Here is a 143,262-nt window from a genome sequence, read left to right as displayed (position 1 = left end):
AGACAGCATTTCCAAATGATAGCTGGATTCCTAACATGTCAAGAGATTTATTTTAGACTCCATTTCCCTCCATGAAATAGATTTAAGGCATTGTACAAAAATACCAATATCTGAAGGTATATGGAAAATAAGTTTACAATAGGTTTTCTTTTGTGTGTGTTTTCTTTTGTGTGTGTGCGTGCGTGTATACTCTGTTCCTGCCCCAGCTCCTGCCCACCAAGCAGTTAGAAAGCATGCAAATGCAAGTAATAATAATAATAAGTGCCCCTTTGGTGGGAAGGTAACAACGTTCTGTGCACTCTGGAAAAGCAGCTGTGGAGAGAGAAGGGTTGCAGAACGAACCCTTGAGAGCTCCATGTAGCAAGACTTTCTGTTTCTGAAAGTCCAAGCCAGCCCCTTATTACTACTAAAATTATCCACTAATCCAAAGTAGCACTTTGTACTCATTGGATTTTCCTAGCCTCCATCTATGTTTGGCAGGTAATACTTCAACTGGCACATTAACTAAGAGCAGGTAGCAGTTTCCCAACCCCCTGAATTGGACCAGGGAGTCCCCACACTGATGGTAACTCTAAATCCCCACTAGTGTCACACAGGTAGGTCTAGCTCTGCTTTCACAGATGTCTGTGTAACATATTTCCCCTGTTGACCCAGAGGGTCCTAGGTGATGAAGATGAACTTGGTTCAACTGTGCTTCTCCCACCTGCTTCACAAGTCACATAGTAAGGCCATTCTTTATTTTGCTCCTCTTTACTTCTCCATTTCATTAGATAAACATTTATGAAACAACATGCCTTGTTCACTGGTGCACCAGTCACTTGAAAGTCCTCTGATGGGTCAAAAGCTTGGGCAGTTGATTGCATGCCTCATTGGGCTGATAGGTTTCCCCACCCGGTATTCCTGTTCTTTAAACGATTCCCCCCAGAACTGAGCTTGAAGTCAGATTTGTTAGTTTAAAAAAAGGATTAGAATATTTCTTCTTTATAGTTGGTAAAGATACTGATTTCATTGTGTTTGCCTTTTTTTGTGTATGTGCCTTCAAATCAGTGTTGACTTCTGGCAACTGTCTGGAGAAGTCCCTGCAGCTTTCTTGGCAAAAATTCAGAAATGTTTGCCTATCTTCTCCTTCCTAGGATTGAGAAAGAAGGACCAGCCCAAGGATACTCCAGCTGGCAGGACTAAAATTCATGGTCTCCTGGTTTCTAGCCTGATCCTTATATTGTAGCATTAATTGCTGGTTTTATTCTATGTCTGACCTGTGTTTAGTTATAGCCTCATCATGATTGTCTAGCATGAGGACTTGATAACCAACACAGAGGCCTCACCTGGAGCCAGCACTTGGGTCTTCCGTCCCTTGAGCTGTTTCTGTATCTGTCTCATCATCAATAGGTTCTCATGGACACGAGCAATTTCCTGGACTCGATGCAGGACCTCCAAAACAGACTTTAGGGACCCTGCAAGTGACAGCATATCACCCAAGAGCAACTTCACCTGTTTTCCTGCCTGGCTAACTGGGAAGGGGAGAAAAGCCAACCCTACAAAATTCTGTCAGGCAAGAATCAGGGGTCTCTGCTGCTGTGATGAAGAGCCGAACAGCTGAAGGCAAAAATTCAGGAGCGTATCACAGGGTTTAGTTAGAATCCTACCTTGGAGTTGGTCAAATCCAGAGCTCTCTGGGGGAGTGTGCTCCACCAAATCCTGCAGGAGGTGCCTATATCTACCAAACAAATATCAGAGGAGGAGATTTAAGCAACTGCCTCTAGCTGCACATCAGAGAGCCCAGCCTGCCTGCCTGCCCCCGCCCCCCATCTCAACCCCACCTTGCAAAGCAAGCAGTGAGGCAAAGCTCTTTCGGTCATGGCCCCCAACAGCCTCCCTCAGGAGTACAGGGAGGAGTGGCAGGTGAAGGTTGGCTTCCCATCCAGAGAAAGAAGACTCGGCTCTTCTGTCACTTACTGATGGAGCCTTTGCAGGGGCAGCGACAGCAGCTCTTCCAGCCGGCAACCTTTAAGCTCTGGACGGGATTCCTGAAGCTTCTTGAAGCGGGAAAAAGCTTTGTTCTTCTTTACCAGTTTCTACAGATGCACCCCAGTGAAGGGAAGAAGCAGGTCAGGGTGGCTGGCCAGCAAGTTCTGAGAACAGATCCCCAGCCTCATCTCCAGACCAAGATCTTGGCCAAAAAAACCAACCCAAGGATGCCCTTGGCTGTCAAGAACAGACAGCTGAAAGAAAAAACTGGGTGGAGGGGAGGGAGGAGAGCAGGGAATGCTGGGCATAAAGCACCGCCTCATCTGACATGTAAGCAATAAGGACGTACCTTAAGGATGTTCTGGGCCGCTTCCAGATTCTCTGCATAATGGACGTAGAACACCAGCTGGTGGCAGAAACTCTCGAGTCCTAATGCAAAATGGCCTCTGGTCAGGTGGAAAAGCAGTGTCCTGCAAGCAAAGAGAGGAGCCTTGAAGGAAATGACCAGGGGCCGGTGGCCTTTCTGCACTCGCCTTCTTCCGAGGGAAAAAAAGGCTACTGCAAGCAGCTGCCCAGCACCACATGCAAGAACAAAGAGTACAGCATAAAGAGGAGCAGAAACTGCTCAGAAGTCCAACTTCTGCTCAATCTGTCTTCCATTTTTGTGAGGCTCTCTAAAATTTGTTTGCTGACCTGACCAATTACATCTGCCTAAAAAAAAAAAAGTCACCTACACCTTTTAGGGCAGAATCTATCAGCTGACAGAATGGCACTTGAGGGGCCTTTGGAGCTCTCGGAGCTTGGCTGTTTTCTTGCAGATATTTCATTATCCAAACTAGGTAACATCAACAATGCTGGACTTCCATCAGATCCATCACTGATGAAATTGCCTACTTTGGGTAATGAAATGTCTGCAAGGAAACAGCCATCACTTCAATCCTATGCTACAAATCTTTTCCTCTTTCAGAATAGGACTTCACACTTCTAGTGGGCTGCGGGGACAGTTTATTTTTTAAGGATGTGCCTCTAGACAGCAACGTCTGGAAAAATACTGGAAAAGGTAATCAAGCAGAGGATTTATGAGCATCTAGTAAATGAACAAGGTGATTACTGGAAGCCAGCATGAGTTTGTTAAAAACAGACCATGCCAGACAAATCTTATTACCTTCTTTGATAAAGTGACTAAATAAGTAGATCAGGGAAATTCTGTGGCTGCTGTATATTTGGACTTCATTAAGGCATTTGACAAAATAGACCACAGTCTGCTTCTTGGTAAGGTAGAACCATGTGGGATAGACAGTACCACCACCAGGTGGATTAGCAATTGGCTAACCAAACTGCATCCAGCATGTAGTCCTCAATGGAGCTACATCTATATGGAGAGAAGCATGTGAAGGGTGGGGGATGGGACAACTTGCTATAGCCAACTTGCTGCAGCCAACTCACTATGGCCAACTCACCATAGGACAACTCGCTGCAGGACAATAATTCTATATAATTTTTTAAAATAAATTAAAAATATTTTAATTTTTGCCATTCACATTTTATTCTGTCCCTCCTTTTGCATTCTTTCTTTAATGATTCTATTCCATCATTTCTTTGATATTACTGTAACACTGGTCCTGTGGCAAGTTGTCCTGTGGCGAGATGGCTATGGCAGCTGTAGCGAGTTAGCTGTGGTGAATTGGTGGTGGGAAGTTGGTCATGGCGAGTTGGCCATAGTGAATTGTCATAGACCCAGTGGGGACCTCAAGGTTCGATCTTGGGCCCAGCACTCTTCAATGTCTTCATAAGTGGTCTAGATGAGGGAATAGAAAGGGAATTCTTTGCAACTGACAGCAAGCTGCGGGGAGGGTGTTTGCCAACCTTTTAGATGACAGAGTCAAGATTCAGAAGGATCTTGGCAGACTTGAGCATTGGGCCCTATCCAACAAGATGCAGTTCACCGGTGAGAAAAGTACGATCCCGCACATAGGTGGAAAAACAAAATGCATAGGTATAGAAGGTACCTGGATTGACAGTACAATAACAACTCTGAGAGGGATCTAGGTATCCTGGTGGATCATTGCTGAGGTATGAGTCGGCAATGTGCTACAGCTGCCAAAAAAGCCAGCGCAGTTCTAGCTGCATCAGTGGAGAGACCAAGGGAAGTGACAGTACCCCTCTATAATGCACTAGTAAGGCCACATTCAAAATTCTGCGTTCAATTCTGGTCAGCATGATAAGAAAAGGATGCTGAGGCCCTAGAAAGAGTGCAGAGAAGAGCAACAAAGATGATCAGGGATCTGGAGGCAAACTCATACAACAAACGGCTAAGGGTATTAGATTTGTTTAGACTATTGAAGGGGAGACATGGCAGCAGTCTTCCAGTACTTCAAGGATTGCCATGAGGAAGGGGGCGTCCATTTGTTCTCCACTGCGCCTGATGGCAAGACTAGAAGCAATGGGTGGAAGCTCATCAGAGGGAGATTCAACCTGAAAATAGAGATGAATTTCGTGACAGAGTGATCAATCAATGGAACAGCTTGCCTCCTGGAGCTGGAAAACTTCAAGACAAGATTGGACAACCACTTGTCCAGAATGGTTAAGGACTCCTGCCTTGGGCAGGGAGTTGGACTAGAAGACCTCCAAGGTCCCTTCCAACTCAGTGATTCCATGGTTCTATGAAATGGGGCTAACTCCAATCATGAACTCCAAGCATGAAGATGATGTGCTAAGGAATCATGTAATATTGTATGCTTTTCTTTTTTGCGAAAAATACAAGTTCCTTAATTATGGTTCTGTAACTTTATTTTTTCTTATATACATTTTATTAAGTTTATAAAAGAAGATAAATACTAACAAAAATTAATATAAAGAATAAAAAGAGAGAGAGACATCAAAGGTGCAAAAAGAAAAGATAAAAATAGGAAAAAGAAGCTTTTGATTTACTTTGTAGCAAACACGATATGGTTACCTAAACCAACCCTTCCTCCATTGTAGGGAGTGCTGAATCTTTTGAGCATATCATAATCTTGCTGCAATTGCAAAATACAAAAACAAAGTTGCATGACTTTTTTTGCAGCTGTCTATCCATTTTTCCCAAAAGGAAAGTATCTGGTTTCAAGTATACATTAGTCTTTAAAATCTACTGAATTTGTATCCAAAATGCTGAAATGTGTATTATTCACACATTTCCAATATAAATTTGAAGTGCCTTTATACATTCTAGACAATTTCTCTGGTGACTTACACTAACAGTACATCGTTTATAAAAATTCTCCTAACATTAGAACATAATGTAAATTTCAATATTTTCAGCCATGTCCTTTTCCCATTGTTCCATTCTATACTGTAATCAAAATTTGTAGCTCATTTTATCCTACTTTCTTGCATGCAATTTTAGTTTTTCAAGCCATATCCTACACACAGCAACATCCAGCTAATCCTATGATGGATCCTTCTTTGTACAGGAATTAATTAAACAATAAGGATGTGAACGCTCCTTTCCATCATCCATAGAGGGATCGGTAAAGTCCAAGAAAGAAGGTCAATGAGCGTGCATTGTCCATCCTCCCCACACCCACCCCCGGCCACAATGCCACAAGCCTGACCTTACCGGCTGGTGGAGCAGATGGACTCCCAGGGTCCAAAGAGAATCTTATGGATGTCTGGCTTCAAGATCCCCTTGGCCTTCAGGGTGACCACAAAGTACTGAAAAGGGACATAACACCATTACTGTCCAGGTGAAGCTGAGTACAACATTCCTATTTTCACTCTTCCTGCAGCATGAAGAAAATCTGGCTCATTGGGCATCTCAAGTTTGGTTCTTTAATACTGCTTTTTAGTCAAATAGTTTACTCAGTGCATTTACCTTATAGCTGATGCAAGAAAGTATATGCCCCTTGCAAGGTAAACTTCAGAGAGCCTGTCCTAAATAAAATTACTTGACCAAGTCTGAGCTAAAACTGGGCTTTGCTTATGCTGTTACCTACTAGCCAAAATGTGCTAAGCTAACCAGAAATCTCTTTAGAATGATGAATGTGGCATGGCTGCTAACTTAGCAAAAACCTTAACTGACCAAAGCCACAATGGGCTGTACAAAAATCCATGGGCCCCTGTTGGTGATGATGACAGAAGACTGTAACTCAGAACATGAAGAGTAAATGGTCATGAATTACCAAATAAAAAGCAAGAAATCAAAATAGATATGCGTGTCTGTGAAATTAAGAGAAAATAAAAATATGTAATAGATCTAAAAAAAAGGAAGCCTGATCATGTGAAATTGTGGAAGAAATTCAAATCCAAGCCATGTTTGTGTATCTTAGCAAAGATTTTAAACTTAGAAATAATAATAGACTAGACTAGTCTACAAAGTAGAAGACTTTATTGGCCAATGTGATTGGACACACAAGAAATTTGTCTCTAGTACATAAGCTCTCAGTTTACATACAAACAACAAGGTAATATAATCGATGTGCACTCAAACATAAAAACCACATAGAGCCAATATTATTGGAAACTTGGGAAAAAATTTGGGTTAGAAATGTTAAATTCATGCAGGCACAGAATCTGAGGGAAAATTTTTATAAAATGTTTTATAGATGGCACTTAGATCCTAAGAAATTATCGTGTATGTACCCAGATATGCAAGCAAAATGTTGGAGATGTAATTGTGATGATGCTACATATTTTCATATTTCGTGGACTTGTAAGGATATAAAGGCCTTTTGGATAAAAATTTGGTGGATTTTACAAAATGTTTTGAAAAAGAAGATAAAGTTCCTGTCGCAATTTTTTTTGTTGGGAATTATTACGGACTGTACAGTAATTGAGACTAAATTGATTTTAAATTTAATAACAGCAGCAAGATTACTAATAGGATAATACTGGAAGAAAAAAGAAGTACCTACAATAGAAGAATGGATATTGAAAGTTGCCAATTTGGCTGAGATGGCGAAGATATCAGCCTTTTTGAAAGACAATATGCAAGAAAGATACTTAAAGGAATGGGAAAAATGGATTGACTATATTCAAAGTAGATATCAGACTAAGAGTTATCAGACTGTTTTTGAATGATTATGATGTATTATTTTTGATTGTTTTCGGGGGAAGTTAGGAATTGATGATTGTAGGGGTATAATTAAGTTGGGACGAAAAATTTTTAGCATATGTTTGTTTTATTTTTAACTATACCTTGTGCTCATTCCGGGAAGTCGGGGGGGGGGAGGGGGGTTGTGAAGGGAGGGGGGAGGGGAGGTGGGGGAAAGGGGAAAAAAAATTTCTGTAAAACTTTTTGAATAAAAAAACAACAACATAAAAACCACATGTACATGCAAACAAGATAAATGTGGCTAAATGATGGGGGAACACCCAAAAACGTGTTTCAAAAAGGAGAACACTGAGAATGTCATGATTGGCTGAAGTTGAAATGATCCAGCAAAACAATGAACTGAGAAGTTTAAAGTAGAGATCAACCTATGAAGTAGTGGAGATAAATATGGCTTGCAAAAATAGAGGGGCAGCATGAATATAAGCCATATCAGGTATACTACTATGGGCAAGAATCCCTCAGAAGAAATGGAGTAGCCTTCATAATCAATAAAAAACTAGGAAAAGTAATACTGGGATACAATCCCCAAAATGACAGAATGATCTCAGTCCAAATCCAAGGCAAACCATTCAATATCACAGTAGTTCAAATCTATGCCCCAACCACTGGTGCTGAAGAAGATGAAATTGACCGGTTTTATGAAGCCCTACAGCACCTGATAGAATTAACACCAAAAAATGATGTCCTTATCATCATGGGAGATTGGAATGCTAAAGTAGGAAGCCAAAAGATAACCGGAATAACAGACAAGTATGGCCTTGGAGCAGGGGTGAAATCTAAAAATTTTCCCTACCGGTTCAGTGGGCGTGGCTTAATTGGTGGGCATGGCTTGGCGGTCAGATGACTGGGTGGGCGTGGCCAATAACAATAAATAATAAAAAATAAACAAAGTATACAAAACAATAAGAGGTACCAAAAACCAACTTTCACTTTTCACTTTGCCTCCCACCGACCCGTGCACTCTTCCAGAGAGGGACTCCTCAGGGTACCATCAGCCAAGCAATGTCGGCTGGCGGCCCTCAGGGGAAGGGCCTTTTCTGTGGGGGCTCCCACCCTCTGGAACGAACTTCCCCCAGGACTTCGTCAACTTCCTGACCTTCGGACCTTCCGCCACGAGTTGAAGACGTATCTATTTATCTGCGCAGGACTAGCATAGAATTTTTAGAAGTTTTATTATTCGGTTTTAAATTTTAAAGTGGGTTTTATTGTTTTAAATGCATTTTAAATTGGGGCCATATTTAATAAGTTTTTTAATTATTGATTTTATTCTGTACTTATTTATTGTTGTTTTATTTGGCTGTGAACCGCTCCGAGTCCTTCGGGAGAAGGGCGGTATAAAAATTTAATTAAATAAATTAAATAAAATAATAAATCACACTTTACACACACAACACAACACAACAGACTCACACACAATGTAAAAGCAGCTGCACTTCACCCAAAATGGCCCCTGCAAGAATCAGGAACCTCACACTTTCACACTTTACACACACATAACACAACTGACTCACGCACACACAAAATGCCACATACAGTTTTGTGAGATTTTGTGTGTGTAGTTAGAGTGAAACACTACAGAAACACACCAAATCTCAGAAAGCTACACAAATATCTTATTTTATTATTTTTATTTATTTTTTTAGATCAGGGGTTTCCAACTTTAGTAGCTTTAGGTTTTTGGACTTCAATTCCCAGAGTTCCTCATTCAGCAAAGCAGGAAGTCAAAGCAGGCTGTAATCAGTAGCTGAAGTAAGCATTGCATTGCCAGCCCGAAAGGAGCAGTATGCAGTAATTATAGGTAAGTGAAGAGGGGGCATTGGGTGGGCATGGGTGGGGGCTCTTGTAAGTGGGGGCTGTTAAAAAGTGATTTTAAAAGCCTGCTAGGATCAGGAAACTCTTCTGGGATCGCCAGAGGAAAAAAAGTTTTAAAGTCAGCTCCTCTGATGATCTCACCTGAAGTTCCCTCATAGCAGCCCAGAACCTCTTAAAATAATTGTTTTAACATGTAGAAAACATGTTTTTTAAGGTTCTGGTGATGAGGAACTCAGCTGGGATAGCCAGAGGAGCCTTTTAAAGCCCCCCCTTTTTTCCTTTTTTTCCCCTTCAGCTGAAGAGGTTTTTTTAAAAAAAAACTTTTAAAGTGTTCTGATGATCTCTGCTCAGCCCTGCGATCATCAAAGAGTTTTGTTTTTTTTACTTTTAAAGGCATGTTTTCGGCTGAAGAAAAACTTTTAAAAGTAAAAAAAAAAACAAAAACCTCTGCTGATGGTGCGGCTCAGCAGAGGCAGGGGGGGCGGGGCCAGGGATTTTTGCTACCGGTCCTCCGAACCAGCAGCTGCCATCGCTACATAATCGGGCGAGCCGCTGTGAACCGGGAGCATTTCACCCCTGCCTTGGAGTACCACAGGCTGATAGAATTCTGTCAAGATAATACGATGGTCATAGCTCTCACAGGGAGGGACTCCTCAGGGTGCCGTCAGCCAGGCAGTGCCGGCTGGCAACGTCCAGGGGAAGGGCCTTTTCTGTGGGGGCTCCCACCCTCTGGAACGAATTTCCCCCAGGACTTCGCCAACTTCCTGACCTTCGAACCTTTCACCACGAGCTTAAGACACATCTTTTTATCTGCGCAGGACTGGACCAGAATTTTAAATTTTGGTTTTAATGGGGTTTTACTATTTTATTGGGGTTTTAATATTCGGCCGTATTTAATAAGTTTTTTAAATTGGGTTTTAATTTGTATTTATGTGTATATTTTACTTGGCTGTAAACCGCCCTAAGTCCCTTGGGAGATAGGGCGGTATAAAAATATGATTAAATAAATAAAATAAATAGCAAACACACTTTTCCAACAACCTAAGAGACGACTCTACACATGGACATCACCAGATGGTCAACCCAGAAATCAGATTGACTATGTGCTTTGCAGCCAAAGATGGAGAAGCTCTATACAGTCAGTAAAAACAAGACCAGGAGCTGACTGTGGCTCAGATCATGACCTTCTTCTTGCAAAATTTAGGCTTAAACTAAAGAAAGTAGGGAAAAGCATCAGGGCACTCAGGTATGAACTAAATCATATCCCTGATGAATATACAGTAGAAGTCACAAATAGATTTAAAGAATTAGATCTGTTAGACAGAGTGCCTGATGAACTATGGATGGAGGTTCGCAACATTGTACAAGAGGTAGCAACTAAAACCATCCCAAAGAAAAAGAAATGCAAGAAAGCAAAATGGCTGTCTGAGGAAGCTCTGCAAATAGCTGAGGAAAGAAGGGAAGCGAAAGGCAAGGGAGAAAGAGAAAGATACACCCAGTTGAATGCAGAATTCCAGAGAATAGCTAGAAGAATGCATTCTTAAATGAACAGTGCAAAGAAATAGAAGAAAACAATAGAATAGGGAGGACCAGAGATCTATTCAAGAAAATTGGAGATATGAAGGGAACATTTCATGCAAAGATGGGCATGATAAAGGACCAAAATGGCAGGGACCTAACAGAGGCAGAAGAGATTAAGAAGAGGTGGCAAAATTACACAGAACTACTATACAAGAATGAGCTTAACATCCCTGATAACCACAATGGGGTGGTCACTAACCTTGAGCCAGTCATCCTAGAATGTGAAGTCAAATGGGCCTTAGGAAATCTGAGCAACAACAAAGCTAGTGGAGGAGACAGTATTCCAGCTGAGCTATTCAAAATCTTAAAAGACGACGCAGTAAAAGTACTACCCAATTTGCCAGCAAATTTGGAAAACTCAACAATGGCCACAGGATTGGAAAAGATCAGTTTACATTCCAATTCCAAAGAAAGGCAATGCCAAAGAATGTTCAAACTATCGCACCATTGCACTCATTTCAATGCTAGTAAGGTTATGCTTAAAATCCTACAAGCTAGGCTCCAGCAGTATGTGGATCAAGAACTACCAGAAGTACAAGCAGGATTTCACAGAGGCAGAGGAACTAGAGATCAAATTGCCAACATACGCTGGATCATGGAGAAAGCTAGGGAGTTCCAGAAAAACATCTACTTCTGCTTCATTGACTATGCTAAAGCCTTTGACTGTGTGGATCACAACAAATTGTGGCAAGTTCTTAAAGAGATGGGAGTACCAGACCATCTTATTTGTCTCTTGAGAAACCTGTATGCGAGTCAAGAAGCAACAGTGAGAACTGAACACGGAACCACTGATTGATTCAAAATTGAGACCCCCAGACTTATGGTCATGGGGGATTTCAACTTGCCATCGGCGGGCGATTCATCAACGGCAGCTCGGGAGTTCATGGCTTCCATGACGGCTCTGGACCTGACCAAGGTAGTGGCGGTCCCCGCCCACGTCGGGGGTAACACACTGGACTTGATTTTCTTCTCGGGACAGTGGCTAAATGATCTGGAGTTAGGGGAATTAGTATCTCAACCCTTGTCATGGTCAGATCATTTACTCCTTCAGCTAGACTTTCGGACCGCTACACCTCACCGCAGGGAGACGGAAACGGTCCAATGGTTCCGTCCCAGGCGCCTGATGGACCCTGAGAGGTTTCTGACGGAGCTTGGGCCATTTCCGAGGGAGTTAGCCCACGGCTCGGCTGGGAGGAGGCGGCCGCTGGAGCCTTAGACCGTGTCGTGCCTTTGCAGCTTCTGACCCGGCGACGAACTCGACCAGCTCCTTGGTACAACGAGGAGCTGAGAGAGATGAAGCGCCGGAAAAGAAGCCTAGAGAGCGCCTGGAGGTCCAGCCGTTCCGAATCAGACCGAACACTAGTGAGGTCATATATTCAGACCTATCTAGTGGCGATCAGGGCGGCGAAACATAACCATTTCTCCGCACTCATCGCATCGGCAGGTAATCGCCCAGCCACCCTGTTTAGGGTGACCCGCTCCCTGCTTAGGCAGGAGGCTCGGGAGGACCCCTTACAGGGTCGCGCTGAGGATTTTGTTCAGTATCTGTCTGATAAAATTGCTCAGATTCGGGACGGCCTGGACACTGATTGGATAGATCCAGGTGGGATGGTGGAGACGAGTCTTGAGAGTATTATCTGGGCTGAGTTCGATCCTGTGACTCCTGATGACATGGACAGGTTGTTGGGTAGGTTGAATTCCACCACATGTTTATTGGACCCGTGTCCCTCCTGGATGGTACTGGCCACACGGGAGGTTACATGAGGCTGGCTCCAGGGAGTTACTAACGCTTCTTTGTTGGAGGGTGTTTTCCCCGCCGCTTTGAAAGAGGCGGTGGTGAGGCCTCTCCTCAAGAAGCCCTCCCTGGATCCGGCTGTTTTAGCGAACTACCGTCCAGTCTCCAACCTTCGCTTTTTGGCGAAGGTTGTTGAGAGTGTGGTGGCGTATCAGCTTCCTGAGCACCTGGAGGAAATTGTCTATCTGGACCCGTTCCAGTCCGGTTTCAGACCCGAATACAGCACCGAGACGGCTTTGGTCGCGTTGGTGGATGACCTCTGGAGAGCCCGGGACAGGGGTTGCTCCTCTGTCCTGGTTCTATTAGATCTCTCGGCGGCTTTTGATACCATCGACCATGGTATCCTGCTGCGACGGTTGGAGGGATTGGGGGTGGGAGGCACCGTTTATCGGTGGTTCTCCTCCTGTCTCTCTGACCGTTCGCAGACAGTGTTGGCAGGGGGGCAGAGGTCGACCCCAAGGCGCCTCACTTGTGGGGTGCCTCAGGGGTCGGTTCTTTCGCCTCTCCTGTTCAACATCTATATGAAGCCGCTGGGTGAGATTATCCGTGGTTTCGGGGTGGATTATCATCTGTACGCTGATGATACTCAGCTGTACATTTCGACCCCGAACCACCCCAACGAAGCCGTTGAGGTGATGGGCCGGTGTCTTGAGGCTGTGCGGGTCTGGATGGGGAGGAACAGGCTCCAACTCAACCCTTCCAAGACAGAGTGGCTGTGGGTTCCAGCGTCCCGGTACAGTCAGCTTACACCATCGCTGACTGTGGGGGAGGAAGTCCTGACCCCCAGGGAGGGAGTGCGCAACTTAGGCATTCTCCTGGACGATCGGCTGTCCTTAGAGGATCATTTGACGGCCGTCGCCAGGGGAGCATTTTATCAGGTTCACCTGATTCGCCTGTTGCGCCCCTTCCTTGACCGGGACGCCTTACGCACGGTTACTCACGCCCTCGTCACTTCCCGCCTGGACTATTGCAATGCTCTCTACATGGGGCTCCCCTTGAAGAGTACCCGGAGGCTCCAGTTAGTCCAGAATGCAGCCGCGCGGGTGATAGAGGGAGCACCGCGTTGCTCCCATATAACACCCATCCTGCGCGGTCTACACTGGCTACCGGTAGCCTTCCGGGTGCAATTCAAGGTTTTGATTACCATCTTTAAAGCGCTCCATGGCTTAGGACCGGGATACCTTCGAGACCACCTTCTGCCACCGATTGCCTCCCAACGACCCGTGCGCTCCCACAGAGTGGGCCTCCTCAGGGTGCCGTCGACCAAACAATGTAGGTTGGCGACCCCCAGGGGGAGGGCCTTCTCTGTGGCGGCACCAGCCCTGTGGAACGAGCTTCCTCCGGGATTACGACAACTCCCCGACCTCCGGACCTTCAGACGCGAACTGAAGACTTTATTATTTCAGCGCGCTGGACTAGCCTAAGAATAAAATGTTTTAACTAAATTTTAAGGGTTTTTTAATGGGTTTTTATCATTTTTAGTGATTTGGCCATGATAATATTTAGTTTTAATTGGGTTTTTAATGCTTATTTATTATATTGTTTTTTAATATGCCTGTGAACCGCCCTGAGTCCTACGGGAGATGGTGCGGTATAAAAGTATGATTAATAAATAAATAAATAAATAAAATTGGGAAAGGAGTCCGGCAAGGCTGTATACTATCACCCTGCCTATTTAACTTATATGCAGAGCACATCATGAGAAAGGCGGGGCCAATTAGGATTGCAGGAAGAAATATCAACAACCCCAGATATGCAGATGATACCACTCTAATGGCAGAAAGCAAAGAGGAACTAAAGAGCCTCTTGATGCGGGTGAAGGAGGAGAGTGCAAAAGTTGGCTTGAAACTCAACATTAAGAAAACTAAGATCATGGCATCCAGCCCTCTCAATTCCTGGCAGATAGATGGTGAAGAAATGGAGGTAGTAACAGATTTTATTTTCCTGGGCTCCAAGATCACTGCAGATGGGGACTGCAGCCAAGAAATTAAAAGACGCTTGCTCCTGGGGAGGAAAGCTATGGCAAATCTAGACAGCGTACTAAAAAGCAGAGACATCACCCTGCCAACAAAAGTGCGTATAGTCAAGGCTATGGTTTTCCCAGTTGCAATGTATGGCTGTGAAGGTTGGACCATAAGAAAGGCTGAACGCCAAAGAATTGAGGCCTTTGAACTCTGGTGCTAGAGAAGACTCCTGCGAGTCCCTTGGACTGCAAGGTGAACAAACAAGTCAGTTCTAGAGATCAACCCTGACTGCTCTTTAGAAGGCCAGATCCTGAAGATGAAACTGAAATACTTTGGCCACCTGATGAGAAGGAAGGACTCCCCGGAAAAGAGCCTAATGCTGGGAAAGATTGAGGGCAAAAGAAGAAGGGGACAACAGAGAACGAGGTGCTGGAGTCACTGAAGCAGTCGGCAGCTTAAATGGACTCCAGAGGATGGTAGAGGACAGGAAGGCATGAAGGAACGTTGTCCATGGGGTTGCTATGGGTCGGACACGACTTCGCAACTAACAACAACAACGAATATAAGCATCCCTTTTCTCATCTCAAGTTTCTTCTGTTTCCACCCCCACGCCCAAGGTTTCCTAATTAAAGCAAATCCAGTTAACATTGTTCAAGTCACCAGCATTTGAGTGGCCTTCCGGATTGCTCTGTTCCCACCTCCCCATCCTCCCCTCTCCCCTCTGAAAGGGGGGACTGACCTGCTCTTTCTACCAGGAATGTTTTAAAACCTTTCAGTGAGTGAATGTGGGTGTAAGGGTAGAAGAGAGAGTTGCTGCTGCTACAGTTTCTTCCTGTTGCTTTGCTTTGCTTTAAACATTTCAGTAAAGTGCTGTTTTCAATTGCCTTACATAAGGGGAAGTAGACATAAATTAGGGAAAAATGCATTTATGTATTGCTGTAGCTTAGGTTAGTCCATTTCCAGAGAGTTTGAATAGTTTCCAGTATTAACAAAGATTAAAAATAAGTATCAATTAACTCAATTTATTCAACCACTCGCCCCTTCGAGACAGTGTGATCTTACTCGTCCCTATTTTCTTCCGAAGAGGCATGTTTAACAGCTGCCGAAAAAGTCTCCATAACCCGGGGGCTGCTGCTCCAAAGGAGACAGGCCCCTTAAACACCAGCCACTCCGTCGGCCTCTCTCCTTCCGCGAAGGGTAGGGGCATCCGGCCGCCACATCCTTCCCCGCCTCACGCTTGCCCCACGAATTTACCCCGACCGCGTCCACATCCACGGGAGCCCAGGGACACGCGAGAGGCGCGGGAGCGGCGCGGCCGCCTGCCGGCGCATCCTCCTCCTCACCGTCGCAACCCCTTCGAGATCCTCCAGGTATCGCCCTTCGGTCCGGAGCAGCTCCTCCGCTCGGCCGCGGAGCTTGCGCTCCCAGCCGGCCCTCCCCTCCGGCGAGGAGCTGCGGCTGTGCCCGAGAGGGCCCGTAGCGTCGGCGCTCATCCCCGGGAAGACGGTTCCGTCGCGGACTCGGCTTTGGACCGACCGGAGCCCAGAGGAGGGAGAGCCGGTCCTTGAGCCACCACCTTTCCCTGGGAAGCTAGCTGGGTCTGCCCGAACGGCGCCGCCTGCGTTCAAACGGCCACCCGGCGCCGCCCCTTCCGGAGTCAAGAGGGCGGGAGGCTGGAGAAGAGGCCGGGGGACGGCTAGAGCTCGTTTTCTAACATAGGGTCAGGATCTTTCGTTTGAATATTTGCATTTTGATGAAGATTCAGAAACCGCGTCTCCGTTTGTTTTATTTTGTATTGGACGTTTTGCACGTTCTTGTTTCACCGGCATTGAGAGCCGTTCCCACTTCACAAAGGCATGGCACAACATAGGAGAAGAAACCCGTCAGGACAAGATTCAGCAGCCCATCTGCATTTCAAGGGTCACTCTTTTGAAGACAGCAGAGTCCAAATTTTGCAGAGAGCACCGCGGGTGTGAAAGAGGGGTCCAAGAGGCCAAAGATGTCAAACTGGACATCAGCAGAGGCAGAGGGATATGGCACCATCTATCTCCTGTCTATACCACAGTCCTTTCAGCAGTCTCAAGAAGGCGGCACACCCATTTGCATCACTTGGTGACCCCAGGACACAAATAAACCTCCAGGTGGCCTAAAAAGGATGCAAATGACCAGCTAACTGCAAGGAGTAGGAATCCTTCCATTTCCCACCATCCAGTCAGAGCTGAAGAAACTTCTTGGATGAGAAGTAAAATATCTCCAAACAAAAACAAGAAAGTTCAGTTGTCCCTTGAAAAAACACCTTTGGGACATTCCAAGGACAGTTTCTCAAGAGGCCCTGGGACAGATTAACAGAGTTTGGAAGGGACCTTATAGATCATCTAGCCCAACCCCCTCTCAAGCAGGAGACCCTATACCATTTCTGACAAATGGCAGTCCAATCTTTTCTTGAAAGTCTCAAATAATAAAGCTCCCACAACTTCCGAAGGCAAGTTGTTCCATTGGTTGATTGTTCTCACTGTCAGAAAGTTCCTCTTCATTTCTTGGTTGAATCTCTCCTTGGTCAGTTTCCATCCATTATTCTTTGTCTGGCCTTCAGGTGCTTTGGAAAACAGCTTGACCCCTTCCTCTCTGTGGCAGTCCCTCAAATAGTGGAATATGGCTATCATGTCTCCCCTTGTCCTTCTCTTCACTAGACTAACAATGCCCAGTTCATGTAACTGTTCTTCACATGTTTTAGCCTCCAGTCCCCTAATCATATTGGTTACTCTCCTCTGCACTTTTTCTAGAGTCTCAACATCTTTTTTATAATGTGGTGACCAAAACTGGATGCAGTACTCTAGGTGTGATCTTACTAGGGCTTTATAGAGTGGTATTAGTAGCTCACTTGATCTTGATTGTATCCCTCTGTTAATGCAATTTAGGGTTGCATTGGCTTTTTTAGATGCCGCTGCACACTTCTGACTCATATTTAGCTGATTGTCCACTAAGATGCCAAGATCCCTCTCACAGTCACTGCTACTAAACCTGGTTTCCCCCAGTTTATATGTGTGCTTTTGGTTTTTCTTACCTAAATGTAGGACTTTACTTTTCTCTACACTGAAGTTCATTTTGTTAGATAGGGCCCAGTGTTCAAGATCCATGTGGATCTTGAGCCTATCTTCTAGGTTGTTAGCTATTCATGCCAGCTTAGTATCATCTGCAAATTTGGTGAGTTCCCCTTCTATTCCCTCATCTAAGTCCTTTATAAAGATATTATTGGGCCCAAGACAGAATCTTGTGACACCCCACTGCTTACTTCTCTCCATGTAGACTTAGACCCATTAAGGACTACTCATTGAGTACGGTTTGTCAGCCAGTTGCAAATCCATCTGGTGATGAAGCTATCTATCCCACTTCTTTCTAGCTTATGAAGAAGTAGGTTGTGGTCGAATGCCTTGCTGAAGGCTATTATGTCCACAATATTTTGTTGGTCTACTAATTTAGTCACTATGTTGAAGAATGAAATAAGATTGGTTTGGCATGATCTGTTTTTAACAAACCTGTGCTGACTGCTAGTTATTACTTTACTCATTTCTAGGTGTTGGCAGATCTGGTTCTTTATTATCTTTTCCAGTATCTTCCCGGGTATTGATGTTAGGCTGATTGGGCTGTAGTTTCCTGGGTCTGGTTTTTTTCCTTTTTTGAAGATGGTAACCACATCAGCTCTTTTCTGGTTTTTATTTATTTATTTATTTATTTCAATTTTTATACCGCCCTTCTCCCGAAGGACTCAGGGCGGTGTACAGCCTAGTAAAAATACAATGTATAAACATTAAAAAGAAGTTAAAAAGAAATATTATAACGTGGCCAAAATTTTTAAAACCATTTAAAATCATAAGACATAAATAACCCAATAAAATATCAATCCAGTCCCGCTTGAATAAATAGGTGCGTTTTCAGCTCACGGCGAAAGGTCCGAAGATCAGGCACTTGACGTAAACCAGGGGGAAGTTCATTCCAGAGCGTAGGAGCTCCAACAGAGAAGGCCCTTCCCCTGGGGGCCGCCAGCCGGCATTGCTTGGCGGACGGCACCCTGAGAAGGCCCTCTCTGTGTGAGCGTACGGGTCGGTGGGAGGCAAAAGGTAACAGCAGGCGGTCCCGTAAGTACCCGGGTCCTAAGCCATGGAGCGCTTTAAAGGTGGTAACCAAAATCTTGAAGCGCACCCGAAAGACCACAGGAAGCCAGTGCAAGCTGCGCAGGATTGGTGTTACATGGGAGCAACGAGTCGCTCCCACTATTACCCGCGCAGCTGCATTCTGAACTAGCTGCAGCCTCTGGGTGCACTTCAAGGGCAGCCCCATGTAGAGAGCATTGCAATAGTCCAAGCGGGAGGTGACAAGGGCATGAGTGACCGTGCATAAGGCATCCCGGTCAAGAAAGGGGCGCAACTGGCGCACCAAGCGTACTTGGTGGAAGGCCCTCCTTGAGACGGCCGCCAGATGATCGTCAAACGATAGCCACCCATCCAAGAGGATACCCAAGTTGCGCACCCTCTCCGATGGGGCCAATAACTCACCCTCCACAGCCAGCTGCGGCTGCAGCTGACTGTACCGGGGTGCCGGCATCCACAGCCACTCCGTCTTGGAGGGATTGAGCTTGAGTCTGTTTCTCCCCATCCAGACCCGTACGGCTTCCAGGCACCGGACAGCACTTCGACAGCTTCATTGGGGTGGTCCGGGGTGGAAAAGTACAGCTGAGTATCATCAGCGTACAGATGATAACTCACCCTGAAACCACTGATGACCTCACCCAGCGGCTTCATGTAGATGTTGAACAGGAGGGGCGAGAGAATCGACCCCTGAGGCACCCCACAAGTAAGGTGCCTCGCGGTCGACCTCTGCCCCCCTGTCAACACTGTCTGCGACCGGTCGGAGAGATAGGAGGAGAACCACCGATAAACGGTGCCCCCCACTCCCAACCCCTCCAACCGGTGCAGCAAGATACCATGGTCGATGGTATCAAAAGCCGCTGAGAGATCTAATAGGACCAGGGCAGAGGAACAACCCCTATCCCTGGCCCTCCAGAGGTCATCCACCAACGCGACCAAAGCTGTCTCCGTACTGTGACCGGTCCGGAAGCCGGACTGGAACGGGTCTAGATAGACAGCTTCATCCAGGTACCGGGGAAGCTGCCATGCAACCACACTCTCTACAACCTTCGCCACAAAGCGAAGGTTGGAGACTGGACGATAATTACCCAAAACAGCTGGGTCCAGGGAAGGCTTCTTGAGGAGGGGTCTCACCACCGCCTCTTTCAAGGCAGCGGGGAAAACCCCTTCCAACAATGAAGCATTTATAATTCCCTGGAGCCAGCCTCGTGTCACATCCTGAGTAGCCAGCACCAGCCAGGAAGGACACGGGTCCAGTAAACACGTGGTCGCATGTAGCCTCCCCAGTAACCTGTCCACGTCCTCGGGAGCCACAGTCTCAAACTCATCCCAAATAACCTCAACAAGACGTGCCTCTGCCATCCCACTTGGATCATCGCAATTTTGGTCTAAACTATCCCGAAGCTGAACGATTTTATCGTATAGATAACCGTTAAACTCCTCGGCACGTCCCTGTAGGGGGTCATCCCACCCCCCCTGTTGAAGGAGGGAGCGAGTCATCCGAAACAGGGCGGCCGGGCGGTTATCTGCCGATGCAATGAGGGTGGAAACGTAGGAACGTTTCGCCTCCCTCATTGCCACTAGGTAGGTCTTAGTAAAAGAGCTCACTAGTGTCCGATCAGCCTCGGAACGGCTAGACCTCCAGGTACTCTCTAGGCGTCTTCTCCGGCGTTTCATCTCCCTCAGCTCCTCAGAGAACCAGGGAGCCAAGTGAGATCTACGCCGGGTCAGAGGCCGCAAAGGCACGACACGGTCCAAAGCCCCAGCTGCGGCCCGCTCCCAGGCCGCAACTAGTTCTTCAGTCGTGCCGTGGGCCAGATCCTCAGGAAATGGCCCAAGCTCCGTCCGGAACCTCTCAGGGTCCATCAGGCGCCTGGGACGGAACCAACGCATTGGCTCCGTCTCCCTGCCGTGGTGAGTGGCGGTCCGAAAGTCCAGGCGAAGGAGAAAATGATCCGACCATAACACTGGTTCCGTCACTAAATCTCCTAATACCAGATCATTAATCCACTGTCCAGAGATAAAAATCAAATCTAGTGTGCCTCCCCCCATTTGTGTAGGGCCATCAATTACTTGAATCAGGTCCATGGCCGTCATGAAAGCTTGGAACTCCTGACCTACCGTTGATGACAAGCCAGCCGATGGCAAGTTGAAATCCCCCATGACCAAAAGTCTGGGAGTCTCAACTGCCACCACGGCAAGCACCTCCAGCAGCTCAGGCAGGGCTGTAGTCACGCAGCAAGGAGCCAGGTACGCGATCAACAGACCCATCTGATTCCTATGGCCCCACTTCACAAGGAGGGATTCACAACCAGATATCTGAGGCACAGTGGACTCCCTCGGCTCTAGACTTTCTTTAATCGCCACCCCGCCACCCCTACCTTGGGCCCTCGGCTGATGAAATGCACGGAAACCCGGAGGGCACAGTTCGACCAGGGGAACACCCCCCTCTGTGCCCAACCAGGTCTCCGTAATGCCCGTAAAGTCCGCGGGCTCCCTCTGTATAAGATCATAAATCAGGGGAGCCTTATTTACCACGGACCGGGCATTGCATAGCATCAGCTGAAGACCCAAGCTCTGAGGATCTTGGCTATCCGGGGAACGAGTGAGGACTGAGGGGCCAGAGCACGTGATCGCCTTTAAACATCGAGCACGTGCTCCCAGAGAACGATACGACCCCTTGCCTCCGCCATATCTGCCTCTTTCACTTACCGTACAAATGGAATAACACTCTACGCTCTGAACATCCCCCTCCCCCCCTGACTTCGGATCCAATGAAATAAAGCCGTGAGCACGCATTGGGACTGGACATACCCTCCCCCCCCTCCCTGGTGGGTTTTCCCCCCCACCCATCTCAACCTCCCTCCCAACCCTTAAAATCCCCATTAAAACTCCCCTTAAAAAATCTATTAAAACAATTAGTTAAAAATCCCCTAAGTCTCCTAGATTTAGCATGCCAACTCTCGGAGTTCCAAAACCCGTCCTCAAGGTGGGCCCTCGATAGTGTGGAGGGCCAAACCTGCGAGAGAGGGGAATCTCGCAGGGCAAGAAGGTCCGCAGTTGAAAATCTTCGCATAACAAAGAGTACGGTAAGCAGCCCGTCAAGCCGGTCAAAGTGTCAACCACAGCAGAACGGACTCTCAGGCTGGCAGGACGGACTGCGGACATCTAGGGCTCCATGGGGCCGCTACTCCACCTCCAAGCCCAAGCGGCCACCACTCGTCCTAGGTCCAGATGACACCAGATCGAATCAGCCACTCTCCTCTGAGCCAGTCTAGCCAACCATTGATGTTTAAAAGACGATATGTGGTCTTAATCACAGTCTTAATCTTGGTCTTAATCTTAGTCTTAGTCTTAGTGAGGGCCACGATCATCCAGGACAAGCCCATCAGATGATAAGGCCATCGCGTCGCCGACAGCCGACAGCCAGGATTCCCAGCCGTCGCCGACACCACCACCATGGGCCATCCTAGGCCAAACTGCTGAGGGTCCAGTTCTCCAGTGTTCCAGGATTTTTGAAAGATGTTATACAATGGTTCTGAGATGACATCTGCCAGCTCCTTTAGAACTCTGGGATGTAATCCATCAGGAATTCCTTATGTGAAATGGGTGGAATTCCCATGGGTGGAATTCCAGAGGAGAGGCTAAGCTGTGCTTGATGGAGGGGCCCATTATGGTGGCCCACCCAAGAGCTTGCCAAAGTTTGTGTTCAGAAGAACTAGGTAAGGACTAAATGACAGGCAGTCATTGACTTAAGTCTATAGTCGTGACCAAAATTTCCTTTGTTAACAAAGTGATTGTTAAACAAGTTGCACCTGATTTTATGACCTTTTTTGCCAAGGTTGTTAAGGGAAACAACCCTGTAGTTGTTAAATAAATCACACAGTTGTTAAACAAATTGACTTTGCTTATCCGAAACTGGCTGGAAAAGGTGTGAATGGCCATCATATGACCCAGGATGCGCAACCATCGTAAATACATGCTGGTTGCCAAGCACCTGAATTTTGATCACATTACCTTGGGGATGCAGTTGTAAGTTGAGAACTACCTCTAGTCCAACATAGTCGTAGGGGGCTGACCCGCTGGGTTCCATGTGAGGTGGGCAGTAACTTTTATCATAGAATAGAATAGAATAGAATAGAATAGAATAGAATAGAATAGAATAGAATAGAATTTTTATTGGCCAAGTGTGATTGGACACACAAGGAATTTGTCTTGGTGCATATGCTCTCAGTGGGCATAAAAGAAAAGATACGTTCATCAAGGTACAACATTTACAACACAATTGATGGTCAGTCTATCAATATAAATCATAAGCAACAGAGAGCAAATCCCCCTCCTTTCTAGCACTGTGGATGTTACTTTCTTGGGTCATGAAATGTCTCAAGAAATCAGCCAAGCTTAAAGAGTTCCAAGAACCCCACAATTCAATCCCGAGCCACAGATATTCTCTTCTATTGGTATCATTTATATATGTGGATCATTTTTTTAAATTTTTTGCTTTTTTTATTTGCATGTTTTATGTGAACTGAAAATTTTTTAAAAATAAAAAAACCTTCAATAAATGTTTAGATTACATTTTCTCAACAAGAAATAACATTTGCAGAGGACAGAGAAAATACCCTTGAAGGACAGAGGAAGAACTGCTCCCTGTATAGATAAAAGAGAACTGAGTCTGGGGTGGGACTGTAGTCAGATCTCATGGAAATAAAGGACGCATCTTCGGCACAGACTTCTAGTCATGTGGAAGAAAGAGAGCTGTGGATGCCACCTTTTGCTCCTGAAAAAATGGTGGGATATAAATGTAACTGGAGAAGGAAATGGCAACCCACTCCAGTATCCTTGCCATGAAAACCCCATGGACAGTACAAAAGAACTTCCTCAAGAAGCCTTCCCTGGACCCAGCTATTTTGGGTAACTACCGTCCAGTCTCCAACCTTCGCTTTGTGGCGAAGGTTGTAGAGAGTGTGGTGGTGTGGCAGTTCCCCCAGTACCTGGAGGAAGCTGTCTATCTAGACCCGTTCCAGTCCGGCTTCCGGTCCGGGTATAGCACGGAGACAGCTTTGGTCGCGTTGGTGGATGACCTCTGGAGGGCCAGGGATAGGGGTTGCTCCTCTGCCCTGGTCCTGTTAGATCTCTCATCAGCTTTTGATACCATCGACCATGGTATCCTGCTGCGCCGGTTGGAGGGGTTGGGAGTGGGAGGCACCGTTTATCGGTGGTTCTCCTCCTACCTCTCCGACCGGTCGCAGTGTTGACAGGGGGGCAGAGATCGGCCGCGGGGCCGTTGGGCGAGGTCATCAGTGGCTTTGGGGTGAGGTATCAACTCAGATGATACTCAGCTGTACTTTTCCACCCCGGGCCACCCCAACGAAGCTGTCGAAGTGCTGTCCCGTTGCCTGGAGGCCGTACGGGTCTGGATGGGGAGAAACAGACTCAGACTCAATCCATCCAAGACGGAGTGGCTGTGGATGCCGGCATCCCGGTACAGTCAGCTGCAACTGCGGCTGACTGTTGGGGGCGAGTCATTGGCCCCAACGGAAAGGGTGCGCAACTTGGGTGTTCTCCTGGATGGACGGCTGTCGTTTGAAGATCACTTGGCGGCCGTCTCCAGGAGAGCTTTTTACCAGGTTCGCCTGGTCCGCCAGTTGCGCCCCTTTCTTGACCGGGATGCCTTATGCACGGTCACTCATGCTCTCGTCACTTCTCGTCTGGATTATTGCAATGCTCTCTACATGGGGCTACCCCTGAAGTGCACTCGGAGGCTCCAGCTAGTCCAGAATGCAGTTGCGCGGGTGATTGAGGGAGAACCGCCCTGAGTCCTACGGGAGATGGTGCGGTATAAAAGTATGATTAATAAATAAATAAATAAATAAAATTGGGAAAGGAGTGCGGCAAGGCTGTATACTATCACCCTGCCTATTTAACTTATATGCAGAGCACATCATGAGAAAGGCGGGGCCAATTAAGATTGCAGGAAGAAATAACAACAACCCCAGATATGCAGATGATACCACTCTAATGGCAGAAAGCGAAGAGGAACTAAAGAGCCTCTTGATGCGGGTGAAGGAGGAGAGTGCAAAAGTTGGCTTGAAACTCAACATTAAGAAAACTAAGATCATGGCATCCAGCCCTCTCAATTCCTGGCAGATAGATGGTGAAGAAATGGAGGTAGTAACAGATTTTATTTTCCTGGGCTCCAAGATCACCGCAGATGGGGACTGCAGCCAAGAAATTAAAAGACGCTTGCTCCTGGGGAGGAAAGCTATGGCAAATCTAGACAGCGTACTAAAATGTAGAGACATCATCCTGCCAACAAAAGTGCGTACAGTCAAAGCTATGGTTTTCCCAGTTGCAATGTATGGCTGTGAAGGTTGGACCATAAGAAAGGCTGAACGCCAAAGAATTGAGGCCTTTGAACTCTGGTGCTGGAGAAGACTCCTGCGAGTCCCTTGGACTGCAAGGCGAACAAACAAGTCAGTTCTAGAGGAGATCAACCCTGACTGCTCTTTAGAAGGCCAGATCCTGAAGATGAAACTGAAATACTTTGGCCACCTAATGAGAAAGAAGGACTCCCTGGAGAAGAGCCTAATGCTGGGAAAGATTGAGGGCAAAAGAAGAACGGGACGACAGAGAATGAGATGGCTGGATGGAGTCACTGAAGCAGTAGGCATGAGTTTAAATGGACTCCAGAGGATGGTAGAGGACAGGAAGGCCTGGAGGAATGTTGTCCATGGGGTTGCTATGGGTCGGACACGACTTCGCAACTAATAACAGCAACATAAATGTAACACACAACCAGGGATCCAACTTCCTGCTCTACTCACTGTTCTTTTTAAGGTCCTCCAAACTTTTCCAGACTGTTTCTCTCCCTGGATTCCAATTAATCTCTAACCTTTGCTTTATCTAAACTTGGAAAGCTCCACTGCACCTGCTTGTTGTAATGGCTGTTTTAAATAATTTTTTAAATTTTCTTTTAATACAAACATTCTATTTTACATTAAGCAGTCTGTCATCTGGGTATAAAATTCTTTGTGTCTTAGCAATTGAAGTTCATTTCTTACATTCATTCTTATATTACTACTAATAATAATGATAAAATAACATAAACCTAACATTTCTCTTCTTTTCTTATCTATTTTTACAATACATTGCTTTCGTATTTATTCTCCAACCATTGATAAAATAACTCCTATATAATAATCTGATTCTTCCTTTTCTTGAATTGCAAGTGTTAATCTGTTCATTTCTGCACATTCTAATATTTTCTTAATCACTTTTTCATCTATAGGGATCTCTTCGCTTTTCCAATTTTGTGCAAATACAATTCTAGTTGCAATTATTACATGAATAATCAAATATACAGTTTCTTTACTATAAATTCCCAGTAAAATTCCCAACAGGAACAATTCCAGTTTTAAATCAATATGTTGTTGCATCATCGTCTCCAGGCACATACAAACTTTTGCCCAGTATCTTTTTGCTTCCCCACATATCCACCACATATAATACGACCCTGGTGTCTGTTGGCATTTCCAACGTTTAGTTCAGGGGTAGTCAACCTTTTTATACCTACCGCCCACTTTTATATCTCTCTTAGTAGTAAAATTTTCTAACCGCCCACCAGGTTCCACAATAATGGTGATTTATAAAGTAGGGAAGTAACTTTATAAAATTTATAAAGCAGAGTTACAGCAAATTAAAGCATATAATAATAATTACTTACCAAATACTTTATGTCAGACTTTCGCTAAGTTTGGCTGAATAAATCTTTATAGAACAACTTACTGTAGTTAAATTTATCTTTTTATTTATACTTTGCATACATAGAAGCATGAAGTCTGATGAAATTACATTTAATTAATTAATTTCACTTACATAACATGAACTAAACTTATGCGCGGGCAATACAAATAGTATATTTTCAGAAATTTAAATTGTCACGGGGAATTTTATGAAAACCTAATGAAAATGTTTTTAAATAATGCTATGAATGTTTTTTAAAAAGTCAAATTAAATTAAATTAAATTAAAAGTCAAATTAAAAAAAAGGAAAAGGAAAAGGAAAAGGAAAAAGGAAAGTGCTTTAGTATCAGACAAAACTCCTACCGCCCACCATGAAAGCTGGAATGCCCACTAGTGGGTGGTAGGGACCAGGTTGACTACCACTGATTTAGTTGATCTTTAAAGTTAAGTTAATCTTTAAACATTTTTGCCAGTCTTTCGGGTGCCAAGTGGCATCTGTAAAACATATATGTTTTCCTTGTATGCATGTTGACAATATTAATTTGTAATTCCTATCCCATAATTGCTGCCATTTATCTAGCTCTATTGTGTGACCAAAGTTTTTCGCCCATGCTATCGTTGTTTCTTTGACTTGTTCTTCTTCTAATTTAATAAGTGACAACAATTTTTTTTATCATTCTCTCTTCTATTCCTGTCAATATCTTATCCAATTCTGTCAGTTCCATATAAAAACCATAAAGTTTAGCATCCTTTTCATATCTAGATTGTATTTGCAACTGTGTATACCAATCCATATCATATCCCTGCTTTTCCAGTTCACATTTCATTTTAAGTTCCCTCTTTTCCGACAAAATACCTTTGTATCTAAAAATATTTCCCATATTAATAATATTTGGATGTATAAGTGCTTCCATCATCGAAGGCCAGGCTGATATCTTCAAGTAGTGTTGCTCTCTAATTTCTTCCTATACTAATAACAAAACATTTCTTATATAGTGTCTTTGGAAGTAACCATGTATCATATTTTTTCCATATCATGTGCCCCTGAGCTTGGCTAAAGGAAGCGCCGATGCTGGGGCAGGCCTTGGGGGCTGCTGTGAGCAAGCTTCTTGGGGAGAAATTCTTCCCAACCATCGAAGAAAGGAAAAAGACTCGCCTCGAAAGGCGTCAAGGTGCGAGCGTGACCCCCGCCTCCCCGACGCACACCTACGTGACCAGCCCGTGGGGAGGGGGGGCCTGGCAGCGGGGTGCTTGGGGGAGCCAAGGGTGAAGTTATTCCAGGCTCCACCGACAGCAGCTGTCGGGGGAGGGCGCAACACGGCCACTCCGAACAGACCGGTCGGTACCGAGCCTCAGGCGGTCTAAGCACCCGGCTTACCGAGAACTGAGCGGCAGCCCCTCTTGCTCGGGGAACTGCCGGCGGGACAGCTGAGCAGACGGAGAAAGCCGCTCCTCTCGCGATGCCTGAAGGAGCAGAGCTTTTGCTGACAGGTTCTTGTACGAGTGAGGCAAGGGCCGAAACGCCGATCCTCGATCAAAGCCACGCCTCCGCGGGGAAAGGTTACCCGCTTGAAGGTGTGGCGGTGGGTGGGTGTCCAGTAACTGGTCCTTAATTTAGGAAGGGCGCGCAAAAGGCGTGCCGCAGTGATTTTCTATAATCTTGCTCGCCTAACCCTGATGCTATCCAGTAGTCTGTGTAGGCTATCTGTGTAGTCAGGGTTTACCCTGTGCAGTGTGTGCAAGGAACCAAACTTCCCTCCATCAGCGTAGTTGGGGGGGGGGGGATAGGAGGGACATAGAAGAAATTTCCGTATGTTCCCTTCTGTAAATTTCTCAGGATCCTTAACAAACATGCCAGTCCGGGGGCCCGTAGTTACACCAAAGCATATACCACCCTCCTTGAACTCCCCTTGTTAAATGTCTTACACTGTTAAAATAACTCAGGTTAACTCAGGTCATAGGAAGAGTACAGTATGGAGTTACTTAGGCTATATTCTTTACAGGAATAATTCCATTTCTCACATAGGAGTAATTCGGTTATTCAGACAATGCACGATTAATCTATTATTTTTCATTTATTCATTATTTATATACCGCTCATCTCGCTGTTTGGGGCGACTCTAGGCGGCACTCATTCGAGGCTTTAAAGCTCCCATCAGAAGAGTTAATTTATGTCGCAGCCGTCGATTTAAAATTTGTCCCGACCATAAGGGGGACTTGATTTTATAAATTATGTTGAATCGGCAACATCGTACATGACAGCCTGGGAGGTTGCTTTTTCCTCTTCTGGAGGCATGGGGGTGCGAGTTAAAAGTATAAACTGCCAGGAAACGGTTGTACACCGGCTGGAGCACCCGGTCAGTGGTGGGTGAAAGGGCTGCTGCTGCTGCATCTAGGCTGGGGCCCAATCCGGCTTCAAGAGCAGCGCTGCCATTTACAAAGAGGCTTACCCAGGATGTTGGCGCGGAGTCTTAAGGAAGCAGAACGTGAACTGCCTGGTGTGGCCGTGGCGCGGGAAGAAGGCGCTGGGAATTGCTCACTTCCGGGAGATTTTGGGCCAAGCTCGTTTCTGAGCTTGAGTATTACTACTAAGATCAAAGCAACCGGAATGAGGATAGATCTGAGGACTGCCGAGCCTTGGCTGTCCTGTTGAAGGTCCCAGGTCCATCCTGCAGTTCGCTCCTCGAATCCCAGAAAGCAACTATCATTCCGCCGCTGCGAAAAGAAATTATTTACCCCAGATTAGTAACTTTAAAGTCCCGCACAGGTTCCTTCTCGCCTTCAAAGGCTCGGCTGCTACAATGCCTCGCCGCTCCTTCCTCCAGGGTCGGTGGATGGCGGAGAGCGCTCTGGGGGATTGGAGAGCGGGAGCTGGGTTCCTCTCAAGGCTCTCTGCCCCAGAAGGAGGTTCCAGCGCCCGCATCTAAGGGACTGGGCAGTCAAGGGGCAGCTTCCAGACACCTTTCAGTCCTCCACCAATGCCGCTCCAGGCCGGTTCTGCCTAGAGAAAATGGCGGGACTCAGAGAAAAGCCTCTGGGCACGGGAGCCTTGCAGGGTCCCCTGTCCCGAGTCTAGGCTGATCACGGAAGAAGTCCCGTCTCGTTTGGGATTAGACCGAACTGGAGCGCATCTTTCTCGGGCGTCTCTCAGATTGGATCGGGTGACTTTTCTTCTGCCTCATAAGACTCCGGCCCCGATAATTGCTCGGTCCAAATCAGGCTCTGGAGAATGGTACCGGCCTCCTGCTCAAGTCCACGAGGACACCTCGAACAGGAACGGGGAAATGGGGGGGACGTGACCAGCGTGTCGGTGTGAGGAGGACACAGCCCTGCTCCGACGGGGCGAGGGGAGGATCCCTGTGGCCACAAATACTCAGCAAAGTGTGGCTGGAACACCCGCTACAACCAGAAGCTACAGCGAGCGGAGATGCGTGAAGCCTCGGCCAGGGCCGAAAGGGGGCATCTTCTTCCCGCGGAGCTGTAGCACTTCCCTCCGCAGGCTAAGACGGGGCGGCGCGGCACAACTCCCCGCTATAAAAGGCGGCAAGCGCGTCCCTTCGATCTCTGGGAGACGCTTCACTGGGACGGACTCCCGGCCTGGCTGGTTCCAGACGCTACCTCGAGGGCAAACGAAGATGCGCCCCGCGAAGAAACTGAGGCTCCGGTTCTCCTCGCTGCGGCTGCTGCTGCTGCTGCTATGGGCAGCCCCGCGACCTTGCGCATCGAGCGACGACGAGGAGGATGACGACTCAGGTGGGTGAGAGGCGGCGCGGCAGAATTCCCCTCCACTCCTTCCGGGGCTTAGTTTCATCAGCTCCACCTGTTGTTTCAACGGCGGCCGCCGTAGCGCTGCTCCGAATTGGACGGCCTGTGCGGGCAAGGTCCTTCCCGCAACATCCTTCCGTCAGTCCGTTCAGCAGGGATGCGATGTGGGAGACCGACCCACTCTCTCCGACCGAAGAAGCCATAGAAAATTCCTCCGGCTGGAAATTAGGGTTGTCGTTGGGCAATACCAATGGTATTTATTTATTTATTTTATTTATTTTGTCACAACAATATATGTAGGTATCATACAAAAAGATTATATAGTATATAAACACATATATGAGTAAATATAGGAGGTATAAGCATATATATATATATAGGAAGAAGAAAAGAAAAACAATAGGACAGGAACGGTAGGCACGTTTGTGCGCTTATGCACGCCCCTTATGGTCCTCTTAGGAATGGGGTGAGGTCAATAGTAGAAAGTTTTTGGTTAAAGCTTTTAGGATTATGAGAAGAGACCACAGAGTCAGGTAAAGTATTCCAAGCACTGATGATTCTGTTACAGAAGTCATATTTTCTGCAATCTAGATTAAAGCGGTTGACATTAAGTTTAAATCTATTAGTTGCTCTAGTATTATTGCAATTAAAGCTGAAGTAGTCTTTAACAGGAAGGACATTACAATAGATGATTCTGTGAGTTAAACTTAGGTCTTGTCGAAGGCGACGGAGTTCCAAGTTTTCTAAGCCTAGGATTTCAAGTCTGGTGGGATAAGGTATTTTATTGTTTTCAGAGGAATGGAGAACTCTTCTTGTAAAATATTTCTGGACACGTTCAATTGTATTGATGTCAGAGATGTGGTGAGGGTTCCAAACAGGCGAGCTGTATTCTAGAATTGGTCTAGCAAATGTTTTATATGCTCTGGTTAGTAGTGTGGTGTTTTGGAAAAGAAGCTACAAGATTAGGTTTACAACTCTTAGAGCTTTTTTTGCTAAGTAGTTGCAGTGGGCTTTGGCACTTAGATCATTTGACATGAAAACTCCAAGGTCTTTAATGGGATGGGGTCGTCTGTAAGGTAATGTCCATCTAGTATGTACTTAATGTTTGGGTTCTTTTTTCCTATATGTAAGACTGAGCATTTGCTGGTTGAAATTTGGAGCTGCCAATTTTTAGACCAAGCGGTTAGATGATCAAGGTCATTTTGAATGATAGAAGTATTGTCTGTGGTGTTAAATAGTTTGACATCGTCAGCAAAGAGAACACAATTACTTGAGATATGGTCACAAAGATCATTAATGTATAGTATAAAGAGTGTTGGTCCAAGGACGCTGCCTTGAGGAACGCCACTCTTGACAGGAACAGGATTTGATAAAGCATTGCCAATTTTGACCACTTGTTGTCTGTTAGACAGAAAAGCAGATATCCATTTGTGAAGGGGTCCTGAGATGCCGTAGGATAATAGTTTTAGGAGAAGTTTATTGTGTACTACTGAGTCGAAAGCTTTGCAGAAGTCTATGTAGATTGCATCTATTGATTTGCCTTGATCAAGATTTGTAGTCCATATGTTTTTACAGTGGAGAAGTTGTAAGTTACATGATAATTTTTTCCTGAAACCAAATTGTTTATTGGAGAGTAGGTTGTTAGTTTCTAAATATGAGGTAATGGATTGGTTGATGATTGATTCCATGACTTTGCAGTCATGGAATCAATTTTTAGACGGGATTTGTAGAATCAATTTAAAAATTGATTTTTAGAATCAATTTTAAAAATTGACTTTTAGAATCAATTTTAAAAATTGATTTTTAGAATCAATTTTAAAAATTGATTTTTAGAATCAATTTTTAGACGGGAGTGGGCAACTTCCTGGGCACCAGAATGCCCTTGGCTGCCCACCGCCAGCGATTCCCTTTCTGGGCGGTCTGAAGCAAAGTTTGCTCCGGAGTCAAATTTTTAAGCAGGCTGCGCACACCAAGGCGCAATAGACGTGAAGATGCCAAAGGATATTGGAACAGAAAGGTCCCTTGAGGGAGGCTATGGACTCCATTCGGGAACCCACCTAAAATATCCTTAGTGACCGGTAGTTGCTTGTCTGTTGCCTGGAGCAAAGTGTGCCCAGGAGCATTGAGTGGCCATTTGGTTTGTGCAGCTGTGAACCTTTTCCTAAGGTTGGGAGCTGGCCTCCCCATTTCCAGGTCTAGTACAGGTCTTAGAGCAAATACCCATCCCTCTCCCTGCTGGGTAACACAAATGAGGTCCTTAATCTAGCAATCTCCTCCAATTAGCTTTTGCTTGCTTGAGTATGTCCTTGGCTGGGGGCAGACCCTCCACTCAGCTATTCAATTTAGAGGACTTTCTGTTGTTCAAAAGTAACTCTGGTTGTATTATGGAGGTTCTCTGAGTTAATTCTTTTTTTTTAATTTACATTTATATCCCGCCCTTCTCCGAAGACTCAGGCAGCTTACATTGTGTAAGGCAATAGTCTCATTCTATTTGTATATTTATATACAAAGTCAACTTTGTTGGGGCTGCAGATGTTCCTATTGGATAACATCGTTAGTGCAGGAGTTTTGAAAGCAATATTATTGAGCTCCAAGTAAGCAGGTGTAGGATTGCAGCCTAAAGACTTAATTGCAAAGTAAAATATTCTCCCCATTGTGGTTAATTGGTGGGGCTGATCCTAAAGGGCTCACTGCCACACAGTGAGTCAGCCCTCATGAAAAGGTTCAACACAGGCCTTTCCTTCTGATTTCATTTCTATTCTGTTCAGTGGAATGATGGAGCTGCGCTGAGATTGGCCTCTGTGGGAAAAGAAGCCACTTGATGGAATTTGAGTCACCGTATGCAGTTAGGGTGAGCCCAAAGAAGCTGGGAGAACTCTTTCCCAAGCTCTTTCCTAGGAAGACAAGGGCAGAAGTCTTTCAGATGAAGCACCCTTTTTTAAAGGGACCCTGTGTCCACCCAGGATTGAGCAGTTTTTCTCTTGGGCAAGGGCGGTTGGACAACCGTGGCAGCTCCATGTTGTGCCAGGTCTCCTCTTTTGTTCTTCTAGTTCCCAGAGGACCATCCTCCCTCATCCCAGAAAACATAGCAGGTCACCCTCTCCCCTCCCCCCAATCACTCTGCAAAGAGGATGTTGGGCTTCTGGGTGCCTCACATACTCTCTGTGGCTGTGCTGGGACACGTGGCCTTCCACTGAACTCTTGTTCACTCAGGAGCTTCTAGTAGATCCCTTCCCCCACCTTTTTGTACAGTTCAGTCACAGAACAGGTCATGAAGTTCCAGTGGAGCTCTGTTAAAACCAAATTGGGATGAAGGACTTTGAGGTAGGAAGAAAAACCCCAGGGGGGGGTGTCCTGCAGTGGAGCCCCTCCAAACTTTGGCCACCTCATGTCAACATGGGGCCCCCTGCTCCCAGGTGGAAAAGGAGAGTTTGACCATCTGAGGGGCTCCAAGTCGGTCACAGAGGCTAGAGGAGGAAGGGGTGGCTGCAACTCTCTGTTGCCTCTCCCCCCACCTGAGCACAGGGAGTACCTTGCAAGCAATTGTTGTCTCCCCACCCCACCTTAGAGCACCACTGACAGGAGAGGACTGTCTCCACCCGTAATTGCTTAAAGGTCACACAAAACAGTTCATCAAGGTAGCTCTGATTTCTGAGGTCAAATGGGAAGAAGCTGCCTCTCTTCCTTAGTGAGCCTTCTATTCCCCCAGCTGATCTCATTCCTTTGCAGCCCCTGCCCTATGGAAGGTCCTCTGACAGACTCCCACTCTTTCAGGATTTAGAAGTGCACTTAAGACCCGGCTCCTCCCCCAAGCATTGAGCAGGGTGAGGGGAGAATTTGCAGGCTCTGTTAGGGAAGGGTGGCTGTGGCGCCAGGTTTCTTCTCTTTGATTAATTTTTGTGTGTGTGTTTTATTCCTGCTTGTAAGTCACCCAGAGTTTGGTTTAAGATTTGCAAATGTTTTAAATAAATTCTGGGGTGCCTCCCAGTGGGGAGATCTCTTGGGCTGCCCTTCTGCCTCCCTACCCTTCTTGGCTAGCAGCTCTTCTCTTCCAGGGGCAGCCAGGAGGGCGTGGGAGGGTACAGTTGCTCACAGATTGGCCTAGGCTTCCAGCTGAATCTGCAGTGCACAATTGTTCTGCCTGATTCATGGCATTTGTAGGGCATCAAAGGATGGTACCTCCACCTAGTAATTCACGAAGGCTATTTTTGCCAGCAAAACCAAAAGTTTCATATTATACATTAATGATCTCTATGACCATATTAAAAATAATTGTGTTCTTTTCGCTGATGATGTCAAACTATTTAACACTACCAACAATACAGCTACCCTTCAAAGCTACCTTGACTTTGTGTCAGAATGGTCAAAAACTTGGCAACTCCAAATCTCAACCAGCAAATGCTCTGTCTTACAAATTGGAAAAAAGAATCTAAACACTAAATACAAACTCGATGGACATTACCTTACAGATGACCCCCACCCTGTCAAAGACCTTTGAGTTTTCATATTCAATGATCTAAGTGCCAAAGCCCACTGCAACTACATCGCAAAAAAGGCTTTAAGAGTTGTAAACCTAATCTTACGTAGCTTCTTCTCCAGAAACACTATGTTGTGACTCCAGAACACTCTACACTACTAACCAGAGCTTATAAAACATTTGCTAGACCAATTCTTGAATGCAGCTCGTCTGTCTGGAACCCATACCACATTTCAGACATCAATACAATTGAACGTGTCCAGAAATATTTTACAAGAGTTCTCCACTCCTCTGAATACAACAAAATACCTTATGCCACCAGACTTGAAATCTTGGGTTTAGAAAACTTAGAACTCCGCCACCTTCGACAGGACCTGTGTTTAACTCATAGAATCATCTATTGCAATGTCCTTCCTGTTGAAGACTACTTCAGCTTCAATCACAACAATACAAGAGCAAACAATAGATTTAAACTTAATGTTAACCGCTTCAATCTTGATTGCAGAAAATATGACTTCTGTAACAGAGTTGTTAATGCTTGGAACACACTACCTGACTCTGTGGTATCTTCTCAAAATCCCCAAAGCTTTAACAAAAAACTGTCTACTATTGACCTCACCCCATTCCTAAGAGGTCTGTAAGGGGCATGCATAAGAGCACAAACGTGCCTACCGTTCCAGTCCTATTGTTTCCTTTCATTATATCCAATTAATATAGTTATTACATACTTATATATATGTTTATATATTATATAGTTACTTTCATGCTTATGTTTATATATACTGTTGTAACAAAATAAATAAATAAAATAAATAAAATAAAATAAGGTGGGACCAGCAGAATGGCTGCCATTGCCATGCTATTGGAGACTGCCTGCCTGGAAGCCTTCTAAGTCCCGGACAGGTTATCCCCATCCTGCCTTCTTCAAGGGAAAGCAACAGTCATGGGTGCAAAAAAAAGGGGGATCCTTTATCCATGGTTGGTATTTTATTTATTTCTTTACATAAGATTAAACTGCAGGTTCAGGTCAAGATCCCTCTGAGTCTGGCTCTCTCACAGGGGCACTCAGGTGTCTGGAGAAGTCTGGAGAAGTCTGGAGACACAGCCCCTTCCTGCCACCTGCTGTCTGGCAACTAGGACTGGAGGGAGGTTGCCCCCCACCTGGAGGTGACATTGAGTCTTCAAAGCCCCTTGCCCATGGATTTCTTTTTTTAAAAAAAACCCTTTAAAGTCATCAAAACGCGTGGCCATTTGTACATCTTACCGCAATGGCTTGCCAGCTTTATTATGCGTAGGGTGAAGATGTATAGTTGCAATTTCCTCATTACACACTGCACAGGATTTTATACCTGGGTCATTCAACCCTACCCCAACCACCCCATTTGCAGAAATCAGCTTGGCCGGGGCAGCGGCACAAAGAATTTGCCTCTGCCAGCCAGTACCTATATGGAAGCAGTCTGAGTCTTTTGAGAGGCAAAGATTTGTCCAAAGCAAAAGGCGGTTTAGACTGGCATTTCCTTTAGGTGGCTCCGATCCAACTTCAGGACTCCTCTGAGGTCACCAGGGGAACCTGTGGAAGAAGAAGGCAGGTGCTCTATCTCTTTAGCTCACCATCCGACCTCTGGTCTGGGCTATCATTCAAGGTCATTTGTGTGTGTGTGTGTGTGTGTGTGTGAGAGAGAGAGAGAGAGAGAGAGAGAGAATCAACCACTCTGTTCCCCATATCAGAATTAAAATGGAGTGGGGGCGGGGCAAGGAGAACCTCCCCTTTTTGCTTTTGTGGGAAGGAAATAGTGGGAGCAACAACTTGAGTCAGGTTCTCTTATTTGCTTCCTAGGTCTTCAAAGGCACAAAGACCATCAATGGAGCTACAAAGGTAAAGGCCTGGTTTTGCTCCCCTGGGCCCCTGGCCAGGTGAATGCTGGTTAATGATCAACTAGCACTGATCACACCTGCTGCTGATCTTCTCCAGCTCTACTGAGCCCAAAGCCTGCCTGGGCATATCTGGGCCTCAAGTTGTAGCAGCAGCAGAGAAGGCCTGTTCCTGCTCTCACCTGCCCCCCCCATCCTGCAGCCCTACTTTAGTCATTGCAGGTCATTATTCATGCCCAGTGCCCACATTCCTCCCTGCAGGAGAGGCGATAAGAGCTGTCCTTGAACTGACCCCCACCCCCAAGGGCATTTGCATTCCATGGGTAGCTGCCTCCTCCCAGCCCAGCCCAGAGCTGTCACCCCACCTGCATTTACAGGCTAGAGGTAAGCCTCCTGGTCTCTTCCCAGATCAACCCCAAGATCCTGGCTGCTTCACAATCAACGTAGCTTGGAGGAACCAGCTACTTCCCAGATTCAGCCAGTTAATGCAGCAATTGAGAGGTAGCTTTTCGGTGTTTTAAAGCCAGAGCTGGGAAGACATGTGTGAAGTTTCCAACCCAGAAAAACCACTTGGAAGTCCCCATTGTGTCCTTTTCGCTCTATCCTGTATTCTCTGGAAGAGCAAGAAGTGAGGCTGACCAAGCTCCATTTTTCCTCTTTGTTAAGCTTTCTCCTTTTTCCTAACCCCCTACCAACGTTTCCCGCCTGAGGCAGGTAAATGACTCTGAGGCCCCTGAAGCGTGTTCTTCTCTTTCAGACATGCCAGAGTGGGCATCCATGTTCCCCAACTGTGAGGGTCACATGCAGTCTCCCATCAACATCAACACAGCTGCTGTCAGCTTCAGCGTCAAGCTGGAGCCCCTGCTACTGTCTGGCTACGATTTGCCTCCCCAAGAGATGCTTCCCCTGAAGAACAATGGCCACACTGGTGAGCATCACGGGGCTGCTGAGGATCAGCTGCGTGTAGCGTCTCAGGAAGCATGAAGCAGGTGCTGGTTCCTCATTCAGAGTTCTTCCTGCTTCCTTGGACAAGGGCCACCTCTTGGCCTTTCTTCTCATAATTGGGCTTCTTGTGGTACAGGGAAAACAGATTGTGCCTGGTGCCAGGTTTCAGCTTGGCTTTTGAGTCTGCTCTGCCCTTGCCCTGCCCTTGCCCCACGGAGGGTCCCTGACAATGATGCCCAAACTCCAGGATCAAATTTCTCCCAGATCACTAAGGGATCCTTCCAAACTACAGGAATTAGAAAGGGGTTGTGAGGTTGTAACATGCAAGCAAACAGATGAACTTGCTCGGTAGACTGGTCTCGCTAAAGGAGAGAACTGTGGGGTCCTTGGTGCTCTCTGAGCTTGGTTGTTTTCTTGCAGATGTTTTATTACCAAACTAGGTAACGTCATCAGTGCTCAAATAATGTTACCTAGTTTGGTAATGAAATGTCTGCAATAAAACATCCAAGTGCAACAAGGAACCCCCAGCTACAAATATTCCCTTCTATTGTTAGGATAGAACGCTCAAGCAGAAAGATAGCGGGAAAGATAGTCCAGGGCTCCCAGCCTCACGGAGGGTGGCTCTGGTCAGGGAGGGTCACTTACATCACAGGGGACAGGCTAGGGCTCTGATTGCATGGCTATCACTGCCATCCCTTTTTTTGTAATTACTTATTTTAATTATAAGCACCAGCTCCAAGGATCCCTAGTCACTGTTCAAGTTTGTTTATTTATTTACATTTATTTTTATTTGTAAAATGTATTAGTTGCCCATCTTATCACACAATGTTACTTTGTCCTTTGACAAATGATGGATTGTTTTTTGATAAAGGCCAGGAAAAGTCACCATCTTTGTATTTGAGGGTCTATTCTTCCAATTCCCACTCACTGGTCTCCAGGTAGAAGGCACAGCTCCCCATAATTAAGCAATGACATTTGGTTGGCACTGAAATAAAGCCAGAAGAGTCTGGTCTGCCAACTGCTAAGCATTTTACAGTTAAATAAACATGAACATTCTGTTAAAGAAAAAGGAAAATGCTACATCCATAATATGTGGGAGCAATAACAGAATACCAGAGTTGGAAGGGACCACGGAGGTCTTCTAGTCCAAATGCCTGCTTGAGCAGGAGATCCTGTTCCATTTCAGACAAATGGCTGTACAGTGTCTTCTTAAAAGCCTCCAGTGTTGGAGCACCTGTTTTCCTTTGATTGATTGTTCTCACTGTCAGGAAATTTCTCGTTAGTTATAGGTTGGTTCTCTCCTTGATTAATTTCCATCTGTTGCTTCTTGTCCTGCCTTCAGGTGCTTTGGAGAACAGGTTGACACCCACCCCTTCTTTGTGACAGCCCCTCAAATATTGGAACACTGCTATCATACCACAGTCTTTCTCTTTCTTAGGCTAGATATGTCTAGTTTCCCAAATCTAGTTCATCATGTGGTTTAGCTTCCAGACCCTTAATCATCTTTGTTGTTGTTCTCTGTACTCTTTCTAGAATCTCAACATCTTTTTTGTATCATGGTAACCAAAAGTAGACACAATATTCCAAGTGTGGTCTTACCAATCTTGCCATCCATCTTAGAAGGACCCCAGAATTGTGGAGTCCAACCCCCTCAATTGAAAGTCTCCTTTATCTTTGCTACATCCATGAAAGAGAGATCATCTGATAGATTTTAAGAATTTCATTAACAAAATTGCTGTTTGATAAGCCTTCAGAACTTGTGTCCAAAATAGACAGGATTCTCAGAGAAAAGGACTGCTTTCATCCTTCATGAGATTTAGTTTTTACTTCCTGATCACCCTTGTCATCCATTTTGACTTAAAATGTGATGAATGGAGCTGGACAAAAGCACTAAAGGAAGGGTCCCACCAAGGCAGAAAGCAAAGTGAGAATAAAATGAAACTTCCTATGATTTCAAAATGCATTCTTCTGGTGAGGTACCATAAGATTGTACTGACCATTTTTTGCAGCTGTGTTATAATGCAGGCTTATATTCAGCCTGCGACCTTTTTCAGAGATGCCAAAATCAAGCCAGGCATCCCTGATTCTCAGGGGCTTTTTCCTAAGGGAAGAAACTGCACCTCTCTCTTACCAAATTGGTTTTGAATTTTATTTCTGCCTTCTACAGCATTATGCATTCCACCCTATTTGGCATGATCTACAAATCCGATAAGCTCCTCATCCAAGACATCAATCAACAACTTGAAGATTAAAGGCTCCGAGCTGAGCCTATTTCACTCTCCAGTTGGTGTGGAACCATTAATGGGCACTTTTGAACCAGGGCTGGAGGGTGTGCGGCTATTTGGATATGAAACAGAAAAAGTGTTTCAGAGGTGTCAGAGGCAGGCTGTCTGCACCAGTCAGTGCCTTCTTAGAGAAAGGGTGCCTTTTCCTGACCTGAAAGACCGGAAGCTGCACTTGAATACAAGCACAATGTAAGTCCCAGAAAGGAGAGTGTTTAAGGAGAGAACAACAGGGTCATTAATGTCCCCTTGTCGCACCAGGTGTGGGTTTTTTTTAAGGAGGTAACAAGAAGTGCAGGGAGTGTGTCCATACTCCTCCTCATCATCATCATCACTGCAGCCCACCCTTAATTGGCTACTGATCAGAATGTTAATGGATGGCATCCACACTCATACGAAAGAGATGGATCTTACAGCTTGCCACCCAAAAGCAACAAGTTTCTTCACACAATTTATTACAGAAGTTGCCCAATCAAAAAAAAAAATGAGTTTGATAAGACCAAATCATTCCTGTTTTTGAAAACTCCATGTTGAATTCTGTTACTCACCTCAGGGTTTTCATAGAATCAGTCTCTTTACTTCCTACTTGGCAAATGCCTTCTCAAGGATTAGGTGGGATTGATGGGTCTGTAGCTTGCTGGGTCTTCCTTTCTTTCCCCACTTTTTGAAGATTTGGATACAACCACCTGGGACCTCAGAATTTCACAAAGATAATCCTTAAGGGTTTAACCAAAATGGTCAATACCTTTCTGTAGTAAGCTAGGACACAATTATTTTAAAATCTTCACTGTAAATAGATATTCTCTGACTCCAGGCTTTAGTTCTCCCCACTCATCTTGTTCTTTACCATTCCCTGACATTCTCACTGATAATGTTTTACCCAAAATAGGACTAGGGAAACTCTGGCTTATTGATGCATCTCTTTCGTTTTATTTTGAATGTATCTGATGAAGTTGTGTTTGTTTCTCTTGCCAACCATTGCAGATTCCCTTTTCTGATCTCCTGTCAAACAGGTATTTGCTGGAACTGATTTCTGTTTTCAAAACTCCACATAAAGCTTTTTGTGCATCCACGCTGACTTCTTCCATTTATTTCTTCATTTTAATTATTTGCATTGTGTTTTTAGAATCGTCTTTCTAGGAACTTCTGTCCTTGAGTTTCTTTTTCCATTAGCTTCTCCTGCCACAGCATCTCATTTCCCATTGCTCTGAGTTTTGGTTACATACAGCAATCATTCAGTTACTTTTGATGCTTATGATCCACTTCACACCAGCAGGCAGTATTTTATAGAATGAAAGTGTTGGAAATGTTAGTTCCTCTCCTTCCTGGGAGCATCCCAGATTCATGGCTGTCCGGAACCATCCCTGCGCATGATGAAGCACCCACAACTCCAGCAGACAGGCTATTTTGCTGCTTTGTAGCTCTCACCATTCAAGAACTTCCTCCATATTTCAAGTTTAAATCATCCTTTCACTGGTTCTTATCCTACTCTTGGTGACTATAGAGAGTAAGTCCACATCCTCGCTCTCTCCATATTGGATGGCCGCTCTTGTGGCTCTCCTTAGCCTCTTCATCTGCACGCTGCACACGCCAAGTTCCTCTGACCGGTCTTTGTGGAATTTCGCCTCCAAGCCCTGCACCATCTTTGCTGCTCTCCCCTGCGCCCCTTCCAGTTTCTCAAGGTTCTTGTCATATTGTGGTGGCAGTTGTCGTCTTGGTGCAGATTGAGCAGGGCAGCTCAGAACAGAATGGTCAGTGATCGCAACACTGCATTTCTGTGAATGCAACCCAAGACTGCATTAACTCTTTCGACAGCAGATTGGGGATTCATGCGTAATCAGTGGTCTACCAGGATGTCCAGATCCTTCTCATACATACCACTGCCAAACCAGGTATCTCCCATTAGGCACCTGTGCCCCTGATTTTTTTGATAAAATCAGAACCCAATATTTCTCCCCACTCAACTACATTTGGTTAGATAAGACCCAATATTTAACTTTATTGAGATCCTTTTAAATGTTGTGACTGTTTTCTGAGTGGTTAGCAATCTCTCTCCCAGCTTAGTGTCAACTGCAAATTTGCTGAGGATCCTTTCTATTTCCTTGTTTAAGTAATTTATGAAAACATTTGAGGAACACACTGGGATGGCCCTGGGATGGAACCCTGAAGTACCCTACAGCAAACACTTGGATATGGCTCCATAAAGGACCACATAATGGATACTGTTATTCAGCACCAAATTTATTTGGTGGTGGGACCATCCACCCCATATTTCCTCTCTTTATCAAGAAAGAGCCTATAGTCCTTTTCAAACTCCTTAAAGGATCATCTGTCAATAACTGCTTCCTTGACAGCATTAGCTTTTGCCATCGGTGATGGTTTCTCACCACTCTGTCTTTGGGTGGCCTCTTTTTAAATTGCTTGTCATTCTTCTAAAGCATGGAAAAATGATCCTTTTCCATTGGTGTTCCTGCTACTTCCATTTCCTCTGTTATGTATTGAATAGTTGAAACTAACCTTTAGATGACCCTAACTGTTGGCTCCAACTGTTTTGGAGGGAACCTTTGAACATTCATATTTGGGCGGGTTTTTCAAACATTATGATTGGTTAAGACCCTGTGGGCCCAGAGTATAAATTACAGGCATTTGCCTGCTGTTCCTCAGTTCCAGTTTTGAGTCAATAAATGCTGTTGTAGCTATCTTGGTCTGGTTCTTGCCTACTGAAGCCCACTACACAATAGTGGCAATGAGGATGGGTTGCTGCAGGGTAGAGAGCTGCTGCTAACCAAGAGACTGAAGTCACTGGGTGATAGGCTGGGTAACGAAGCCCTGGCAGGACTAGTCCTCACGCCTGCCTGCCAGTAAGCCACACTGGAGGCACACTGAAATCACTGGATGTCAGACCAGGTAAAGAGCCTGGTGGGACCATGCTCCCTGCCCTGCCTGCCAGTAAGGCACACTGGAGGCACAGACATACCTGAGGAATCCGTCCCCAGGACTCCTAAGTGCAGCCCAGCTCCACCCACAGTAGGACAGGCATTAACTAGCACCACAGGGGCCTTCTCAAAATGCCTAAATTAGGAAGGCTCAACAAGATTGATATTACTCACCCGGAACAGTGGAGCTCATATGTCTCGCAAGTAGAAAACTATCTCCGGGCTAACCATGTTACGGACGACGACCTAAAGGCAGTAACCCTGTTATGTGTCTGGACAAGCCACGTTTTATATCACTGAAAACTTGGTAGTGCTGGCAAGCATAGAGACAGTGGCCTACGTAGACCTCAAGAAAAAAATAAAGGAACATTTTGAGCCTAGACTCGGTCATCACCCGGTGCCATGCATTCAAGCAAGGAGAACAAAGATCTGGGGAATCTGCAGAAGAGTTTGTGGCCGCCCTTCGCCAAACTTCGTGCCAATGTGAGTTCTCTGATCTGGAAAATCATTTCAGAGACAGGCTCATTTGCAGCCTACGTAATAGTGAATTACAGCAGCACCTATTTGCCATGGAGAAACTGACTTTCCAAGATCCGTTGAAGGAAGTTATGGTGGCTGAGGCTGCCAGGGGGGCCATGAAGACTCTCTGACCAAAAACATACACCCCAGAGATCCACTAAGAGACCACAGAAGGCTCAGGGGAGGTCAGTGAGAGTGACAAAATCGATCGCTTGCGGAGAGAGCCACCCAGATGGTATGCTCCACAGAGCAAGCAACTCCCCCACAGAGCTGTGCAAGCTGCGGAGGACCACATGAAAGAACAGAGTGCAGATTCTGCACAGCTGTATGCTATGCCTGTGGAAAGCAAGGGCACATTGCCTGAGTTTGCAGAGGTCGTCAGTGGAAATGAAACCTGTGACACAGCAACACAAGTGGAAAAGGCTCCCATGACAGAACAGAGTTGAATACCACTTAGGAAGGTGTAGCATCCAATGCACAGGGGCCCAACACCCCATCAAAGAAAAGATAAGACTCCAACTAAAACTTCAAGGGGTCCCATGCTCCATGGAGCTTGATACTGGATCAGCCCTGTCCATTATATCGTCCATGACTTTCGACCACATTTGCAAATGTAGCCGAAGGCGAGTCCCACTCAAATCATTGAGTTTAATGCTAATGGACTTCCAGAGTCACTGTTTTCCCATAAGGGGCGAACCTACCATTAGTGTACAATTTAGAGAGTTCAAGGGTCCCCTCAGCATAGTGGTTGTAGAGAGGCCACGCACCAGCCTCATAGGACTGGGCTGGTTCAAGGCCCTAGGCAACAGGATAATGGGCATTCATTGAACCCAAATAGCTGATCTAGAAGTGGTATACCAACAATATGCTGACGTATTCAGTGCTGAGCTGGGACAATACAAAGGGGCACCCACTTCACTCAACCTTGATCCAACAGTAACTCCAATCTGATTAAAACCGCGCAGGGTTCCCTTTGCATTAAAGCCTAAAACTGATGCGGAACTAGACAAGCTGATACAACAGGGAGTGCTCCAATTTTTGTGCTGTAGCCATTGGGAGATTCCCATAGCGACCCCATCTGTGCAGACTACAAGTGCACCATAAACAAGGCACTACAGCAGCATACTTACCCTGTACCAGTGGTAAGCCATATCCTTGCCTCGCTCCAGGGAGGCCGAATCTTTGCTAAGCTATACCTCGCCCAGGCCTACCAACAGCTACCGGTAGATGATGCTACCACAGAAGCACAAACAATAGTCATACACAGGTGCATTCCGAGTGCACTGCTTGCAGTTTGGGGTAAGCGTAGCACCAGGATTGTTCCAAAGTATTATGGAACAAACACTGAAAAACATTCCCGGCATCTGCCCATACATGTCCTGATCGCGGGGGAATCAGCAGCAATCTTGGCAGAATGTCTCCGCACAGTACTCCAATGTTTCCGCAGGCAGGCCTAAAACTCAAGAGGGAAAAGTGCCTGATTGGCGTGGAATCCACATAATTCCTGGGTTTCCGCATCAACGCTGCCGCTGCCGGAATCCACCCATCTGAAGCAAAGCTAAAGGCAATTCAGCAAGCCCCCCCCTCCCCGCCACCAAAATCCAAGGGGAAGCTTCAAGCGTTCCTGGGCTTGCTCAATTTTTACCACTCCTTCTTACCGCATAAGGCTGCCCTGCCAGAACCACTACACCGCCTACTGAACAAAAAAGCACCCTGGGTCTGGTCGAGCACTCAAGGCGGTAAAATCACTGCTATTCTCGGACTTTGTCCTAGTTCATTTCAACAAAACTGTACCAGTAACACTAGCCTGTGACGCTTTGCCATATGGCATTGGGGCAGTACCAAGCCACAGGATGCCCGATAGTAGAGAGGCCTCCATCGCATACTATTCTAGAACGTTATCATCAGCTGAAAGGAACTATGCCCAGATAGACAAGGAAACCCTTGCCATAGTGGCAGGCATTAAGAAGTTCCACAACTTCTTATATGGATGAAACTTCACCATCTTTATGGACCACAAACCTCTGCTTGGTCTCTTCACAGCTGACAAACAGACACAGCAGATCCTGTTGCCACGAATGCTACAATGATCCATATTCGTACTGGCTCTTAGCTGTATACTTGTACTGGCTAGTCCACAAGCTGCGCGAGGGCAACCTTATGGATGACTCTTAACTATTAACCCTGCTAAAGGGAAACTAACCTTTTAGATGACCCTCACTGTTAGCTCCAATTGTTTTGAAGGGAAACTTTGAACATTCATATTTGGGCAGGTTTTTCAAATATGATTGGTTAAGACCCTGTGGGTTCAGAGTATAAATTATAGGCATTTGCCTCAGTGGTGGTATTCAAATTTTTTTCCTACCAGTTCTGTGGGTGTGGCTTGGTGGTCTGGGGTCATGTGACTGAGTGGCTGTGGCCAACTTGACATCACTCATGCCCACGCCCACTCAGTCACATGACCACCACCCCCAAGCCATGCCCACAGAACCTGGTAGGGAAAAAAATTGAACTTACAGCTATTGCAGCCTTTCTTTCTACCTATTTTCTGCCCAGGCCTGGCTTAATCTGTCAAAGGCCTCCTGCATGTTGCCTGCTCTCCCTTTGCCAGTCGCATGCGTTGCCCTGTTTCCCCTCCTTCAGAGGCCCCAGCCTTAGCCCCACTTCCTCCCCCACGACCACCTCTGTTGTGCCTCGTCCTCCCTCCTCTCCTCAGCCGGGCCCCTCCCATCTCCTGCCGGGCCTGCCTTGTCCTCCCTCTTCTCCTCAGCTGGGCCCCTCCCATCTCCTGCCAGGCCTGCTATCAGATTCAGAGTCTGATAATGAAGAGGAATGGCCTGGCATGCCTCCAGCCCCCAGCCCTGGTCCCATGCCTGGAGGGGATGTCAGGAATAAACAAACAAACCTCACTCACACGCAGCCATCAGAGGCAGTCAGCCACGGATTGGAATTGCCTGGACCTGCTCCTTCTGACCCCTCCCTTTCTCAAACAGCAGAAAACAATCTAAAGTGGAAGGATCCGCGCTTCCGGAGATCTGAGAGGCGACGTCAGCAGAAGGAAGGGAGGGGCAGGCCTGGATAAGTGCTGAGTCATGGAGCCACACCCCATGGCCTATATAAAAGTCCAGCTTGAGTCAAGCAATTTGAGTCAAGCAAAGTCTCATCTGGTTTGCTGAAGTCACACCTTGGATTCTTGCCTGCCCAGAGAAATCTGAAAGGAATTTGGCAAAGCTGCAGAGGCTTCGTGGCCACGCTTGATACAGACTTCCCAGACCCGGTCGTCGGAGAGGGATTGGGACACGACAACCTCTTTCTTTGGGCTTACCTTCCTCCCATAGTGGCAGGTGGCAGAGGGGAAGGCAAGCCAGGGCTGAACCATTGCTGCTGGGCTCTCCGCCAGCCCCCATCTCACCCCCCTTGTCACGAGATGCCCTGCTTCCTCCCCCATGACCTCTTTCTTCGGGCTTACCTTCCTCCCATGGCGGCTGGTGGCAGAGGGGAAGGCAAGCTCTCTTTTTCAGTGCGACTGCAAGAAGCCCAGGCAAGTCCCTCCACTCCGGCACAGCAGGCAATGGGGTGCATCTGCAGGGCCTGCATGAAGAACAGAGTGGCAATGGCACTGCAGCGGGTTTTTTGGCGTGTTCAAGACATCTGGTAGTTTTTGGTGGCCTCCAGCCAGCTGCCACTTCTGGGAAGTGGCTGGCAAGAGGTGGCAGCTTGGAGGCTTCTCGCACTGAAAAAAAAGAGGTGGTGGCTGCTCAGGTATCTCACGACAAGGGGGGTGAGGTGCAGCCTGGTGGGGAGCCCAGCGGCAATGGCTCACCGCTGGCTTGCCTTCCCCTCTGTCACCAGCCATGGGAGGAACGTAAGCCCGAAGAGAGAGGCAGTAGTGTGGGAGGAAACAGGCTAGGGCCGGGGCCTCTGAAGGAGTGGAAATAGGGCAACGCATGCAACTGGCAAAGGGAGAGCGGGTGGCAAGCGGACAGTGGCTCTGGAGCAAGGCTGGAGCCAGAGAATGGCGCATTCCTCAACCTGGCTGAGATGGGCAGCAGCTCCAGGGCCTAGGGGAATGGCACATCTCTGGGGCACTGGCCCCCAACCCAAGATCACTTTGAGTATTGGGAAATTTCCACAAAATGAAAAACTTTTGTGCCTGGCAGTTGACTCATTATCTTATGTAGGTCAACCACATTTAGCAGATGGGATCCTGTCCCGTTGCCCCTGCCTTCTGCAAATTGAAAAATTCCGCAAGGTTGATGGTGAGTCTTTAGTCAGAGATTTCTTTATGTTGTGTCACCTGCAAAGTCATGGAATCAATCATTAACCAATCTATTACCCTCCACCTAGAGACAAACAACCTACTTTCTATCAAACAATTGGTTTCAGGAAAAAAATTATCCGGTAATCTACAACTACTACATTGCAAAAACATATGGACTACACATCTCGATCAAGACAAAGCAATAGATGCAGTTTACATAGAGTTCTGTAAAGCTTTTGATTCGGTGTTACACAACAAATTACTTCTAAAACTAAAATTCTATGGCATTTCTGGACTCCTACATAAATGGATAGCTGCCTTCCTGTCAAACAGACAAGAAGTGGTCAAAATAGGAAGCGCTCTATCCAACCCTGTACATGTTAATAGTGGTGTTCCCCAAGGCAATGTTTTAGGTCCAACACTCTTCATACTTTACATAAATGACCTTTGCGATCATATGTATGATCTACATATTACTTTATTTATAAATAAATATTTATTTATTTATTTATTTATTTATTTATTTATTTATTTATTTATTTATTTATTTATTTATTTATTGGTCATTTACTTTACATAAATGACCTGTATACTGCACGAATCAAGAAGAGGGCCGTGAAAATATTTACAGATCCCTCGCATCCTGGACATAAACTGTTTTAACTCCTACCCTCAAAACGACGCTATAGAGCACTGCACACCAGAACAACTAGACACAAGAACAGTTTTTTCCCGAAGGCCATCACTCTGCTAAACAAATAATTCCATCAACACTGTCAGACTATTTACTGAATCTGCACTACTATTAATCGTCTCATAGTTCCCATCACCAATCTCTTTCCACTTATGACTGTATGACTATAACTTGTTGCTGGCAATCCTTATGATTTATATTGATATATTGACCATCAATTGTGTTGTAAATGTTGTACTTTGATGAACATATCTTTTCTTTTATGTACACTGAGAGCATATGCACCAAGACAAATTCCTTGTGTGTCCAATCACACTTGGCCAATAAAATTCTATTCTATTCTATTCTATTCTATTCTATTCTATTCTATTCTATTCTATTCTATTCTATTCTATTCTATTAAAAGCAACTGTGTTCTCTTTGCTGATGATGTTATACTATTCAACACTACAAACAATGCAACTACTCTTCAAAAAGACCTTGACTATGTGTCAGATTATGGTCTAACAAATGGCAACTTCGAATCTCAACCAATAAATGCTCTGTCTTGCCAAAAAATCAAAACAAAAACTACAAATTAGATGGACATGACCTTATAGATGACCCTCACTCTGTCAAGGACCTTGGAGTACTCATTTTAAAGATCTAAGTGCTAGAGCCCATTGTAACAACATTGCCAAAAAGGCACTAAGAGTTGTTAACCTAATCTTGCATAGCTTCTTCTCTGGTAATATTGTACTACTAACTAGAGCATATAAAATATTTGCTAAACCAATTCTTGAATAAGCTCATCTGTCTGGAACCCACACTGCATATCAGACATAAATATAATCAAGAGAGTCTAGAGATATTTCACAAAAAGAGTCCTCCACTCCTCTCCTCGCAATAAAATACCTTATGCCACTAGACTCCAAATTTTATTTATTTATTTTTATTTATTTAGTCACAACAATATATGTAGGAATCATACAAAAGATTATATAGTATATAAACATATATGGGTAAATATAAGGAGGTATAGCATATATATAGAAAGAAGAAAAGAAAAACAATAGGACAGGAACGGTAGCCATGTTTGTGCGCTTATGCACGCCCCTTATGGTCCTCTTAGGAATGGGGTGAGGTCAATAGTAGAAAGTTTTTGGATAAAGCTTTTAGGATTATGGGAAGAGACCACAGAGTCAGGTAAAGTGTTCCAAGCACTGATGATTCTGTTACAGAAGTCATATTTTCTGCAATCTAGATTAAAGCGGTTGACATTAAGTTTAAATCTATTAGTTGCTCTAGTATTATTGCAATTAAAGCTGAAGTAGTCTTTAACCGGAAGGACATTACAATAGATGATTCTGTGAGTTAAGCTTAGGTCTTGTCGAAGGCGACGGAGTTCCAAGTTTTCTAAGCCTAGGATTTCAAGTCTGGTGGGATAGGGTATTCTATTGTTTTCAGAGGAATGAAGAACTCTTCTTGTAAAATATTTCTGGACACGTTCAATTGTATTGATGTCAGAGATGTGGTGAGGGTTCCAAACAGGCGAGCTGTATTCTAGAATTGGTCTAGCAAATGTTTTATATGCTCTGGTTAATAGTGTGGTGTTTTTGGAAAAGAAACTACGCAAGATTAGGTTTACAACTCTTAGAGCTTTTTTTGCTATGTAATTGCAGTGGGCTTTGGCACTTAGATCATTTGACATGAAAACTCCAAGGTCTTTAACGGGATGGGGGTCATCTGTAAGGTAATGTCCATCTAGTATGTACTTAGTTTTTGGGTTCTTTTTTCCTATATGTAAGACTGAGCATTTGCTGGTTGAAATTTGGAGCTGCCAATTTTTAGACCAAGCGGTTAGATGATCAAGGTCGTTTTGAATGATAGAAGTATTGTCTGTGATGTTAAATAGTTTGACATCATCAGCAAAGAGAACACAATTACTTGAGATATGGTCACAAAGATCATTAATGTATAGTATAAAGAGTGTTGGTCCAAGAACGCTGCCTTGAGGAACGCCACTCTTGACAGGAACAGGATTTGATAGAGCATTGCCAATTTTGACCACTTGTTGTCTGTTAGACAGAAAATATCTGTTTATCGTGTACTACTGAGTCGAAAGCTTTGCAGAAGTCTGTGTAGATTGCATCTATTGATTTGCCTTGATCAAGATTTGAAGTCCATATGTTTTTGCAGTGCAGAAGTTGTAAGTTACATGATAATTTTTTTCTGAAACCAAATTGTTTGTTGGAGAGTAGGTTGTTTGTTTCTAAGTATGAGGTAATGGATTGGTTGATGATAGATTCCATGACTTTGCAGGTGACACAGCAAAGGGAGATCGGTCTGTAGTTTTCGACTAAGCTGGGGTCTCCTTTTTTGAAGATAGAGATGACTGTGGCTAGTGACCAAAGTTTGGGAAGAGAACTGGTAGTGAAAGCTTTTTCAAAGATAATACTTTGTGTAATAAAAATATATAATATTTTGGGCTTAGACAACTTAGAACTACGCTGACTTCGGTCTGACCTAGTACATAAAATTATCTACCACAATGTCCTACCTGTCAATGACTATTTCAGCTTCAACCAGAACAATACACAAGCAAATAATAGATACAAACTCAAGGTAAACTGCTCCAAACTCAATTGCAGAAAATATGACTTCAGTAACAGAGTGGTCAATGCCCAGAATGCACTACCTGACTCTGTAGTTTCCTCCCAACCCCCCAGAACTTTAAGCTTAAACTGTCTACTGTTGACCTTATCCCATTCCTAAGAGGTCTGTAAGGGGCGTGCATAAGTGCACCTGCGTGCCTACCGTCCCTGTCCTAATATTCCTTTTTACTTACTCTTTTCATGTATCCAAATTATGTTTATACTTTTACCTGTTATTTTATATATGATTGACAAAATAAATAAATAAAATAAATGAAAGCAGGACTGGGTGTTTAGCTCCCAGGTCCAACAATGGCTCTTTGGGTGATAACAGCCACCCAACTTGGGACACTGAACCTGGAAAGGATACTTCTTGCAAGAAGATTTTCCAGAATATCACATTGGACATTCTGCCTAGGAGGTGAGCCCTGATCTGAGTTAATGGTGTGCCAGGTTCCAGGCCTTCTTTTCAAAGTCTCTCCAGTAACTTACCCACAGTGCTGCCAGAGTTAAGTCTGGGGTTCCCAGGAGGGGCTGAAGTTAGACAGAGGTCTCCCTGCCCACCTACTTCTATCCCATATGCCTTGAAAAGAGGGGGAATGGGAGAGCTGAACTGAGCTGAGCAATGTTATGGGCATGGATAGGTGGGAAAGTAAAAGGGGAAAACCTGCTTCTTCTGCCCTGCAGTCAGGCGAATAAGGTTTAGCTAAGTGCTGTCCTAGCAAGCAAGTGATGCTGGGAAGATGTTTTATTTATTTATTTTGTTTATTATTTTATTTATTTTATTTATTTGTCAAAAACATATTAGCTAATATATATAAGTATAAGCATGGAGTGGATATATAAAATAGATACAAACATTAGGACAGGGACGGTAGGCACGCTGGTGCGCTTATGCACTCCCTGACATTCTTAGGAATGGGGTGAGGTCAACAGTAGACAGTCTTAGGTTAAAATTTTGGGGGGTTTGGGATGAAGCCACAAAGTCAGGTAGTGCATTCCAGGCATTGACCATGATGAAGTCATATTTTCTGCAGTCGAGTTTGGAGCGTTTCACTTTAAGTTTGTATCTATTGTGTGCTTCTGTATTGTTGTGGTTGAAGCTGAAGTAGTCATTGATAAGTAGAACATCGTAGTAGATAATTTTATGAGCTACGCTTAGGTCATACCGAAGGCAGTATAGTTCTAAATTTTCTAAGCCCAGAATTTCAAGTCTGGTGGCATAAGATATTTTGTTGCAAGCAGAGGACACAAAGTCAAGGTCTTTTTGGAAGGTAGCAGCATTGTCGTTGGTGTTAAATATTTTTACATCATTGGCGAAGAGAATGCACTTGCTTATAATATGATCGCAAAGGTCATTTATGTATAGAATGAAGAGTGTTGGTCCTAGAACGCTGCCTTGGGGACACCGCTATTAACAGGTACAGGATTTGATAGGGCGCTCCCTATTTTGACCACTTGTTTGACAGGAATGCAGCTATCTAATTATGTAGGGGTACGGAGATGCCATAGGATTTTAGCTTTAGAAGTAATTTATCATGTACCACAGAATCAAAGGCTTTACAGAAGTCTATGTAAATTGCATTTATTGCTTTGCCCTGATTGAGATTTGTAGTCCATATGTTTTTGCAGTGTAGAAGTTGTAGATTACAGGAAAAAAAATTTCTGAAACCAAATTGTTTATTAGAGAGTAGGTTGTTTGTTTCTAGGTGGAGGGTAATGGAATGGTACATGCTACCCTCCTGCATGAAGCACTGGAGTAGAAAGTTCCTCTTGCTCTCCTCTGTCTTGACAATCATCCTCTCCATTCCCCAGTTCTTCTAGGTCTGCCCAAGAAAATGACACTCAGTGGGGGTGGCTTCCCCCAGCCGTACCAAGCAGCCCAGCTGCACCTGCATTGGGGATTGGGGCACACCCGGCCTGGCTCCGAACACACAGTGGATGGGCACCGTTATGCGGGTGAGGTAAATCCCAGTCTCTTGTTCATGGCTCCTGCCAAATAGCTCAAGCTGCCTTACTAGGCAGCTGCTCCCTTTTCTAGGTCTTGAGAGATGAAGTGCTTTGCTGGCCTTGAAGCCAAACCCAGGTATGGTGCTGCTGATGAGTTGTATAGGTTTTTTCCCCAAAATGTAATAATATTATTTGAACAAGAAAAAAATGTGCATGCTTTGCAAAATGTAATAAAATTATTTGAATGAGGAATACAGGCCTTTTCATTCTTCCAGGGCCCGAAGGGGTTGCAGTAGGGTCTTTGGAATTTTCTCTGGCCATGAAAGGCACAGCTTTGTGATCAAAAGTTATTTTCTAGGAGCTTGAAACTCCAGAGTTTCCTCCCGCTACCTCATGGGTGGGGGGACACATAGGTGGAATGTGACTTCCTCCCAGGGTTTTATTGCGGTTGTGGAACACAGGTGCTTCAGGTTATCCTGACAGTCCTATGAAGTATGAACTTCTTTTGTGTACAAGCTGCAGAAACACCCTGGGGAGACCAACAGGGGTGCCTCTTGAGCATGCTCAGTGCTGTTCTCTGTGTTTGCCTCCAGATTCATGTGGTCCATTATAACTCCCGTTTTGAAAGTTTCCAAGAAGCTGCGAGTGAGCCAGGAGGGTTGGCTGTGCTGGCTGCATTTCTGCAGGTGTGTGTGTAAGAAATGAGGGGTGGGCCAGGCAGGTGCAGTGCTGTGGGTGTGACCCTTGGAGCACTGGCAGCATTTCCACCAGGTACCCTTCAGAGAGGATCCAAGAAATGTCTATTGTTCTTTTTAGAAGATCTTAGTTTTGTTTTTTAATGTACAGCGGATGATGTTGTTTGTACATAAAGCAGGGGCCGCCGAGTCTCCCTGTGGAGAAGTCGGGCCCTTGGTCACATAAGGCAGAGTGCCTACATACCTCTTGCTGCTGTTTTTGTCTCCCGTTTCAGGTAGGGATGGAAACAAATGAACCATATCAGCACATCCTCAAACATCTGAGTAATATCAAGGAGGAAGGTAAAAGGGGGCAGGGGGCAGTTCCCCTTCCTTTCTCTGTTTTGGGCCCAGCAGAAAATCCCCCGGCAGGAGATCTGGGTGTACTGGAGCCAGTCAGGAGAAAGGCTGCTGTCATCTGCAGGCGATGCTACCATTTCCATGGGGCGCATCTGCATCAAGGGTGCTTTGTCAGGAAAGCAAGAACCAGCAGGCTTCTCTACATCGATTTTCAGTCACTGCCCCCGTTGTCTTTAAAAACCTCTTCCCTATATGACACACCCCCTCCAAGTCAGAAGAGCAGGGCTGATGAGGCAAGGACCTGAAGTCAGAAGAAGTGGGCACACTGGCATAGCCTTGATTAACCACAACTGTTGCTCCTTGTGTGAGTGCCAATAATGTCTCTGATCACCACATTCCATTCATCTGAGTGAGATGCTCACACCTTTGGGGTATCCTTCTCTTCAGGCAGCAGTGCCCATCTTGATGGCTCACATCCGTGTGTTTCTCTGTATCCTGGCATGATCCTCACAGAGGTTTCTCCTTTCTTAGGAGAGGAAACTGCAGTTGCTGGCTTTGATGTAGCCAAGCTGCTTCCTTATGACTTTGACCGCTATTTCCGCTACAACGGTTCGCTGACCACCCCACCTTGTTATCAGACGGTGAACTGGACAGTCTTTAATCAGACAGTTCGGCTCTCCCAGGAACAGGTTTGTGCTCCTCTCTTCCTCCTTTGAATCCTTTGCCCCCTCTGGGTGATCATCACTGGCCCTTCTCACTGCAGATCTCGGTGCTGGAGGAGACCCTCCAAGGAGACGATGATGAGCCTATCCAGAGTAACTTCCGCCTGCTGCAGGACCTTTATGGCCGGAGCGTCCTTTCCAGTTTTCACAGCCTTGAGAAGGTTCAGCCACCTGGTAAGTGAGCCAAACACCACCTGTTTTCAAAAAGGAAAAGGATTTCCTATCAAGCAGCCTTACGTACAAGAATTCTTCAATCCAAGAATACTATATATTTTTTATTTTTTAAAAAATTTATTTTTAATGCAAATAATACAAACAGTACATATACATATACATACAAAAAAAGGGGAAAAAAAGAAATATCACAGTGCACCCCCACCCCCAGAGACCACTTTTTTTCTTATATTTCTTCTATAATAACTAAAAGATATACTGTATAATATATTCCAATTGTGCCAGAGGTGAAATCTACTTACCTTCCCTACCAGTTCAGAAGAGCATGTCACATGCGCTCTTGGGCCCTCTGCGCATGCACAAAGCCTTCTGCGCTTGCGCAAGTCAAAGATTACTTCCTGGTTAAAATCAGGAAATAATGATATCTGGGCAGGTGGGAAGAGTCTTGCGCTGCTGCTGCTACCGGTTCTCCGAACCAATCCTAACCAGTAGCATTTCACCCCTGAATTGTGCCCTTATCCCCTCCAAAACAACATATATTCTTGAATAGGTTTATTCCTTTTGCCTTCTACCAACACTGTTTTTATAAAATCCCACCATATTTCATTATAATTGTTTACTTTAATCATCCCCTTTTTAAATTTCTGTTGTTAATTTATCATTTGTTGCCATATTCCAAATTTCATTATACCACTCATTTCTTTGAATATCCCAATTTTGTCCCCAATATTTAGCCATTACTAATCTAGCTATCATTATCAAATTTACAATCAATTCCTTTTTTGTTTCATTTATATCTTGTTTTTCCATCAACAACAGTAATGCAATTCTCGGTGACATATCTAAATTTATATTCAAAAGTTCTCTAATTTCTCTAAAAACCATGTCCCATATTTTTTGTGCACTATCACAATCCTACCACATACATTTATATGTTCCAACTTTTTTCTTGCACCTCCAACAAATATTTGTATATTTACCATCTATTTGATTTAATTTACATGATGTTAGTTACCACCTCCATATCACTTTATATCCATTTTCCTTAACTCTACCTGACATATTTTTATATACTCTTTTATTCCAAATATTTTTCCAATCATTATCATTTATTTCTCCTAAATCTGTTTCCCAAATTAAGTTTAAACTTTTTGCCAGCTCTTCTAATTCAGTTAATATTTTATATATTCTCCCAATTCTTCCTTTACCTATATATTCTTCATTCACCTCACATTCTTTTTATAATCATTTCAAATTTTGTTAACTGTCTTTCTCCTCAAATCTTTCTTCCACTTCTATCCATTTCTCTAATTGTATTAAATTCAACCAATTTAATTTAGAATCTAATAAAACATTCTTTAGTTGTGTTATATTCTTTAACTTGTTCTTCCAGTCTTCCCATTTATATATCTGATTTTCTTTTAGTTTACTAATCCATTCTTTCAGTTCAATCTTGGGGAATTTCTCCATTTCCACCACTGGTGTTAAGGTAGAAATTTCTGGCATTAACCGGTATCTCCATTTATTCCATAATTCTATCAAATTTTTAAAAGAGATTTTGAATCCTTCTAGCAATTTTTTTAATATCCTTTTTGAACCAATATATTTTTATAGGATCTCCTATTTCCCTTAATTCCTTCAACTCCATATTGAATCTCTAGTTACAATATCTGGGACCACCTTTAACTGATTAGCTACCCAATAATTTCTAACATTTGGAAGACCCAGCCCACCCTTTTTTAATGGTTCATATCATAATGCTCTACTTATTCTTGTTCTCTTACCTCCATTACAATACACAGAATACTACATTTATAAGGATAGCTTTGGAGATTTTCTAGCCCAGTTCTAGTTTACTCCAAAATTGTCCAGTATCATCCTAAAGGCCCATTTGGGGCCTGATCCAACCCTGCCCATCTTGGCGCTTGAAGATGGAGCAGCCCTCTTTCCTCTCTGGGGGCACCTTGCACTCCCTTCCTTGGCTTGACCTGCCTTGTCCTTCTCTTCCGTCTCCATCTCTGGAAGTTTCATCAGAATCCCCCCTTGGGACTCTCCATCTTTTTGTACTTAAAGGTTAACTTTCAAGGTTTGGAGATGAATCTCCCATTTTTGCTGGGCCTTTATTTTAATATCTTCAATCTTTCACGAGCTTGTGACCAGAGAATATGACTTCTTAATTTTTAAAAATCAAGGCAGTGCCTGTCAGCATAAACACTTTGTTAATGGGATCAGTTCTGTCTTCTCCATATGACAAGTTAGGAGCCCCTTAGGATCCCATAAGCAGCCTGCAGGGCAGCAGAAACCCCCAGGCAGAGAGGGAGGCAGAGGTGTCAATGGCTTCCAAGCTACAGGGGGCCTTCAAGTCCACTCAACTCTCTCCAAAGACAGCTCAGCAAAGTGCAGGGAATCCATGCCTATGTCCAACCTGGAGGTCCCTGGGAGAAGCAGATGGGTCTGGAGGGGGGAATGCCCACCCCATCCTCCTTTTATTAATGGCCATCTTCCTTTTTTGGGAAGAGAGCCGCTTTCATTGTATGCTAAAATTCCAGGAGGCAGAGCATTTCTACCTTATGGGAGGTGGAATTCCCCATGACTATGTAATGGAAGGACAGATTCTGTCTACAGTATATGATCTAAGGGTTTCTAACAACCAGCATGGAAAGCTGGCTGACCAGCTGCCACCAAGCAGGGCCTCTGTGGCTCAGACTGGTAAAACATTAACACAGCTGCTTGCAATTACTGCAGGTTCTAGTCCCACCAGGCCCAAGGTTGACTCAGCCTTCCATCCTTTATAAGGTAGGTAAAATGAGGACCCAGATTGTTGGGGGCAATAAGTTGACTTTGTATATAAATATACAAATAGGATGAAGACTATTGCTAACATAGTGTAAGCCGCCCTGAGTCTTCGGAGAAGGGCGGGATATAAATGCAAATTTAAAAAAAAAATTCTTCCCCCCCTCCCCCAGACTGGTGAAACAAGACAGCAGTGGGCAAAGATGTGTTTGAACATCTGAAGCTTCCACCTTGTCTTCATGAGCAACCTCTCTGGAGACAGATGCTGCCACCCACCTGTGAAATTCTACAGGCATGGTAGTGGGGCGGATATTGCCAGCACCTCCTCTTCAGGCAGGTACACAAAGTTTGCTTCACTCCCTTGCAAAGTCCACACTGGGAAGTGAAAGGGGGGAGTGACTCATTGCGATAATTGAAACTCAGCCACCATCTTCTGGGAGCGGGAAAGTCTTTCCTGGTTTGTACTTCTGCTACAGCCTTCTGGGCTAAGCTGCTTTTGTTAAAAATGGGTGGTCGGGGGCTCAAACATGGATAAACGATGAAAGGGGCTTCTTGACTGAATTTACCATAATGAATGAAACTAAAAAGAGAGTCTGGGAAGAAGTAATGGATTGAGGCAACTTTCAAGATGAAGTCATCTGCGAGAATCCATATACGAATTGGTATCACCAAACTATCCCAGTTCAGGAAAAGTCCTGACTAGGAAATCTAAATATCTGACACCCCTTGAAAGGTACATCAGGAAGTACACCCAGCCACACCCCTTGCTTCCGGTTTGGGGAACTGCTCACCAAGAGCATCTCCCCCTTGCTGGCCCTTTAATCTGCACTACTGGCCCTCAGCCAGGCTAGAACTGCTGCCAGATGCCAGCCCAGCCTGCCCATTGGCCCAGCTGATTTGGAGGGAGCTGGTATATCCATGCCTTTCTTTCACCTTCCTAGAGATCTCTCGGTAAGGAGAAAGAGGCAGAATACCTTTTTCCCATACCTGGGAGATGGAGGTCACTTGGTGCACCTGATGAAAGCACTCCCAAGATGACCCTTCTGTTTGGATACTTCATAATTTAGCCAAGTTTAAATGCCACTCCAATCATGTCTGAGCAGCTTCTAGCTAGGCCTTCAAAAGAATAATAGCATTAAAGTTTAATGGTGTAAGGATAATATTATAACAATGTAATAAATAACATTCCACATGCCAAAAGAACCGCCATAATACTCTATCAGAAGACTCTTAGGGGGTTCTCTTGGACCTCAAAGTCCATGGCTTGGTGGCACTGAAGAAGGACTGGCCGCTGAGAAGAGCCAACTCTTCCAGATGGCATTTCCTAATGGAGCAAACTCAGAGGAATCTTCGTCTTCCAGATCTGAAGGGATGAGCAGAGACAACCCCCTCCCGCCCAAATATCCCACTCCCAGCTATGATAGATTTCAAAGGTGACAGCAAGAACCACGAATTGCACACACAAACAGCCAGTCACAACCAGGGCAGTTTTCAGGGCAGAGGTGTTGCATGAGCAAATCAACTGCTGTATTGTGGAGCAGCTGAAGCACCTTCAAGGGCAGCGCCATGCAGATCACACTACTGTGATCCGAAGAGTAACGGTGAGCACAGCTCCTGACCCAAGGAAAGTCATCATCGGCCCAGATGAAGAATCTGGGCAAAGGTTGCCACTTGCTTCGACTCCTGAATTGCCACCCAGCTCCTCATAGGGAACCAAGAACCTCTGTCCAGAGCCAGAGACGGGGTATTTCTGGAATCGGACGCTTCCACACCCAAAGTCATTCCATCTTTAGATATAAAGGTTAGTTGCTGAACAAGGCAAGACGATGAGGATAATTTATATGTGCCCAACTCCCAACTTTGAGTGGTTCACAAGGGATGGTAAAGCGTGCAAAAGAATAAAAGCACGCTTGGCAAACGGTTCGGCACTAAGCAGGAGTAAGAAAGGAGGCTGGTTGTAGAAGCACAGGTAAGCCTTGACTTATGACCATTTATTTAGTGACTGTTCAAAGCTAACAACATTCCTGAAAAGAGATTTACAACTGGTCCTCACACTTATGACCATTGCAGTGTCCCTGCGATTGCATGATTGCCATGTGTGACCTTCCCAGGTGACTTCCGACAACCAGTCAGTTGGACAGGCTGGATTTACTTAATGACTGTGTGATTTGCTTAACAACTGCAGCAAAAAAGGATGTAAGATGAAGTGCAAACCCATGGTGGGGGCAGGGCAGCCATAGAGAGATCGGTTGGAGACAGGATGGCTAAGAGGATTTGCTGTGTGTGACGAACTGTAAGGTGTTGATAGGAGGAGAATGCAAGTTCAGGTGTCAGAGGTAAACGAGTTGTGTTTGACAGGGAAAACGGAAATGGCACAGTATACATAAAAGTTAAAAATTTGAGCAAAGAGGTGAACTATGGTACTATATCTTGAGAACATAGTGAGAACAGGAAAATGCCAGTGCAGGAACTGATTGATTTTGTTTATTTATTTAAAACATATACAGTAGTTACCCATCTTATACAGCCGTTTACACAGCTACAAACTCTAGGTGGCTCCCAATCAAAAATTAAAACAACATAAAAGCCATATTAAAACCATAAAGCCCAAACACATTAAAAACTCAGGAGTTGACCAGAATTGGTTGAAATATAGGTGGCTATAGAAGTGCTTTAAATAAGAAAGAAATAAAAGATAAACCTGGTACCAAATCAAGTTCCATTATGCAGTCACCTCATCTCCCCCCAGCACTTGGGGAAAAACCCAGGTCCTCGGTGCTCCACAGAAGACTAGGAGAACAGAGGAGGCCTTCAGGGGGAAAGTCATCTATGGGGCACCAAAAAGGCATGCTCTCTGGTTGCCATCAGATGGCAATATTTAAGGGAATGGACTGGAAGCATGCCCAGCCTATCTGACCTGGAAGAGAAAGGAGGTCCTGTACCATGGAGGGCTTTTCAAGGTGAGAACCAGCGCTTGGAATCACACTTGAAAGAAACTGGGAGCCATGGCAGCAACCCATCACGGCACAAGCTGCCTAATTCTGGACCAGTTGAAGTTTCTGAGGGGGACTTTAAGGGCAGCCCCAAATAGAGTGCATTACAGTAATCCAAGCAGGAGGTGACCAAGATCTGAGTAACAAGTTGCCTGACCTCTCCTTGGATCACCCCTACCCACCGCACCCCGCCTCCGATTCAAGGTTCGCCACGGGCTGTTGCGTTTGGCAGCCCTCTGCCCGCAGCCCTGGAAAACACACAAGCCGCTCCCTCCTCCCCGCGTCTTATCAGCGACTCTAGCAGTCAAAGGCGGCACCCTGCCCAGACCAGAGCTCCTTTGGCCCTAGCGGAAGGAGCGTTTGCCCGGCTCCTCCCCAGGGCGACAATGGCCAAGCTGCATCCCAGGCCTGCCCAGGCAGCAGAAGGGCGCTGACCCTCCTAGAGAAGCCGGAGCCGCGGGCTACTCTGGCTCGCTGAGCGACCCTTTCTGGGGCTCCCAACCTCAGCTCTGGACCTTCGGGGGTCTCCCGAACGGCCAACCGGGCCACGCGCGGGACAGGCGCTGGCTTAACTCTGCCTCTGTGCTTTCAACCGACGGGAACCTCGACTGAAACGGAGAGTCACCTAAAACACGGCGGGAGACTCACAGCCACCCACTTTCCCACTGGGGTTCGGATAGGCAGGGGACTCGCTCCCCATCTTCCCCCAGGCCGTTTGTGCCCTGGATGGAGCGATTAAAATGGGGATCTGAAGCGTTCCTGGGCTGACTCCGCGTGCGTATCCCCGCATTCGGACACACGCGCACGGAAGAGAACGAGCAAGGACAGCAAAACCTGTCTGCGGGTGCGGTTTTTCGGACTTTTTTGTCGGAGCAGGGGCGGGAGGGTGTAATAAGACCAGGTCCTGATTAAAGGCATTCCTTCCCATGGTTATCAACCTCCTTGAGAGCCAACATGCCCAGGCGGGGCCCCTGTTCCAGGAGGCAGGGGAATCGGCCCTGGGTGGGGGTACCCGGACGGGGGAGGGGTCTCTGGAGAAGACCAGCCCAGAAGAACTGGGAGGAGCGGGGCAGGGACCCAAAGTGTGTCTGGCTATGGGCGTGTGCAGCTAACCTTCCTTTCAGAGGTGGGATTCAGCAGGTTCTGACTAGTTCGGGAGAACTGGTAGCGGAAATTTTAAGTAGTTCTGAGAACCGGCAAATACCACCTGACTGGTCCCGCCCCCATTTATTCTTTGCTTCCCGAGTCCCAGCTGATCGGGAGGAAATGGGGATTTTGCAGTAACCTTCCCCTCCCACGCCCACCAAGCTACGCCCACAGAACCGGTAGTAAAAAAACTTGAATCCCATCACTGCTTCCTTTGATTGTGTCTTGCAGGTGGTGGGCCTTCGGAAGAGAGAGGGGACCAGGTGGAACCTGAAGCAGGTACTGTTCCAGAATCCCTGGCTCTCCTTGGCCGGGCTTGTGCGGGTGGGGCTGCTTTTTGCTTAGAGGTTCTATTTCCCAAGGTGAAACCTGATTTTTTACATTTAACCTGATCGTTGAATTAACCTGGTGATTCATTTCATGCAGGATACTGGTGCTGTTTGCCTGACAAGGTTGTGCCAGACAAAGTCCCCAACCCAGCTAGTTAAGCCCAAGGGGTTAGCAGATCTTGTTGGGGGCTCCTTCATTCTCTACCCACAGGTCAACTTCCAGGAGACTAGGAAGAAATGCCTCCCCTCAGTCTGGGGTAGTGGCAGAAACAGGCAGGGGGGAAGGTACTTCCCCAACCGTCCTCACTTTGCTTATTCCCCCCCCCCCCCAAAGCTCCTGCCCCCTGATGGCCACCAGGACTAAAGAGATAGTGGGGGGGGGGGAACCAAACCTCTGTTGTGGAGATGCAGCCACCTGCCTTGATTCAAGCTGCGTAGGAGGGTCCCTTTCAACTGCAACCCAGAACGCAAGAAGAAGGAACACTCCCCCCCACTATTTCTGATAGGCAGTTAGACCTGGATGCTTCTGCTGGGGGAGGGGGGGAGGAGCAGAGGAAGAGCAAGGGAGAAGCTGACTCAGAGGTTTGAGTCCCTGCTGTCTCCCTCTAGGTCGAGGTCTCTCCTCTCCTCTGCCAGATGGTACCCCAAGAGATGGCCTTGACACGACTTCTGGAAAAGGTACTCACCTGGCCACACCAGGCTGGATTAGGGTCAGCTGGCCGCCGCCTCCTTTGCTTCAATGACAATCTCAGAAACTGGTTGGTGTGGGTGTGTGTTGGGGAGCCAAAGTTTTTCCAAATGGCTTCTGGACACATTCTGGGTGGTTTGTGGCCACTCTGGGTTGAGCCCTTCAGCACCAGCCCAGAGGAGGAAAAAGCGCTGGGCTGCTTCCCTCCCACTGCCTGTTCCAGATCAGAAACCCTTGCTGGGCACAGGGAAGAGTACGTGGGTCTCAGGAGCAGCCATTGCTCACTTTCAGCTGGGCTTGGAGCCAAGCAAGAGGCTCTGGAGTCAAAATACCTCCTGGGGGAGAACAGTGCAAATGTCCCCTGTGGGCATGAAGTTTAACTGGCAAGAAGCAGAACTGAAGCTGCTCATCATTCACACAGGCCCTGCAGGCTGGGCTGCTGGCAGTTTATGCTTCAAGCGTGTTTGGCTCTTCTCTTCTGGTGCTGTGAATCAGGCTGGTACAGGGAGTTTACTTCTTGGGCACCACCCAGACCCAGCCACTTTTACTACCCTTTGCCCAGCTATAGCTCATGTGACCCAAACTCTTTCTCTCTCTTGCAAGCAACCATAGCAATTTATTATGAGCATTTGCTGCCCATCTCTCAGTGGGTGGGGGGCTGGCTCTGGGCACCTCCAACCCAAGAAAGGCAGCTTGCAGGGGGCTTTGGATTCACTTCTTCCCAACCTCTGAGCTATTCTGGTTGTTCTTTCTGCTTTGCTTCCAGATGCCGAGAAACAAGTGGGCATCTCCTTTCACACAGGTAAGCACCTGGGCATCTGCTTGTAACTGGCAGTGCCAACTCTCCCTTCCCACTGCAATTGTGATGGCAACACCAACAGCAATTGGGGCAGCTCCTGTGCCCAGAAAAAGGCCATGTCCTTCCACAGGGCTCCCAGAGGCGACTCGCCTGCCTCTGAAACCTGGAGACAACTGGGGAGGGGCTAGGCAGCCACTTGGAGTGAAAGGCGGGGGAGAGGTTGCTGAAGGTGAATTCCCAACATTAATCCTACTGGCTGGGTCTGTGGGGCTGCAGTCTGAAAACGTTTCAAACACCACCTTGATACGCGCCCCTTCCCCCTCGGCTGGCTTTCTCACTCCCATGGAGGGATTCATCAGGGGACCTTTTTCTGCAGGGGACATTCTGGCTATTCTCTTTGGATCCCTCTTTGCGGTCACAGCAGTCACCTTCCTCTTCTATGTTCACAAGCACCGGAGGCAGGCAAGCAGGTGAGAGAAAGCCCCACAAAGGGAGGCAGCACAGCCACCTCCGGAGAACCATGTAGAGCCTTGCTTCGTGCTTGGCCCATGTGCTCGTCCGCTTCTGTGCATGCCCAACTGGGATGCAAGGACCCCCAAGGAAGGCCATGCAAGTGGGAAGGAGAGCAATCCCCATATCACCTGTTCTTTTCTCTCTGCAGGGCACAAGCCACAAAGCCTGCTGCCCTCTACACTCCGGCCTCCACTGATGAGCATGCACTGTAGCTGGCAGCCCACAGGCCACACTCTGCCCCTCGCCCTTGGAGCTCCTTCCTGCCCCAGCCTCTTCAAAGCCCCATTCGCCTCCCCCACTCCCCTGCTAGTAGCTGGGGTGGTGCTCAGGCCAGCCAGAGGAAGAGCAGCCCAAAGACAAGAGGGGCAGCCAGCCCAGCAAAGCTCCCCTCCGGACTTGTGAGAAAGCGAGGCCGCCTGCCTAAAATGCAGGTCACTATGCGCCTGAGACGCTTCTAACCAGAAACCTGTGACTTACCTTCAGACTCTCTAAGTGTTGCAGCACCTCCCTGGCTGCCAGGAAGCCGCCTTGGCACAAGGCTTGCTCAGCGGCTATGTACAGGGCTGGTACCACAGAAAGGCAGGGAAGAGTGTGGGTCATGTCGCGCGCTCTCCTTCACACCCTTATTGGGAAGCCTCATTGGCCAAAAGCTGGACTGATCTGATTAATGGCTTCTTTATGGCCTGCACAAACACAGCAGCCTTGCCCCTCAGCCGACTGACTGCTCTTCGCAAGCTCATTGCATGGCTGCCAGATGGCAATGGCCTGAAACCTGCTGACTCTCAACCTTCTTCACACAAAACCCAAATGAAACCGCAGATTCTAAAAAAGATTTATTTTGGAATGTGCTACTTTCCCCAAGCCATTCCAACATGACCTTTAAACAACACAGAGTTGTTGGGAGGCAGCCCCTTGCAAAGCAAATGTGCGGGGCAGAATACGGCATTGGTTGCGTCTGCCAAAGTGGTCTGGGAAAATAGGCAAGGCAGAGGGAGGAATCAGCTTGTGAATCAGAGCTTCCGTCCCCCTATGATTTTACAGGGGATTCCTCCATCTGCAGAAGCTGAGGCTACCAAAGGCCCCTACCCAGTCTGCAGGCGGGTGGGTGGGTGAAGGGAAGCAGCTGCAGCAAAGGATGACTTGCCCCTTCCTTCCAAGCTCTGAGTAAAAGTGCCACCCGATCAGGCCAATTAAAAAAAATACCCCGGAGAGATGTACAGGAAAAAAAATTAGAATGGTGCATGAACTATGAAGAGGTCTCATAATGCTAAAGTCCAAACCACCAGGGCTGTTGGCATCTTCCGTTTGGCCTATTGTAAGAAAAGAAGGGCTTCAGAAGATGCCACATAATTCTCCTTTGGAACTGACTGCCACAAGATGGCTTGAATATTATAAAAGGGAAGTAGCAGATTCTTAGAGGAAAATAAGTCTTACATTTACAGGTAATCCTCGATTTACAACCATTCATTGCCGTAGTGGCGCAGTGGTTAAGAGCAGTACTGCAGGCTACTTCTGCTGGCTGCTTGCTTGCAATTTGGCAGTTCAAATCTCACCAGGCTCAAGGTTGACTCAGCCTTCCATCCTTCCAAGGTGGGTAAAATGAGGACCCAGATTGTTAGGGACAATAGGCTGACTAGAACTGAAGTGATATATAAGTCTAAGTACTATTGCTAATGCTGCGCTACTCATTTAGCAAGTGTCTGAAGTTACAATGACCACAGTCACATGATCAAAATTCAGCACTTGGCAACTGGCACGTATTCATAATGGTTGCGTCATCACAAAATTGCCGCTGGGAACCTTCCCTGCCAAGTAAAGTCAACAGGGAAGCCAGATTAGTTTAACAGCCACATAACAACTGCAATGATTTACTTAACCATTGTGGCAAAAAGGTTGCACAATTGGACACGTCACTTAGCAATCAAAACTCTCATCCCAATTGAGGCTTTAAGTTGACAACCAGCGTGGGGGGGGCATGTTTCTCAATGCCAGAGGAAGGGGGGGGAGGAGACTGAGCTTACCAAGGTGCTTGTGCCAACTTAAGGCTGTCAGCATTGGTACCCTGCAACAAAAGCCCCCCCATGGTGCCTGCCCTGCAAAGCCTCCAGTGCCAGCAAGGGTGCCAGAAGGCGACTTGCTTCAAGGAAGCCAATGATGCCCCACATTGGATGAGATGGGGGCCAGAAACAAAAGCCAACAAAGCAAGATTGAAGGGACTTAAAAGACAGTTGGGGACAGGACAGAACGGTGGCAGAATCAACCTGGCTGCAGTTCATGCAATACACTAAACCTGAAACAAACCACAGAGGATTGGCTTACATCAAGCCATGGCTCCCCTCCACAGGCTCTTTTGAGATCACTACGCTGCGTCCCCCCCACCTCTGTCCCAGAGGCTCCCCAAGATGTTGACTTGATCACTGCCGTCTCAGAAGCCCCCAGAGGCTCTCTACTCATCCACCCAGCTCACCATGTTGATGGCAGTTGGCCCTTTTGCACAGTTATGGCCACACCAGCTGACCAAGCAAGGACCTCACAGGAGGCCAAGGCCATCTGCCCTGGGCCCCATACCCCCGAACAAACACAAGCTTTTAGCCAGTCTCTTTATTGGTACTACTTAAGAAGGGAAGCCACAGCTCTGTTCAGCTTCTGCTCCTGGCTTTCAAGCAACGCAAGACTGGGTGCTCCCCACCCCCACCCCTCTTCCTGAGAGCAGCAGCAGATCAAGGACACTTTCTCTGCGCCTATAGATCGCCTGGCTGCTCAGCCAACACACCTTTTCCCCTCCCACCCCAACAAGTATCAGGAGCCAAAGGGGAGATGCAGCGAGATTCAAGAGGACGGCACCAGGCAGACAGATTTCCTGGGGCTGGTTGAGGGCAGCCGTTCCACAGCCCTAGTCCCATCTTCGGCCCCGGTGTTCCAAGGGTACAATCATCCGATGCCCTCCGGAAAGCCTGGGGCCCAGCTTCCTGGCAAGGTGGCTGGAAGGCTCAGGATCCTGCCTGGGGTGCAGTCCGTAAGCCTGTGAAATGGGAATGCAGCACTTGGGAGAGAGCTGAGCCAGCTGGCTGGTGGGGGTGGGGGAGTGTTACCCCAGGGGCAATGGCCCAGTGGGGAGGGGGACTTTGGGCAGGAGCTGGGATGACACTCACACAGGAGGAAGTGCTGCAGGTTCTTTTTGGAGCCTCCGGAGAGATGATAAGCCCACACTGCCATGGCCACCATGAGCAGGTATGCTGGCAAAAGGCTGCCCAAGTAGACCGGGTTCCAGAAGGTCTGCAAGCAGAAACAGAGGCGGGTCAGCCCTCCCAGCTGGCCTCTGACAGGGAGGCCTCCCACCCCCATCTCTGTGCCTGGGGGTTCCCCAGAAATGAAACGGGAAGCCCTTTGCCTTCCCCCAAGGTTGGAGAGTGGCCCAGCTGAGGGGCACCACAGCTGTACAGTTGCCTACAGCCCCCCCCACCCCCCTCTCCCAGCTGGGGAACATGTTTGCTGCAGCCTAGTCCCTGTTCTCTCTCTCTCTGTCTCTCACACAGCCATTTTTAGGGGTGCTACTCACAAGGGCAGAGACGGTGAGATGGCAAAGGACCACAGCTGCCACCTCCCCCCAGCGCCGTGTCTCACAGCCATGGAAGAAGATGATGCCCCAAAAGGTGTGCAGCAGGATCAACACCAGAGTCATGAAGGCTGTGGGGACAGAGACAGTGAGGGGGGTGGGCTTGAAAAGGCCTCCCCCCACCCAAGCAGGGACAGCTGTACCTGAAGTCAAGAAGTAGAGCTGGGAGTCTCCGTGGATGCCCACGATGCCAGGCCCCAGAGAATCTGCCAGCAGGTTGATCATGGCGAAGGCCCCGCTCATGAGTCCGAACCCCAGGCCAGCCACTGTGGGCAGAGAAAGTGCAGACCTGAGCAGGGCCCAGAAGGGCCGATCTATCCCCCAATCCAGCAGGGCCTTTGGCCACGTCCCCCCCCCATCCTGTCCACTCTGGCCCTCGGATGGGGCTTCCTTCTGGGATGACGGATGTGCTCACCAGCAGGGGCCCGCCTTCAAGCTCTCCTCCCAGCACCACAGGAATTCCTGATCCCCTTCCTCCCTCTGCAGGGGTCCCAGAGTCCCCAAAACCCTTTTTTGCCCAGGTACCCCAGAGCTGTTCCTTGAGAAACGCACCATAGGCCATCTGCTGGATGGAGATGGGGGAGCAGCCATCTTCACTGAGGGCAAGGAGCCCCTCCATTGCCTTCCTGGGGGAGGGAAGGAGAAGCACAGGCTGAGTTCTGGATCACCTAGGCTGGAGCTGGCACCCCCTGCAGACTTGGACCTCCACTTTCTTCCACAGACCTAAAAGGGCTGCTCCTGACCCAGAAGGAGCCTTCCTGGCTGTGGCCCTGGTTGCAGGCTGGTCCCCTGGCTTTGGGCATCCGGCCAGCCCCAGAAGGGCCAAGTCTGTGGCCTCTCTGTCTCTGGGAGAGACAAGGTGGGACCAAGCTTCAAAGCTGGTGTGTGTGTGTGTGTGTGTGCGCGCGCGCGTGCGTGTTTATGCAGACACATAATATGCTCCTGTGTGTCCAATCAGCCTAGCATCAATACCTGGGAAGATATTGGAAAAGATAATAAAAAATAGATCTGCCAACATCTAGAAACAAGTAAAGTAATAACTAGCAGTCAGCATGGATTTGTTAAAAACAGATCATGCCAAACCAATCTTATTTCATTCTTCAACATAGTGACTAAATTAGTAGACCAGTGAAATGCTGTGGACATAATATACTTAGACTTCAGCAAGGCATTCAACAAAGTAGACCACAACCTCACAAATATTTTGTTGTTGTAAATATCTTTCTATCTCTGTATTATCAATCATATCCCTAATATATAACTTACTATAATACTCTAAAAACGCTTTTTTAATCTTGATAAACTTCCTTACCCCTATATTCTATTAAGGGTAGGCAGATGAGATATAATGTGAGGCAAATTGTAAATTTACTTGAATATTTGGAACGAAACAACCAAGTTTCAGCGGCACTCTTTTTTTTGGATGCTGAAAAAGCCTTTGACAGATTGGATTGGCAGTTTTTGTTTAAAGTAATAGAAAAAATGCAATTTGGGGAGTATTTTATCCATGCAATTAAAGCAATATATCAGAAGCAAACAGCACAAATAATAGTAAATGGTGGGTTAACAGAAACTTTTAAAATTGGGAAAGGGATGAGACAGGGATGTCCCCTGTCCCCATTACTCTTTATTTTAACTTTAGAAATTCTTCTGAATAAAATACGTGGTTCCGATCGAATAAAGGGAATTAGAGTTAAACATCAAGATTATAGATTAAGAGCTTTTGCAGATGACTTGGTTGTTACTGTATCCCAACCAATATACTCAGCTACTGGTTTAAAAGATATAATTGGTCAGTAAGGTAAAGTATCTGGATTTAAGGTGAATCAGCAAAAGACAAAGATGATAATTAAAAATATGAATATACAACAAAAAGAAGAGTTAGAAAGAACTACGGGTTTTGAAATCGTTAAAAAGGTTAAATATTTAGGAATATATATTACAGCTTCAAATGTCAAATTATACAAAAATAATTATGAGGTATTGTGGCAGAAGGTATGGAAAGAAATTGAGAATTGGAAGGTTACAACTATCCTTGCTGGGAAGAATAGCGGCTATAAAAATGAATGTTTTGCCCAGGTTTCTATTTTTGTTTCAAATGATACCGGTACTTAAGAATGATATCAAATTACAGGAATGGCAAAAGGGGGTTAATAATTTTGTATGGATGGGCAAAAAACCAAGAATAAAATTACAAATAATGCAGGATACAAGGGAAAGAGGGGGTCTTAAAATGCCTAATTTAAAATTGTATTATGAAGCAGTTGTCTTATCATTAATTACTGATTGGATTAATTTAACTGAGGAAAGAGTTTTGAATATAGAAGGTTATGATTTGTTATATGGGTGGCATGCCTATTTATTATATGATAAGAAAGTAGATAAAATATTTAAAAATAATATAATTAGAAATGCATTATTGAGGGTCTGGAGGAAATATCAATATAAATTAGATGGAAAGATTCCAATATGGGCAATCCCGAGACACATGATAGAAAATATAAATATATATCAAAAGATGGAGGTAGTTACCTATAAAGAACTCCTTTGTATGGAAAAGGGGAAATTACAATTAAAATTCAGAGAAAAGATGGGGGAAGAAGGGAAAAATTATAAATGGTTTCAATATGGACAATTACAAGCTAGATGGAAATTAGATCAAAAAATAGGTGTTAAGCAAACTGAGGATAATTTGTTAAAACAAATGAGAGATCAAGGCCAACAGCATATTAAGAGGTTGTATAATGTATTAGTAGAAATAGACTCAGAGACTGAATTGGTTAAGTGGGCACAAAATTTTCAGCAACCAATAATGTTGGAAACTTGGGAAAGAATTTGGGTGAGGAATGTTAAATTTACATAAGCGCAAAATATGAGAGAAAATTTTTATGTTTTATAGATGGCATTTAGACCCCAAAAAGTTGTCATGTATGTATCCTAATGTACAGGCTAAATGTTGGAGATGCGATTGTGAAGATGCCACTTATTACCATATATGGTGGACTTGTAAAAAAGTTAAAGCATTTTGGATTAAAGTATGGTGGATCATGCAGAATATTTTGAAAAAGATTAAGTTTACTCCACAGTTCTTTTTACTAGGAATAATTATGGATTGTACAGCTATAGAGACTAAATTGATTTTGAACTTAATAACAGCCGCGAGACTTTTGATTGCTCAATATTGGAAGAAAGAAGAATTACCTACAATTGAAGAATGGACACTCAAAGTATCAAATCTGGCAGAAATGGCAAAAATCTCTGCTTACTTGAAAGACTATACACAAGAAAAATATATTTTAGAATGGAAAATGTGGATTGATTATATTCAAAATAAGTATCAGATAAAAAAATATCGAATAGCATATGAGTAAATTTAGGAAATATTTTGTATTAGATATATTTTGAAAGGAGACGGGAATTGAGAGTGTGATTATGTGTGGGGTGACTAGAGATTATAATTTAGGAATTATTTTGGATTATGATTGTTAGTTTTGATACCCTGCATTTTGTTCTGGGAAGTCGGGGTGGGGGGTGGGGGGTAAGGGGGAGGGGAATTGGGGGGTTGAGGGTAAAGGATGGAGTGATGGTTAATGTACAGGGATTATTGAAGATGTATAAATATAATTAATGTAGGGTCGGGTCTGCCCAGTTACCATTTTAGAACAATGGGGAGGGAGAAAAGAGGAGAGAGTAGGAGGTAGGAAAGAGGAGAAGAGGAAGGAGGAGGGGTAGAAGAGGGAGAAGGAAGGTGTAGGGTGGAGGGAGGAGAGGATGTAGATAAGAGAAGGAGACGAAGGTCTGGAAAGTAGAAGAAGGTAGAAGAGGGAAGAGTGTTAAAAAGGGGGGTGGTGACTGGGCAAGCCCGACTAATTGTATATAACTGTACATTGGATGAGCTGTTTGATATGATTGTTAAAATTAAAAAAAAAAGTCAATGCAATCCTAAATTGCATTATCAGAGGGATACAATCAAGATCAAGTGAGGTACTAATACCACTCTATAAAGCCCTACTAAGATCACACCTAGAGTACTGCATCCAGTTTTGGTCACCACACTATAAAAAAAATGTTCAGACTCCTTCTAGAGTGCAGAGAAGAGCAACCAAGATGATTAGGGGACTGGAGGCTAAAACATGAAGAACGGTTGCAGGAACTGGGCATGGCTGGTCTAGTGAAGAGAAGGACCAGGGGAGACATGATAGCCATGTTCCAATATTTGAAGGGCTGCAACGGAGAGGAGGAAGAGGATCAAGCAATTTTTCAAAGCACCTGAAGGCCAGACAAGGAATAATGGATGGAAACTGAACAAGAAGAGATTTAACCTAGAAATAAGGAGGAATTTCCTGACAGGGAGAATAATCAACCCATGGAACAGAAGTTGCCTTCAGACGTTGTGGGAGCTTCATCACTGGAGGCTTTCAAGAAGAGACTGGACTGCCATCTCTCAAAAATGGTGTAACGTCTCCTGCTTGGGCAGGGTGATGGACTAGATGACCCTACGAAGTCCCTTCCAATTCTGTTAATCTGTATATTAAATTTCCATTTCCTTTCATCTGTTAATGCTAGTTTAGTTAAATAAATGAGGCCAAACCATTTTAAGGCTTTTTTAAAATAAGTAAATAAAAAGAATGTGGGTCTGGGAACGGTGCAGCTGAATTACACAAGTCAGTCAGTTTCTAGAAAAGGCTAAGAAAAGAAAAAGGAAAGAGGACCAGCAACAGTATGTGAAATCAGCCACAGGGAAAATGGAAGGCCTGAAAGACCAGGTGAGAAACAAATCACCATGGAGAAAATCCCTGGCAGGTCAAGTATGCTGGTACAAAAGGGGCATAGATTGCAGGGAGTCCTCCATTCATGCATGACCTGTCATTTAACAACTCTTTGAAGTGAAGGCAGCCTTGGAAAGTGTGTCCAGGCATTCTGCTGCCTGCCCCCCCCCCCCCGATTTATGAGGCCACAATCTGGCTGCTTGGCAATCTGTTTGTACAATGATTGGTTACCCATCGCCCCACGTTTCCTGAGGAAGACCCATGGGGACAGCACTTCCAGGGGTCAAGGCAGAGACTGCACTTCCACACATTGTCATAATGGAAAAGGAACAACTAGAAAAGATCCATAAAACAACCAATCACAACTTCAAAGGAATAGCACTGGCAAAGGAAGAAGAAAACCAAACAGGGGCCTTCCTGAATATCTTCAACAGCAAAGGACACCTCGCAAATCAGAAATATCAGCCAATCATAAAACCAGCCACACTAGCTAGGCACAGGTAACCCCTGACTTATGACAATTGAGCCAAAAAATTTCCGTTGCTAAGCCAGCTGTTGTTAAGTGGATTTTGCCCCATTTTACAACCTTTCTTGCTAAAGATGTTAAGTGAATCACTGCAGTTGTTAAGTTAGTAACATGGTTGTTAAGTAAATCTAGCTTGCCCAATGACTTTGTCAGAAGGTTGCAACAGGTGATCACATGACCCTGGGACACTGCAACTGTCATAAGTATAAAACAGTTGCCAAGCATCCAAATTTTGACCCATGTGACCATGGGGATGCTACAATGGTCGTGTGAAAAATGGTCACAAATCACTTTTTAGTGTAACTTCAAACGGTCACTAAATGAACTCTTGTATACTGAGAACTACTGTACTCCATTACCAAAATAACCAACCCAATCTCCCACAAAAACACTGTTTAGATGAAAACAAACACACTGCAACAGCCCTGAACCTCAGGAAAAGGAAACAGATCATCTATATAACATCTTCCAATACAATGGATACCCATGCAACTTTAGCAGAAAGTCCCCGTCTACTCAACTTAATTTGGCACAACCAACACAAGCCGTAAAAAGGACAACACAGCCATACGTCAAAACATCTCAGAAATCACCAACAGACGATCACAACCTCTCATGGAATCGGCGTAGCACACAAACCGAGAAATGCCCTTCAAATCATCCGAAGTAAACCAAAAGACCCAGCAGCCTCAGAAGAAAAAAAACGGGAGTCATACAGTGTAAGGACTGCAACAGCCATTATATAGGACAAGCAGGCAGAAGATTGGCATCCATGAACCTCAACCAGCAGTCCACTGCACAACATATGGACAGACTTCGCCACAGTTTCAACTGGGAAACAGAGACCATCCTAGATCAAGTTAAATCCAAAAATGCTAAAGAATTCCTGGAAGCCTGGCACTCTGACAAATCAGGCATCAATAGGTTCATATAGAAAAAAGCATTTATACCTTCAAAAGAGATAATCAAAAAGCTAAAAAGGAAACAGAAAGATCAAAACACCTCCTCACCAGCAAGCAACACCCAGATAAGCAGAAACATCAGGATTAATACCAGATCAACAATCGAATGGTCAACTAATCAAGGAACTATCAACACAGACAATCAAACAATAAACAAAACCCTAATCAAGGATTATTGCTAATATTATTGCTAATTTTAATGGGGGTTTTTGTGATTGTAATGTATTTTAATTATTTTAATTATGGGCCAAATTGAATAAGCTTTTTAACATTGGTTTTAATTGTATTGTATTTATTTACTGTTGTTTTTACCTGGCTGTAAACCGCCGAGTCCTTCGGGAGAATATAGAAATTAAATAATAATAATAATAATAATAATAATAATAATAATAATTATTATTATTATTATTATTATAACATCGAATGACAGTGTAGCCACTGTAATTAAACAAAGCACAAACCCCTGCTCCCTTCTAGCACTGATGATGTTACCTAGTTGGGTAATGAAATATCTGCAAGAATACAGCCAAGCTGAGAGAACACCAAGGACTCCACGGTTCAACCAAGATACAAATACTCTCTTCTACGGGTTATTCCATTTTCTAGAAGAATGAAGAAAAGATAAGCTTCTCCTGGATCTGATCCTAATCAATGAGGAGGTGTCATAGAAACATTAAGCAGCAAGCATTGGGTGCAAACCACAACAGTAAAAAACTGGAGCCTAGTCATATACAGAAACTTGATTCCAACAATCTTAGAGAGAGGTGCAGGTGTCATTCCACACACAGAATCCTCATGGAGCAAGGCATCTTAGGGATATCTCTAAAACAAGATGCTGAAAATACAATCCAGGCAACAATCTCGCTTACCAACGATTTGTTCAGTGAATGTTCAAAGTTATTACTGGAGATTTACAACCTGAGACTGGTCCCACCATTGCAGGGTCCCCACAGTTATATGATTGTGATTTGGGGACTCGGCAACTAGTGTGCATTTTCAACAGACACAGCATCCCACAGGCTCACAATCCCCATTTGCAATATACACAGCCAGCTTCTGACAAAGTAAATGGGGAAGCCAGCAAGAAGTTGCAAATCATGGTCAGGTGACTCCCCAATTAGGTGGGATGATTTGCAGGTGATTTGTCTAATGACCACAGCCACAACTGTGACTTTTATGACACTGCTTAGAGATGTAGCTACCAGTCCCAACTGTAGTCAGTGCCAATAATAAACCATATCCAATGAAGGAAAAAAAAATCAGGGTAAATTAAGAAACCATTTAGGTAAATGGGGAATTTCTGACTAATAGTGATATGTAACAAGAATGGGAAATGAAAAGGGGGCATGGCCAGCGTCGCGGCAACACAATGAACTTCGGGGCTTCAGAGAAGCGTCAATATTCCAGCTGCTTTGGGGGTCCACAGACGATCGTAGCCGTCTCGTAGGGATGGTGAGGAACAGAGGCACGGGCTGGTGTGAACAGGGAAACCGCAAATTCCCTGAAGCACCGGCGAATAGCCTCGGACCCAGTGACTGGAAAGACAGCCATTGGGAGCTGTCTCAAAGCTGGGGCGGCCACACAGAAAGAGAAAAGAAAAAAGCGAGGTGGATCGTCTGGGTGAGATTGAATTTATTATCTTGAAAACAAGATACCTATTTTTACTTTACTCCCTGGTTTCTAAAAGTTATAACTGAAGAACGGCAGAACGGAAAGGGGAGGGATGTAAGTCTGCCTCCCCACTTCTGGCAATAGCGGCGAAAAAGCAGTGGCCATAAAATAAAGACAATTTTAAAGAAGTTTGAAAACGGATTTGAAAAATAGAAAGCAGATTGGGCAGAGTTGCTTTTTGCCAAAACTAAAATACAAATGAACTTTAAAATTTTGAGATTTATATTAGAAACATCTGAATTGGATTAATTATACTTATGATTAGGGGAAGTAAACTGCAGTGTCATCTAGTGGCATAAGAGGAACTATTGGAAAATTAACTGAGAGAAGAATAAAGAAGATATGAAATGGAATGACCTTGGAAAATGTTTTTAAACCTGGCAACAGAGTTCTGATAATAATTGTCTTGTGACTTGGCGGGGGAAAGAAAAAGAACCAGCTGTATATTAGACTAAATATCCAATTGCTTTCCCTCTATTTTCTGGATTTATAATTTTGGATTTTTGGATTTCTTTTGACATTTGGAAATTTTGGAATTAAATTTTTGGATATTTTTTTTTATTCCCTTTTTTTTCCTTTCTCCTTTTTAAATTTTCTCCTTTTGTTTGTGGGATATATATATATCTGTTTTCGTAGGTTTTCACGGGTATAGTATGTAGTTCTTGGCATATTCGGATCTTTTCCCATGTAAGGTTGAGAGTATCTTGGCGATGTTTCGAAAAGGTCTCACTCATCATATTCAGGCTGGTGCTTTTGGCATCGTGCTTGTGCGAGCAAAGCGTGGTCAAAGCATGGCTCTCTATAAATACTGGTGGGGAGGTGGGGAGTGTTGCTGTGAGCGGGTTGGTTGGCTGTGTGGTTGCATCTTGCTTGGTAGATGGAGTGGGTGTTTGCAGATTGGTCGGCTATTTTGTAGCATCATGTGTGGGTGTGGTCCTAGTCTTTTGTTCCTGAACTTTGGTGTTGTGGCCTCTGTAGTTCTGTGATGTGATGTCTTGAGCAGATGGCTGTGATGCAGCATCCCGGGTGGCTCCGAGTCCGAGGTCTTGTCATGTGTTCCTGGCGTGTGTCAGCTTGCTTTGTGTGGGGATCGGAGGGGGGTGCAGCAGCCAGTGGTGCCAGCATGGTCTGGCTTCTGGATGGTGGTTGTGTTTCGTCTGTGGGATGGGTTTGGTTTGAATCTGGTGAGGATGATTGGTGGTGGCGTCGTGTGTTGTCCTGTGTCAATTTTGGTGGCTGGGACTCGTTTGTTGACTAAGGCTGGTTTCCAGATGTCTGATAGGCAGGAGGTGTCATCCCGTTTGTTCATGTTGTGGGGGTGTTTCTCTATTTCGATGGCTTCCATAATTATTCTCTTGTTACAGTGTTCAGTTTTGGAGATTAATTTGGTTCCTTCGAAATCAATTTCATGTCCTGTGGTTTTAAGGTGCTGGAAAAGGGAGGAGGTTTTTTCTTCTTTTCTGACTGCGTTCTTGTGTTCTGCGATGCGTGAATTTATTCTCCTTTTAGTTTGTCCAATGGATGTGGCTAGGCAGATTTTGCATGGTATTTTATAGACTCCTTGGGTTGGGTTTTTTGTAGATTAGGATATCCACAAAGGGGATTAGGATGTCCAGAAAGGGGAGTTGGTTGTTGGTTTTTAGCTTTTATTTCCATAGTGAATTGTATTTTGGGGTGTAGGCTGTTGAGATGTAGTGAAATATTCACTATGGAAATAGAAGCTAACAACCAACTCCCCTTTCTGGATGTCCTAATCTACAAAAAACCCAATGGCTCCCTAGGACACACCATCTACCAGAAAAAAACACACACCAACCGCTACTTAAACGCACAATCATATCACCACCCCGCACAGATCAACTCCGTAGCCAAGACTCTCATCTCCAGAACCAAACACCTAGCCGACAAAGACCACCTGAAAACTGAATTACACACTTTCACAAACGTATTAATCGCCAACGGATTCCAAAGAAACACAATTACCAACCTAATCCAAAGGGAGACACCGCCCAAGAACCAAGACACAGAACAAGACAATGGCATCGCCCTCCTCCCGTATATCAAAGGCACCAAGGTGTTGAAGGAAGCCTTGGACACAGACGACTGGTTCTTAGGCCATTCCCACGCATGTACCCTCCGTGATGGACTGGCCTGGGTGGGGGTGAAACTCTATGTCCCGGCATCAGCAAGGGAGACCATCTCTTCACCGATGCCATGATGCTAAGATGGCTGGATACTTTGAGTTCGTGAAAACCTTGCACCTTCTGAAAAGGCAATTCTGGTGGCCAGGACTTAAAAAAGACATTGAATCCTACGTAGCAAGTTGTACTGTGTGTGTGCGGCAGCAAAAAGACCACCAGGAAAACCACCAGGACTGCTCCAAACGGTTGCTCGCCCAGGAGCCCCATGGAAAGAAATATCCATGGACTTCATAGTAGAATTGCCCGAGAGTGGGGGCCATACGGTAATCTGGGTAGTGACAGACTTGTTTTCTAAAAAAGTGCATTTCATCCCATGTACTAAAATACCTTCAGCTAAAACTTTGGCAAGATTGTTTGTACAGCACATCTACAGGTTACATGGAGTCCCTGAACGTATTATCTCAGACCGGGGAATGCAATTAACTTCCCAATTCTGGAAAGAGTTTTTACGATTCCTTGGCTCCGCCCAGGGGTTAAGCTCCTCCCACCATCCTCAAACTAATGGATCTTGTGAACGCTTGAACTCAGTACTAGAACAATATCTCAGCTGTTACTTTAATTATCAACAAGATAATTGGGCTGACCTACTACCTTTTGCTGAAGTGGCTTACAACAACTCAGTTCATAGTAGCACGGGTTTCACTCCGTTCAAAGTGGCTTCTGGTCAAAAGTTTGTCCCCATCCCAGAACTTCCCGAAGAGAGGCCTTCTATTCCGTCATTGGCTGAATGGATAGAGCAAATACAAAGTACCTGGAAAATAACTCGCAAAGAGATTGATGATGCGCATTGCTTACACAAGAAACAAGCTGATAAAAAAGGGCCCCTGAGAAGTACCAAGTAGGAGATAAAGTTTACCTGTCCACCAAATATTTACAAACTACATAAAAATCAAAGAAACTGAGATCTAAATAAGTAGGACCTTTCCCCATTGTTAGAATCATTAATCCAGTGACTGTCCAACTAGAACTACCAAAAACCTTGAGAAGAATTCAACCGGTTTTTCATGTTAGCTTACTCAAACCTGAACACACATCCCCTATTAGAGCTAAGCCTAACAAACCCCCAGTACCTATCCTCATAGAAGGGGAACAACATTTTGAGGTTAAGGAGATCCTGGACTCTAGAAAACATAGAAATAAAATCCAATATTTAGTAGCTTGGAAACATTTTCCTTTATCCCAAGCAGAATGGGTGAACAAGGAGGATGTTTGCGCCCCCAAAAAGCTAGCACGATTTTATGAACAGTATCCTGATAAACCTTAACATTTCTTTTTTCTTTTCTAGGACTAACGTCCCTGTTGCAGGAGGGCTGAATGTCAGCCTCCGCTTATTACTTTAAGTGTTTATTTACTTAGTAGAGTGTTTAACTGTTTTAACTCTTCGTTAAATGTTTTAATGTTACTTGTTGTTATGTGTGATTGATGAGGTGATGGCCCCTTTAACGCTCCGGCTGACATTTGAGAGGAGGAGGGATAAAGGATTCAAACAGACAAACGCGCGCAGGTTTAACGAGCATTGCATGCCAGACATTCCAACCAGAAGACTGAAAGAGGAATAACATTGGAAGTAAAGTACCACATGGCCAAAGAGGAGAAGGACAATGGATTAAAACTGTTTGATCTTTGGAGGGAGGAGGGCTGAATAAGGGGAAATGTATCTATAAGCCATATCTATTTCCAGTTTAAGCTTTGCTTCTATTGCAAACTGACGTGCTTAGTAAAAGTTACTGATCTCTATAATCAAATGGAGTCAGGGTCATTCTTCTTAAGCATTGATCGGAGGCAATCTGACACACAAAGCCGAAAGCACCAGCCTGAAGATGAGTGAGACCTCGTCGAAACGTCGCCAAGATACTCTCAACCTTACACGGGAAAAGACCCGAATATGCCAAGATCAGGTAACAAGAACCTGAAGATTTTGGATTGCATTTTAATTTTGATTTTGACTTTTATCTTAAATTTGGATTTAATTTGAAAGTGGAATTTGATTGCTTGATGATGGAACAGAATGGAAGTGGATCGATTTCAAGATAACAAAAGTGGGATTACAATTAAATTGGATATTTGGATTATAAATTTTGTGGTTTGAAAACAAAGAACAAGATGAAGAAAATAGCACATTTATCATCAATAACAACAGCGTCCAGCTCCACGGCACAAAAAGTAGTAGATACTACAAGAGAAAGCTAATATGGAATTTAAAAGTATGTTACAGGCAATGCATGAAGATATTAAGGAACGAATAAGCAAAGTAGAAGAAGATGTAAAAGAAATCCAAGAGATGATGGGGAAAAAATGAACGACGACTGAGGATAGTGGAAGAGAAAGCAGAATCAACAGAGAAAAAAGTGGAAGAGATGAATTATGGACTTACAACAACAGACAAAATCAGGAAAAGATAATTATATAATTGGAAATGGACAAGGCTGATTATTATCTAAGATTCCAAAATATTGAAGAAGAAAAAGGAGAGAATCTACCCGAAAAAATTGCGGTGATATTAGCGGAAACAATGGAAGAGAGTACAGAAAAGATATTAAATGGGATTGATGAGATTTTCAGAGTACATACAAGATATGCAATGAGAAATAATTTGCCTAGAGATAAACATCAGATTTACCAAGAAAATATTGAGAACAGAGATTTTGCAGTTTATGAGAGATACAATAAAACACAAAGGTACAGCGATAGTGGCGTTGAAACAAGTTCCAAGAAGGGTTAGAGACTTAAGAAAAGAATACCAGTTCCTGACAAAATGTTTGAGTAAAAGAGTGAGTTTTAGATGGTTGGTTCCAGAAGGTGAACTGGCAGGGACAGAGACATAGATTGGACACAATACAGAAGGCGGAACTATTTTATGAACAATATATAGGATTCCAAGAAGAGAGATTGAGAGAAGAAAGAGGGGCTGGATATCAGTAAGAGAAAAAGGAACAAACAAAAGAGACAGTTAAAGAAGAAGAAAGAGCAATAAGAGAACAAAGAACAAAGGGAGATAAGAACGCCTAGATCTACTAAACAAGTAAGATATGAAAGAAGAAATAAAAATGATATCAATAAACATAAATGGACTAAATTCAGCAGTAAAAAGAAGAATATTTAATAAATCAGAGAAGTTAAAATTAGAGATAATATACTTACAAGAAGTCCATATTAGAAAACAACATATGTTTTTGGAGAAGATTAAATTGGGGACATTATATATAACACTTGCTTGTCAGAGTAAAAGAAGAGTAGCAGTATATATTAAAAAGACAATTCAATCCAAACAAATTTTTGAGGATGAGGAAGGAAGAGTATTAATGATAGAAATAGTAATGAACCATAAAAAATATTGTTGGTAGTGATATATGCTCCAAATAAAAATCAAGAAGAATTTTATGTGAAATTACATAGAAACATAATAGAATGTGAAGATATACATGTAATAGGAGATTTTAATGTGATTGTAAATAATGAATAAGATCACAAATCCACAAAAATGAATAAGAAGACTCTTTCTAGAGTATTTTTTACAATGACAGATGAATTGAGCTTGCAGGATACCTGGAGAAGATATCCGAAAGAAAAGCAGTACACATTTTACTCAAACAGACACGTTGTGGTCAAAAATAGGTATGATGTGGTTGTCAACAGAATTAATATCTAATACATAAGATTGATATAGAAACAAATACATGGGCAGACCACAACCCAATAATAATGACATGGAAGGGGCAGAGGAAAAGAATAAGATGGACATTGAATCAAAAACTATTAAATGAAAAGAATGTTCAGCAAGTATATGGAAAAAGAATTGACCTATTTCATTAAAGAAAATAAAAAAGTACAGCATTACAAAATGTGTGGGATACTAGCAAAGCGTATAATAGAGGATTGACAATGACATCTAGAAAAACAGAACAAAAAGAATAGAGAAATACAAAAGAAACTGGAGGAAGAGTATAAGAAGTTAGAGATGGAACGACAAAAATTCACATGATAAAAAGACTAAGAATTTGATGGACTTGCAAAAACATAAAATGAATTTAATGGAAAATGAAGATTTGGCGAATAAAATAAAATCAACAAACCAAAACTTTTTTGAAAATGCAAATAAACCAGGTTGGCATATAAAATGAAAAAAGAGAAAGAAAAGAAGTTAATAAACCAACTAGTAGATCAAGATGGGAATATATGCTACCAAAATGAGGAAAAGAAAAAAGTAATTGAGAAATATTACAAATGACTATACCAACAAGAGCCAGTTGCAGAGGGAAAGATAGAGTAATATCTAGAAACAGATGGAAAGATAGAGTAATATCTAGAAACAGCTGGAATACCCAAGATTCCAGAAAAATTTAAAAAGTTATTTGAAGAAAGAATATACACTGTAAGCCACCCTGAGTCTTCAGAAAAGGGCGGGATATAAATGTAAATATAAAAAAAAAATCAATGATGGAACTAATAGAGGGAATTAAGAGACAAAAGAATGGTAAAATATCAGAACCAGATGGATTACCAGCAGAGTTATACAAAATGTTGCAAGATGTTTTAAGTAACGTAATTTGCAGATATTTAATTTATTTATTTTATTATTTATTTTATTAATCAAACTTATATACCGCACCATCTCCCGTAGGACTCAGGGCGGTTCACAGGCATATTAAAACAGTATAATAAATAAACATTAAAACCCAATTAAAACTAAATATTATCATAGCCTGATCACTAAAACAGTAAAACCTATAAAAACCCCATTAAAATATGCTAAAACCTTCTATCTTAGGCTAGTCCTGCACGCTGAAACAATAGAGTCTTCAGTTCACGTCTGAAGGTCCGGAGGTCGGGTAGTTGTCGTAATCCTGGAGGAAGCTCGTTCCACAGAGCTGGTGCCGCCACAGAGAAGGCCCTCCCCCTGGGGGCCGCCAACCTACATTGTTTGGTCGACGGCACCCTGAGGAGGCCCACTCTGTGGGAGCGCACAGGTCATTGGGAGGCAATCGCGGCAGAAGGCGGTCTCAAGGTATCCCGGTCCTAAGCCATGGAGCGCTTTAAAGGTGGTATTAAGACCTTGAATTGCACCGAAGACTACGGTAGCCAGTGCAGGCCGCGAGGATAGGTGTTATATGGGAGCAACGTGGTGCTCCTCTATCACCCGCGGCCGCATTCTGGACTAACTGGAGCCTCGGGTACTCTTCAAGGGAGCCCCATGTAGAGAGCATTGCAATAGTCCAGGCGGAAGTGACGAGGGCGAGTGACTGTGCGCAAGGCGCCACGGTCAAGGAAGGCGCATCTGGCGAATCAGATGGACCTGATAGAATGCTCCCTGGCGACGGCTGTCAAATGATTCTCTAAGGACAGCCGATCGTCCAGGAGGACGCTTGTTGCACTCCTCCTGGGGTCAGTACTTCCTCCCCCACAGTCAGTGATGATGTAAGCTGACTGTCCCGGGACGCCGGTACCCACAGCCACTCTGTCTTGGAAGGGTTGAGTTGGAGCCTGTTCCTCCCCATCCAGACCCGCACGGCCTCAAGGCACCGGCCCATCACCTCGACAGCCGTTGGGGTGGTTCGGGGTGGAAATGTACAGCCGCGTATCATCAGCGCACAGATGATAATCCACCCAAACCACGGATAACCTCACCCAGCGGCTTCATGTAGATGTTGAACAGGAGGCGAGAACAGACCCTGAGGCACCCCACAAGTGAGGCGCCTCGGGGCGATCTCTGCCCCTGTTAACACCGTCTGCGAACGGTCAGAGAGATAGGAGGAGAACCACCGATAAACGGTGCCTCCCACCCCAATCCTCCAACCGTCGCAGCAGGATACCATGGTCGATGGTATCAAAAGCCGCTGAGAGATCTAAGAACCAGGACAGAGGAACAACCCCTGTCCCGGCTCTCCAGAGGTCATCCACCAACGCGACCAAAGCCGCCTCGGTGCTGTAACCGGCCTGAAACCGGACTGGAACGGGTCCAGATAGACAGATTCCTCCAGGTGCTGAGGAAGCTGATATGCCACCACACTCTCAACAACCTTCGCTAAAAAGCGAAGGTTGGAGACTGGACGATAGTTCGCTAAAATAGCCGGGTCCAGGGAGGGCTTCTTAAGGAGGGGCCTCACCACCGCCTCTTTCAAAGCGGCAGGGAAAACACCCTCCAACAAAGAAGCGTTGGTAACTTCCTGGAGCCAGCCTCGTGTAACCTCCCGGGTGGCCAGCACCATCCAGGAGGGACACGGGTCCAATAAACATGTGGTGGAGTTCAGCCTACCCAACAACCTGTCCATGTCCTCAGGAGTCACAGGATCGAACTCAGCCCAGATAACATTCTCAAGACTCGTCTCCGCCATCCCACCTGAATCTATCCAATCAGTGTCCAAGCCGTCCCGAATCTAAGCGATTTTATCAGACAGATATTGAACAAAATCCTCAGCACGTCCCTGTATGACTTATGCACATCCCTAATAATGACTTATTAGAAGCTAAGATCCCGGACTCGTGGAGGGAGGCATACATAACTCTTATACCAAAAGAAGAATCAGATCTTCAATAAATAAAGAATTATAGGGACTTCCGGTGGCACTGCAGGCTTCGGAGACGGTCCTTCAGATCACCAGCCCTGCGGTTGCGTTTAAAACCGTTTTGACAGCGCAAATCGGCTGTCTGACAGTTTGGAAAGCTTTCCCTCGGGAGAAGAGGGAAAGCAGAGCAGTCGGGCATGGGTAGAGCTCCACGAGAACTCCTGGGAAAAAGCCAGGAGATCGAAGGGTGAGAGTTCCCCTTTTGCCTGGCAGAGCTCTGCACCCACAGCGCTTCTCCTTTATGCAGAACAAGCCGCGACCACCTCTGCGTCTATGATTAGCTTCAAATTGATTTCAATGCAGACGGAACAAAAGCAGGAGAACTAGCATCGGTGATTGCAAGTAACAAACCTTAACTTTGTTTCCAAGGGGCGTGGCCATGACCGTGGTGGGGTAAGGACCTTTCCTTCACTTCACAGGGCTTATTAATGAAGATTTATGAGGATCTATGTGTTTGGAATGCACCGTTACGGATGAAAGTTAATAAATCATGAAGTGAAAGTGTTAACAGCCCAGCAGACTGAATTTAAAACTGATAACAAAAGAGGACTTTTTCCCGAAGTTTAAGTTGGAATGAAGCAGTAAATTTCTTATTTTTTTTTCTTTTTCTTTTGCTGACGTGGAGAAAAAATGGCGCTGATTATTGTTTAAAAGCTGTGAGTTATCTGTGTTCCTTTGTGGAGTGACTATGAATCACAAGCTACTGAGAGATAACGAGTGCAAAATAAGCCGCTTCGGCTTCAATTAAAAGACTGTTGTCCCTTGATCTTCATTAAGACCCTCTGCAAAAGTGGTTTGAAATACTAGTTTGAAAATTTTTTAAGACTTTTTAAAATGACTCAACAACTTTCAGAAACGCAGCAAGTTGCTGCAGCTTTAAATAAAATTGGGGGGAAAATAGCAGGACTATCGGAGCGTATGGATAATATGACATTGGAAATGACATTGGAAATGAAAAAAATGAAACAAGAAATGAATGAAAATTTTGCAAAGCAAAGAGAGGAAATGACAATTATTAAAGATGAACTTGAGCAGATCCATGTACATGAGGCAAAAGTGGATTGGCAAATTGGTGAAATATTTTATAAAAATGAGCAGCAAGACAAGAGAATTTGTCTCCTGGAAGAAGAGATGAGGAAATATAATTTGGTTATCCGAGGGATTCCAGAAGAAAAGGAGGACAATTTGAAACAGCGGGTTTTAAAATGGATTAATGATCTTGACACGCAACTTACGTTTACAATAGCAGATCTGGCAAGTGTTTTTAGAATTGGATATAGAAGGCAAAATGGCTCCAACAGGAATGTGCTTGTCAGGTTCGCAAATCTCGGTGATAAGCTGGAAGTTATGGCCAAGGTGAGAGAGATGTGAGATGCTTTGAAGTTTGAAGGGAAGACTATTCAAGTCTTCCCGGATATATCAAGAGAAGAAAGGGCATGGAGATTTTTTTTAAAACCAATTACAAAAGTTTTGAGAGATAATGGAATTAAATATAATTGGAGGCCACCACAATAATTGAAATTTTTTTATAAAGGAAGGATGCGTACAATTACCCCAGACATAGATGCAATATTATATTTATGGGAGCTTGGACTGATTGAGGTGGAGGATTTAATGGAGATAAAAGATCAAATGCTTAAGATGGGTGGAATACACGCGGAAACATCAACCCCAGAAGAAGAAAAAGAGGCTATTGGGGGGCAAGACCCTAAAGGGTTAAAGAGGAAAGAAATATCACCTGTGTTGGTTGAACAGAAGAAAAGTCGTGAGGATACAGTAGAAGAAGCAGATAAGAGTCTTGGAAAATACGAAGCCGAATGCGGGAGAGAGCCATCACTATCTTTTTTCGAGTGATGAATTTAAATAGACAGCCCGAAAGAAGTGGCCCGGACATTGGCACGTCCCCTCTCCCCCATTCTCTTTATAGAGGCGAAACCGACGAGGATGTGGGGGAAGAAGATTGTTTGTATTTTATTGTTTGTCTTGTTTTTTGTCTTTTTTTGGTTTTTTTATCGTTTTCTTTATGTTAAATGTTGGTTATATGGGAGTTTAATGTTGGGTTTTGGGCACAGAAAGGAAGAGGCGGAACCCATCAGAAATCTGAAGATTCAAATAGAATCGAATATAAGCCGAGGTACCTAATTTTACCACAAAAAAAACTGGGAAAAACTATTGACTCGAGTATAAGCCTAGGGTGGGAAATGAGGCAGCTACTGGTCAATGTAAAAAATAAAGATAGAGCCAAGTAAAATAACATGAATATTTATTTGAACGAAAAACAATAAAAGTGCAAAAGTGCAAAATGTTCGGCGCTCATTTTTATTATGCAGCGCCCCCTGCTGGACATCTATCAAAAATACAGTATCTTTTAAAAGTACATCGAGACGTAGACTCGAGTATAAGCCGAGGGGGGTCGCTTTTCAGCACAAAAAACGTGCTGAAAAACTCGGCTTATACTCGAGTATATACAGTATATAAAAGGTATGCAAATATATGAAAAAGCATTTGGAACTTCAAAAGCCAGAGGAGTTGCAACACTGATATCAGATAGGGTGTATTTTGAAAAACATCAGGTAATTTTGGATGAGGATGGAAGATATGTAATAATTGTTGGAAATCTTAATGAGGAAAAAGTGACACTTGTTAATTTATATTTACCGAATGAGAAACAAAGAGAATTTCTTGAAAAAATAACAAAATTTTTGGAGAATGAAAGTGTAGGGAAAGTAATTGTGGCTGGGGATTTTAATTTAATCAGAGATAAAATAGATAGTACTAACCCCACCCGTTGTGGAGGAGCAAATAAAATGGGGATTTTAAATACGTGGATGCTTGAAGCGTGGTGGATGTGTGGAGAGAGGTCAAAGGAATTGAAAGAGTATATACTTTTTTCTCTAAGATATATAATACATATTCTAGAATTGATTATATTTTTCTTTCTAAAGATTTGTTGAATAATGTGGATAAGGTAGATGTGGGAATTTTTAAAGATTCTGATCATGCAGAAGTTATGGTGGACTTAGATTTTAATTTTGAGAAAAAAAGAAGCTATTGGAGATATGAGGAGAAACTGTATAAAAATGAAAAGGATAAAAAATGGATACTTAAAAAATTGGAGGAAAGTTGGAGATTAAATGATAACGGGGAGGTTAAATTTGAAATTGTTTGGGATGCGATGAAAGCGGTGTTTAGAGGGGAGAGTATTAAATTATCAAGTAGGAAATATAAAAATTATAAGACTAAAATGGAAAGAGATAAAATCAGATTAAAGAATTGGAAAATCAATTTTGCTTACTAAAGAAAAAAAATTCTTCAGGAGCTTAATATGTTAAGAAATAAAATGATAGAAGAGGATACAGAGTTGGTAAAAGAAATTTGAGATATTTAAATAGGAATTTTTGAATTTAGTAACAGAAACTCTAAATTATTGGCAAAGATGGCGAAAAATAAAGATAGAGCCAAGTAAAATAACATGAATATTTATTTGTGTTCGCTGTCATTTTTATTATTAGCGCCCTGCTGGACATCTATCAAAATACAGTATCTTTTAAAAGTACATCGAATGTGGGTACAGTATAAGAGGGGGCCAGCTTTTAAAAGTTTGAAAAACTCGCTTATACTGAGTATATACAGTATATAAAAGGTATGCAAATATATGAAAAGGATTTGGAACTTCAAAAGCCAGAGGAGTTGCAACACTGATATCAGATAGGGTGTATTTTGAAAAACATCAGGTAATTTTGGATGAAGATGGAAGATATGTAATAATTGTTGGAAATCTTAATGAGGAAAAAGTGACACTTGTTAATTTATATTTACCGAATGAAAAACAAAGAGAATTTCTTGAAAAAATAACAAAAATTTTGGAGAAGGAAAGTGTAGGGAAAGTAATTGTGGCTGGGGATTTTAATTTAATCAGAGATAAAATAGATAGTACTAACCCCACCCGCTGTGGAGGAGCAAATAAAATGGGGATTTTAAATACGTGGATGCTTCGAAACGGCGTGGTGGATGTGTGGAGAGAGGTCAAAGGAATTGAAAGAGTATATACTTTTTTCTCTAAGATATATAATACATATTCTAGAATTGATTATATTTTTCTTTCTAAAGATTTGTTGAATAATGTGGATAAGGTAGATGTGGGAATTTTAAAGATTCTGATCATGCAGAAGTTATGGTGGATTTAGATTTTAATTTTGAGAAAAAAAGAAGTTATTGGAGATATGAGGAGAAACTGTATAAAAATGAAAAGGATAAAAAATGGATACTTAAAAAATTGGAGGAAAGTTGGAGATTAAATGATAACGGGGAGGTTAAATTTGAAATTGTTTGGGATGCGATGAAAGCGGTGTTTAGAGGGGAGAGTATTAAATTATCAAGTAGGAAATATAAAAATTATAAAATTAAAATGGAAAGAGATAAAAATCAGATTAAAGAATTGGAAAATCAATTTTTGCTTACTAAAGAAAAAAAATTCTTCAGGAGCTTAATATGTTAAGAAATAAAATGATAGAAGAGGATACAGAGTTGGTAAAAAGAAATTTGAGATATTTAAATAGGAATTTTTTTGAATTTAGTAACAGAAACTCTAAGTTATTGGCAAAGATGGCGAAAAATAAAAGAGAGAAGAGAGAAATTGGAGCTTTGATAGATGATAGAGGTATAAGATGTTATAAAAAATTAGAGAAATGTGAAGTGGTTAGAAATTTTGTTCAGAATCTATATTCAAAGAAACCAATTAATCGGGAAAATTGCAAAGCTATTTAGAAAAGTATGTGGTGAAAATTGATCAAACATATAAGGAATTGATGGAAGAAGATATAACACAAGATGAGATTAATGGAATAATACAAAAATTAAAATTAGGGAAAGCTCCAGGTGAGGATGGATTACCTGTTGAGTTTTATAAAGAATTTAAAGAATTAATAATACCAAGATTGCAAAAATTATTCAATGGAATATTACATGGTGGAGAAGTACTTCATCATGGAATAGAACGGTGATATCCCTAATTCCTAAACCAGATAAAGATTTAGAAAGGATTGAGTCCTATCGGCCCATTTCTTTAATTAATCAGGATGCAAAGATATTTACTGCTATTATAAGTAATAGATTAAATAGATTTATAGATAGATATATAAGTTATAATCAAGTAGGTTTTGTGAAGGGTAGATACATGAGTGATATTGTTAGAAGAGTATTAAATATTATAGATGTAGCTGAATATAATGGTGATAAAATTGGTATAGTATCATTGGATATTTTTAAAGCTTTTGATTCTGTACAATGGGAAACTATTAAAGTAATTGTGGAGGCTTTAGGCTTTGGTAATAAGTTTATACATGTTATTTCAAAATTGTATCAAAAAGTAGTGCAAGAGTGAAGGTGAATGGAATATTAACTGAAGAGATAAAATTAGAAGCAGGTACGAGACAAGGATGTCCCTGTCCCCAACATTATTTTTATTGGCTATGGAAATATTGACAAAATGATAGAAAAGATGAAGAATTAGAAGGATATAAGGGTATAAGATAAATTTGTATGGATGATACTTTAATTATTTTGAAAATGTAGAGAAAGATCTGAAAAGATATATAAGCATTTGAAAGAATTTGAGGAAATGACAGGTCTGAAAGTAAATTGGTCAAAGTCAGAATTATTGATGGATAGTAATGGTAATGAGTCTGAGAATATGCAAGAGCAATTTGGGATAAGGATTAAAAATACATTGAAATATTTGGGTATAGTGCTTTCACTTAAGGTTAAAGAATTGAAAAACTTAATTATGATGTGGTGATTAATGAAATTGAGAAGAAGATAGATAAATATAAAATTTTAAAGTTGTCTTGGTTTGGTAGAATTGCAATGTGTAAGATGATGTTGCTGCCCAAGTTCAACTTTTTATTCGAGATGCTACCACTAAATTTGACAGAGAAAGATATTGAAGGATATCAGAAAAATTGGACAAATTTTGTAATGGTGGGAAAAGACCTAGATTAGTGAAGAAAATGTGGTATCAAAATCAAAAGGAAGGTGGATTAGGAATCCCCAAATTATTTAATTATTACTGTGCGTATGGTATCCGGATAGTGGTAAAAATATTTAAAGGTGAAGATAACTATTGGAGACTTAGAGTTAAGGGATATAGAAATTTGGATCAAGGTGGTTTTAGATAAAGCAAATTTAAAATGTGTAAGTAGAAGTTATTGGTTAAAGGGATTAAGTAAAAATGTGGAATAAATTTGTTAAAATTTTAATTCCGGATATAATCTTTTTGGGGAAGACAATTGGAATTTGGCCGATTAAAAATAATATAAGACGTAATGAAGTGATTAAAGAGGAAAATATAGAAATTATTAGAGATTGGATAAAAGTTATGGAAAATGAAAGGAGGAATAAAGAAATTATTGAAAAATTAGGATTAAGTTGGATTGAAAAAATACAGATAGAAAATGGACAAAAAACTAAGGAAAATTATTCGATAAATAGATGTGAAACTGAATTTGAATATTTAGTATCTCGGATTATGAAAGATGAAATTGGGCTAAAGGGACTCGTTAGTAGGGTTTATAAGATTATAAATTCTGATGAAAAATTACAAAGAGTGATGAGGACAAATTGGGAAAAAGATCTTAATATTGAAATACCAGAGTCAGATTGGAATGTGAATTGGAAGAGTAGAATTATGAGAACTTTATCTATAAGGATTAAAGAGCATAATTACAAAGTTGTTTGGAAATGGTATTTGACTCAGTAAGATTGTCACAAATGGATAAAAAATTAGTAAAAGATGTTGGAGATGTGAGATGGAATTGGGGACTTATGAACATATGTGGTATAAATGTGATAAGGTTAAAAAGTTTTGGCAACAATTGGAGAAAATGATTTTTGAAATGATGGGGAAAGTAATAATATTGAGAGTGGAAACTATATTATTGTTGGCAATTAAGGAAATAGAATTAACAAAATATGAAAAAGAATTGATTAGAATTATGATTATAATAGGTAGAATTATAATAGCTAGATATTGGAAATTAGATGTGATTTTTAGAATAGAAGAGTGGAATTCTGAAATGTGGAAATTAGCCTTAAATGATAAAATGACATGTGATATTAAAATTAGAAGTGGTGTGTATAAAGAAGATATTTTCTGGAAGACTTGGAAACCATTCGTGGACTATGCGCTTGGAAAATTGGACACTTCGGTACCTGTACCTCGAGAACGTGGATTTTGGCAATCATGAGGACATATCCGAAGACCCAAATCTTCCTTTTTCTATGTATAGCACAAGGGTGCAATAATGTATTTTCTTTTTTGTTTGTTAGAAAAAAGCAATAAAAAATAATAATAATAGAAAAAAAAACTTTGTTTCCAAACTGTTTCCTTTTGAATCAACTCAAGAAGAATAAAGAAAATGGTTCTTGTTATAAACAGGGCGGAAAAGTGAAAATTAAGGAACTGCTTGTTAAAGCTGTTAGCGCCCTTAGCGCTATTTAAGGCTGTGTTTTTTACATTAATTTGGACAGTTTGAAAATGGTAATTGAAAGATTTATAATTACTTAATCATCGTGCCTTTGGAAGAACTAAGGAGAATTGGACTTATTGGAGGTATTTAAGTATAATTAAAGCAAGATTTATTTATTTATTTATTTTATTCAATTTTTATACCGCCCGTCTCCCGAAGGACTCAGGGTGGTGTACAGCCGAGTAAAAATCACAGTATAAACATTAAAAGAAATTAAAACAAAACATATTATAGGTGGCCAAATTTAAAACAATTTAAAACATTAAAATATAAATAACCCCAATAAAATTTTTTAGGCCAGTCCCGCTTGAATAAATAGGTGCGTTTTCAGCTCACGGCGAAAAGTCCGAAGATCAGGCACTTGGTGTAAACCAGGGGGAAGCTTGTTCCAGAGCGTAGGAGCTCCAACAGAGAACAGGGGGCCACCAGCCGACATTGTTTGGCAGACGGCACCCTGAGAAGGCCCTCTCTGTGAGAGCGTACGGGTCGGTGGGAGGCAAAAGGTAACAGCAGGCGGTCCCGTAAGTACCCGGTCCTAAGCCATGGAGCGCTTTAAAGGTGGTAACCAAAATCTTAAAGCGCACCCGAAAGACCACAGGGAGCCAGTGCAAACTGCGCAGGAGTGGTGTTACATGGGAGCAACGAGTTGCTCCCACTACTACCCGCGCAGCTGCGTTCTGGACTAGCTGCAGCCTCCGGGTGCACTTCAAGGGCAGCCCCATGTAGAGAGCATTGCAATAATCCAAGCGGGAAGTGACAAGGGCATGAGTGACCGTGCATAAGGCATCCCGGTCAAGGAAGGGGCGCAACTGGTCAAGTAAGATGGCTTCTAAACAACTAAAGCCTGGACTCTCTAAAAGTGCTGGGGGTTCTCCAGCTCATACGGTTAATCCACAAGCCGTAAACTTGGAAGCTTTACAAGAATCTTTGAAGGAATTTTTAAAAGATTCTACAGAACAATCATTAAAGCTTCATACTGCTGTTATGGGAGAAAAATTTAACGAGATCTCAGAGGAGATGTCAGCTCATAATAAAGATATAAGAGAAGACATAGTGACTGCATTTCAAGGCTTGGCAAACAATATAATCCAGCTGGAGGAAAGGGTGGAAGAAATTAATCAATCTAATTTGAATTTAGAAAATAAAATGGAGGAGGTTCAGACTAAGGTGGAAAAGGCAGATGATGAAGTGGTTTTGCTACAATACAGATCGATGGAGTAGTTTGCTGTAAGAGTGCGTGGGCTGCAAGAAAACAAACAAGAGAACTTGAGATTTTTCAGAAGCCTTTGCACAATTGTTGGAGGAGCAACCAGTAGACCTTCAATTCCAAATTGATAAAATCTACCGTGTTAATTCCTGGGTTGCTAGACAAAGGCAGTTGCCAAGAGACATTGTGATTTATTTTACAACTAGGAGGATTAGAAATGAAATCTTACAAGCATCTTACAAAAATAAAATGCAAATAGCAGGACAAGAAGTATTAGTTTTGAAAGAAATTCCTCCTAAAATGCTAAGAAATAGAAAGGAGTTTGCTTTTTTGGTGAATGAGCTGAGAAATCGACAGATGCAATTTAGATGGAAGGTTCCAACTGGACTAACATTCATTTACGCTAGAGAAAGATATCGCCTTAACACGGTTTGGAAGGCAAGGGATTTTTATACCAATGTTTTAGAGGCTGGATGTCCACCATCGCCAGATGCTAGGAGGAGAGGAGAAGCAGAGTTAGCAAAAAAGTATGACAAGGAAGGAAAACAGATACAAGCGCAAGCGCAAGCTGCAATTATTGAAGATCTGTCGCAATCACTGGCTATTTTCCAAATATCAGAAGTAGGGGAAAATATAGGTGATATTAAAGATCCAAAAGAGCAAAGACTGACTAGAGCAGCTACTAAATGTAAAGAACAAAAAAAATGCAACAATCTCAAAACAAAAATTCAAGAAATTCCTAAAACAGAAGCTGTGGGAGGGGCCAGGCCGAAGAGGAGGATTGGGGAAGATCTTCAGCTGATGTTCCAAAAGCTTCACAGTGCCAAGAACTGCAAATAGATTTTTAACTTGGAATGTTAACAGCCTGAACTCACTACAAAACAGGAAAAAGATATTTCATTATTTGAGACAATTTAAAAATGATGTAATTTGCTTGCAGGAAACACATATTAGAATGATAGACCCAAAGTATTTGATAAATTCAACACTAGATACACATTTTGCTGCATTGGCTCCAGAGAAGAATGGCGTAGTTATATATCTAAAGAAAGAACTAACAGCCAAATTAATTAAGGCAGATGCTCAAGGAAGATATATTGCTATTGAACTTTTAATAGAGGGAGAGAGAACACTTTTAATTGGAGTATATGCACCTAATCAGCAGCAAGAAAAAATTTACAAACTTTACATTCTAAAATAATACAGTGGAATTATAAATCGTTTGTACTAATGGGAGATTGGAACGGAGTGTTGGATATGCAAAAAGATAAAAAAAGTACCTCTCGAAATATTTCAAGTCATGCGAAATTGCCTAAAGCTTTTTTTGATATGATGGAAGATTTGGAGCTGAGATATTTGGCGAGAACGGAATGCTGAAGAAAAAGACTTCACTTTTTTTTCTGATAGACATCAATCCTTTTCTAGGATTGATTATATATTAATTTCTATTGACTTTCTTTCCAGGGTGAAGACGACCAAAATATGTCCAAGAACTTTAACTGATCATAGTCCGGTGTGGGTGGAATTTAAGCAGGAAAAGTCAGATAGGAGATCTTGGAGATTAAATGAGAATTTGTTTAGATATGAAGAAAATGTAAAGGAATGTAAAAGACAAATGAAAGTTTTTTGTTATGAATATGAATAAGGGTACTCCGATAGAAATAGTTTGGGATGCAAGTAAAGCATATATAAGGGGAATTTTAATATATATGAATAATAAACACAGAATTAGACAGCAGAAGAAGCGTAAGGAAATAGAAGAGGAAATAAAGAAAGAGCAACTACTTATACTTAATCCAGAGGATAAAAAAGTTAGAGAAGCAATAAATATACTGCGAGGACAGTTTAATATGCTTATAGCTGACCAGGTGGCAACTAATTTACAATATGTTAAGCACAATACATTTTGTAATGCTAATAAGCCAGGCAGGTGGTTGGCATATGTAATAAGGAAAAAACAGAAATCACGTGTTATTGGAAAGATAGAATATAAAGGTAAAGAAATATATCAACAGAATTTGATTAAAAAAGCTTTTTTAGAATTTTATATAAAATTATATGCTAGTGACACAATTCAAGGTATAGATATAAATATTTACAGGAAGAGAATATTGATGAACTTACGTCAGAACAAAGGGAAAGATTGAATCAATCTATAACCTCAGAAGAAATTATTTTAGCTGTTAAGCATCTAAAAATAGGTAAAGCCCCAGGAACAGATGGATTAACCGCGGTTTATTATAAAAATTTACAATTTGAAATGGTGGACCCTCTTAAGGAATTATTTAACAAAATTCAATTTGGAGGCAATGTACCTCCATCCTGGAGAACTGCTTTTATTTCATTGATACCAAAGGAGGATCAAGATTGTACTAAGCCAGAAAATTATAGGCCAATATCACTTTTGAATGTTGATTATAAGATTTTTGCTAAAATATTAGCCAATAGATTAATGTTGGTTATACAACAAAAGATTCATAATGATCAATTAGGATTTATAGAAGGGAGACAAATGAGAAATAATGTTAGACAAATTGTGAATTTACTAGAATATTTGGAGAGAAACAACCAGGTCTCTGCAGCTTTTTTTTTTTTTGGATGCAGAGAAGGCTTTTGATTGATTGAACTGGGAATTTTTATTTAGAGTAATAGAAAAAATGCAGTTTGGGGAATGTTTTATACAATCAATTAGGGCAGTATACCAGAGACAAATAGCTCAAATAATAGTTAATGGTAGTTTAACAGAGGTTTTTAGAATTGAAAAAGGAACAAGGCAAGGATGTCCTTTGTCGCCATTGTTTATTTTAACGTTAGAACCTCTATTGAATAAGATACGTGGGTCAATCGACATAAAGGGAATTAAAATTAGACATCAAGATTATAGATTAAGAGCATTTGCAGATGACCTGGTGGTTACTTTTTCCCAACCAATACAATCAGTTATATATTTGATGGATATAATTAGTCAATATGGGAAGGTATCTGGATTTAAAGTAAATCAACAAAAAACAAAAATAATAACTAAAAATATGACTACACAGCAAAAAGTAGAATTAGAGAAAATAACGGGATTTCAAATAGTAAAAAAGGTCAAATATCTGGGAGTGTATATTGCAGCTTCGAATGTGAAATTATATAAAAATAATTATGAAGTTTTATGGCAAAAAGTGCAGAAGGAAATGGAGAACTGGAAGAAGTTGCAGTTATCTTTACTGGGAAGAATAGCAGTTTTAAAAATAGATGTTTTAACCAGGTTTTTATTTTTGTTTCAAATGGTACCAATATTCAAAAAAGATGCAAATTTGAAAGAATGGCAAAATGGAATTAATAAATTTATATGGGTTGGTAAAAGACCCAGAATAAAATTGAAAATAATACAGGATATACATGAAAGAGGGGGTCTTAAAATGCCTAATTTAAGATTATACTATGAAGCAGCTGCCCTATCTCTAATTAGTGATTGGTTTAATTTAACAGAAGATAGAATATTGAATATAGAGGGTTATGATTGGTTATATGGTTGGCATGCACATTTACTGTATTATAAAAAGTGGATAAAGTTTTTAAAGCTCATATATTAAGAAATGCTTTTTTACGGGTTTGGAAAAAGTATCAATATAAGTTAAACTACAAGACACCTATATGGGCATGTCCTAGGCATGCGATACAGAATATAAGTACAGAACAAAAACAAGAGGTAATTACCTATAAAGAACTTCTTTTTATGGAAAAGGGTAAGCTGTAATTAAAGTCTTTAAATATAATGAAAGAGGAAAAGATAATTCATACTTGGTTTCAGTATGGACAGCTCCAAGCCAGATGGAAAGAGGATCAGAAAATTGGTATCATGCAAAATGAAGAAAATTTGGTAAAACAAATTAGAGATCAAAGCCAATCGCATATTAAAAGATTGTATAATGCATTGTTAGAAATAGACTCAGAAACGGAATTATTTATTTATTTATTTATTTAATCAAATTTTTATACCGCCCTATCTCCCGGAGGACTCAGGGCGGTTTACAGGCCAATAAAATACAGATATCAAACAAAGTAAAAAACTAATTAAAAAACTTATTAAATAGGCCATAGTTTAAAAGTACAAATTAAAATAGTAAAACCCCATTTCCTAAAAGTAATCAACCCCAATTAAAATTAAGTAAAAACTTTTAATCCAGTCCCGCTTGGATAAATAAATGCGTTTTCAGCTCACGGCGAAAAGTCCGAAGATCAGGCACTTGGCGTAAACCAGGGGGAAGTTCGTTCCAAAGCGTAGGAGCTCCCACAGAGAAGGCCCTACCCCTGGGGGCCGCCAGCCGACATTGTTTGGCGGACGGCACCCTGAGAAGGCCCTCTCTGTGTGAGCGTACGGGTCGGTGGGAGGCATGAGGTAACAGCAGGCGGTCCCGTAAGTACCCGGGTCCTAAGCCATGGAGCGCTTTAAAGGTGGTAACCAAAATCTAACCCTGACCCTAACCCTAACCCTAACCCTAACCCTAACCAAGCGAACTTGGTAAAAAGCCCTCCTGGAGACGGCCGCCAGATGGTCATCGAACGACAGCCGTCCATCCAGGAGGACACCCAAGTTGCGCACCCTTTCCATTGGGGCCAATAACTCGCCCCCAACAGCCAGCCGCGGTTGCAGCTGACTGTACCCGGGTGCCGGCATCCACAGCCACTCCGTCTTGGAGGGATTGAACTTGAGTCTGTTTCTCCCCATCAAGACCCGTATGGCTTCCAAGCACCGGGACAGCACTTCAACAGCTTCGTTGGGGTGGTCCGGGGTGGAAAAGTACAGCTGAGTGTCATCAGCGTACAGATGGTAACTTACCCCGAACCCACTGATGACCTCACCCAGCGGCTTCATATAGATGTTGAACAGGAGAGGCGAGAGAATCGACCCCTGAGGCACCCCACAAGTAAGGCGCCTCGCGGACGATCTCTGCCCCCCTGTCAACACCGTCTGCGACCGGTCGGCGAGATAGGAGGAGAACCACCGATAAACGGTGCCTCCCACTCCCAAACTCGCCAACCGGTGCAGCAGGATACCATGGTCGATGGTATCAAAAGCCGCTGAGAGATCTAATAGGACCAGGGCAGAGGAACATCCCCTATCCCTGGCCCTCCAGAGGTCATCCACCAACGCGACCAAAGCTGTCTCCGTACTGTGACCGGGCCGGAAGCCAGACTGGAACGGGTCTAGATAGATAGCTTCATCCATGTGCTGGGGAAGCTGCCATGCAACCACACTCTCTACAACCTTCGCAACAAAACGAAGGTTGGAGACTGGACGGTATCTCCCTCGGGAGATAGGGTGGTATATAAATTTGATTAAATAAATAAATAAATAAATAAATTCCCTAAAATAGCTGGATCCAGGGAAGGCTTCTTGAGGAGGGGTCTCACCACCGCCTCTTTCAAGGCAGTGGGGAAAACCCCTTCCACCAACGAAGCGTTTGCAATTCTCCGGAGCCAGCCTCGTGTCACCTCCTGAGTAGCCAGTACTAACCAGGAGGGGCACGGGTCCAGTAAACATGTAGTTGCATGTAGCCTACCCAGCAACCTGTCCACATCCTCGAGAGCCACAGAATCAAACTCATCCCAAACCACCTCAACAAGATGAGGCTCCGTCATCTCGCCTGGATCATCGCAATTTTGGTCCAAACTATCCCGAAGCTGAACGATTTTATCGTATAGATAACCGTTAAACTCCTCAGCACGTCCCTGTAAGAGGTCATCCCGTCCCCCCTGATGAAGGAGGGAACGGGCCACCCGAAACAAGGCGGCCGGGCGGTTATCTGCCGATGCAATGAGGGTGGAAATGTAAGAACGTTTCGCCTCCCTCATTGCCACTAGGTAGGTCTCAAGACACATTTATTCATCTGTGCAGGACTGGCTTAGTTTTTTAGATTTTAAATTTAGAGGGGTTTTTTAAATTGATTTTAATATCTATATTTTTATTTTAATTAATTGGGCAGTAGAATAAGTTTTTTAATGATTGTTTTAATTTGTATATTGATGTTTTTATATGCCTGTGAACCGCCCTGAGTCCTTTGGGAGATAGGGCGGTATATAAATTCAAACAATAAATAAATAAATAAATAAATAGTAAAAGACCTCACTAGTGTCCGAGCAGCCTCGGAACGGCTCGACCTCCAGGTGCTCTCTAGGCGTCTTCTCCGGCGTTTCATCTCCCTCAGCTCCTCGGAAAACCAAGGAGATCTACGCTGGGTCAGAGGCCGCAAAGGCACGACACGGTCCAAAGCCCCAGCCGCGGCCCGTTCCCAGGCCGCAACTAGTTCCTCAGTCGTGCCGTGGGCAAGATCCTCGGGAAACAGCCCAAGCTCCGTCCGGAACCTCTCAGGGTCCATCAGGCGCCTGGGACGGAATCACCGCATTGGCTCCGTCTCCCTGCGGTGGTGAGCGGCGGTCCGAAAGTCTAGGCGAAGAAGAAAATGATCTGACCATGACACCGGTTCCATCACTAAATCTCCTAATTCCAGATCATTAAACCACTGTCCAGAGATAAAAATCAAATCTAGTGCGTCTCCCCCAATGTGTGTAGGGCCATCATTTACTTGAACCAGGTCCAAGGCCGTCATGGAAGCCTGGAACTCCTGGACCACCGTCGATGACAAGCCGGCCGATGGCAGGTTGAAATCCCCCATGACCAAAAGTCTGGGGATCTCCACCGCCATCCCGGCAAGCACCTCTAGTAGCTCAGGCAGGGCTGTAGTCACGCAGCAAGGAGCCAGGTACGCGATCAACAGACCCATCTGATTCCTATGGCCCCATTTCATAAGGAGGGATTCACAACCAGCTATCTGAGGCACAGTGGACTCCCTCGGCTCTAGGCTTTCTTTAATCACAACCGCCGCCACCCCACCCCTACCTTGGGCCCTCGGCTGATGGAATGCATGGAAACCTGGAGGGCACAATTCCACCAGGGGCACACCCCCCTCTGTGCCCAACCAGGTCTCCGTAATGCCCATAAAGTCCGCGGACTCCCTCTGAATGAGATCACAAATCAAGGGAGCCTTATTAGCCACGGACCGGGCATTGCACAGCATCAGCCGAAAACCCAAGCCCTGAGGGTCCTGACCATCCGAACGGGTAAGGACTGAGGGGCCAGAGCACGTGATCGCATTTAAACATCGAACACGTGCTCCCAAAGGACGATACGGCCCCTTGCCTCCGCCATATCTGCCTCTCCCACTTACCGTACAGATGGAATGACACTCTAAGCTCTGAACACTCCCCTCCCCCGACTTCGGACCAACTAAAGTAATGCCGTGAGCACGCGTTGGGACTGGACATACCCTCCCCAACGGGTTTCCCCCAACACCCATTCTAACCCTCCCTCCCCTTAAAAATTCCCTATTTAAAAAACCCCAAAGGCTCTTTTTCGACGCATGCCACCTCTGTGGGTCCCAAAACCCGTCATTGAGGCCGGCCCTTGGCAACAAAGCGGGCCATTCCTGCGAGGCGGGGGCACCTCGCAGGCGCAAGAGTTCACGTGCAGAGTAATGAATAGAAGAAATAAGAAACGGAGAAAGACGTCAGGATGATAAAGTCCCAGGTTGGCAGAACAGTCATACATGATGGAACCTCCAATGGATGTCCAGTTATAGGATGAAATGAATAACGGCTGGAACATGATGACAAATAATAATGGCTGGAACATGATGACAGAGATGATAAACCCAGAAGGAAATAGACAGATAGCGTCCATGGTAATAATCCATAGATAGAGTCCTTGTAACAGATCTAATAAATCAAGGAAATACAGCCAATCTGACCATAATCCAGTCCAGCGGTCCATTGGCAAAACGGGTGGCCATACCATCCCCACCATCAATGCCCATCATTAAATCCACCTCCGAAGCCTGCCGTATCGCCCCCTCCGCCAACTGCTCCAAAAGCAGGCTGCTCTAGGCCAAAAGGCCTGTCCACAGCCAGCTGCTGACTCCAAACGGCCACAGATCCCAATGTGGCAAGGGGCCAGCTCGGACCATGAAGGTGAAAAAAGACCAAGCAGAAAAGGCAACCGTAGGCTAGGGATAATCCTTCACCCCTTCAGCGATCGAAAATCAGGGGGAGGGCAAACAGCTAAAGCAGGGGAGTAATCCTTCGCCCCTTCGATCTCCAAAAGTCAGGGGGGGGGGCAGACCATTAAAATAGGATGCAGGTAACAAGCGCCAGATGGAAGCGCCATTAGAAAAGGAGGATAAACCGCGGCCTCGAGGCCTCATCTCGGGCCTCACCTCTCGCCGCGGCATCGCCTCGCTTCACGCCGATGGAAATAAAAAGCTTCGGAAGATGGAACACCTCACAGCCCGCCTAAGTCTCACCGTGCGCTGTAAAGCACCGATGGACAAGGCAGGCTGAGGCTGAAACCGAAGCCAACACCAACGACGAGCGGCCGGCCTCCTCTGCGCCCCGAAAATGGCCGCCATTATCTGTCCGCCGCTCTCCCCACGGCCCTCGCTCTCGGCGGCCGCAAACCCGAGAGGTCAGAAAACCTCTCCTGCGGTCGCTGGGGAGATGATCCAATGGGCCGGGGGATCAGAGCAGCTCAGTAGGTCACTCGAAAGCTGCCATCCTGCAAAAATCGTCCGTCGCCAGCTCTACTCCCTCCAGCAGAACGCCATATTCGCGCATGCGCAGAGCCTTCTTAGTTAAGGATTGCATGATAAAATGGGCACAAAATATACAAGAACCTATAATGATGGAAACGGGAGAAAATTTGGGTTAGAAATGTTAAATTTACACAAGCACAAAATTTAAGGGAAAATTTTTATAAAATGTTTTATAGATGGCATTTAGATCCTAAAAAATTAGCGTGTATGTATCCAAACTTGCAAGCTAAATGTTGGAGATATGATGGGGATGATGCTACTTATTTTCATATATGGTGGACTTGTAAAAAAATTAAGCCATTTTGGATAAGAATTTGGTGGATAATACAAAATATTTTGAAAAAGAAGATAAAATTTACCCCACAACTGTTTTTATTGGGTATAATTACAGATTGTACAATAATAAGAGACTAAATTGATTTTAAATTTAATATCAGCAGCCAGACTATTGGTTGCGCAATACTGGAAGAAGGAACATTTGCCTACGATTGAAGAATGGATATTAAATAGAATAGAATAGAATAGAATAGAATAGAATAGAATAGAATAGAATAGAATAGAATTTATTGGCCAAGTGTAAACATTTGACATATCAAATGTTGCAAATTTAGCAGAGATGGCGAAAATTTCAGCATTCCTGAAAGACTGCTCACAAGAAAGATACATATTGGAATGGAGAAGATGGATTGACTATATTCAAAAAAGAAGACAGACTAAGAAATACCAAATAGTTTTTGAATGAACAGTTCACAAAAATTTATGTTTTTTCTTTGTAAAAGGAGAGTTAAGGTTCTAGGGGAGGATGGGAGTTTACGGATAGTTACCATAATTTAGCCTATTGTCAGATTCAATACCCTGTATTCTGTTCCGGGAAGTCTGTGGGGGGGAGGGGGGTTGGGATGGGGAGGGAGAGGGAAGGCTGGGGAGGGGGGAGGGGGAAGGAGGGGTAATATTTGTTAAATCTTTGTAAAACTTTTTCAATAAAATAAATAAATAAAGAAAGAATTATAGACCAATTTCCCTATTAAATGCAGATTACAAAGTTTTTGCATTAATCATGGCTGAAAGACTAAAGAGACTGTTAAATGAATTTATACACACAGATCAGAATGGTTTTTTACCTAAAAGGCAGATTAGAGACAATATGAGAATTATATTGAATACATTGGAATACTATGAAGCGCATCCAGAGAAACAAATGGTATTATTATTTTTGGATGCACAGAAAGCGTTTGATAATGTGAATTGGCAATTTATGATAACACAATTGTTGTCATGGTCAGATCATTTTCTCCTTCGCCTAGACTTTCGAACTGCTGCTCACCACCGCAGGGAGACGGAGCCGATGCGTTGGTTCCGTCCCAGGCGCCTGATGGACCCGGAGAGGTTCCTGACGGAGCTTGGGCCGTTTCCTGAGGATCTTACCCACGGCACGACTGAAGAACTGGTTGCGGCTTGGGAACGGGCCACGGCTGGGGCTTTGGACCATGTCGTGCCTTTGCGGCCTCTGACCCGGCGTAGATCTCAATTGGCTCCCTGGTTCTCCGGGGAGCTGAGAGAGATGAAACGCCGGAGAAGACGCCTAGAGAGTGTTTGGACGTCCAGTCGTTCCGAGGCTGATCGGACACTAGTGAGGTCCTTTACTAGGACCTACCTAGTGGCAATAAGGGAGGCGAAACGTTCCTACGTTTCCACCCTCATTGCATCGGCAGATAACCGCCCGGCCGCCCTGTTTCGAGTGACCCATTCCCTCCTTCAACAGGAGGGACGGGATGACCCTCTGCAGGGACGAGCCGAGGAGTTTAACGGTTATCTAACGATAAAATCATTCAGCTTCGTGATGGCTTGGATCATGATTGCGATGATTCAGCTGAGGTGGCAGAGACTCGTCTTGTTGAGGTTATTTGGGATGAGTTTGATTCTGTGGCTCCCGAGGACGTGGACAGGTTGCTGGGGAGGTTGCATGCAACTACGTGCTTACTGGACCCGTGTCCTTCCTGGTTAGTACTGGCTGCTCAGGAAGTGACACGAGGCTGGCTCCAGGGGATTATAAATGCTTCTTTGGTTGAAGGGGTTTTCCCCACCGCCTTGAAGGAGGCGGTGGTGAGACCTCTCCTGAAGAAGCCTTCCCTGGACCCAGCTATTTTGGGAAATTATCGTTCAGTCTCCAACCTTCGCTTTTTAGCGAAGGTTGTAGAGAGTGTGGTTGCATGGCAGCTTCCCCGGCACCTGGAGGAAGCTGTCTATCTAGACCCGTTCCAGTCCGGCTTCCGACCCGGTTACAGCACGGAGACGGCTTTGGTCGCGTTGGTGGATGACCTCTGGAGGGCCAGGGACAGGGGTTGTTCCTCTGCCTTGGTCCTATTAGATCTCTCAGCGGCTTTTGATACCATCGACCATGGTATCCTGCTGCGCCGGTTGGAGGGGTTGGGAGTGGGAGGCACCGTTTATCGGTGGTTCTCCTCCTATCTCTCCGACCGGTCGCAGACGGTGTTGACAGGGGGGCAGAGGTCGTCCTCTAGGTGCCTCACTTGTGGGGTACCTCAGGGGTCGATTCTCTCGCCTACCCTGTTCAACATCTATATGAAGCCGCTGGGTGAGGTCATCAGTGGTTTCGGGGTGTTATCATCTGTACGCTGATGATACTCAGCTGTACTTTTCCACCCCGGACCACCCCAACAAAGCGGTCGAAGTGCTGTCCCGGTGCCTGGAAGCCGTACGGGTCTGGATGGGGAGAAACAGACTCAAGCTCAATCCCTCCAAGACGGACTGGCTGTGGATGCCGGCACCCCGGTACAGTCAGCTGCACCCGCAGCTGACTGTTGGGGGCGAGTTAGTGGCCCCAAAGGAGTTGGTTCGCAAGTTGGGCGTCCTCCTGGATGGTCGGCTGTCCTTTGATGAACATCTGGCGGCCGTCACCAGGAGGGCTTTTTACCAAGTTCGCTTGGTTCGCCAGTTGCGTCCCTTCCTTGACCGGGATGCCTTATGCACAGTCACTCACGCTCTGGTTACGTCTCGGCTGGATTATTGCAATGCTCTCTACATGGGGCTGCCCTTGAGGTGCACCCGGAGGCTGCAGTGAGTCCAGAATGCAGCTGCGCGAGTGGTAATGGGAGCCGCTCGTGGCTCCCACGTAACACCACTGCTCCGTAGTCTGCACTGGCTTCCTGTAGTCTTTCGGGTGCGCTTCAAGATCCTGGTTACCACCTTTAAAGCGCTCCATGGCTTAGGACCCGGGTACTTACGAGACCGCCTGCTGTTACCTTATGCCTCCCATCGACCCGTACGCTCTCACAGAGAGGGCCTTCTCAGGGTGCCGTCCGCCAAACAATGTCGGCTGGCGGCCCCCAGGAGTAGGGCCTTCTCTGTGGGAGCCCCGACACTCTGGAACGAACTCCCCCCTGGCTTACATCAAGTGCCTGATCTTCGGACCTTTCGTCGTGAGCTAAAAACATATTTATTCATTCAAGCAGGACTGGCATAAATAGTTGATTTTAAATTGGGGTTTTAGTAATATTTTAAATTTTTAAATTTTTAAAATTATCGGCCGTTTAGTAATAGTTCATTTTAAATTCTTTTAATTGTATATATTCTGTATTTTATTTTGGCTGTACACCACCCTGAGTCCTTCGGGAGAAGGGCGGTATAAAAATTTAATAAAATAAATAATAAATAAATAAATAAATGATGGACTTTGGGGATAGGTCAAAACTATATACAAAGGACAATTGGCAAAGGTAATTTTGTAAAGGGCGAAAAGACAGAAAAAGTGGATATTAGAAAAGGAACCAGACTTTCTTGGCTTTTGACGATGGAAGATTTGACATATCCAAATATTATTAATATGAAAAATATTGTTAGATATAAGGATATTTTAACAGAAAAGGGAGAACTAAAACAAAAACAAGAGTTGGAAAAGCAAGGGATTGAGACAGATTGGTTTACACGATTGCAAATACAATCAAGATACGAAAAAATCTTAAAATAGTATGGTTTTAATACGAGTAAATCAGAATATGATGAGATACTGATGGGAACAGATGAAAAAATGATTAAGAAATTATATAATTATCTACTCCAAATTAGATTAGAAGATGAAGAAGTAAAAGAAACAATGATAGCGTGGGCAAAAAAAATTGGCTATACAATTGAATTAGAGAAAAGGAATTATAAATTAACAACGGCAACAGCATATAAAGAAAATTTATATAAAATGTTTTATAGATGGCATATGCCACCAGAAAGGTTAGCAAAAATGTTTAAAGACAAATCAGCTAAATGTTGGAAATGTCATCCGTCTCCGGGATCATAGTATCATATGTGGTGGTCATGTAAGAAGCAAAGAATTATTGGGTTAAAATACAAACATGGTTAGAAGGAATGCTACGCCACCGTATAGAGTTAAAACCAGAGATATTTTTATTGGGAATTTTACAGGAGAAATATGGCAAAGAAGATACATATTTGATTATACATAACAGTGGCTAGAATAGTATTTGCACAAAACTGAAAAGCAGAAAAATCCCTTTAGGAGAGATAATAAAGAAAATTTTAGAATGCAGAAATGAACAGGTTAACATTACTTGTACTTCAAGACATGGGGACGTTTTTATGATTGGCTAGAAAAGGAATATGAATAAAAATGAGAGAAAAGACAAAAAAAATAGAAATCCAGATGACACCTGAGTAAATAAAAAAGGGGGGAGGGGAAAATGAAAAAAAAACTATATAAATTTATGTTAAGGATGATATACAGTCATGGCTGAAATTGTTGGCACCCCAGAAATTTTTCTAGAAAATCAAGTATTTCTCACAGAAAAGTATTGCAGTAACACGTTTTGCTATACACATGTTTATTCCCTTTGTATGTACTGGAACAAAACAAAAAAGGAAGGGAAAAAAAGCAAATTGGACATAATGTCACACAAAACTCCAAAAATGGGCTGGACAAAATTATTGGCACCCTTTCAAAATTGTGGATAAATAAGATTGTTTCAAGCATGTGATGCTCCTTTAAACTCACCTGGGGCAAGTAACAGGTGTGGGCAATATAAAATCACACCTGAAAGCAGATAAAAAGGAGAGGGACAGGTGGGAAGGAGAGAGAAGGGAGGAAAAGAGAGAGAGAAGAAAGGGAAAAGGAGAGGAAGAAAGGGAGGGGAAATAAGAGTAGGAGAGAGGGTTAGAAAGAGAGGAAGAGTGGGGGAAAGGAAGAGGAAGGAGAAAAGGAAAGAAGACAGTTGAAAAGGATAGAAGAACAGAGAGAAGGGTAAGAGGGGAGAATGTGAGGAATGGTTGTTGTTGAAGAAGGGAGATATGGAATGGTATAAGAGAAACCCCGAATTTATTTTAAAGTTTTATTATTAATCATTATTTATTAATCACATTTATATACCACCCTATCTCCCGGGGGACTCAGGGCGGTTCACAGGCAAGTAAAAGACATATAAATACAAACTAAAACCACAGTTAAAAAACTTATTCTACAAAGCCGAATTAAAAAGCAATATAAATAATAAAAACCATTTAAAACCAATATAAATTTAAAAACTAATCCAGTCCTGCGCAGATGAATAAGTGTGTTTTAAGCTTGCGACGGAAGGTTCGGAGGTCCGGAAGTTGACGGAGTCCTGGAGGAAGTTCGTTCCAGAGGGTGGGAGCCCCCACAGAGAAGGCCCTTCCCCTGGGTGTCGCCAGACAGCACTGCCTAGCTGACGGCACCCTGAGGAGTCCCTCTCTGTGAGAGCGCACGGGTCGGTGAGAGGTATTCGGTAGCAGTAGGCGGTCCCGTAAGTAGCCCGGCCCTATGCCATGGAGCGCTTTAAAGATGGTCACCAAAACCTTGAAGCGCACCCGGAAGGCCACAGGTAGCCAGTGCAGTCTGCGCAGGATAGGTGTCACACGGGAGCCACGAGGGGCTCCCTCTATCACCCGCGCAGCCGCGTTCTGGACTAACTGAAGCCTCCGGATGCCCCTCAAGGGGAGCCCCATGTAGAGAGCATTGCAGTAATCCAGACGAGACGTCACGAGGGCGTGAATGACCGTGCATAAGGCATCCCGGTCTAGAAAGGGGCGCAACTGGCGCACCAGGCGAACCTGGTGGAAAGCTCTCCTGGAGTCGGCCGCCAAATGATCTTCAAAAGACAGCCGTTCATCCAGGAGGACGCCTAAGTTGCGCACCCTCTCCATCGGGGCCAATGACTCGCCCCCAAGTCAGCCGTGGACTCAGCTGACTGTACCGGGATGCCGGCATCCACAGCCACTCTGTCTTGGAGGGATTGAGCTTGAGCCTGTTTCTCCCCATCCAGACCCGTACGGCTTCCAAACACCGGGACAGCACTTCGATAGCTTCGTTGGGGTGGCCCGGTGTGGAAAAGTACAGCTGGGTGTCATCAGCGTACAGCTGGTACCTCACACCGAAGCCACTGATGATCTCACCCAGCGGCTTCATATAGATGTTGAACAGAAGGGGCGAGAGAATCGACCCCGCGGCACCCACAAGTGAGGCGCCTCGGCCCACCTCTGCCCCCTGTCAACACCGTCTGCGACCGGTCGGAGAGATAGGAGGAGAACCACCGATAAGCGGTGCCTCCACTCCCAACCCTCCAACCGGCGCAGCAGGATACCATGGTCGATGGTATCAAAAGCCGCTGAGAGGTCTAATAGGACCAGGGCAGAGGAACAACCCCTATCCCTGGCCCTCCAGAGATCATCCACCAGCGCGACCAAAGCCGTCTCAGTGCTGTAACCGGGCCGGAAACCGGACTGGAACGGGTCTAGATAGACAGTTTCATCCAGGTGCAGGGAAACTGATATGCCACCATATTTCTACAACCTTCGCCGCGAAGGTTGGAGACCGACGATAATTACCTAAAACAGCCGGGTCCAGGGAAGGCTTCTTGAGGAGGGCCTCACCACCGCCTCTTTCAAGGCGGCCGGAAAGACTCCTCCAACAAGGAAGCGCCAGAATCGCCTGGAGCCAGCCTCGTGTCACCTCCTGAGTGGCCAGCACCAACCAGGAGGGGCACGGGTCCAGTAAACACGTGGTGGCATTCAGCCTACCCAACAACCTGTCCATGTCCTCGGGAGTCACAGGGTCAAACTCATCCCAGACAATATCACCAAGACCACCCTCAGACGCCCCATCTGAATCGCCGCAATTTTGGTCCAGACCGTCCCGAAGATGAACGATTTTATCGTATAGATAACCGTTAAACTCCTCAGCACGTCCCTGCAACGGGTCATCCCGCTCCCCCTGGTGAAGGAGGGAACGGGTCACCCGAAACAGGGCGGCTGGGCGGTTATCTGCCGACGCAATGAGGGAGGAGACGTAGCAACGCCTCGCTTCCCTCAGTGCCACTAGGTGGGTCCTAGTATAGGACCTAACTAGTGTCCGATCAGCCTCTGAACGGCTAGACCTCCAGGAAGGGTTGAAGAATGAAGTAATATGGAAACCAAAAGATAATATGTGTGATAATAATGGTTAAAGAGATTATATATTTTATGAGAAATAAAAATAAAAAAACTTTAAAAAGCGAAGCGAACAGCCAAGCAGAAGAGGAAGGGGCAGGTTAGGGTTAACCCTAACCCCTTTGCGCCGTCTTTGCTTCCTCATGTGGGCCTTACACAGTGCAAAGCAGAACACCTGACGAAAGGCCAACACAGCCCATAGGAAGGAGCGAGCTTCTGCAACAGACCCTCAGGCCAAGTTACACCAGGGACCCTTGATGAAGCTGCCGGGTGTGTGTGTGTGTGTGTGTGTGTGTGTGTGTGTGTGTGTGTGTGTGTGTCAGAGCTCTTTCCTGATGTAGGATGAGCGGCCTTGGCACAGAAGGCAGCATGGGCATTCTTTGTTTATACTTCATATGCCGCCCATCTGGCTTTGGCCCCAGGATGGGTTGGATGGTATTGGAGAGCCATAGATGGGAAAAGGCTCAGGGGGCCTTGGTGGATCACAGAGCCCACAAGGCAATACAACTGTAAAGAAATCCTAATGTAAACTTGGGGTGCATCAATCCCCGAGTTCTAGTTGTCGTATTTTAGGAAGAACCCTACGAAACCGCACCGCGAGGAAAAGTGCCGGGAAGGAAACAAAAAAAAAAAAAGCCGACCCTGAGAGGAGCAGCCCGGAGGGAGCCGCCTGAAGAGGGGCACCAAGGAGCAGCGGGCTTCAGGGCAAGGGCCCTGGCGGGAGAGAAGCCGGGATAGGCTGGAGCCGAATATCCCCCTAGTCGAGGGGGCCGGAGCCGTGGGGAGGGGAGGGGGCGTCACTCGCAGGCCGCCCGCCCGCGTGGAACAGCCCCTCCTCCTGGGGACGCGCCGGGTCCTGCCAACCTGCTGGGCGAGGCTCCGGGATGTCTGCCTGTCTAGCGGGTGGGACAAGGGCGGCGGGCAGCCTACCCGCCCCCACCACGGGGCCTGGCCAGTCTGGCTCGGCGGTGCCCGATTCGCGCCCGGGGACGGAGGCCGCCTTGCAGGTCCTGCCCGCGGCGGGGTCGCTCTCTCTCTCTCTCTCTCCGAGCCCCCCCCCTTTCCCTTTCCCCTCCCGGCCCACCTGAGCAGCTTGTAGTAGAGGAAGCGGAAGGCCTCCTGCAGCGCCACAGAGAAGAGCACGCCGAAGACCAGCAGCCCCCGCTGCAGCGCCTGGTCGGCCGGATCGCTGGCCTTGGCCGCTACGAACCAGACAAGCGAGGAGAGCAGCAGCGACACCAGCCAGAAGAAGGCCCTGCGATGGGGGGGCGGAGGGGAGAGACTCGGTCAGCCCTGGTCCCGTAGCCCCCCCCCCCCCCCCCCCCCCCGCGGACCCCTCGGCCTCACCCCGCGATCAGGATGATGACCCGCAGCGGCTCGCCCACCACCGTCAGCAGGAAGAGCGCTAGCGCCGGCCCGAAGGCCACGAAGGCGCACCCGAAGAAGACCGGCAGCGTCATGGCCGGCAGCCGCGCCCACGACACCCTCCTCGAACGCCCCGCTCGGCGCCTTAACCCTCCCGTCTCCCGCGCATGCCCAGTGATCATGCCCAGGAAGCGTCGGCCTCGCGAAGGCGGGGCGAGGGGGGCGGGCTTTCCTGTCCCAAAGCCCTTTCCGGTGCTTATGATGAACGGTCATGCCCGCCTCGTATTATATTCAGAATAGAGCTGGAAGGGGCCTTGGAGGTCTTCTAGTCCAGCCCCTGCTCGAGCAGGAGACCCTGTGCCATTCCAGACAAGGGGCTGCCGGTCTCTTCTTAAAAACCTCCAGTGATGAAGGAAACCCACGACCTCTGGAGGCAAGTCGTTCCACTGGTTAATGGTTAATTGTTCTCGCTGTGAGGAAGATTCTCCTTAGTTTTCGGTTGCTTCTCTCCTCGATTAGTTTCCATCCATTGTTTCTTGTTTTGCCTTCTGATGCTTTGGAGAATAACTTGACACCACCCCTCCTCTTTGTGGCAGCCCCTCAGATACTGGAATGCTGTTATCATGTCCCCTCTATCCTTCTTTTCTTTATAGTATAGAATTCTTTATAGAATTCTTTATTGGCCAAGTGTGATTGGACACACAAGGAATTTGTCTTCGGTGCATATGCTCTTAGTGTACATAAAAGAAAAAATACATTAAGAATCATAAGATACAACACTTAGTGATAGTCATAGGTTACTAAATCAACAATCAAATCATACTAGGAAACAAAACAATATAAATAATAGAGATACAAGCAACAAGGTTATAATCACAAGTGGGAGGAGATAGATAATAGGAAGGATGAGAAGAAGAATAGTAATACAGTCTTAGTAAATAATTTGACAGTGTTGTGGGAATTGTTTAGCAGAGTGATGGCATTCGGGGGGGGGCGGAAATGTCCTTGTGTCTAATTGTTCTGGTGTGCAGTGCCCTATAGCGTCGTTTTGAGGGTAGAAGTTTAAACAATTTATGTCCAGGATGCGAGGGGTAAAGTAGCTATATTCAGTTCCTGCAACTGTTCTTCATATGTTTCAGTCTCCAGGTTTTTTATCACCTTAGACCTTTTTTTGAAGTCTCAACATTTTTTTTGTAATGTGGTGACCAAAACTGGATGCAATATGCCAGGTGTAGCCTTATTAGGCCTTTATAAAGCAGTACTAATACTTCACATGATGTTGATTCTGTGCCTGTTTATACAACCAAGGATTGTAATAGCTTTTTTGGCTGCTGCCGCACACGGCTGGCTCATGTTTAAGTGATCGTCCACTAGGACTCCAAGGTCCCTCTCAGAGGTATTGTTTTTTGAGCCAGGTTTCGCCTAATCTGTACTTATACCTTTGGTTTTTTCTGCCTAAGTGTAAAATCTTGCTTTTCTCCACATTAAATTTCACTTTGTTGGATAGAGCTGTGCTGGATGCCAGTTTGCTTCCAGGTGCAATTCAGAGTGTCAGTTATCACCTTTAAAGCCCTGTATGGCATGGGTCCAGGTTACTTCAGGAACCATCACTCCCCTTGGGACTTGGCCCACCCCATCCCCACTGGCAGAGGCATGGCGTGGGCCCCGTTGGCCAGGATCCAGGAAAGGGCCTTCACTGCCTTGGCTCCCATCCTCTGGAACAGCTTTCCCCATGAGGTGAGATCTGCTGCCATCCTTCTGACTTTCCATAAGGGCCTGAAGACTGGCTCTGCCAGATGGCTTGGGGACCCAACAGGTGGGGCAGGGTATCATGCTGGAGATGGTTAATGGACCGATAGAAGATCTCCCTTCACCCCTCCGTGTTTCCTACTTGCTCCCTCCCCATATTTTAATTCTAACTACTTTGGATTGTAGTTCTATTTTTATTGTTTATCTCAAGATGTTACGCTTTTAATGTTGTAAGCCACCCAGAGTTACTTCAAAATGAGAAAGGCAGCAAATAATTTAATAATAAATAAATGAATAGTAGAAGTAAAAAATGAACACATAATATTGTAGGATTTCTGAATACAGACCAATGAAGTTTTAGGTCACAACAGAGACAATTGTGCTTGAAACGAAGAAAGTGTGAATAATTGGTGTGGCACTACCAGGAGATAGTAGAATAGAAGGCAAAGAATTGGAGAAGATCATAAAGTATTAAAATCTGAAAATAGAAATTGAAAGATTATGGCATCAACCGGCCGTGGTGGTCCCAGTGGATATCAGCACACTGGGTGTCATACCAAAAATGTCATGGACAGCACATAGAAAACCTGTGCATTGACCAAATTTCCACCGGTCAGTTGCAAAAGGCCCCCCTGCTTGGAGCCACACATGGACTACGCTGATACATTACACCATCCCAAGTTCTCAGGCAGAGTCTGATGCATATTAAGGGCAACATCACAGCTAAAGAAGTGGCAGCTGGGACTTGCGAGTTCTTGCCCACAAAAGATAATATGATTCTGGGAGGGGAGCAGGCAACTGGCCATCGCTACTTGTGCAGACCTCTTCCTCTTGCTTTGGCCAGTTACATCCTGAGGTTCAAATACCCAGATGAGCAGCTTGTGGCAGTGAAAAGGAGCAGAAGGGAGGCCCCCTTCTCAAATGCAATGCTGGGCCACGGATGGAGATTTACTTGGCTGTAAGCCTCCTGCAGTCGCCTCTTGGAGAAATGGCAGCATACAAATGCAGTAAACAAAATGAAAGGGCAGCCGTGGCCCCTTCCTTTCACTGAATGCTGGGTGCTGTACAGTCCACATGGCGTTTCAGCCATCTGGAAACAGGTTGAAAGAGGAAGAGCCAGAAGGTCATGGCTGGATGGAGAGATCTTCTCTGGGCACCCAGAGGAAACAAGGACCATGTGCATGGTGGGGGGAGGAGGGAAGGCTGTTGGTATGAACCAGTCTTAGGTTTGGCTCGTCTCATGCCTTTCATCCCCTGGCAGCGCTCTCCCTAAGGCTGTCTGTTCAAAAGAACAACTGCCCACCTGCTCTAGGGAAAGAAGAGAGGGCTGGCACTCCTCAAGCCCAGGGATATATTAGCTGGGTCTTCTTCTTGCGATGGTCTGGTGCCTTGCCCCAGTGAGAGAGGGGAAGGGAGCTCACAAGAGGGCCCCAATCACACCAGATGCCTGAATACCTCTGCGTCCTGGAGGAGATGGGTGCAGAGCCATTTCTCAACAGTGGCCTGGAGGACACCAAGGTGAGCCATACCCTCACAGCCCCCCCGCCCCCCCCATGGGAAAACCAAAGGCTGCCCTATTGTAGGTTTGTTAGGTGGAGCTGAATGGATTGATTCCAGCCCTGAAAGGCTTGGGGTGGCAAAAAGTTTGCTGGACTCTAGTGGGACACTTCAGCATACAGGAATATCTTGTGTGTCAAAACCAGAGAACAGCAACTCTGGCTTTCAAGATTTGGATAGTTTTAGCGGCTGGTCCAAGGATCCTCACAAGCTCTCTTTCCAATGCCCAGCAGGCCATTAACAGCAAAGAGACCAGGAACCCATCCCAGAGATCAGTCCGTGAAACGGCGACAGCTGGCGGGACCCTCTCCCACCCAGCCCCACAGATTACACAGGTACACACCACCCTCACTGCTCAGCTTGCTTTAATATCTGCACTGGAAAGAGAGGCACTGCACCAACTGCACAGGGAATGGCATCAGCCTGGGCTGCAGACAACCATCCTTCCTCCCAGAGCTGCAGATGGGGGTTTGGGAGGCGCAGCTCAGTCCCTCAGAGATTGTTCAGTTCAAGAAGAGTTTGGTCCAGGACCTGGTGGATGCCGACGTTCTCCTCTTTGGCACTGGCCAGGTTCTCTGCAAACACAAGGCAAGCGACGGACACACGCACCCAGGCGCAGGCGCACAGAGCCAGATTGAGAGCCATCCAAGTGAGAGGAAGAAAGGAAGGCACACGCACAGACACACACACACACACCCAATGGGCATGTCAGTCTCATGTCTTCCAAAGAACAGTAGCAGCTACAAGGATGCCAGGCTACTTAGAAGGGGCTGCCCGAGATGCTAGCGGGCAGTCTTTTCCCCCTTGGTTGCTAAGAGTAGGTCAGGCCAAGCCCACAGCACCAACCAGGTGCATCACAGCTGGCTGAGGGTGCTAAGACAGTGAGAGGGCAGCAACTACTCAGAGAAGGTAGAAAAACAGAGAGGGGGCACCACTAATCAGGACTGTGCCCCACCCCGAGTTCTCCAGCCCAGATAAATGCTCCCTCCAGATGCTCCCCCCAGCGGCAATGGTGTGTGGAGTTCATCCCCTCCCCACCAGAAACAAGCCATCCCTGGGCACCCCTCCCACCAAGCGTCTGCTGCCAAGCTGGTGGAGAACAAAGGCTTTCCCTCTTTCCTGGATGCAGCTTGGGCATGAGTCCTTAACCCTCCCGCAGGGACAAACAGCACCAGCTGCAAAGTGTTGCTACAGCCCTGTCCACCCTTGAAAACAGGAGGGACCCTCCCAGGATGCTAACTCAGTTGTGGAGGCCGTTGAGGACCTGCCGGAGTTCTCTAGCAAGGAGACGGTTTTTCTCTGCCTCCTGCTGGAAGCGTGCTAGAGAAGAGGCCGAGGCGTCGGTGGTGGCGAGAAAGAGAGAAGGAAGGAAGGAAGGAAGACAGCCATCAGTGCAGAGGAAAACAGAAACCAGGGACGCCAGGTGCCCGGTTCACACCCCCTCCCCGAAGCCTCTCCCAGACCCCCAGAGAAGGCTGCTGCTCTCCTGGGACAGCCAGTGAACCAATACCCACCCACCCCCCAGTTTCCATCTTGCTCCCCTCAAACAAGTGCAGGCATGGAAGCAGGAAACATCTGCTTGGGGAGGCAGGCCCGGGAGCCCCTTCTAAATGCAGGAGCTGCTGCGGGGTGCCAGGGTGTCATTCTGGAAACAGCACTGACCGATTCTCACTGGTGCACCCATGGGAGGGAGAGCAGCTTAACTCCCGCTTTTGGTGCACTGGCAGACAGCTGAGCCTGGAGCTGCTCCCCATGACTTGCCTGGATGCCATCTGGGTCTTCACACCCCACCCTGGAAACCCCAACCCAGAGAAACATGAGACTAGCTGCTGGCGAGGAATCTTCGCTCCATTACTCCCCCAACCTACACTTGACCCAAAAGGGCGAGGGGGGCAGAAGACCGATGGTCATGAGGCTTGATGGGCACAACCAAAGGGTTTAAATGAAGAGACAGAAATGGAGAGAGGAGGAAGAGAGCTTGAGAGATGTTTATTGAAACGAAGAAGATGAGAACAGAACATGGAAGGCACCATGAAAGACAGGCAAGGGGGAGGGACAAGCAGAGCCAGGAGGGTCCGGCAGTGGCCTGGGGTCTGTTGCCCTCCCGTCCTACCCAGGCAGGGGCCTTTCCCTGGCCCACTGAATCTCCCACCCTACATAAGGCAGGCTGCTTTCTTAGCACAGCCCCACAAGAGTGGAGCCCTAAGGCACTTGGGCATAGAAAAGCCCCACTCCCTCCATGGAAGCCCCCCACCCCACCCCATCACCTCCCCCTCCCCCAGGGTGGAGAAGTATGGGGAAGGGGAGAGAGTGCTGACAAGGCATCTGCAGAGGGAGGGGGTGCCAAGGAGTGGCAGGGCAGGGCAGTGCGGTCGTGCTGGGGCTCAGAGGGAGGTGATGTCATTCAGCGCATTATCCAGCTCCTCACTGATGGCCTTGTACTTCATCTTCTGGGCATAGACCTCATCTGCAGCCAGCGTGCAGGGAGGGTGGACGTAAGGCAGGGGGTGAGAGACAGCCAGGCAGTGGTGACGGAGGAGGAGGGGGGAGAAAAGAGTGAAAGTGAGAGGAAGGAAGAGGGGAAGGGGGGACTCTTGCGCAGAGGCACTGATGTCTCACCATAGCCCCCCACTGATCGATCCCCAGGCCAAGCACTAAGGGAGCAGAAGGGGGACTTACCTTCTAAATCATCAATGGTTTTCTCCAACTTCGCCACAGACCTCTCAGCAAACTCCGCCCGAGTCTCAGCCTGGGGGTGGGGAGGGGGAAGTTTACAGAAATCTAGAAATCAAGGAGCTGTCCAGAAGCCACACTGAGCTGCTGCAGAAAGTGGTACTCCTGACTCCCCGTTCGGGACCCCAAAAGTAGGCCATGACCCCTCCTCTGGCTCCCTTGAGCTTCACTCTGTCCTACCTGCTCCCTGCTGCCCTTCACATCTGAGCAGGATGAGGCTAAGGAGAATAAGGGCAGGGGCAGCGGTGATTCTGCCAGATCGCCCCACCCAGACTCAGGGGTCTGGCCATGCCAGGTGAGGGCAGAGATGTCCATCATCCCTAGGAAAACATCCGCTGCCTCCTGCTTGCCTCTCCACCCTCTCCCTCTGGGTAAGGAAGTGGTAGGGCCTATCCTCTCCCCACAAGGGACTTAACAGCTTTCTTGGTGCAGGTTCCCCCTGCAGAGAGAATCTCCGGTGGGGAGGGGGGAACTCTTGGCTTCCATCTCTCTATTGAGCCTCCTCTTTTCTGGGCCACTGCTGGGGGGGCATGTCAGCAGCCTGTCCCTCCCTGCCTGCCTACCTGCCTGCCAAGGGCCGGGCACTGAGCACCCCCTGCAGACCCTTCAGAGCCAGATCCTCCATCCATTCCCCACCCCACACATACGGAGTGCCCCCCCCCAGGAGAAGCAGTGTCTCCCCTCACCTCTTTCAGCTTGTCTGTCAGCAGCTTTATTTCCTCCTCGTATTTATCCTCCTTGGTGGAATACTTGGCAGAGAGGAAAGAGAGAGAAGGGATAAAATACGAGGTGCAGCAGCCTGCAATCCCCACTTTCCCCTTGCTCCCCACACACAGCCTTTGCACTGCTGGGAGACCCTCTCTCTTACAGCCCCCCACCTGCCCCTCCCCCTACCTTGTCAGCTTGAGCCTCCAAAGATTTGAGGTTGTTGGTGACAATTTTCAGTTCCTCCTCAAGGTCCCCGCATTTACTGTGTCCCAGCCAGCCAGAGAGAGGCAGAGGCAAGACAGAAGGAAGGAAGGAAGGAAAGGAGGAGAGGGAAAGGGGAGGGAGAGCATCAGTGGAGAGAAAAAAGGGGGGCTCCCAGGAAGAGGGCCAGAGAAATTCTTCCTGCAGGGCTGGAAACCTAGCTGCACGAAACCAGCTGGAATGGGGTGGGGGCTGTCTTTGTTGCTCCAGCAGAACCTTCTTCCCACGTGTCTCCCAAGCCAGCCAGCTTCAGACATGGGAAGTCTGGGGAGCAGGCTCCCCTCAAGCACCTGCCCTTGGGAGATAGATGCCCAGTCTGCCTTTCTATCCAGGGGATGAGAAGAGGCTGTTGTGTCACCTTCCCAGTGTGATCCAGGTTGATATGGCTGCTTCAGTGGGAAGATGCTGCTGTTTAACCCCCACCCCTACAACACCATTCACCCCCATTGCCTCTGCATCCTCCAAGGACAAGCCAGGCCACAAGGAGCTCCTATGGTGCTGCTCAGCAGAGCAGCCCCTCCGCACGTCCCTTTGCCATCTCCGCCATGGGGATGCAGCCAGCCCTGAGCCTCCACTGGGACAGGCAGCGTCCAGGAGAGAGGCCAGCCAGAGAAACTCAGCAGAGGAGGCAGAAGAGAGGAGAAAGGCTCAAGACCGAGGAGTGGCTGAAAAGCAGGAGAGGAGAGAGAGCGCAGCAAGGGCGCAAAAGAGACGAGGAAGAGGAGGGCAGGAGAGCCCCCTACTCAGTACCTCTTCCTCTGCAGCCATCAAGGATTTGAGGGCCTGATCCATAGTACGCAGCTCCTCTTCCAGCTGCCTCACACGGCTGGGGAGGCAACACAAGGTTTAGCCAGAGGAGAAAGGCAACGTGATCAACACAGCCAGGGCTGCCTACCCCCAATGTATGCCCAGGATGGGCTGCTCAGAACTCAAAATGGGGAGAAGCCATCAAAGGGGCACAAATTATGTTTGTGCCAAGATAGAAGCCACCTGGCACCTCTGAAGAGCCAATCCTGTAAGTACCATTAGTCTTGCTCCTTCCTAGAAATGCAGGGTTGGAAGAGGCCTCAGAGATCATCTGAAGTCAGGGGCTCAGTTAAGACAAGGACCTTGGCGCCTGTCTTCTTGACAGCAAAACCAGAGAAGATGGAAGGACCACCATGCAGGGAAGCAGGGGCCATCACCCCACTTGCGCACAAGGGACCCACCCTGCATCCCAGCCCACTCTGGCCATCAGTTCCCTGTGGAGGAGAGTGGAAAATAGTGCAGGGGCCGAAGTGGGCTTGGGATGCTTTCTCAAATGGGAGCCAAGAAACGGACCAATTGTGAAATAGGAAGCCATGTGTTTCTCCCCACCGCGGGGGAAGGGAGGAAGCAGGAAGCTGTCTGATTCCCCCAAAGGATGCCCCCTGCCCATTGGGCCCCCTGCACTCCCAACTCTATAGCCAGACAAGGCAGCTGGCAGCTCCCGTGGCTATACTCACCTCTCGGCCACCTCCGCCCTCTCCTCAGAGCGCTCTAGATCCCCCTCCAAGATCACCAGTTTACGGGCCACCTGGCAAACAAAGAGCCACATCAAATAGGTGGGCTGGATGCCCCCCCCCCGAAAGGCAGCCAGGGCCACGGCTCTCATCTCCCATCCCCAGCCCACAGGGCTCACCTCCTCATACTTGCGGTCTGCCTCTTCAGCAATGTGTTTGGCCTCTTTCAGCTGCATCTCCTGCAGTTCCATCTTCTCCTCGTCCTTCATGGCTCGGTTTTCGATGACCTTCATGCCTCTGGGAGAAACAAACCCCAGTCAAGAAAGCCCTCCCGCAGCTGCTGACCTGGAGAATTGACCATAACCTCGACACAAGTGTCTGTGCACATGAGCCCACCCTGCCTTGCCCATTAGTTTCTGCTCAGCACCTGGAGTGCCCAACCTTGCGCTATGGCTCTCTCGGCTTCGACTGAAGTCCCCACAGCTCCTGTCTTGCCTTTGACCCCCTCCTCCATCTCATGGAACAGTTCACAAGTTTGGTGCTTCAAAAGCCCTGGGTTCAGATTCAGGCAACCCAACAAAGTTCTCTGCAGCCAGCTAGGCAGGTGGAATGGGGCTGGAGAGCAACTTGGATTATTACACCTGCCTTCTCCTGAAAAACTCCCTTTGCTCACCTCTTTCGTGACCCTGACAGCCATTTATGCCAGCGAGACCCGGAAGGCATCAGCAAGTATAATGAGAGACTCCATGTCTTCCAACAAAGGTGCCTCTACCGAACCCTAAAGATTCGCTATTTTGACCCTGTTACTAAAAAGAAGTGCTTCAAAAGAGCTTCTCCTGCAAGCTACGTAACATTACTGCATGCTGGAGACTCCAATTTGCAGGTCATATTTTCTGCATATGGAAAACAACCAAATTCCCAAGATGGCAGTCAGATAGACCCCTCCCAAATGACCACAAGGGCGCCCTCGAAATACATGGCAAAAAACGTTTATGGAAGAGTCTAAGCATCAGGTGGGAAGATGCTGAAGCAGCCGCTTGAGACCAAAAATGCTTGGAGATCCCTGGCTGTCCGACACGCTTCATAGCATGAGAAGATCTTCTCGTGGATACAGATTTCTTGGGCTACGCTTATTTTATTTTAATACCTTCAGTATTTTAATACCCTCCAGCCCTTTCCAGAAGCCCCATGGCTTTATCTGGGTTGATCAGAGGAAGGGTCCTCACTTGCCTCCCAATGAACCCACCTCTCGCTCTCATCAGCCATCTTCTCCGTCTCCTCCAGTTTCTGCAGCGCGGTGGCCAGGCGCTCCTGTGCTCGGTCCAGCTCCTCTTCTACCAGCTGGATACGGCGGTTCAGAGATGCCACATCTGACTCAGCCTGCAAAGAAATGAGTGCCCTGAGACTAGACTCTCTCCCTGCTTAAGGCTTACACCGACAGCCAAAATAATCTCATCACAACTTACACTTCAGAAGAGTCATTCCAGGTGGGGACCCAACACCACCTTTCATCCAGGCTGAGTTGGTCATTCTTCCCACAAATATCAGAACCTCACCCCCCAGCCCAAGCCATTCAGTACAAGATCCCACAAAGGTGATTGATTTCTAGGAGCCGCCTTCTGACAGGCAACAGCAACACCAGAGTAAGCCAGAGAAGCACATTTTCTGCCCTCCTCAGAGAAACTTCCAGGATTAAACCTAGACCCACACCCAGAAGGTCAGTGCCTGGCTATATGAGAAAAGAGGGGTGTTTTTTCTGGACACAACGTCTGTGCTGGGGCATCACTGCCCACCAGGCCCTCCCCCCGCCCCGTCCCCACCACACACAGAGGGCAGCCTCCCCTGGGCTCCCTCTGCAGAGCTGCTGGCTTTCCCTGCTACTCAACCCCATCCCTTCTCTCTCTCATCCTACAGGCTGCCTTGGGGCCTGGGAACCTGCTGCTGCCCCATGGGGCTTTGTAGCCTCTCCGTACAGCCCCCAGAAGCCAGCAGACACTACATAAAGGAGGAGGAGGAATGTGAGACCTTGGGCGTGGCAGGCCGGGAGACTGCTGGGAACCGGAAGTGACCCATGAACCCACTAAAGGAATAAAAATGGAGCCAGGGACTCCATTTGGGGCACGGCAGCCTCACAGCCAACTCCGGCAGCACTGATGGGGAAAAGGAAAAGATCTTCCCCCACCCCTGTTGAGACACTCTGGATGGAGCTGGACTTTATTCTAGAACAGAAGCTCCATGGAGTAGTATGGAAGGAGGGGCTCCCGCACACTGCTTGGGAGTCCAGGTCCCCTCCCTAACAGGCTGTTCCTGGCAGTCTGACTCAACTCCTGCAAAGACTGATGGGGAGGGGTAAAGCAGCAGCAAGGGTGGGGAGGAAGCTCTGCTGCTTTCTTTTAGGCAGTGCTGACTAAAGCGGGAGGAATGCCCCCCCCCCAGCATATTCCCCAGAGGAGAAGGACAATGGGAGTTGGGGGGGGGAGGATTTCCTGTTTATTGCAGCCACAGCCCAATGGAGATGGGCTGCATGCTCAGAGGGGAGGAGGAGTGAGGCACCCCCCCACTCCACACATTCCAGGCAAGGGAGGAGCATCCTGCCAGGTCAAGCTGCCACTGGCATGGGGGAGGCCCAAGAACTTGCAGGGGCGGGAGCCACTCAGCCATACTGAGGGTCAGAAAAGCAGCCTCTTCCCAAGCCTGTGGAGAGAGCGCCTGGCAGGAAACTGGTGCATGACACAATATGCTGGAGAGGAAGGGGGGGCGCAATCAAACCCCAGGATGAAGCAACCAGGCCTGGGCTGCAAAGGAACTCAGAGCACCCAGGCCACAGGGCAGGAGGGGAGGACAAAAGGTCCAAATAGCCCAGCCCAATTCATGGCTTCACCTTCCAGGGTGTGGTCTTCTGGGCTGCCGACATCTGCCCATGGCATCCAGTGCCCTGAGCCATCAAGGTCTGTGGGTCACTTCTGAAGGCAACCCGCCTCACAACAGCAGAGCCTAACGGGGAGAGCTTCACTTCCATACCCTGCATTAACAGTTCACACATCTTGGCCCAAGCAGAGCCACAGTAAGTCTGGATCAGCCAAGGGGGGGCAGGGCAGTCCCCTTGGCATTCCACAGTAATGGATGCTGAGGGTTCAGCAAGATCCAGAAAGCAGTTAACCGAACAGACAAAACTGAATTGGATGCACCTTCAAAGCAACTCTGCAATCCTTTATGCAGTCCACTCAGCAAAGCAGCCCTCCTAGTGCACAAGATGCTGGATCTCTGGGGGAGGCGGTGCAGATGGACTCCCCCCCCAAAAAAAACATGACACCTTGTGGGAAGGAGAGAATAAAGGGGTGTCCTGCCATCCCAGCCCATTTCATTCCTCCATATGAAGCATCCTTGGTGCTCTCTAAGCTTGACTGTATTCTTGCAGATGTTTCATTAACCAGAATAGGTAATATTATCTGTGCTCTAGGCAATCAGGTAACATCACCAGCACTGATGAGGTTACCTAGTTTGGGTCATGGAACATCTGCAAGAAAACAGACAAGCTCAGAGTCCACCTCATTTCAACCTGAATAAATAAATAAATATATTCAGGGTTGGAATGAGAGGTCTTTGGTGGTCTCTGAGCTTGTCTGTTTTCTTGCAGATGTTCCATGACCCAAACTAGGTAATCTATATCCTCGGGCAGCCCAGCACACTCTTGCCGACCCCCGACATCCACAGGAAATCAGAAGTAGCCAGACCGCTCCCCGACCGGGTCTTATCCAGGTGACCATGGCCTGGCTCAGTGGGAGGCTAGGGGGCTGCTTCTCCGCCCATCCAACGGGCCCATCCAGAGGCAGCCGACAGCAGCGCGGACTCCCGAAAGCCAGCTGCTGCGGGCGCTGCACCCTCCGCGTCGCGGGCTTCAGCTCTGAAGAATTTCCACTGTCCCGGAGAAGGGGAGGAGCAGCCGCGCCAGCCCGAAAACAGGAGGCGGCGTACCTGCTCAGGGCAGGGGCCGCTCGCGGGGGGATAGGAGGGCGATCGGAAACGGAGGGCTCAGCCGGAGCTCCCCCTTGCTCCCGAAAGAGCCGCCTGCTGCTCGGCCTCGTGGCCGGCCGTGGGAATGAGGTCCCGAGGCGCTCTGCACATGCTTAGAAGAGGAACAGCTTGCAGCTCTAGCTGGGCCCGGCGGGCTATTTGGAGTCCACACCCGATGCCCATGCGGGCTCGCCGCTCACCCGTTCTCTGGCCTGGCGCTCGGTGTCCACCTCCCGCTGCAGGTGCTCTGCACGCTCTTCGGCCTCGTCCGCCACTTGCTGCAGCGTCTGGATCTTCTTTTTGACTGCCTCAATGGAGCTGCCCCCGGCCATGGTCACAGAATCGGGGCGGGCGGGCTGGCGGGCGGACGGCCGGCAGGGGAGGCAGGGAGGGGCCGCTGGACCCGCCGAAGACGCGGCCGCGAACTGACAGACCGGCCAGCGGGCGGGGTTCTCGGGCCGCGGTTTCTCGGCCTTCCTTCCCTCTGCCGCTTGCTCGCTCGCCCGCCCGCCCAGCAGGAAGAAGCACGGAGGGTAGGGAACGAGGCGGCCCTAAGAGCTGCTGCTGCCTCCTCCCCCTCTACCCGCCCCACCGGCTTTTCCGGCCAGGCCCTGCCTTAAAGAACCAGCTCAAAGATAGGCGGCAGCTTCCGCTCAGCCCGATTGGGGTTTCAGCACCGGGGGGCCCTGTGGGCAGCAGGGCGAAGCTAGAGACGCCTCTAGAGGGCACCAGCAAGGGAAGGGCAAGCCCGCTGCCCCTCCGCCGAGCCCGCTTGGCTTCCCACCACTTGCCCATTCTTTCCAACGAAGTTCAACGCCACCTACGGGTGTAACTGGAGACTGGCACTACCCACCTCCAGTGTTTCAGGTGTGCTAGACTAGCGTCCTCGAAACGGCGCATTCTCAACTTCCAAGGCCTCCAGATAGCTACACAAGGCACTGAGTAACACATTGCCATCTGTCTTAGAAGAACCAACAGACTCTCAGAGAGGATTTGGGGTTTTCTTCAAATATACTTGGACTTGGCAGGTGGGAGTTTTGTATTGACTGACGTCATCAGCTGCCACCTTTCTGTTCTTTTTCATGCCCAGCTAGCTGAAGGAAAGAGTCTGGCTCTCAGCTGGGGTGGGTGGAGGGAAGGCTCAGGGTTGTCCTCAGACTTGCGACTTCCCCAGCTGAAAAAAGGGACAGATGAAGACCTTCTCTCCTCATCTGCACTCACTCGCTTCCTACAGAGAGAAAAAAACCACTGGGGAAAATTAAGAAGAAAGTCCGTGAAGCCAGAGATTCTGCTGCCAGAAACCAGGTTGTATAAGTTCATTTAAAATCCTGAAGCAAACCAAGCTGCAATCCTGCTGCAGCACAATGGCAGGCGGGCAGACAGAGAATTGGGGCCAGAGAGAACCCACAGAAGGCAGTTTCTAAGGCACTTTCTCTCTGATGAGGATTGCAAATAAAGGCATCTCCCATTTGAAACTTCTCTGTTTCTCCAGGGTTACAGGAAATGACTTTTCCCAACCATCCGCTCAGCAAAACTTTGCTACTGGGCAAAGGCAGGAACTCTGGTTTTGTGCCAGCCAAAGGCGAGTTTGGAGCATGGCTTTCAAGTGTGTACAGCACTACGAAGAGTTCAAAGGAAGAAGCATTGTGAGGAAATGTTTCCTGCAGCAAGTTGAACTTCCAAGTTAAATCTCACTATTCTTTTTAAAAGAATTCCTTTCTCCACAGCTGGTCCCAAGGAAGGCTCTGTGTGGGGACCTCAGCTTCAGACTAGCTGACACTTGATTTGGGATAGCAGCTCTGAGTTTTTTTCACCCTCCTTTCTATCAGTTGGCTGCACTTCCCCTGCTCCTCTGTCTGGCTGCTGGCTCCGCTCCTGCCCTCTGGTCCTCTCCTTTTCACAACCTGGCTAAGCCTGCCTGATATCGCTCTTACCCAAGAAGCAGCAGTGCCAAGAGTCCTCCTAGCATCCTGGCACCATGCTAAACGCAGCCTGTCTTGGTCCGGTCTGTTCCCCTCAGCTGCTTCACAGGGCAGTTGTCCACTCAATTGTCTGTTCAGTGCTGTACATGAACTCTGTTGAGAGTTACAACCTACGACAGAACTGTGATGCTGAGCTCTGGCTGAACCTACATTTGCTGCTGGCCAGAGGTCAGAGATGCCGCACTTGTGGACAAATGGACACATTCCACAGATTGGAAAGATGGAAGGACAAACCTGGAAAAGGAAGGCTGTCCTTCAAGGCAGCCCCTGGCATGTCATTTCAGTGCCCCTTCCTAAAGCACAAAACAGCCCTTGGAGCACAAGTGACCTAGAATTGCAGTCCAGCAGCATAAGAATTTTTGTCTTGGCAGCCATGTCACATGATTGATTCCAACTCACTTGCAGGCCACCCCATTCCAAAGGGTTTTTTTTGCAAGTACAGCTTCAAGTCTGGAATTCCTCCATCTGGTGGTGTGTGTGTATGTGCATTGGCTAAAATTTTGGCATTGCATTTGAAGAAACATGGCACTGGTCTTGTTAAATTCATTCTATTCTACTTTCCAGAATAGTTTTATTATTTCTGTTCTCTGGGGTATTAGCTAGCCTATCAAAAGCCAAAATGCCTGCAGATTTGATTATCATTCAACTCATTTATGAAAATATTGGAGATTAAAGAAGCCAGGATTAACCTTTGTGGCACCCAAGCAATTTCCCTCTAACCTGATGCAAAAGCTTTGATCACCATGCTACAAGGATTGTTTTCAAGCCAGCCCTGTAGGTTTTTAATTTTAAGGCCATCCAGCCAGTTCATTAATCAGTATATTGTAGGGGGTGCAGCAGTGCTTTGCTGAAATCAACTGGTGTTATGACTGTATATTCCCACAATCTATTAAGGAATTTACATGATCAAACACTGAATAAGTCTGGCAAGATTTCTCTTGGAAATCCATGGTGGTTTCTGATGATTATCACATCAGTATACTTATAGATCAGCCTTTTTATGAACTGCTCTGTGGTCTTCCAAGGCATAGATATCCAAGGCATAAGCTTAACCTGTTGTTTATTGTTGCCCCTCCCCCATTTGTTTGAAGGCAGAGGTATTTGTGTTTCTCCAGGCCTCTTTGATGCTCTCCTCCATCTGGCTGGTGTTTCTCTTGTTTCAGGCTTCCTTCCTGCCCTTCAGACCATCTCTCAAAATGTCTGATGGAAAACACTTGGGGGTGGGGAGGGGGCAGAGAAAAGTGGACCTAGAGTGTGTTGTTTTCTTCATTGAACAGCTGCATGATTGGCTCTTTTTATTTCAGATATAATTAAAGCCCTTTTTATGAGCAACTTCTGCTAAACTCTACAGAGATTTTGCTTTCTTGATGCCAGCAAACAATTCAAGACTGCTTGTCTGTTCCCTTCTTTTGTGACCCGAGTCTCTTTTCATTTGGGTTGCTTGTTTTCAGTTCTTTATTACACTTTTTTTGTAATCCCATTGGTGTTTTAAACATCTTCTGCTTTTTCTCCTCTCCAGAATTGCTTGCCATTCTGCTTTTCTTTAGGAACTTCACCCATCCTGAGCAGCCTTTCCATTCAGTTGTCCTGCTGCTGGATTAATCCTTGCTCTAAGTGATTGGATCACACCATCCTAAGACCTCCAGAGTACAGATGTCTGCATGCCCACTTTTGGTTCCCTTAAAATCAAACACTCCAGCAGCACCACATGGATCCAGAAAGATGGGTGAAGTGGGTTCTGCACAGGGACGGAAGGGGACCCCGGGGTGCAGTAGGAGGCGATGGGGCCACCATGAAGGAGGGAGGGGCTGGACTTTCCAAGGCATTGCTCCTCCCCCTGTCAGCCCCACCTCCTCCCCCTGGCTCAGGGAATCGCCAAATATGAGCAAAGGCAAGAGGGAGAGAAGGCAGGCCAGAGGAGGGCGGCAGAGCTCCCTCTTTCTTTCAGCTTCTGTTGAATTCCCTGGCCCCAGGAAGTGTGGGGATTGTTGGGGGGGGGGGAGAGGAATCTTGGGGGCGCTTTGGGTGCTCATGGGTTGGGGGCAGCAGTTCCCTGATGCTGGGGGTGCCTTGGGATGAGGGGCTCCAGTTGCTCCATATAGGAAAAGGGCTCCTCTCTGACCCAGGTCCCAGTGCCAGAGAGGCAGGCCTGGTTTCAAGGCAGGTCTTGATAATTGGAAGGAGGGATCCCTCTGCCCATCTCAGCAGCCAAGCCCGGCTCCTCCAGTGGACACCAGCTTGGAAGACCCTGCACATTGAAAGACGGAGGTGGCCCCACGAAGAAGCTGCTCCTGGTGACTCTGTTCCAACACCTGGAGAATCTCCGGGGTGGGGGGTAGACTGCCCGGCCCTTCCATCTCTGCTGCATTATTTGGCTCACCAGCCTAGGCTGGGGGTCCAAGGACAGATTTGGGCCAGGTGCTTTCATTCCTTATGCTCTGGGGAACTGGCAAGCCTGCTGGAGCCTTCTTCTTCCTCGTCTCTTGACAGGTCCCTGCCTCTGGGTCGCCTGTTGCTTTCCCTTTTGGGCAGGGCCAACCTTCCCAGTCGTGGGTCCTGTTCGACGCTGGGATGTGCGCTGGCTATCCTCCAAGTGGTGGCTACGTTTAAGCGGCTCCTTGAGTTTCCCGGATTGGTTTCCACCCAGACATGGGACCGCTTGGAAAGGAGCGTTTATTTATAGGGTGCCAAGTACTTTCGCGAAGGCTGGACGTTAACATTACCCGCGACCGGCCCGCGGCCACCTGCGGTGCCTTCTCGGCAAGGGTCTAAGCCGGTCTGCCCGGAATAGCAAAGGGAACTCAGAAATGGTAACTGTAGGCCCTTGTCAGATTTTCGGGCGGCTGGCGCGGCGCCCGGCTATGCTTCTCTTAAACGCCGATCACTTCTATGCACTCTGCGCGGAACGCGCTGCGAGGCCCCTCCCCGGCGACGCAGGCAGCAGCTGCTCCAGGCTTAAAGCGCTCGGAATACCTGCAGGGGCGTCGCGTCTCATCTGCCGCTGCTCATCAGTGCGCCCCGGCCGACCCCGCCCCACAGGCTCGACCCTTACCCCGAAAGCACTCTCCCACGGATCTTGGACACCGCCCCACCGCCCTTCGCTCGACTCACGTCGGCCGCCTTCTTCTCGGCCATCTCCAGCTTCTCCTGGGCTTCCTTGACCGCTTCGGAATATTTCTCCACTTCATCCTCGGTTCCCTTCAGCTTTTTCTCCAGGCCCTGCTTCTCTTCCTCCAGCTATGGGGAGGGTGCCGGGGAAAGAAAGAAAAAGGCGGCAGGGAGTCAGGAGATGCTGTGGCTGGGACGCTGCTGCCCACCAGCGAAGCTTAACAGGGTGGGCGCTGGGGAGATGCGGGCCCGCCCTGAACTCAGAGCCACGAAGTGGCCCCCTGGACTGTCGCCACCTTAGGAGACGGGGGAGGGAGACCAAGGGCGTCCCTCGCCTTTCCGAAGGGCGCCCAGGGTCCCCCAGCCCAGGTCCCCGGCGGGGAGGTATGCTAATGGTGCTTGGCGAGCCGGGGGGGGCGGGTCAGAGACTCCAGATGGGTCCGGCCTCTCCGGGGCAGTCGGGTCTCGGACGAGTCACCTGCTTGCACCGATCCTCCGCCTGCTTCTTGTCGCCCTCCGCCTGTTCGGCTCGGTCTATCGCGTTCTCCTTATCCAGCTTCAGCATCTGCATCTTTTTCTTGATGGCTTCCATGGCGGCGGCGGTTGGGAGACCGACGGAACGGACAGCTGGAGAAAGAGGAGAAGACGGGCGGCGGAGACGCGAGAGAGTCGAGTGGAGCCGGGAGCGGCGGGTGCTGGCTGGACGCCCCGGACCTCTGGCGCTGCCTAAAAGCTGGGGAGGGGCTGGTCCCTCCCCCGCCGACCAAGCAGCACCTTTTAGGGACAAGCTGGCAAACTCGGACAGGCCTTCGGGCGGGGAGAGAAAGGCAGACCGCCAAGGGGCAGCGCGTCTCTCCCCGTTTGGCCGTAAGCGCTTCGGCATTCCCGCCTCCCCCTCCCGGGTCAGGACGGCCTATAAGCTCCATAAGAAATCCCGCTGAGACGGATTTCTGCGGCCTGCTACATCGGGTAACCAAGCCACAGTGTCCCACTGCTGCATCTCGGCGCAAAAGCACCAGAACTGGGAATCGGGAGGCAGAGTCACGCGTGGCAGTCACCCGGGGCAGCTTAACTGAAGCCCTCAGCCAGCGCCTAGCCTGGGCTGCAGCTGCCACTACCCGCATCCTCTCGCTATCCAGCCATGACAGAGGGCTGCGCCAGAACCGGGCAGCAGACATAGGGTCCAAGGACCTTTGGATTTGGGGGAATCTGTGGGTGGGGCATCGACTCTTGGAGGGATCTCCCTCCATTAGGCAGACTTTGATATTAATAACATGTGTAACCTGATTTCTGAATAAATTCCTTTCCTACATTTGCAATAGACACTAAAGAAGTTCCAGGGCCTGGGGGAAAAACTTGTCACGCTTCCAGATTGGGAGTTGGGAATGAGAGAATGGAACAGCTAGGAAAAGTGGATTGAAAGTGAGGGGGGCAGGGGGGCAGAGGTAAGGGGTAGCAGCTGGCAGCAGGGCCATGCTGCTATGGCCTTCTGCTAGTCCAGAGAGGTCTGAAGACGCAATGCAGGTGTTAGAATAATGGGAAGGGTACGCTGGTGGGGACAAGTCAGATGAATGCTGTGCATGGCCAGGTGTAAGGGGAGGCCCGGCCTCAGTCTCAGTGCATCAGAGAGGAGCAGGCCAGTAGGCTGCTTGGGGCCAGATGTGGGGACCAGGCAGGGGCAGATTGGGGGCCTTTCATGCCCCTCACTCCTTTTTTCCCACATGCAAGGATGAAAGACCTGTGCACAGGCCTTGTGGTACAGCTGTTGATGCGGGGGGGGGGCTCCTTTCCAATGAAAGGATGGGCAGAACCACAGACCCAGTGGTAGTCCCCTAGAGGCCCAAGCTCACTCCTAGTTGGGTGGCACAGCCAAACCTCATGCCCAGCACAGCCCCTTTCTTACAGGTCACCCATGAGTCAGAGGGTGCCTCTCAATCTGGCTGCCTTGCTATGTGACTCCCTAGGCTGGGGGAGTGGGGGAGAGTAGGCAGATTGCTTGGATCAGAATGGCTTCTCCAGCCCTGGCAGAGCTGCTGGGTTGCTGATTGGCTGTCCCAGGGCCTCCCCCCAGACTCCAGCTCAATGAGGGGCACCAGAGCCTTTTAGAAACAGAGTCATAAGGAAGGAAGTCAGGACAAGCCCTCCAGCCCCACCACCTGAAGTCTCTCTCCTTCCACCTCACTGCAAGGGATCTGTCCACCCTCCGCACTTGTCAGTTCTAGCTCTTGGGGGGGCCATGCACAGAGGAGCCAGAGGAGAAGGAACCCCAGATGGACGAACCCCTTTGGTGGGGGGGCTCAGCACTCAGCACTGGCTTTGCCCCAACCCATAGTTCCTAGTCTTCTGAGGCCCAGAAAAACCACCAGGATCCCATGCCCTCTTCCCACAGCTCCACATGCAACCAGAGTCTTTGAAGCCAGGCAGGGAAACCACTGCAGGTGTACTGGCACATGGCCATGCCCTCTGATCAGTAGTTGCCCTCTGCCCTCTTGTTTGGGCTTGGGCCCTGAGGCTTTCCTGGTCAGCCTCACCCTGTCTTTGAAACCAACTTCTCCCCAAAGAGATGGATTGCAGGATGGTCTGGTTCCTGCGCTGACTTTAGCATGATCCCCCAAATCCGGTTTCAGCTTGGTTTGTGTGTGTTGTAGAAATGCAGCCTTTGTGCTTGAAGGGAAGTATTTATTTATTTAATTTATTTATTTTGTCACACAGTATATATAAGCATAAACATGAAATAACTATACAATATATAAGCATATATATAAGTATGAGTATGTACAAACTATATTAATTGGATATAACGAAAGGAAACAATAGGACAGGAATGGTAGGCACGCTTGTGCTCTTATGCATGCCCCTTACAGAGTAAGGGATAAAAGTAATGTTAACAATATGAATTAAAATTGAAGAAAAAATTAAATGAACCAATTCGTTCGTTTGTTTGTTACATTAACAAAACAAAAAATAAAATACAGGAAAGCTCAGCATTACAGTTCAGTGGAAGGTCACATTATTCTGTGACCAATTCACGAAAATTTGCCCAAATTAATTGGAATGCATATTCTCTTTGAAATTTAACATAATAAGTGTTTTCACTGACAATATAAGTTATCTAATCTGAAATCTAAATATGTTTGTGTGTTAAATACTTTTCAATTTTGCTTATTAATTAGCATATCCTTCTTCAAGTTTAAAAACTTTGATTTCTAAAATTAGAAGTGGAATCAAACTCCCTGATCAGCCACAATTCTGTTGAAAGCTCCCAGAAAACCAGGACATTAAGTTTCCTCTTGAATGCATCCCACAAAAGCCCACCACTGCCATCGCCAGCTCCCAGTCTGGACATGGGTTCCATTCTTGCACCCCTCTTATGGCATTGAAGCAGAATTTGACCTCTCACTCACACATTCTTGATCTTGAGCAACTCACTTGTGGCCTGCTGTATATCCAGAACCTCACCTGCTTGTGATGTGCCTGAATGATGTTACGCCTTGGGTGAAGAATGCCCTCTGCTGCTGCAGAGCCACCTTCCAAATTCTACTAGATGATTTAGCAACTTTCAGTTTAAGAACTAACTTTGCATTCCATCAGTCTTCAGCAGTCCAGAGTAAGGTCATCTTGAGATAGAGAAATAATTCCTCTGTATTTGCACTAGTGCCATAAATCGTCACCTTCTTGGGGCTCAACTGTGCATTTAGAATCAAACCATTCAGGGTAAAATAACATTTGAATTTTTAATTCAGAATTGCATCCGGCATTGCTTGTATTCTAGAGAAGCTGGGCTATAGCTAGAGAGTGGTAATAGAGAAGCCTCTTGCTTTATGTTGTGAAGTGATCTGGGCTCATTTTTAATCTATGAATCCTGAGAATGTAGATACCTCTTTTGCTTCCCAGAGGGATCCTCATAGTTAAGGCCTCCCATGAAGTGGCAGGAGGTTGGATCAATGCTGCTTCTTGAAGTGAAAAGATGGTCACCATCTCTGCTCCCCCTCCTGCAGAAGCCTTCACCTGACCTGCTTTGGAGGAATTTAGAACTGTCTCCAACCTTCCTTTTCTAGAAGTGATCTGGATAAAGTGGCCAAGAGCTCTAGAGGCTATTTGGATCCCTGGAGTCAGGACTTATCAGTAAATCAGGGTTTAGTTAGTGCATAAGAGCACTAACGTGCCTACCGTTCCTGTCCTAATGTTCCCTTTGATTATATCCAATTTCATATAGTTATTACATACTTATGCTTATATATATGCTTATATATCGTATAGTTATTTCATGCTTATGCTTATATATACTGTTGTGACAAATAAATAAATAAATAAAATAAAAAATAGAACCAGCAGCAGGATTACATTGGTTGTGTTTGTGGGGATTCCTGGAATCAGAAGAGTGGGTGATAGTCCCCCTGGTCTTTCTTGACTTCTTGATGGTTTCAATCCCATGTTATCCTTCTGGGCTGCCTGAAAAGAGTTGGAATGGTGGGGGTTAGGGTTAGGGTTAGTGTCTGGCTTAAAAATAGGCAAAGAAAAAACGAAAATATTGGTGAAAAAATTACAGAAAAACAGAAAAGAGGGATAAAAGAGAAATTGGACATAAAAGTTGTGAAATAGTAAAATATTTAGAAATATATTTAACATCAAGATGTGTAACAATAAAAGAGGACAACTATTATAAATTAAAAGAACAAATAGAGAAAGATTTGGAGAGATGGAAAAATCTAAAACTGTTACTTATGGGAAAGATTGCAATAATAAAGTTGAACATATTGCCAAGACTATTCATTTCAGACAGTACCAATAAAAATGGAAAAGACTTATTTTCAATATCTCAACAAGATAATAAGGAAATTTATATGGCAAGGGAAAAATGCTGGATACGCGATCAACAGACCCATCTGATTTTTATGGCCCCACTTCACAAGAAGGGATTCACATTTTGATCTACTTTTTTCTGAACACCTTTCATTTTGTCTTCTAAATGCTTATTTGACTGAGAGATCTGTTGCATTTCCACTTCCAATCCCTCAATTTTTTTACTCAGTCCTTGAACTGCCATGAGAATATCTTCTCTTATTTTTGCATTAAAATTCTCCATCATCTCTTTTTGCCTATCTTCAGAAAGTTTTAATTGTTCTTTCAATATTTCCTCAAGACTTGGTTCAGATCCCCTTCTCCCAGAAGGCTTTAAAGGTTTAGCTGCCATTCTGTCTTCAAAAGAATCAGGAATTCAAACTTAATAACTTTCCTTCCCTCCTTTCAGTATAAAAAAACTCCGTTTGTAACAATCCACAAATAACGCTACTTCATCGTACTAAAAATTTTTTACTTTCACTTTCAGACGCCATTTTAAAAGTCAATTAATCAAAGACAAAGAAAGGTTTCAAGTTTCAAAAAGGGAGTCGGTACTTGCCGTGCTGATTCTACATCAAAGATCGAACGCTTGTGAAATTCCCGTCTGCTTAGAAAATCAATCAATTTAATAAGTCCTTTTGAGCAGAAGCGACATTCCCACTCCTTTTTCCTGATAAAAACAGGAGCGTGTTGAAGTTGGAGGGAGTGGAATTCGATGGGGTCATAAATCCAGGAAAATTCGCTCTTGAGAGCAAACCCCCTGTCAGACCTGCCACTCTTCCACAACTCTGATAACCCCTTTCGCCCAGAGGGTATGCTAAGCTCAGTGAACAGTGATTTTTTTTTCTGTTTCACTGACTTTTACAATCTTCTAACACAGAGTGCTCTGTTAGAGCACCCAGCAGGAGGGTGACGTCACTGGAGCCAAGTCCACAAGTCTTAAAGTTGCCAAGGTTGGAGACCCCTGATTTAGATAAATGGCATCAGTTATGGGAAAGGAACTATAAATTAACAATGTCCACTGCATATAAAGAAAATCAATATAAAATGTTGTATGGATGGCATATGCCTCCTGAAAACTGGCAAAAATGTTTAAACATAAATCAGCTAAACATTGGAAATGTCACCAGTTACCAGGATCTTATTATCATATCATGCCCAGAAGCTAAAAACAAAATTAAGACATGGTTAGAAGAAATGACTCAACAACATATTGAGTTAAAACGGAGCTGTTCATATTGGGTATCCTTCTAGAGAAAATTAGTAAAGAAAATATTTACTTGATTATACATAGATCCCTCGCATCCTGGACATAAACTGTTTCAACTCCTACCCTCAAAACGACGCTATAGAGCACTGCACACCAGAACAACTAGACACAAGAACAGTTTTTTCCTGAAGGCCATCACTCTGCTAAACAAATAATTCCCTCAACACTGTCAGACTATTTACTGAATCTGCACTACTATTAATCGTTTCATAGTTCCCATCACCAATCTCTTTCCACTTAGGACTGTATGACTATAACTTGTTGCTGGCAATCCTTATGATTTATATTGATATATTGATCATCAATTGTGTTGTAAATGTTGTACCTTGATGAACGTATCTTTTCTTTTATGTACACTGAGAGCATATGCACCAAGACAAATTCCTTGTGTGTCCAATCACACTTGGCCAATAAAATTCTATTCTATTCTATTCTAATAACAGCGGCAAGAATTGTTTTTGCACAAAATTGGAAAGCAGAGAAAATACCTCTGGAAGGGGAAGTTATTAAAAAAAATTTAGACTGCAGAAATGAATAGATTAACTTTGATGATTAAAGAAAGAGAGAATTCAGAATATTTTAAGATATGGGACCAATTTTACCATTGGTTAGAAAAAAGATATAAATAAGCAAATTGATAGTTATGTAACAAAATGGTATAATTAGAATATTTGTGAAAAAATTGTAATAGATTGAATTGAAATGAAGAAAGAAGAAACAATAAAAAGATGAAGCCATGAAGAAAACACCGAGATGTCACACGGAAGGAACAACTGATGTATTTAATGTTTGTTTGTTTATAAAATATTTTTTTTATTCATGTAGGGGCTATTTGGACCACTGGAGTCAGGACTTATCGGTAGATCAGGGTTTAGATCCAGCAGCAGGATTATTTATTTATTTATTAAATTTTATTTAACCATTACATTGGTTGTGTTTGTGGGGATTCCTGGAATCAGAAGGTGGGTGGTCCTTCTTGAGTTCTTGATGGCTTTCAATCCCATGATATCCTTCCGGGCTGCCTGCAAAGAGTTGGAATGGTGGGGGTGGGGGCAGCTGTTCTCCAGGGATCCCCTCTCTTCCTTGAGTGCCTCAGGGGGCTTGTCATCTCCCCATTCCTTTTTAACACCTCCATGAGGCTAATGGGGGAAATTGCCCTCCAAGATGGTTTGTGGGCCCAATAATTCCAGGAAATTCAAAGCTGGGTTATGCCCATCAGAGTAATCCAGAATTCCCCTACCTTAGAAGACCAGGTGGAAGCTTATTGCAACTCAGGTCATGAAGTCCCTTCTCGTAAAGTAACAAAAGCAAGCAACATTATTAGACCAACAACACTAATATGAAATCTAATTATGTAATGAAGGCACAGAGTAGATTTGTGATAAGCAGAGTGCTTGCAAAACTCTGAACTGAAATTTGTGGCATCAATGTAGATGGGTCCTAAAGGTGCTTTTTCAGGCGGCAACTGGACTTTCCTGTTTTTTCTTTTGATGTTTCACTTCTCATCCAAGCAGCTTCTTCAGCTCTGGCAGGATAGTGGGGAATGGAAGGATTTATATTCCTTACAGACAGCTGATAATTTGCATCCTTTTAGAGGGTCCTTAAAGCACTTGGAGGTTTATCTGTGTCCTCAGGGCCACCTGAGGGGTTCCTGTATTCTGCAATTTTTTTTCACTGGAAATCCATTCCTACTCCCACACCATTCAAAGGGTACTCATCCCAAATTGTATAGCTAAAAATCTATAAAAATTCTCAGTCATCCAGGTCATGGTTGTCCCAAAGGTGCTTTTTCAGGAAGCAACTGGATTTTATTGTCTTTTTCTTTTTCTTTTTTTTTTATAAAAAAGTTTTATTTTTACAATCATATCCAACAGCTCATCCAATGTACAGTCATATACAATTAGTCGGGCTTGCCCAGTCACCACCCCCTCCTTTTAACTCTCTTCCCTCTTCTACCTTCTTCTACTTAGGCTTAGGACCGGGATACCTTCGAGACCGCCTTCTGCCACCGATTGCCTCCCAACGACCTGTGCGCTCCCACAGAGTGGGCCTCCTCAGGGTGCCGTCGACCAAACAATGTAGGTTGGCGGCCCCCAGGGGGAGGGCCTTCTCTGTGGCGGCACCAGCTCTGTGGAACGAGCTTCCTCCAGGATTACGACAACTACCCGACCTCCGGACCTTCAGACGTGAACTGAAGACTCTATTGTTTGACTTCCGGGTGGCTCCACCTCTTCGCTGAGCCCTAATTAAAGGGGCTCCGCACTGAACATCGTAAAGCCAGGAAAAGCCGGCTTTAATCTTTTTCCCTGGATGAAAGGGGAAGATAAGAGCAGCAGGAAATGTTGGTAGACCTCCCCAGAGGCTTTGTTTTAATTAAGCAGAGCTTCGAAGGGTCGACGGGTCCCATAAATATTCCTGCCATTAGCTCCGACTTCAGTGCGCTCCTGCAAAAGCAGGAAAAGAAGAAAGTGTCCATCTCTGCTAATTGTCTTATCTTTATGGATCTCTTTAAGCAGACGGAATGAGTGCCAGCGGACAATTATTGGATTGCAAGTATTTTTGATTTCCTGACTTCTACCTTCTAAAAAGAAAAAATTTTCCCTTTGTTTTAATTGACTCTTAAAGATGGCGCCTGAACGGGAGTGAAAGTGACGAATGGAATTTCAAACAGTCTGTGCAACTAAGAAGATAAGAAATGTTATGTGTGGATTTTAATGAAGTGAACTGAGCTCTCCTATACTTAAAGGGAAAAGAAGTTTCTAGACTTATATTTTGTGAATTTTAAAACTGAAATGGCTACTAAACCACCTAAGACTGGGGGCAGAAGGGGTTCTGAACCAGCTTTAGAAGATCTGATTAAAGAGCAAGGGAAAGTGTCTGAAGAAAGGTTTAAGGAGATTATGGATAATAATGAGAAAATAAGAGAAGAAATAAAAAAGAATAATAAAAAAATAAGAGAAGATATCTTGATGGCTTTTCAAGGTTTGGCAAAAAGACTGGAGGAAGTGGAGGAGGAGGTGCAAGAAATTGTTCAGTCAAATCAACAAATAGAAAATAGAATGGGGGGAATGCAAATCAAATTGGATAAAAATGAAGATCAAGTGGTGGTGATGCAGTATAGAATGATGGAAGGAGCTCTGAGAATTAGAGGTTTGAATGAGGAGAAAGGGGAAGATTTAAAAAAATTTATCAGAAGCTCTGGCTGAATTTATTGAACTTGATCCACAAGAGGTTGCTTATCAAATTGACAAAATTTATAGAGTTAATTCTTGGATTGCTAGGCAAAAGAAACTTCCTAGAGACATTGTGGTTTATTTTTTGAAAAGAACAGTGAGAATCAAATTTTGCAAGTTGCTTTTCAGAAAAACTTGAAAATAGGGAACAGGAGTTGAAGGTTTTGAAAGAGATTCCTCCCAAGATGTTAAGGGATAGAAAGGACTTTACATTTTTCACTCAAGAACTTAAGAAATACCAGATTCAATTTAGATGGGAGGTTCCAGTTGGCTTGACAGTGTATTATCAAGGAAGGAGACATCGTATTGACACAGTGCTTAAGGCCAAAGATTTTCTTTCTACAGTGTTGAAATTTGAAATAGAAATAATAGAAAAAAGAATTCAAGAGACTCAAATGGGTGTGGAAGCTGAGGTGATTCCAGTGATGTTACCATCAGAGGAACAACCACAAGAACAAAGACTGACGAGGGGAGCCCTTAAGCGTAAAGAAAAGGAGCAACAAACTCAAAGTAAAGCTCAGGATTCTGCTACAGAAGCGGTGGGAGGAGCACGTCAAGATACGGGAGGACGATCTTCAGTTGATTGCTCAAAGGCTTCAGCAGCCCAGTAATGGCAAATAAAATCTTGACTTGGAATGTCAATGGTTTGAACTCAGCTCAGAAGAGAAGAAAATATTTCATTATTTGAAACAATTTAAAAATGATGTTATTTGCTTACAAGAAAGCATATTAAATTATCAGATCAAAAGTACCTAATAAACTCAAAGTTAGGTAAACATTTTGTTGCTTCAGCTTTGGAGAAAAACATGGCATAGTGGTTTATTTGAGAAAAGATATACCAGCCAAGTTAATAGAGGCAGATATTCACGGAAGATATATTGCTATTGAACTTACAATAGAAACAAAAAGGACTCTCTTGCTTGGTATATATGCACCCAATCAGCAACAAGAAAAATTTTATAGAATGTTATATGATAAGTTGAATCTATGGGATTATAAATCGTGCATTATATTGGGAGATTGGAATGGAGTAATAGATACACGAAAGGACAAGAGAATTTCTTCCAAGAAGATACCTGCACATGCAAAGCTGCCTAAATCCTTTTTTGATATGATAGAAGATTTTGAGTTAAGAGATGTATGGAGGCTGCGGAATTTGGAGGAAAGAGACTATACTTTTTTTTCTGATAGGCATCAATCCTTCTCACATATTGATTTTATTTTAATTTCTAATGATTTGCTTTTTAGGGTGAAGAAAACTAAGATATTTCCAAGATGTTTGTCTGATCATAGTCCTGTTTGGATGGAATTGCAATATGGAAAAGAGGGTAGAAGAACTTGGAGATTAAATGAAAATTTGTTTAGATATCAGGATAATGTAAATCAATGTAAAAAGCAGATGAAAGAATTTTTTGATTATAATTTGAATAATGAAACATCGATAGAAATGGTTTGGGACTCCAGTAAAGCCTTTATGAGAGGTGTATTAATATATCTTAATAATAGACAGAGAAATAAGCAACAAAGACAGCGTAGGTATTTAGAAGAGGAAATTTATAAGAAACAACAATTATTAATACATAATCCACATGATCAAAAACTTAAAGATGCAATAAAGTTACTAAAGAATCAATTTAATATGATAATGGCTGATCAGGTGGCAACAAATATACAATATGCCAAACATAATACTTTTTGTAATGCAAATAGGCCTGGTAGGTGGTTAGCATATACTTTAAGGAAAAGACAAAAACAACGTACTATAGAAAAAATAGAATATAAAGGTAAAGAGAGATATCAACAGGATAAAATTAAAAAAGCTTTTTTAGAATATTATACAAATTTATATCTTAAAGATAATATATTGAATAGGGATATTGATAATTATTTGAAGGAATATAAGGTTAAAAATTTAACTTTAGAACAAACGGATGAACTGAATCGGCCTATAACTTCGGAAGAAATTATTTTGGTAATTAAACAATTAAAAATGGGGAAAACTCCTGGTACGGATGGGCTCACAGTTAGTTATTATAGGAATTTACAGGATGAGATGTTAGGTCCACTTAAGGAATTATTTAATCAGATACAACTAGGAGGGGGAATTCCCCCCTCATGGAGAACCTCTTTTATTTCATTGATACCAAAAGAGGAACAGGATTGTTCTAAACCTGGGAATTATAGGCCAATCTCACTTTTAAATAATGATTATAAGATTTTTGTTAAAATAATAGCTAATAGATTAATGTTGATTCTGCAGCGAAGAATTCATAATGATCAATCTGGATTTATAAAAGGGAGACAGATGAGGAATAATGTTAGGCAGATTGTTAATTTATTGGAGTACTTAGAAAAGAAAAATTTTATTCCAGCAGCATTTATTTTTCTCGATGCAGAGAAAGCTTTTGATCGATTGCATTGGGAATTTTTATTTAAATTAATAGAAAAGATGCAATTTGGAGATGGTTTTTTAAGAATAATTAAGGCAATTTATGGAGAGCAAACAGCACAGATTATAATCAATGGTAGCTTAACAGAACCTTTTAAGATTGCGAAAGGAACAAGACAGGGATGTCCTTTATCACCATTATTGTTTATTTTAACTCTAGAACCATTATTGGATAAAATACGAGAAGTAAAGGAGATAGAGGGAATTAGAGTTAGACAGTATGAATATAAGTTAAGAGCTTTTGCAGATGATTTGGTGATTACTTTAACAAACCCTATAAATTCTAGTAAATCTTTGTTGGAAATAATTGATCAATATGGGAATGTCTCAGGGTTTAAGGTAAATCAGAAAAAGACAAAAGTGATAATAAAAAATATGGCCAGACAACAGAAAGAAAAACTAGAGGAAGTAACAGGATTTGAAATTGTAAAGAAGGTTAAGTACTTAGGGGTTTATATTACGTCGTCAAATGTGAAATTGTATAAGAATAACTATGAGGTTGGTTTTTTTTTATTGAAAGAGTTTAAAAAAAAAAAAACATTTTTCCCCCTTTTTTCCCCCTCCCTCCCAAAAAAAACCAAAACCCCCCCTCCTCTCCCCACCCCGGCTTCCTGGGTCAATCACAAGGTAAAGTTATACATAAACCAAACATAGAATAAAATTTTCCCTTCCAATCCAAATAACCACATCCAAAGCTTTTCGTCTCCCAACCCCCTCCCCATTACATAAAATAACTTTCTAATTATTCAAAGGCAATCTGATATTTCTTAATCTGATATCTATTTTGTAGATAATCAATCCATTTTTTCCATTCAATTAAATATCTTTCCTGCGTATTGTCTTTTAAAAACGCTGAGATTTTAGCCATCTCAGCCAAATTAATAACTTTCAATATCCATTCTTCTATTGTAGGTATCTCTTCTTTCTTCCAGTATTGTCCAATCAACAGTCTTGCTGCTGTTATTAAGTTCAAAATCAATTTAGTCTCAATCCCTGTACAATCCATTATAATTCCCAAAAGGAAAAATTGTGGCAGGAACTTTATCTTCTTCTTCAGTACATTTTGAATAATCCACCAAATTCTTATCCAAAAGACCTTAATTTTCTTGCAGGTCCACCAAATATGAAAATATGTAGCATCATCACAATCACACCTCCAACATTTCGCTTGGATATTAGGATACATACATGATAATTTTTTGGGATCTAAATGCCATCTATAAAACATCTTATAAAAATTTTCCCTTAAATTCTGTGCTTGTGTAAACTTAACATTTCTAACCCAGATTTTCTCCCATGTTTCCAACATTATTGGTTCCTGAATATTCTGTGCCCATTTTATCATACAATCCTTTACCAAATCCTTTTCCGAATCTATTTCAAGCAACACATTATACAATCTCTTTATATGCTCCTGGGTCTGATTTCTAATTTGCTTTATTAAATTTTCCTCCCTTTGCATTATACCAATTTTTTGATCTTCTTTCCATCTAGCACTTATTTGCCCATATTGAAACCAAGTATAATTCCTCCCTTCTTCATTTAATACCTGTAAATAAAAAATCCCAATGCAATCGATCAAAGGCTTTCTCTGCATCCAAAAAAATAAGTGCCGCTGAAGTATTCTTCTTTTCCAAATATTCCAATATATTAATAATCTGTCTAACATTATTCCTCATCTGCCTCCCTTTTATAAAACCAGATTGATCAGTATGAATTCTTTGTTGTAAAACTAACATTAATCTATTTGCTATTATTTTTACAAAAATCTTATAATCATTATTTAAAAGTGAAATCGGCCTATAGTTACCAGGTTTAGAGCAGTCTTGCTCCTCTTTCGGTATCAGTGAAATAAAAGATGTTTTCCATGACGGGGTATTCCACTCCTAATTGTATCTGATTAAATAATTCTTTAAGTGGGCCTAATATTTCATCCTGTGTTTTTATAATAAGTTGCTGTAAGACCATCTGTACCAGGGTTTTCCCATTTTAATTGTTTAATTGCCTCCACTATTTCTCCAGTAGCTATCGGCCGGTTCAGCTCCTCCCTCTGTTCTAATGTTAGAATATTCACCTTATAATCTTTCAAATAATCATAAATGTCCCTATCCAATATTTTGTCTTTTGCATATAGTGCAGTATAAAATTCTGAGAATGCCTTTTTAATTTTATCCTGTTGGTATATCTCTTTACCTTTATATTCTATTTTTTGTATGACACGTGCTTTCTGTTTCTTCCTTAAATTATATGCCAACCATCTCCCAGGTTTATTTGCATTACAAAAGGTATTATGTTTAGCATATTGTATATTCGTTGCCACCTGGTCTGCCATTAACATATTAAATTGACTCTGTAATATTTTTATAGCCTCCTTAAGTTTATGATCTTGTGGGTTTTGAATTAATAACTGTTGCTTCCTTTGAATTTCTTCTTCCAAATATCTACGCTGCCTTTGTTTATTATTCCTTTGCCTGTTGTCCAAGTAAATCAATATCCCTCTAATAAACGCTTTGCTCGCTTCCCACACAGTTCCTATAGGTGTCCCTTTGTACATATTAAAATCAAAAAATTCTTTTAACTGTTTCTTACAATAAGTTACATTATCCTCATATCTAAACAGATTTTCATTCAACCTCCATGTTCTACCACCTTTTTTCCCTTGTAATAATTCCATCCATACTGGGCTATGGTCAGTTAAACACCTCGGAAATATCTTTGTTTTCTTCACCCTAGAAAGCAAGTCATTAGAAATTAAAATAAAATCAATGCGTGAAAAAGATTGATGCCTATCAGAAAAAAAAGTAAAATCTCTCTCATCTGGATTCCGTAACCTCCATATATCTCTAAACTCAAAGTCTTCCATCATTTCAAAAAAGGATTTTGGTAATTTTGCATGTATAGGTATCTTCTTGGAGGAGGTTCTCTTATCCCTTCTTGTATCAATTACTCCATTCCAGTCTCCTAATAAAATAAACGAACTATAATCCCAGAGGGTCAACCTCTCATGTAACATTTTGTAAAACTTTTCTTGTTGCTGATTAGGTGCATAAATACCTATCAACAAAGTCTTTTTTGCATCTATCACCAGTTCAATTGTTGCTGTTGGTCTGCAACATGTATTTGTTGTCCTAGGTTCCCTGTTGATGTTGTCCTGGGTTCCCTGACCGGGAACGAGTCTCAGCCCTCGCTGAGACAATTTAGGAGGTCCTCGCAAGGACGAAAGAAGCCGAATAAAAGACACCACACCAGAAGTTTTTCAAGATGAGAGAGCACGAAAAAGGGGAGGGTTGTTGTGTTCTTCTGCCCCTTTAGATCGCAACAGTCTCTTTTATTATGCAGTTTTAGCAGGGAGGGGTAACTACAGCAAGGAGGGAAGTAGCATATAGAAAGTTACCAATCAGCGAGCGTTTAGAGTATACGTATTAGCAAAATACCACGTGGTTTTCAGGAAATCATACATTTTACCTGAATAGAAACCTAACTCAGGGAAAGCAAAACTAAAAACTTAAGGAGCAATGCTATGGGTACTATAAATCATGTCTGTCATGTAGCACTGAAAAAGGTCAAGTCAAGTTCTCCCAGCTGTGAGGCCTAAGAAAACCTGAACCAATGATATATCCATATGTCCTCTGTTTTTATTTTTTAAGATGGGTAAATGATATATCCATATGTCCTCTGTTTTTATTTTTTAAGATGGGTAATATTCTTCTAAAGCTATGACATCCCCAGTGGATCC

The 143,262-nt window shown here is 45.0% G+C and overlaps 4 protein-coding genes across 14 annotated transcripts in view; 1 reads left to right on the top strand and 3 right to left on the bottom strand.

Moving 5' to 3' along the window:
• Positions 1–16,590, bottom strand: part of ARHGEF39 (Rho guanine nucleotide exchange factor 39) — a 23,249-nt gene extending 6,659 nt beyond the window's left edge. Inside the window, exons 1-6 of one of the 3 annotated variants that reach the window (XM_058172553.1) lie at positions 15,556–16,588; positions 5,567–5,661; positions 2,318–2,438; positions 1,957–2,075; positions 1,647–1,717; positions 1,326–1,454 (exon numbers count right to left, since the gene is read on the bottom strand). In XM_058172553.1, the coding sequence (XP_058028536.1) occupies positions 1,326–1,454; positions 1,647–1,717; positions 1,957–2,075; positions 2,318–2,438; positions 5,567–5,661; positions 15,556–15,705 (685 nt within the window). In that variant the 5' untranslated portion in view covers positions 15,706–16,588. Of the gene's footprint in view, positions 1–1,325; positions 1,455–1,646; positions 1,718–1,956; positions 2,076–2,317; positions 2,439–5,566; positions 5,662–15,466 lie in introns of all 3 variants that reach the window. The other 2 variants (XM_058172555.1, XM_058172554.1) reach the window with 2 other exon arrangements.
• A 10,488-nt stretch (positions 16,591–27,078) lies between these two features.
• Positions 27,079–64,297, top strand: CA9 (carbonic anhydrase 9). Its single transcript, XM_058172552.1, has 9 exons — positions 27,079–29,855; positions 36,182–36,220; positions 36,974–37,144; positions 52,302–52,450; positions 53,030–53,122; positions 53,407–53,473; positions 54,002–54,159; positions 54,234–54,366; positions 61,530–64,297. The coding sequence occupies exons 1-9, from the start codon at positions 29,738–29,740 to the stop codon at positions 61,688–61,690; spliced, it is 1,089 nt and encodes a 362-aa protein (XP_058028535.1). The 5' UTR covers positions 27,079–29,737; the 3' UTR covers positions 61,691–64,297.
• Positions 64,298–64,447: 150 nt separating this feature from the next.
• Positions 64,448–110,296, bottom strand: LOC131192931 (gamma-secretase subunit Aph-1b-like). Its single transcript, XM_058172558.1, has 7 exons — positions 110,122–110,296; positions 109,859–110,029; positions 67,796–67,869; positions 67,387–67,509; positions 67,187–67,314; positions 66,780–66,903; positions 64,448–66,649 (listed from the first exon to the last, which is right to left on the bottom strand). Exons 1-7 carry the CDS (start codon positions 110,232–110,234, stop codon positions 66,618–66,620), a joined length of 765 nt encoding a protein of 254 aa, XP_058028541.1. The 5' UTR covers positions 110,235–110,296; the 3' UTR covers positions 64,448–66,617.
• Positions 110,297–113,793: 3,497 nt separating this feature from the next.
• TPM2 (tropomyosin 2) lies at positions 113,794–128,446 on the bottom strand. Of its 9 annotated transcripts, XM_058172546.1 has the most exons (10): positions 128,211–128,445; positions 127,736–127,861; positions 119,875–120,008; positions 118,808–118,925; positions 118,632–118,702; positions 117,073–117,148; positions 116,865–116,927; positions 116,125–116,194; positions 114,686–114,765; positions 113,794–114,020 (listed from the first exon to the last, which is right to left on the bottom strand). In XM_058172546.1, exons 1-9 carry the CDS (start codon positions 128,322–128,324, stop codon positions 114,686–114,688), a joined length of 852 nt encoding a protein of 283 aa, XP_058028529.1. In that variant the 5' UTR covers positions 128,325–128,445; the 3' UTR covers positions 113,794–114,020. The 9 variants fall into 9 exon arrangements, with proteins under 9 accessions (XP_058028529.1, XP_058028528.1, XP_058028526.1 ...); XM_058172545.1 differs by lacking the exons at positions 114,686–114,765; positions 117,073–117,148 and adding an exon at positions 117,898–117,973 and having other exon boundaries at positions 128,211–128,446; XM_058172543.1 differs by lacking the exon at positions 114,686–114,765.
• Positions 128,447–143,262: the final 14,816 nt, after the last annotated feature.

Source organism: Ahaetulla prasina, chromosome 2 (assembly GCF_028640845.1).
Source record: "Ahaetulla prasina isolate Xishuangbanna chromosome 2, ASM2864084v1, whole genome shotgun sequence".
NCBI lineage: Eukaryota > Metazoa > Chordata > Lepidosauria > Squamata > Colubridae > Ahaetulla > Ahaetulla prasina.
The sequence above is the reverse complement of the archived record's forward strand: the minus strand, read 5'-3'. Positions and strand labels throughout refer to the sequence as shown.

Coding starts and splice junctions, on each gene's coding strand:
- CA9 (XM_058172552.1), top strand. CDS start 29,738: ATGCGCCCCGCGAAGAAACTGAGGCTCCGGTTCTCCTCGCTGCGGCTG. Junction 36,221..36,973: donor CCATCAATGGAGCTACAAAG/GTAAAGGCCTGG, acceptor CTTCTCTTTCAG/ACATGCCAGAGTGGGCATCC. Junction 52,451..53,029: donor GGCACCGTTATGCGGGTGAG/GTAAATCCCAGT, acceptor GTTTGCCTCCAG/ATTCATGTGGTCCATTATAA.
- LOC131192931 (XM_058172558.1), bottom strand. CDS start 110,234: ATGACGCTGCCGGTCTTCTTCGGGTGCGCCTTCGTGGCCTTCGGGCCG. Junction 67,510..67,795: donor CATCCAGCAGATGGCCTATG/GTGCGTTTCTCA, acceptor CTCTGCCCACAG/TGGCTGGCCTGGGGTTCGGA. Junction 66,650..66,779: donor CCTGCAGCACTTCCTCCTGT/GTGAGTGTCATC, acceptor CCCATTTCACAG/GCTTACGGACTGCACCCCAG.
- TPM2 (XM_058172545.1), bottom strand. CDS start 128,324: ATGGAAGCCATCAAGAAAAAGATGCAGATGCTGAAGCTGGATAAGGAG. Junction 118,926..119,874: donor ATGGCTGATGAGAGCGAGAG/GTGGGTTCATTG, acceptor TGTTTCTCCCAG/AGGCATGAAGGTCATCGAAA. Junction 114,021..116,124: donor AACCATTGATGATTTAGAAG/GTAAGTCCCCCT, acceptor TTGTGTTTGCAG/AGAACCTGGCCAGTGCCAAA.